The 124,194-nt window shown below is 49.0% G+C and overlaps 38 protein-coding genes and 8 non-coding genes across 46 annotated transcripts; 28 read left to right on the plus strand and 18 right to left on the minus strand.

The window, feature by feature from the left end:
- The first annotated feature begins 1,415 nt into the window (after positions 1 to 1,415).
- On the plus strand, positions 1,416 to 2,609 carry BX661DRAFT_187072 (uncharacterized protein). The gene has a single exon (XM_051537133.1). The coding sequence runs from the start codon at positions 1,804 to 1,806 to the stop codon at positions 2,434 to 2,436; it is 633 nt and encodes a 210-aa protein (XP_051389426.1). The 5' UTR covers positions 1,416 to 1,803; the 3' UTR covers positions 2,437 to 2,609.
- Positions 2,610 to 2,933: 324 nt separating this feature from the next.
- On the plus strand, positions 2,934 to 4,780 carry BX661DRAFT_187073 (uncharacterized protein). Its single transcript, XM_051537134.1, has one exon. It carries the CDS (start codon positions 3,187 to 3,189, stop codon positions 4,654 to 4,656), a length of 1,470 nt encoding a protein of 489 aa, XP_051389427.1. The 5' UTR covers positions 2,934 to 3,186; the 3' UTR covers positions 4,657 to 4,780.
- Positions 4,781 to 6,933: 2,153 nt separating this feature from the next.
- BX661DRAFT_57975 (uncharacterized protein) lies at positions 6,934 to 7,435 on the minus strand. The gene has a single exon (XM_051539284.1). It carries the CDS (start codon positions 7,250 to 7,252, stop codon positions 6,944 to 6,946), a length of 309 nt encoding a protein of 102 aa, XP_051389428.1. The 5' UTR covers positions 7,253 to 7,435; the 3' UTR covers positions 6,934 to 6,943.
- A 396-nt stretch (positions 7,436 to 7,831) lies between these two features.
- BX661DRAFT_172914 (uncharacterized protein) lies at positions 7,832 to 8,812 on the plus strand (the record flags this gene model as incomplete). Its single annotated transcript, XM_051533820.1, has 1 exon — positions 7,832 to 8,812. One exon carries the CDS (start codon positions 7,832 to 7,834, stop codon positions 8,810 to 8,812), a length of 981 nt encoding a protein of 326 aa, XP_051389429.1.
- Positions 8,813 to 9,494: 682 nt separating this feature from the next.
- Positions 9,495 to 10,764, plus strand: BX661DRAFT_187077 (EamA-like transporter family-domain-containing protein). Its single transcript, XM_051537135.1, has one exon. The coding sequence runs from the start codon at positions 9,677 to 9,679 to the stop codon at positions 10,682 to 10,684; it is 1,008 nt and encodes a 335-aa protein (XP_051389430.1). The 5' UTR covers positions 9,495 to 9,676; the 3' UTR covers positions 10,685 to 10,764.
- Positions 10,765 to 10,783: 19 nt separating this feature from the next.
- Positions 10,784 to 12,277, minus strand: BX661DRAFT_145757 (DUF1237 domain-containing protein; the record flags this gene model as incomplete). Its single annotated transcript, XM_051533136.1, has 1 exon — positions 10,784 to 12,277. One exon carries the CDS (start codon positions 12,275 to 12,277, stop codon positions 10,784 to 10,786), a length of 1,494 nt encoding a protein of 497 aa, XP_051389431.1.
- Positions 12,278 to 12,776: 499 nt separating this feature from the next.
- On the minus strand, positions 12,777 to 14,315 carry BX661DRAFT_187080 (uncharacterized protein). The gene has a single exon (XM_051537136.1). It carries the CDS (start codon positions 14,145 to 14,147, stop codon positions 12,900 to 12,902), a length of 1,248 nt encoding a protein of 415 aa, XP_051389432.1. The 5' UTR covers positions 14,148 to 14,315; the 3' UTR covers positions 12,777 to 12,899.
- A 433-nt stretch (positions 14,316 to 14,748) lies between these two features.
- On the plus strand, positions 14,749 to 15,493 carry BX661DRAFT_187082 (uncharacterized protein). Its single transcript, XM_051537137.1, has one exon. It carries the CDS (start codon positions 14,824 to 14,826, stop codon positions 15,343 to 15,345), a length of 522 nt encoding a protein of 173 aa, XP_051389433.1. The 5' UTR covers positions 14,749 to 14,823; the 3' UTR covers positions 15,346 to 15,493.
- BX661DRAFT_187083 (uncharacterized protein) lies at positions 15,475 to 16,236 on the plus strand. The gene has a single exon (XM_051537138.1). The coding sequence runs from the start codon at positions 15,586 to 15,588 to the stop codon at positions 16,186 to 16,188; it is 603 nt and encodes a 200-aa protein (XP_051389434.1). The 5' UTR covers positions 15,475 to 15,585; the 3' UTR covers positions 16,189 to 16,236.
- Positions 16,237 to 18,566, minus strand: BX661DRAFT_187084 (major facilitator superfamily domain-containing protein). Its single transcript, XM_051537139.1, has one exon. The coding sequence runs from the start codon at positions 18,191 to 18,193 to the stop codon at positions 16,265 to 16,267; it is 1,929 nt and encodes a 642-aa protein (XP_051389435.1). The 5' UTR covers positions 18,194 to 18,566; the 3' UTR covers positions 16,237 to 16,264.
- An 857-nt stretch (positions 18,567 to 19,423) lies between these two features.
- Positions 19,424 to 20,953, plus strand: BX661DRAFT_187085 (uncharacterized protein). Its single transcript, XM_051537140.1, has one exon. It carries the CDS (start codon positions 19,559 to 19,561, stop codon positions 20,810 to 20,812), a length of 1,254 nt encoding a protein of 417 aa, XP_051389436.1. The 5' UTR covers positions 19,424 to 19,558; the 3' UTR covers positions 20,813 to 20,953.
- A 623-nt stretch (positions 20,954 to 21,576) lies between these two features.
- Positions 21,577 to 24,135, plus strand: BX661DRAFT_187086 (Metallo-dependent phosphatase-like protein). The gene has a single exon (XM_051537141.1). The coding sequence runs from the start codon at positions 21,704 to 21,706 to the stop codon at positions 24,083 to 24,085; it is 2,382 nt and encodes a 793-aa protein (XP_051389437.1). The 5' UTR covers positions 21,577 to 21,703; the 3' UTR covers positions 24,086 to 24,135.
- A 330-nt stretch (positions 24,136 to 24,465) lies between these two features.
- BX661DRAFT_187087 (uncharacterized protein) lies at positions 24,466 to 26,536 on the plus strand. Its single transcript, XM_051537142.1, has one exon. It carries the CDS (start codon positions 24,541 to 24,543, stop codon positions 26,467 to 26,469), a length of 1,929 nt encoding a protein of 642 aa, XP_051389438.1. The 5' UTR covers positions 24,466 to 24,540; the 3' UTR covers positions 26,470 to 26,536.
- A 371-nt stretch (positions 26,537 to 26,907) lies between these two features.
- On the plus strand, positions 26,908 to 28,542 carry BX661DRAFT_145844 (iron transport multicopper oxidase FET3; the record flags this gene model as incomplete). Its single annotated transcript, XM_051533139.1, has 1 exon — positions 26,908 to 28,542. One exon carries the CDS (start codon positions 26,908 to 26,910, stop codon positions 28,540 to 28,542), a length of 1,635 nt encoding a protein of 544 aa, XP_051389439.1.
- Positions 28,521 to 29,598, minus strand: BX661DRAFT_187090 (uncharacterized protein). The gene has a single exon (XM_051537143.1). The coding sequence runs from the start codon at positions 29,441 to 29,443 to the stop codon at positions 28,595 to 28,597; it is 849 nt and encodes a 282-aa protein (XP_051389440.1). The 5' UTR covers positions 29,444 to 29,598; the 3' UTR covers positions 28,521 to 28,594.
- A 315-nt stretch (positions 29,599 to 29,913) lies between these two features.
- BX661DRAFT_187091 (uncharacterized protein) lies at positions 29,914 to 30,608 on the plus strand. The gene has a single exon (XM_051537144.1). The coding sequence runs from the start codon at positions 29,956 to 29,958 to the stop codon at positions 30,526 to 30,528; it is 573 nt and encodes a 190-aa protein (XP_051389441.1). The 5' UTR covers positions 29,914 to 29,955; the 3' UTR covers positions 30,529 to 30,608.
- A 16-nt stretch (positions 30,609 to 30,624) lies between these two features.
- Positions 30,625 to 32,876, minus strand: BX661DRAFT_187092 (uncharacterized protein). Its single transcript, XM_051537145.1, has one exon. The coding sequence runs from the start codon at positions 32,671 to 32,673 to the stop codon at positions 30,658 to 30,660; it is 2,016 nt and encodes a 671-aa protein (XP_051389442.1). The 5' UTR covers positions 32,674 to 32,876; the 3' UTR covers positions 30,625 to 30,657.
- Positions 32,877 to 35,346: 2,470 nt separating this feature from the next.
- On the plus strand, positions 35,347 to 37,208 carry BX661DRAFT_187093 (major facilitator superfamily domain-containing protein). Its single transcript, XM_051537146.1, has one exon. It carries the CDS (start codon positions 35,403 to 35,405, stop codon positions 37,122 to 37,124), a length of 1,722 nt encoding a protein of 573 aa, XP_051389443.1. The 5' UTR covers positions 35,347 to 35,402; the 3' UTR covers positions 37,125 to 37,208.
- A 154-nt stretch (positions 37,209 to 37,362) lies between these two features.
- On the minus strand, positions 37,363 to 41,444 carry BX661DRAFT_187094 (multifunctional pyrimidine synthesis protein). Its single transcript, XM_051537147.1, has one exon. The coding sequence runs from the start codon at positions 41,104 to 41,106 to the stop codon at positions 37,435 to 37,437; it is 3,672 nt and encodes a 1,223-aa protein (XP_051389444.1). The 5' UTR covers positions 41,107 to 41,444; the 3' UTR covers positions 37,363 to 37,434.
- On the minus strand, positions 41,313 to 44,835 carry BX661DRAFT_187095 (P-loop containing nucleoside triphosphate hydrolase protein). The gene has a single exon (XM_051537148.1). The coding sequence runs from the start codon at positions 44,721 to 44,723 to the stop codon at positions 41,748 to 41,750; it is 2,976 nt and encodes a 991-aa protein (XP_051389445.1). The 5' UTR covers positions 44,724 to 44,835; the 3' UTR covers positions 41,313 to 41,747.
- Positions 44,836 to 49,799: 4,964 nt separating this feature from the next.
- BX661DRAFT_t98 lies at positions 49,800 to 49,871 on the plus strand. The gene has a single exon. It is a non-coding gene; the product is annotated as a tRNA-Asp (tRNA).
- A 1,839-nt stretch (positions 49,872 to 51,710) lies between these two features.
- Positions 51,711 to 51,783, plus strand: BX661DRAFT_t99. The gene has a single exon. It is a non-coding gene; the product is annotated as a tRNA-Arg (tRNA).
- Positions 51,784 to 52,505: 722 nt separating this feature from the next.
- On the plus strand, positions 52,506 to 54,602 carry BX661DRAFT_187099 (Fungalysin metallopeptidase-domain-containing protein). Its single transcript, XM_051537149.1, has one exon. It carries the CDS (start codon positions 52,555 to 52,557, stop codon positions 54,457 to 54,459), a length of 1,905 nt encoding a protein of 634 aa, XP_051389446.1. The 5' UTR covers positions 52,506 to 52,554; the 3' UTR covers positions 54,460 to 54,602.
- A 202-nt stretch (positions 54,603 to 54,804) lies between these two features.
- Positions 54,805 to 55,437, plus strand: BX661DRAFT_200284 (uncharacterized protein; the record flags this gene model as incomplete). Its single annotated transcript, XM_051538393.1, has 1 exon — positions 54,805 to 55,437. One exon carries the CDS (start codon positions 54,805 to 54,807, stop codon positions 55,435 to 55,437), a length of 633 nt encoding a protein of 210 aa, XP_051389447.1.
- Positions 55,438 to 55,572: 135 nt separating this feature from the next.
- Positions 55,573 to 57,378, minus strand: BX661DRAFT_145685 (MCM2/3/5 family-domain-containing protein; the record flags this gene model as incomplete). The annotated part of the gene is made up of 2 exons (XM_051533131.1): positions 55,573 to 56,000; positions 56,088 to 57,378. 2 exons carry the CDS (start codon positions 57,376 to 57,378, stop codon positions 55,573 to 55,575), a joined length of 1,719 nt encoding a protein of 572 aa, XP_051389448.1.
- A 412-nt stretch (positions 57,379 to 57,790) lies between these two features.
- On the minus strand, positions 57,791 to 61,939 carry BX661DRAFT_187101 (uncharacterized protein). Its single transcript, XM_051537150.1, has one exon. The coding sequence runs from the start codon at positions 61,707 to 61,709 to the stop codon at positions 57,981 to 57,983; it is 3,729 nt and encodes a 1,242-aa protein (XP_051389449.1). The 5' UTR covers positions 61,710 to 61,939; the 3' UTR covers positions 57,791 to 57,980.
- Positions 61,940 to 62,635: 696 nt separating this feature from the next.
- BX661DRAFT_200287 (uncharacterized protein) lies at positions 62,636 to 65,680 on the plus strand (the record flags this gene model as incomplete). Its single annotated transcript, XM_051538394.1, has 1 exon — positions 62,636 to 65,680. The coding sequence occupies one exon, from the start codon at positions 62,636 to 62,638 to the stop codon at positions 65,678 to 65,680; it is 3,045 nt and encodes a 1,014-aa protein (XP_051389450.1).
- A 2,444-nt stretch (positions 65,681 to 68,124) lies between these two features.
- On the plus strand, positions 68,125 to 68,231 carry BX661DRAFT_t100. Its single transcript has one exon. It is a non-coding gene; the product is annotated as a tRNA-Thr (tRNA).
- A 112-nt stretch (positions 68,232 to 68,343) lies between these two features.
- On the plus strand, positions 68,344 to 69,325 carry BX661DRAFT_58080 (uncharacterized protein). The gene has a single exon (XM_051539285.1). The coding sequence runs from the start codon at positions 68,387 to 68,389 to the stop codon at positions 69,224 to 69,226; it is 840 nt and encodes a 279-aa protein (XP_051389451.1). The 5' UTR covers positions 68,344 to 68,386; the 3' UTR covers positions 69,227 to 69,325.
- A 69-nt stretch (positions 69,326 to 69,394) lies between these two features.
- BX661DRAFT_172936 (uncharacterized protein) lies at positions 69,395 to 71,071 on the minus strand (the record flags this gene model as incomplete). The annotated part of the gene is made up of 2 exons (XM_051533821.1): positions 69,395 to 70,092; positions 70,252 to 71,071. The coding sequence occupies 2 exons, from the start codon at positions 71,069 to 71,071 to the stop codon at positions 69,395 to 69,397; spliced, it is 1,518 nt and encodes a 505-aa protein (XP_051389452.1).
- A 4,073-nt stretch (positions 71,072 to 75,144) lies between these two features.
- Positions 75,145 to 76,440, plus strand: BX661DRAFT_187109 (uncharacterized protein). Its single transcript, XM_051537151.1, has one exon. It carries the CDS (start codon positions 75,591 to 75,593, stop codon positions 76,029 to 76,031), a length of 441 nt encoding a protein of 146 aa, XP_051389453.1. The 5' UTR covers positions 75,145 to 75,590; the 3' UTR covers positions 76,032 to 76,440.
- Positions 76,441 to 76,708: 268 nt separating this feature from the next.
- Positions 76,709 to 76,782, minus strand: BX661DRAFT_t115. The gene has a single exon. It is a non-coding gene; the product is annotated as a tRNA-Asn (tRNA).
- A 4-nt stretch (positions 76,783 to 76,786) lies between these two features.
- On the minus strand, positions 76,787 to 77,914 carry BX661DRAFT_58115 (uncharacterized protein). Its single transcript, XM_051539286.1, has one exon. It carries the CDS (start codon positions 77,876 to 77,878, stop codon positions 77,210 to 77,212), a length of 669 nt encoding a protein of 222 aa, XP_051389454.1. The 5' UTR covers positions 77,879 to 77,914; the 3' UTR covers positions 76,787 to 77,209.
- A 5,291-nt stretch (positions 77,915 to 83,205) lies between these two features.
- BX661DRAFT_t101 lies at positions 83,206 to 83,277 on the plus strand. Its single transcript has one exon. It is a non-coding gene; the product is annotated as a tRNA-Asp (tRNA).
- Positions 83,278 to 84,553: 1,276 nt separating this feature from the next.
- BX661DRAFT_t102 lies at positions 84,554 to 84,626 on the plus strand. The gene has a single exon. It is a non-coding gene; the product is annotated as a tRNA-Arg (tRNA).
- Positions 84,627 to 84,759: 133 nt separating this feature from the next.
- On the minus strand, positions 84,760 to 86,556 carry BX661DRAFT_172938 (P-loop containing nucleoside triphosphate hydrolase protein; the record flags this gene model as incomplete). Its single annotated transcript, XM_051533822.1, has 1 exon — positions 84,760 to 86,556. The coding sequence occupies one exon, from the start codon at positions 86,554 to 86,556 to the stop codon at positions 84,760 to 84,762; it is 1,797 nt and encodes a 598-aa protein (XP_051389455.1).
- An 8,532-nt stretch (positions 86,557 to 95,088) lies between these two features.
- On the plus strand, positions 95,089 to 95,170 carry BX661DRAFT_t103. The gene has a single exon. It is a non-coding gene; the product is annotated as a tRNA-Ser (tRNA).
- A 291-nt stretch (positions 95,171 to 95,461) lies between these two features.
- On the plus strand, positions 95,462 to 97,211 carry BX661DRAFT_187129 (uncharacterized protein). The gene has a single exon (XM_051537152.1). The coding sequence runs from the start codon at positions 95,536 to 95,538 to the stop codon at positions 97,078 to 97,080; it is 1,545 nt and encodes a 514-aa protein (XP_051389456.1). The 5' UTR covers positions 95,462 to 95,535; the 3' UTR covers positions 97,081 to 97,211.
- A 431-nt stretch (positions 97,212 to 97,642) lies between these two features.
- Positions 97,643 to 97,716, plus strand: BX661DRAFT_t104. Its single transcript has one exon. It is a non-coding gene; the product is annotated as a tRNA-Phe (tRNA).
- A 2,247-nt stretch (positions 97,717 to 99,963) lies between these two features.
- BX661DRAFT_187130 (uncharacterized protein) lies at positions 99,964 to 103,975 on the plus strand. The gene is made up of 2 exons (XM_051537153.1): positions 99,964 to 100,935; positions 101,354 to 103,975. Exons 1-2 carry the CDS (start codon positions 100,422 to 100,424, stop codon positions 103,819 to 103,821), a joined length of 2,982 nt encoding a protein of 993 aa, XP_051389457.1. The 5' UTR covers positions 99,964 to 100,421; the 3' UTR covers positions 103,822 to 103,975.
- BX661DRAFT_187133 (uncharacterized protein) lies at positions 103,976 to 109,223 on the minus strand. Its single transcript, XM_051537154.1, has 2 exons — positions 109,080 to 109,223; positions 103,976 to 108,880 (listed from the first exon to the last, which is right to left on the minus strand). The coding sequence occupies exon 2, from the start codon at positions 108,812 to 108,814 to the stop codon at positions 104,003 to 104,005; it is 4,812 nt and encodes a 1,603-aa protein (XP_051389458.1). The 5' UTR covers positions 108,815 to 108,880; positions 109,080 to 109,223; the 3' UTR covers positions 103,976 to 104,002.
- Positions 109,224 to 110,813, minus strand: BX661DRAFT_187134 (UAA transporter family-domain-containing protein). Its single transcript, XM_051537155.1, has one exon. The coding sequence runs from the start codon at positions 110,668 to 110,670 to the stop codon at positions 109,387 to 109,389; it is 1,284 nt and encodes a 427-aa protein (XP_051389459.1). The 5' UTR covers positions 110,671 to 110,813; the 3' UTR covers positions 109,224 to 109,386.
- Positions 110,814 to 111,436: 623 nt separating this feature from the next.
- Positions 111,437 to 112,579, plus strand: BX661DRAFT_200297 (uncharacterized protein; the record flags this gene model as incomplete). Its single annotated transcript, XM_051538395.1, has 2 exons — positions 111,437 to 111,652; positions 111,812 to 112,579. 2 exons carry the CDS (start codon positions 111,437 to 111,439, stop codon positions 112,577 to 112,579), a joined length of 984 nt encoding a protein of 327 aa, XP_051389460.1.
- Positions 112,580 to 114,915: 2,336 nt separating this feature from the next.
- BX661DRAFT_187136 (uncharacterized protein) lies at positions 114,916 to 117,379 on the plus strand. The gene has a single exon (XM_051537156.1). It carries the CDS (start codon positions 115,072 to 115,074, stop codon positions 117,340 to 117,342), a length of 2,271 nt encoding a protein of 756 aa, XP_051389461.1. The 5' UTR covers positions 114,916 to 115,071; the 3' UTR covers positions 117,343 to 117,379.
- On the minus strand, positions 117,380 to 117,809 carry BX661DRAFT_187137 (uncharacterized protein). The gene has a single exon (XM_051537157.1). It carries the CDS (start codon positions 117,787 to 117,789, stop codon positions 117,388 to 117,390), a length of 402 nt encoding a protein of 133 aa, XP_051389462.1. The 5' UTR covers positions 117,790 to 117,809; the 3' UTR covers positions 117,380 to 117,387.
- Positions 117,810 to 117,866: 57 nt separating this feature from the next.
- BX661DRAFT_187138 (protein-tyrosine phosphatase-like protein) lies at positions 117,867 to 119,747 on the minus strand. Its single transcript, XM_051537158.1, has one exon. The coding sequence runs from the start codon at positions 119,682 to 119,684 to the stop codon at positions 118,098 to 118,100; it is 1,587 nt and encodes a 528-aa protein (XP_051389463.1). The 5' UTR covers positions 119,685 to 119,747; the 3' UTR covers positions 117,867 to 118,097.
- Positions 119,748 to 124,194: the final 4,447 nt, after the last annotated feature.

Consider the following 124,194-nt stretch of genomic DNA (forward strand, 5'->3'; position numbering starts at 1 on the left):
TAGCTTCCAACCATTGAACGCCGCCACCATCGCCTTCAACATGGAAACTGCTGAGCCCAATACCGACGCCGACGATACAATCCTGAAGATTAAACAGATTAGCGAAATAGTCAAGGAAAACATCGAATTCGCACAGCTACGCATGATCAGAAACCACGACAAGAAGATAACCTCACCCGACATTGTGCCAGGCGATGAAGTAATGATCTCGACGAACTTTACAACGCCACCTTACCTGCGTAACCGGTCCAGCAACTCACTGCAACATAAATGGGCTGGGCCCTACAAGGTCGAAGAACAGATCGGCCGAAATGCATTCCGCCTCAAACTCCCACTCGACATGCGCATTCACCCGGTCATTTCGTGGTCACACCTAAAAAAATACCATGCTGCCGACGATCACCGTGCCGCACTCCGCTCTGAACCACCACCTGTAGAAGTTGCAGGACACCTCGAGTATCAGGTCGAAAAGATTGTTGACGACCGTGTGTGGAGGCGAAAACGCCAATACCTGGTGCAGTGGGAAGGATATGGAATAGAAGGACGAACATGGGAGGACAAGAGTAGCGTGGATGAGACAGAAGCATATGAACGATATTTAACCGCGCGCGCTATCGCCAAGACCGACGGAGTCTGATCTTAAGTAGGGGCGAATGTGACATCAGAAATGGGGGCCGAGTCACGTGACAGCGCAGACGCGTAAAATATGTTTATGATATTTTACGCGTACGGCGAATTCTGAATAGTGAGCTCTTTAGCTCTTCCCGTAGTCTCATTTCTATTAATATATATTATAGCTAGTCCAAATCGCATTACAGTAACCTTAGTTCACATTTTGCACATGGCCATTCCCAACATACACAATCTTTGGCAAGCGCTTCTGTCGTGCTCTATAAAAATGTGGGTCTAAATCTATATTCAAGTCTTAAAAATTACTTACTGAACTGAAAAAGGGGGCAGCATTGTGTGGGCAGTGCTGTAAACATCATGGTGTTCCTTGGTGTCAGCCAGCAATAACAGAAATGTGTATAGTGGCCATGAGGACGATCTTGATTCTTGAAAAGGGGAGATAGTGTCTTGAAATGTGTGTCAGGCACCACAGTTTCAACATTACAAATAATGTTTCTAGTAATGGGACACAGCATTGCAGTGAGCGTGTTGACTCAATCAACGGTTATTTCCCGCTCAGAATAACAAATTCAAAACTGTGTCCAACAGCAGCATTTTCTCTTTGGTACCAGTCCCGAAAAACACCAGCCCTTGCTTCGATGTGAGCAAGACAGCAAGAAACCACCTCCCTGCATTTATCCCTGGCGTCGAACTCACTCATACCCCTTTCAAATTCCTTACCCAGCGACTGGCCATTTGTAATATCAATAAACTATAATAACATATATTAATACCAAAAATACACTATAAGGAAGCTAAAGGAGCTTCCCTTAAACAATCGGAATCGGCAAACAAGAAGATACAGCTGCGATTATCAACAATCCCAGTCATCACATGACATCCCTCTAATTAATGCCACGACAATCCTATGCTGTAGTGTGTGTGCATTATGTTTCCAGTACTGCATTTTGGCACCCTGACATCCAATGCCGCTGAGTCTGTTAATGCATCACACGCGAACCTGCAGTCTGGCAGCCCATTTATCATGCAAAACTGGGTCGAGTACCAAGCCACAAAACTGCCCGAGCGCAAGGACAAGTATCCAGAACCGTTGGATGATGACATGCCCGAGTTGACGCCAACAAGCTTCAAAAGTTCCAGGCATTGTTCGATGTGCCAATCAGGCTCAAGGTTATGACAACTGCTCCCCGTCTTTATTCACTGTCTCTGAACGGGTATCTAACAAGAACCTTAAATTCAACGTTAACCTTGGCGATATGGATTGCACCTGCAAGCAGCACAGGGAGTTCCAGTTTCTTTGTGTGCATGTCACAGCATGCATTGACTTCAAATTCCGAAAAGCCTGTAAGGCTTTATGAAAACCACTCCTCGACAACAAGGCGCCTGACCCCAATACTCTGTGTCGGCTTGAAGCAGATTACGTTCACTTGTCTTACTTGCTGCCATCGCTGCGTATACTTTACAACAAGACAATCGGCATACCTCACACCAACGACATGGGACTTGAGGACAGCGATCAATATGAGGCGGGGCTTATTCCGAATAAACCTAACCAAGAACTGGCTGTCCCAAAAAAGAAATCGTATTCCGAGTCGTGGCAAGAATACAAGCAAGAAGCACAAGGCAACTTCCAGACGCACTAACACAAGCAACAGCCCCAGTGCCATTGCCGACAATGATTCAACCAAAAACAGTGATAAGAAGAGGCGGATAGTCAAGTGCTCCGCCTGCAGTGGGCGACACTATAAGAAGACGGGATGTGATGCTTCCGTCACCAAGAGAGGCCCTCTGCCGACTGCCAATTAGTTGCTATTTTCTGTTAATTGAATCAGCTGCCAGTTTTCCAAATAACTATGCAGTTGTTTTTGTTCTTTCGGACTGCTTTTAGCCATACGCGGAGTTAAATGCGCCTTAATTTGGGTTGTCGATGTAACAATTTTATTGAATCGAATTCGCTAATAAGAGAATAAAAAACAAATGAAAGTGAAAGTGAAAAGGCACGGTAGATAATGCAGAAAAAAGCACATTATGCTTGCACTGGTGGTTAGGAGGGGATAAGCGCTGGCGTGCGTATAAATTAAAAAATTATTTACGCTGTGTTTGGGGGATTATCATTACACGCAAGGTGCGAAGGTGCGGAATTAAGCGTTGAATCAATGGGGGCAGCAAAACAATTATGCTGGGGAAAAAATAAGGTATATTTCTGTAGTATTTTTTTTAAAAATGGTACATTTCTGTTGATTTCCCTTTGAAATATAATCTTAAACTTCCCTCCCCAAATAAAAAAAATAGTGCTCACAAAAGCCATTTTGCTTTAGCTTTTATTTTCTTTATGGGTAAGGAGATTCGATTTTATTGTATGCTTAGCTTTTCTTTGGTTGTATGCGCAGCCTTTCCATTTTCCTGCCCTTAGCACAGCAATTTGTATTTTCCCTCCTCTTACTTTTTAACGCACATTTTTCAATAAATTATTTTTATTCACAAAGTTCTTATCACATCCTTAAACCCAAATTTGCATTTATAATCTGAATTTTCAAGCTAAATACACACGGCTTAATGACACCCCCACATCCACAGACATCGGCGTACAATGGTCTTATTTTGGCGGCGGCAGAGGGGGCAGGGAATCTAGTTCAGTTGGTCCGTGGGTGGCAGACACCGCTGCGCGAGTTTCAAGCTGATGTTTTGAGCAGTGCTCTTGGTCAGGCCAGCCTGCAGGCGAGTTCGCTGGTATTTGTACAGATAGTTATTGACGCGGCCAATCTGGCAACTACGGCGGAGCACTACAAATTGGTCGAGGCAGCCATGGTGCGGATTGGCAGCGGCGAAGTGCAGTTTGCAGATGTTGTGCGTGTTCCCGAAATGCTGCAGCGGCTGACGGGTGCGCTGGAAAGGCTGGCCGGCGCTTTGGGCGACTATGCACAGGTGGGCAGGCTGCTGGCAGACATCGTCGAGGCGCTGAACTCACAGATGGCCGCTGATGGCATCAGCGAACAGCCGGGCAAGGCGTTGCGCAGGCAGCGGCTTGGTGGGGGCTCGGGCATCCGGCTGACGCCGCTGCACGTCGAGTGTGTGCGGCAGTGTGTTCTGGCGCGGCGCCGCGCATTGAGCGAGCGCGTGGCGCAAACGGTGGTCTCTGTTCCATTTGCGGCTCTGGGCAACTTTGTGAGCGGCGACCGCGCGCGCGCCATGATGGAGTTTAGGCTGTACGGTGGCATGGTGTGCGCGTCGCTGGGGTCGGACGCGGCATGGGTCGAGGCGCAGCGGCAATGGTCGCTTGTCTTTGCGCTCCCGGGCCGCCACACCAGCGCCATCCAGGCAGCAGCGTTCAAGCGGCTCACGCTGGCGCACATCATGCTTGACGGCTCGCGCGCGCGGCTGCCAAAGTTCCTAGCCAGCCAGCACGCGCGCGCCATTGAGCTCAGCGCGAAGTACTACGCGCTGCTTGCCGACGCGTGCGTTGGCGCCAAGACGCTGGCGCCGGCCATGGCTCGGCTCAGCGAGATGCGGCGCGTGCTGACAGTGGACCAGAACGCGGCGCTGGCCGAGGCCGTCATCATGCGGCTGCCTGCGCACGTCATCCGCCGTGTCGGCACCATCTACTCGAGCATTCGACTGGGCCAGCTGGCCGACACCATCGACTTTAGTGTGCACCCGCTGGCCGACAGCAGTGGCGGCAAGGACCGCCTGGCCGCATCGCTGGCACGCTTCATTCGCACAATGGGGGACCCTTGCGTTGTTGTCGACGACGAAAGCGACGGCGGCGGTGGCGCGGCGCCGCCAGTGAGTGCGTCGACGACCGTGCGCTTTGTGCCTGCGCGGGCCACGCTGCCAGCCCTGCCCAACATGGCGGCGCCATCGGCGGCCGAGCGCATAGTGACCGAGCAGCAGTGGGCCGAGGCCATTCAGGCTAAGATCGCTGAAACAGAGCAGCTGCGCGAGCGGCTGAACCGCTTGGACCGGCACCTGGCGCTGACTGATGAGTATGCGGCGAATTCGCGCGAGCAGCCCGTGGCCAACGCATGAGAGGGGCCGAGAAGGGTAAACACTGAAATGCATGTAGCTTCCAGCCAATCAGGCGCGTCCATATTTTTATGATACTTTGCGTCAACAATGAAAATTTTATTTCTCTTTTTCAGCGCTTCTATTTCGTGTTTTGCATTTTGCATTTTGCATTTTGCATTTGACTTTACTTTAATTTTTTCGTGATTTTACCTTGCGCAATTACACTCGATTCACGCCCCACATCCGCGAGCCGCCAAATGAGCTTTTCAACAGACCACGCGCAGCTGCAGCGCCAGCTGTACTTGCTTGGTTACGCACAGCCGTTGCCGCCCGATGGCATGCAGCTCGTCAGCGTCCTGCTCAAGGACATGCAGGCAGCGCTAGACCACATAAAGACGCTGGAGCAGGACCACACGCGGCTCGAACGCGGCGAGCGCACAAGCCGCGCCACCAGTGACAAGACCAAGGCCGAGGTGCGGGCGCTACGCACCGAGAACAACAGCCTGCGCGCCGAGGTCCTGGCGCTCACACGCGACGCCGACAGGGCCAAGCGAGAGGCGCGCGCCGAGTCGTACAAGTGGAACAAGGCATTGGACGACGTGCGTATGGCCAACCTGAGACTGCGCGCCGAGGCCGCCGACACCGGCCGAAAGCTGGACGACTGCCGTAAGCGCGCCGAGCAGCTCATATCGACAAGGGACCCGGCCGGCCGCATCCCGCGCATGTCGCTCAGCCGGCCACTGAGCGAGGCGCAGCTGCGGACGCACGTCGGCGAGATGAGACCGGCGCCGGCCGTCGTTGATCTGGTCGACCTGAGTGCGCGGCGCATCACCGTGCTGGAGGAGGAGGTCGGCATTCTGGAGGCCAAGCTGCAGCACTCGCAGTCGGAGCTGCGCGCCGCCGAGACCGATGTCAAGGAGCGAGACCTCGAGATCACCCGGCTGAACAACCAGTGTGACCAGCCCAGGGCCGCGTTGGCCGCGGGCGTGGACGCAGACAGCGCCTCGGCAGAGCGCCTCGGCGACCAGGTCGACTACCTGCACGAGCGCGCGGAGGCTCTTGAGCGCGAGAACGCCGAGCTGCGCGACCAGTTCAAGCGCGAAAAGGATGAGCTGCACCGCCGCTGGGTCGCTGCCGAGAACAGTCGCGTGCAGATGTCTGCCGAGTTGGCTGAGCCAGCGGCGGCCTTGCCGGCCTCGGCCGAGGCCGAGGCCTCGGGCGCTGCGGACCGGGTCCAGGCCGAGCTGGCCAACACGCGGTCGCTGTACGCCCAGACGCGCGACCAGCTGCAGGACCAGCACCGCGCCGCCGCCCGCGCGCAGGCAGAGGCAGAGGCTGCACAGCAGCGGCTGAGTGACGAGCTCACCAACCTGCGACAGGCCTCAAAGGCCGAGATCGACTCGCTCAAGGCGTCGCTCGCCCAAATGTCCGACTATCAGCGCAGCGCCGACACGCAACGCCAGCGCATAGCCGACCTTGAGCAACAGACAGCCTCGCTCACCGCTACAGCCGAGTCGGCGCGGCAGGCGCACGCGACAGAGACGGCCGCGCTGAAGCAGCAGCTTCGCGACGCCCAGGCGTTGCAGTCGCAGGCCAAGGGCACGCTGGCGGCCTACGAGCGGCTCGTCGAGCAGCACAAGAAGCTCGACCGCAGCCTTAAGCAGGCTGTGGCTGATGTTGCGCAATGGCGCGCCAAACTTGACGACCGCGAGCACAAGGTGCAGGACCTTGGCCGGCGCGCTGAAGAGTACCGGCTCTCGTACAAGCAGGCGTCCTCAGAGCTGCGCACTGTGCGCCGCACGCTCGACACGTACGCGCAGGACATGGCTACGCTGCGCGATGCGCGCGACCACCTGCAGAGAGAGAGTGACCGCATGGCCGAGGAGCTTGAGCAGCTGGCGCGCATCAGGGCCGCCATCGAGATGTCCAAGGACGACTACAAGCGCCAGCTGTCCAAGGCGCTGGCCGAGAATGAGGCCCACCGATCGCTGGTCAAGCATCTGCAGGCTGAGCGCGGCGCCCTGCGCGTGCAGGTCAAGGCGCAATTCCACCTTGCCCAACGCCTCGAGCAGCGCCTCGAGGCCGTCGACCCGACATACGCCGCTGACCTGGGCACTGAATCGCCCAGCGCGTCGTCCGGTGCCCCCCACCATCCTGCGCCGCATCATCGAGACTATCGGCTGTCGCGCTCCTCGTCGGCCGCACACAGCGCACGCTCATTCCAGCAGCCTCACCACGACGAGCCCAGCAGGGAAATGTCGACATCATCATCAATATCAATGCCGTAAGTAATAAATTATATTCAAAACTAATACTTTCTTCTCTTAATCTCTACGGTCTTGCCCTTGGCCTGCGCCTCCTTCATGATGGTCAGCTTGCCGATGGCGCCAGCCTTGACGGACATTGCCTGCTCTAGACTGGCCGTCATTCCAGCGACCAGCTTCTTCTGCAGCTTGTTGTGCTTGGACAAGTCAACCTTCTTGGTTGCCTTGACTACACGGCCCTTGCGCATGGCGTTACTCTGCGACTTGCCTGCTGTCGTGGTTCCGGCCCGCTTGGCTGTGCCCTTGGGCTTGATGATCGTGGCCTTGCTTTTGAGTCCTTTACCCTGCGCCATTATTATATGTGTGTGAATGAATTTGATAAAGAGTAAGAAAAAGGGTTAAAAATGCACGAGTGAATTGAGAGAAAAGGAAAAGGCAAAATATATATATAAAATATAGGTGACCAGCTTTTTTTGGAACTGGTTTTACAGTGTGGTGTGTGTGACTTTTGAGCCTGCGCAAGATCGACTGCAAGGAAGTAAAAAAATAATATTGATCATGGAATTTAATCATGAATGAAATATTAATCGCGCGCCCTGCCTGCCCTACTTGCCCACCCCACCCCGCATCTCTGAAATTTGGCTGGGAATGTAACCTGTCAGGCAAGTTACGGTTTTCAAACACTGTTTACTGGCGCATGCTATGTCAAAAATAGCATTACTAAAATTATAAATAACAAAGAATGTTTGCTCCTGGGATTTCAGTAAAAAAAAACTTTAGCGAACAATGCGCTTTGCAAAGCAGACAATAAGCGCTGGCTTTTTTATATCAATTATCTTTCGTTGTAATTTTTTTAACATTGTTCATTAAACCACTCTCTTTATTTTGCTTCCAATATACCCATTACTTAACCGCTAATTATCTTGCCAGCCATGAAGTACTCGGGAATATTGCACAAAACGCACCGACTCTTGCATAATCTGCACCAGGGATACACACTGACCATTCTAGTCACATTGGCGCTGACAGCCTCGCTGTTGCTGACGGGCATTCCGCCGGAAACCAGCGACCATATATTCGCCCAGACCCACCGTCACCCGCACCACGCGCAGCAGGCAAACAATAGCCGACCAATTACGCAAATAATAGTATTTGGTAATGCCGGTGCCGAAACAAACGACCACAACCGTGCCAAGCTGTGCGGCGGCAACCTCTGGGTGGACCACCTGGCTGAGGCACTGAGCGCTGACCTGGTGTCCTATGCCCACGGATACACCATAAGGAACAAGACCATTGTGGACAGCCGCATTATCGCGAGCACGCGAACGGAGCGCGTAAAGTCACCAATGGGCGATGGCAAGGTCGAGCCTGTGTACAAGCAGATCCGCCACATATTCCAGAACCCACCCGAGGACACGCTCAAGGCCGTCACTACGCTCTTCGTCCTCCTAGCCAACCCCACGGGCGAATTATCGGCGGAAGATCAACAAGACGAATTCGATGCTCTGGCGCAGGCAACTAACGAGCTCATACTCAGCTCGACAACAAGAGCCAGACGCCTTTTGGTTATTGACACGCCCATGGCTATCAACTCCTCCTCAACCACCACTGGTGCTACCAAGGGCCACAGAGTGTTCGACAGTATGTATATGGCGCAGCAGTTGGTTTCTGATCCAAGCATCGAAATTAACATTTATGATTCGCGCGGGTTTTTGAAACGAATGCAGAATGAGTATTACAAGTACGGATTAAAGTACCCGAATCATCCATGCATCTATAATCAGATTAGGAGATGTAATAAGCCTGATAGGTTCTTTTGGTGCGACAAGGACAGGGTTGGCAACAAGGCTCATTTCTATTTGGCCGATGATATCGTTAAAAAGCTTTTCATGGCGTCTGTGCCTCCCGCATAAAAAATTTTAAAAGTACAATTTTTTTCGGGGGTTTTTTTGTTATAAATTTATTCGTTATTGATTTTGATTTTGTCTACTTGAGGCATTTAGTTTTTTGAGCACAGCGCACGCGTTGCCATTTGCAAATCAACCATGATCATTTGATATTTTAAAACAAGAGATGATCATGTGGTGGAGTAAAATATCCCAATTAAGAAACTGGATGGAAAACCCTTGGTTGATGCCACCGCTTTTATTTGTTCCCTACTTTTTGTTTATTATATTTGTAGCATAAACACGCGCTCACGCGCGCTCAAAAATGAGATTATCCTGAAATAAGGCGTCATCGAGATCGGACATTGCGAAATCGGGAATAGACCAAAATGTAAGTAAAAAATTATACCAAAGGTCATCGATCCAACACACTGGTGACTAGACAAAAAAATTCAATGATTAACTCCCCTTTTCCCTCTTACTATTCGATAAGCTAAAGACCAAAGTCACACGGCCGCAACAGCTGCTTTGGCATTTGTCAAATACGTTAAAAATTTTCTGTATTCAAACAGCGCGCTCATTATCTCCGCTCAATTACTCGATTACTCATTCCACGAGTTTTCGTCATTTACTTTATGACTATTATTCAACAGTTATAAAAACCAAGTTGCCCGGCCCCGCCTGATCACAATTATTGACATTTTTATATCTTGCATTGATACATACATAAACACAAATACAAACAGTCACAGTCACAGTCACAGTCACAGTTACAAATACAAATACAAGCATAACCTTATTTATATTACATTTTACTCACTCACTCAGTCATATTTACACACTATTGCATATTTGCTCTTCATATTTTCATTATTACCATTTTACATACTCATGGCGTCCGAACTGAAGCGGCTGCTGCTGCCCTCACCCGCTCTCACATACAATGCAACAGCGTTGGCGGACACGGCCAGCATGACAATATTCAACAAGGACATCAATGCACTGCGCACACACGCAGACCGGCGCAAGGGGCTGACGCTGGCGGCACTCTCTGCTATCGCATTCGCTATAATGACACTGCTCGTGCGCGTGCTTAGCGACCAAGGGTTCACGCCACTGCAGATAATGTTCTGGCGCAGCATCGTGCAAACAGCCGCAGCGCTCCTGGCGTGCAAGCTTATGGGCGTACCACTGCGCGTCGGCAGTGACCATGGCTGGGACAAGTTTCGCTGGGTGCTGATGCGCGCCATCTGCGGGTGCCTCGGCCACCTGCTCTACTACGCGGCGCTGGCCAATATGCCCATGGGCATCGCCACAGTGCTGTTTTTCACAAACCCACTGTTCACCGCGGTGTTTGCCAATTGGCTGCTCGGTGAAGACTTTAGCCGCAGGCACCGCATGCTGTCGCTGGTCTGCTTATTTGGCATCGTACTGGTCGTTGTGCCGGGCTCGCCGCTAGCGCTTCTTTTGGGCGGCGGCATCTCGATTTGGTCGCTCAGCGCACTGCTCGGCGCAGTCTCCGCAGCGCTGGCCTACGTCAGCATCAGGCTCGCCGGCAGGGGCGTGCACCCAATGGTGCATGTCGCGTACTTTGGCTTTGTGGGCGCCCTCGGCGGGCTTTTGCTTTCGTGGGTTTCTGGAGAGGCATGGTGCATGCCACAGGCGTCAGTGGCTGGGTGGGCGGCGGTCGCCGGCGTTGGTGTGATGGCGTTTTTGGCTCAGTACTTGATGAACTGGGGCCTGCAGCTGACAAATGCCGGGCCGGTCGTTATGATGCGCAATACGGACATTGTGCTGAGCTTTGTGTTTGATGTCGTGCTGTACCAGACGGTGCCGGCTGTGTCCAGCATTTGCGGCGCCGTCGTCATCACTCTGTGCGTGATCGCGATGAGCCTGTGAGCCTGTGGGCCTGAACTTGTGAGACAAGTAGAAGTACTATTACTATTATTATTGTTAATTTTTATGTTTTAATTTATTTATCCCCGTTTCTTAACTCTTTCAGATCAAGCCCGGGAAGCGGTCGACAGCGTACATGATCAGTTCGCTGACTACGCCGTTGCACCAGGCAAACCACGGGCGCGAGTACTTTGTTGGGTCGGAGACATCGACCGACTCGTGCATTAGGCCCAAGCCGGCCGTCGACGCGACCAGCATGTCCAGCGCAGCGGCCACCTCCATGCGGCTGTCCGACGTCAGCCCAGCAACCGCAACGGCCATTGGCCACGCCCTGCGGAACCCCGTATGGGGGCTGCCCACGCCGCTCAGCGCATCGCCCTCAAAGTACCATGGATTATCCGTGGACAGAACAAGCCGGCGCGTGTTCACATACACAGAGTTGTTTCTTGACACAAAGCCCAGATACGGCAGCGACAGCAGCGACGGCACATTGGCATCGTCCATAACCAGCCGGCCGCCGTACCCGTCGACCTCGAACGCGAACACACGGCCGTACTGCGGATGCTCCACCGTGGCATGGTCCATGATACCGCGCCTAATCTCGTTGGCCAGCCTCTGTGCAACATCGCGCTCATTGGCCATACTGCCCAGCGCGCTGAGCATCTCAGCCAGATTCGCCAGCTCAACAGCTAGCATTGCGTTGCCAGGAACAAAGAACGGGAAAATCACCGAGTCGTCGCTTGGCCGGAACAGCGACCGCACCATCCCGGTGGCCCGCACGGGGTTGCCACGGCCATTGCCAAAGGATGACTCAGTCGGCGAGCTTGCAGCCCGCGAAAACTCCACTACGGCGTCAGTCAGCTCGCCGCCTTTGCCAAACGTCGGCTTCTGCAGCCGCGCCACTACGTCCAGCACGTGACGCACAGCCACAGACCATAACCCCGTATCCACCTGCTTCATTCCTTTCGTCTGGCGCCAATATGCTGTGGACAGCTTAAGGAAAGCTGCCAGCGAGTCGATCTCGAACTTGGCCTCAAACACTGTCGTCAAGTTGAACCCCGGCACGACTCGGTCCCTTGGCGCCCAGCTGTTCTTCCCCGGCACTAGCCCGGATCGTGCCGGTGGCTTGTACGCATTGGCAAACGCGTAGTCTGCAATCTGCTCTGCCTGCATGTTGACCAACCCAGCCACCAGCGTCCGCAGCCCAGGGTCCAAGCCCACATAGGGCATTATCGGCATCATCTGGTTGGTGCTATCGCGCGTCCACTGCGCGTTAATATCACCCGTAATGACAAACGTGTACGGGTAGCCAACGCTGTCGTTAGCGTCTGCGCGGTGGTGCCAGGCAATAGCAGTGTCCAGCGTATTGGGCATTGTGTTAATGAACAGCTGGCGGATTTCCGGCGACTGGATCTTCTCGGTGATATTACGGATAACCTGTTCAATGATGCTGCTGCTGAATGTGCGGCATTCGGGCGCTGGCCGCATTGATGGGATGCGGTGGCTACCGGTAGCAAAGGGCGCGTGTGGGGTAGTCGCCCATTGCGTGTAGCTTGCAGGACAGTTGCCCACAGACTTGGAAATAAAGGCCACCATCGTGCTGGCCTCGGCCACGGCTGCTGCCGCTGCTGCTGTCAGAAGTGCCGCTGCAGCCGATGTGAGTGACGGGTAACTAATATGCGCCTTCATTGTTTAATATTAATATGCAGGTGAGAATGACGCAAATGAATTTTTTTTGGAGGAAATAGTGGGAAAAAATAACAGGTAAGATGATGGTGCTTGTATTCAGAGTGGGAGTATTGCTGTAAATGTTTTTTCTGGGCGGAGAAATAAAAAAACACATGGGCTGACAAGGCGAGATGAGGGAGAGAGAGATAATAAAACAACTTGTTTCACACTCACTCACACACCAGCCATGCTGCTTTTATACGCACTTTTATGGTTGTGATGAAAATGAAAAACATATACCCGAAGGGAGAGCAGACGCTAAAATTAAAATGAAAATATAAGGTAAACACACACGCCAACATGGATGTAAATACAATTGCAATTGCAAATTCCACATCTCTCTTCCGCAGCCATTTACAGCCTCAAAAACGTTTAATCGGCTATATATTCCCAACTAATATGGTTAATACCATCTACTGTAAAAAAAAAAAAACACCGCGGCCAATATTGAAAATCCATAAATCGCACAAACAGCAAAAACAAAACACAGTCATGGCTGCTCGTCGTAGATCTTTCGCATAAACTCTTCAAAGCGCACCAGCGACTCGACCGAGTCGTCCTGCGCCTCCCTCACCAACTCCCTGATCTGATGCTCCCTCAGCTCCAGCTCTCTGCGCCGCAGCGCCGTCCAATCAGCCAGCAGCACAGCATCACGCAGGCCGATTTCGCGGCGCACCGCCAGCTCGTCTTTCATCTGCCGCACCTCCGCTGGAGTCAGCCTGCGCGCCCGCTGCATGAATGGGTGCTCACAGGGGAGCATCCCACTGGACACCCGGCGCGTACCGTGTCTGCTTGGCCCGCCACCGCTGCTATTGGCGCTTTTTTCGACTGTGCTACTAGGGCTTCGGCTTCGGCTGTTTACGCTTCCGCTGCCGCTGATGTTTGTGTTGGCACTGTCACCGAGGTGCTGGCCAGTAGGCATAGCCTCTGCGACAGCCGGCTGCTGCTGCTGCTGTGTCATCATTTGCTGCTGTTTCTTCAGTGCGCCCGTGGCATTAGCCATAATCAGCGAACACATCTCGGACGGCACCGGCTCTGCGTCCGCCGGCTGCCCAGCCACAGCATGGTTAAAGATAACAAACAGCGGGCCACCCGGAAACAAACGTAAATCCTGTGGCACATTCTCCGCCACGCCCTGGTGGTCCTCGAGGATCTGCAGCCGTGTCATGTTGAGCTCATCAAGGGTCACCGTCAGCGCGCGCGGGTTGGCATCCAGCAGGTGCTGGCATTCACGCGTTGCCTGCGTGCATGCGTCCAGTGGCCGTGATTGCCATAGCCGCCGGTTGTCTGAGATCTGTAGCCAGCAGAGCATCCCGTACAGCTCCTTGAGTGTGAGGTGCTTGGCACACAAGGGCGCTGATAATGAGTTTGTGGGAAGAAGTGGTGCAGCTGCTGAAGCAGCGGTACCAGCTGTACCAGCGGTGTTTGGCGAGGGATTCGATGAACCAGTGGCCTCGCCGTCGGCGGCATTAATGCTGCCGCTATTGTTCTCTTCTTTGGCTGTGTCGTTGATATTGCAATCGCTTTCCTCTTTGGCTGTGGCATTGGCATCACTACCGTCCTCCTCTTTAATAGAGCCGTCTTTTTGCGGCCCAATATCGTTCGCCGCCGGTGAAAGTATTGTCGGAGGGTCGATTTTGCCCATCGTCTGTAGCTGATGCAGCTTGTCACGTTCCTGCGCCTGAATGCTCTCGCTGACGCCGATTCTGTTATCTGTGTCACTTCTATGTAAAGACATTGGCTATTATTGTGGTGCAATAATAAGAGATGGTTAAAGATATAGGAATTATGAATGAATAAAAGTAATAAGAGTGGATAGTGTGATACCAAAAGGGCATTTATAGTGCAATGAAGAAAAAGAAAAAGAAAAGTATTTATAAAAGTACATGTAACTAAAAAATGGAATTAATAAGTGGAAAAGAAAAACAGTTTACCACATGATTGTTCAGCCCCTTGCTTTTTTTGCTAAAGGAAAAAAAGCGATAAAGATTTGTAATAGAAATTTTTGAATCCCAACCAGCCAATCATGATGACAAATTGAAAAAGAAATATTGTGTCCGGAAAAATAAAGGAAAAAATGTCAGGCTATGCCATCGGATTTAAAATTAAAAAAAAAAACATATGTGATGGTATTGTAAGCAAACGGTTCTTTTTAATTTAATAAATAAAAGCCTTATTGTTTTCTTTTGTCTTGTTTTCTTTGCACACGGACTGACAGCCATGTGTGTCCACAACTTTTCGGGCTGTCTGGTTGGCTGGTTGGTTGGTCGGCTGCATCAAGGGTATAAAATTATTCAAGCAACTTTCTAAAATATAAATTACCCTCTTTTTTGTCATCTTGTCCACCAACGCATCTCCATTTTAGTTTTTTTTAATTGCTAGTCTCATTTTACCACAAAGCACTCTATCAAGCCATGTTTTTCAATGCATTGACCACCAGCCGCTCGCTAATCGTTGCCTTGGTTACTGTTCCAACGATTCTCGCCGCACCCATCCAACCCAAAATATCACACCATCTTGGTCAACGCTCCCCCGCCCAGCAGCCGTCCACCGCCGACCCGCTGAGCGCCTGGATAGGCCGCATGTACTTTGGGCTAAACAACCTCCGCGTCACATCAATAACCGACACGCCACTGCGCCTGCGCTCCGCGCTCAACGCCATTGCGCAGTCCCAAGCCGACGCCCTGTGCGCTGGCAATGAGGTCGATGCGGATTTGGTCCCAATCCTGGGCGACCAAGGGATTGCGGCGGAGTACGCTGAGCTCGTGGTTGCTCGCGGCAGGGGCGAAGCAGAGGACGCTGTGGAGGAGTGGGCGGAGGCAAAGCCAGGAAAACATTCGCCGTTCTCGGCTATTGTTTATCAGGGATACGTGTATGTTGGCGTGGGCACATGCAATGGGAATTGGGTGGTTGCGCTGACGAGTGAATTTATGTGATAATAGAAATGCCTATTATTATATTATTTTTATCTTTCATCTTTCATCTTTCAGCTTTCATTCTTTTTTCAGCATTACATCTGCACAATAAAAATAGCCAAAGACAATATGTATTGTCTTTTTGCGCATCACATATACAAATAATAAATTACATTTTCAATACTGCAACTATACCAACATTTTGCCAGTGCACACGAATTGCACATGGTTAAATACAAGACCGTCTGGAAGTAAATAAAAATGCGTAATTCCAACTTTCTACATACAAAAATTTCATATCTTTTGCACTTCATTTCATTTCACTTCACTTCTAACATATTATTTTTTATCTTATTTCGACCTATGAAGCTTGCATTTGCATTTGCATTCACCGTATTAATCATCGGTGCCATCGGCGCACTCACTGACACAAACCTCAACGACCTTTTCCGCCAAGCACTAACCACAAGTGTACCAACAACAAGCCGCACCAGCAAACATCTGCTCAATCCAGACACAAACTACGACCTCTACTTTTTTCTATACACAATGCGCCAAACCGAACATGCAAACGACAATATCTTCTGGCCTACGTCCAAGGCCACTACTGCAGCAAAGGTAATCGCGCAAGTTGCGGAATTCAACTCAATAAATGATATGTTCTCGATGCCGATTACCGCCGCCATGGCGGCTACGGCGAATAGTCAAGATGGGATTGCGCTGGTGGGGGTTGGGAATGATATTGAGAGCGTTGGAGTGAGCTGGAGAGATAGTCCTGAGTGCTACGCATACCTCACGAGCAATGTGTACAGCAATATCGGACTTTCCAGATCGGGCGACTACTGGGTCGTGTATTTGATTTAGATTACGATTTTGCGGGTGGGAAAAACATTATATTTAAATTATAGAATTATGCTTATTTAAATAACATGTATGTTAGCTAGGCGTTGACAACGCGAACCTTACTTTTGAAGCCAACAGACAAGCTGTTATCAGAGGTGTCATCTGCAAGCAGGTTTGGCTCGTCAGCAGCATTATCATCATCATTTGATTTCTTCTTCTCAGACAGATCGTAGGGCGCGAGTCCAATCATGGCAATTCCGGCAAGGAGCATAGAGACAATGCCGCAGATAGTCAGAATCTTCTGTGTGCTCACATACGCGGCCTGTACAATAACTCGCTGGTCCTTGGGTAGCTCGAAAAAGTATGTAATATTGTTGATCGCGCTGTTGATGTCAACATCAAGGTTCATCTTGCCCTGGAGCTTTGACGGCAACACGTTGACCCAAACGGTTGTCGATGTGCCTTCACCAAGGACACCACCAAGATAAGCGACCATGCCATAAAGCGTAATTGCAATCGGCAAGTCAACAACCGAAACAGACGCTTGGACTCCAATACCGACACATCCAATGACGATTCCACTGCCAATTCCCAAGATCGTTTGGACAATGGCAATCTCAGCATTTGTCGTGTTGCTGCCACTGCGCGACCGGATCATCAGGCAAACGCCAAGGAACCACAGCGCCCAGCCAACCCACGCCCAGCGGCGATACCGCTTAGAGAACTGCATGGCCCAGCCACCGAAAAACAATCCAACGTAGTACCCAGTGGTCCCCAGCTGCAAAAGCATGGCTGTGCGCGACGACACCTCGCGCGTCACCTGAATAAACGGATTAAAGTAAAACAGCGACACGTTCGACGTGTAGTAGAAGAATATTGCCGCGAGAATGGCACAGGAGAACGTGCGTGTCCGGAACAGCCTGAATGGCACAACGGGGAATGTGGCTAGACAGCGCTCGTAGTAGATAAAGAACCCCAGGGCGACCACTCCGATGCACAGTGGGGCGATAACGCGCGCGCTGCCCCAGCCGTAGATAATGTTGAGCTGCATTCCCAGCGGAGCTAGGATCGAGATAATGCCCCCGCAAATGAGCACAAGCCCAGGAACGTCCATCTCCATCATTACTTTCAAGAACCGCGTAAACAAAGGTTTCTTGGCGGATATGTCGTCCTTGACCAGGGTGCGCAGGATTTCTCGCGCGCGCTTGTCCAAGAAATACAAACTGTAGATTGCCGGCATCGAGCAGAAAACAGCCAGAATAGCCAGTATCCCGTAGACCCACTGCCACCGGTTAATCAACCCCTGGCCGACCTCGACGCCCAAATAGTAGTTTGTCACATTTGGAATAGACACGTAGGCGGCGACAACACCGCGCAGATGAATAGGCAAAATATCCGCCAGAATAATAGCCACCAGCGTCCCGTACCCGGCCTGACCCAAAACTGAAATAACAGTGCCGCCAAAAATAGACGAAAAGTTTTTAGCCGCCGCACAAATAACAAATCCCAAGGTGTGCAGGATCATTGCCAGGATGAGCGCCTGCAAGTGGCCAAAGACATCCGAGATCTTGGCGAACATCGGGCGAACCCCGACAACGAGCAAGTACGTGACTGTGGCAATTAGCCCAGCACGCGTCATGGCGTTAAAGTCGCTGAGAACTTTGGGTTGGATAGTGCCCGTGGCGCTGGAATCCAAGGAGGTGATAAAGTTAATGAAGAAGATGCCGGTGATTATAAGGATCTTGTCGGAACGACGCCACTCGGTGACCATCTTCTTTTTGACGCCTGTCAGAGTTGCATTTAATGTGCCCACGAATTCGGTACCGGCGCCGATGGCTGGAGTGCGCGACACATTGGGCGTTGCTGCTTCGTCGATCTGGCTGTTAATGTTGCTGGCATCAATTCCTGCAAGTTCGCGTGGAGTGCCCATGGCCGGGTCTTTTAATAATGATGCTGTTGCTGATGTGGCCGAGTAATTTTGATGGTTGGTGGAATAGTTTGGTGCTCGCAGGGGCGTGTACGGCATAAAAAGAATATTTCAATTGTGTGCGAGCCAGAAAAATACTATGACATATAATGAAGGGAATACTGAGTTGTCAACCAAATTACAATAAGGTGAGAAATTTCGTGTGGAAAAATGACTGCTTTTTATACCAACTCAATTTTTTCATTTGCAAATATGCCTTTCATCTGGTTAAAACAAAAATAGCAAAGCTGTAAAAGTAATAAAATTCGGTGGCGACTGGATACACTGAGAACTTTTCTATAGTATTACCACTCATGAAAAATAACAGCGAAATAAACCATGATAGTACACTAGCACAGAGAAAATTCACATGCAAAATTCAATACCAAAAGTTGCAATAGAACAAACCAAAGAAAATAATGTAATAAGCTGGCCCGGAGTCAAAGTGAAAATCGTGTGATTTAATGATGTTTCATGTCCGTCTTTGCAGCTACAACAGCCTCCGGATGAACGGCGTTGTTTAATGACAAAATACATGAGTGGATTCATTTAGAATAAGCTGCTAATTTTATGTCGAAGCAGAATGTTCAGTTGTTCTATTGAATGGCAAATCTGCTTGAATAGAGCCGGGAAATTGGGTAAAGTTTAATAATGAGAACTGTTGATGTCAGATAACAACAAATACTCGCCATAAAAAGAACATTCGTCCCAAAACTGGAAAATGCTCGGGAATAAAATGGAAACTCCGATGTTGTATTGGTGAAAATAGAAATACATGATCCCCGGTGGCGTGGGTCTGAAAATTGGCCAACACAAAATCCCCAAATAAGAATTCCCATCTGATAAGTCGATCCTATTGCTTTTTGTTGAACAGATAAGAGAAATCAGACGCCAATCCATTGGGGGAGAATGTACCACTATAAACACATGCAATAAATAGTGGTGAACATTTTTCATTATCTTTTAGGGAATTGGCACAATTAATGACTGCCAATTTTAGCCAAACAGAAGTGATATTCGGATTGTCCGGCACATATTTTCACGCACCCAAAATAATTCAAAACAAATATATGTCGCCATTTTGAGCAGTCAACAATTCAGAATGTTCCCATGTTCCCATGCGTCCACCCCCTCCTCAGCAGCGCTCGTACATTCTGGTGCTTGCATTTTGGCACGAGGGCCGTTTCTTTGCCAATATTGCTTGTGCATTATGTGAGTAATCATTCAAACCACAACACGCAATTGTCGACAGGATGATAAAGAAACAAAAAAGAAAGGTCCGTCTTAAACCAACAAAAGGAAATGTTTCACGTTGCTTTATCGTGGTTTGCTTTACTTTACATTCATTTAAACACACTTTTCTGTCTAAAATCTTTCGCTTCATAAATAAATAAATTTATATTTTGTAAATTTTTAAGTCTTAAAATGTCAAACAGCGCGCAAATTCCAATTCGCATTGTGGTTGCTGGTGGCAACTATGCCGGGCTCAATGCCGTTAAATATCTCTACGCGAGCCTCCTTGCCGCACCGCTAAACGAGCCAGTAAACACTGCCGCGCGCAATACCCACATAACGATGATCGACCGGCGCGACGGCTTTATCCATTACATAGGAATAACTCGCGGCCTGACCGAGCCCGATTACGGCGCCCAGCTGTGGACGCCCTACTCGGACGCCTCCTGGCTCAAGCATCCGAGTATTACCTTTCATCAAGCCACGGTCACTGAGATTACAGCCAATAGCGTGGCCACAATCACACCCAACGGTGAGTCGAGCACCATTCCGTTTGACTACATCATCATTGCGCTGGGTGAAGGGCGCTTTGCACCCATCGGCATGGGCAGTCTGACCAAAATCGACTTCATCACGCGCCTGGATTCGACATATCAGAAGATTGCAGCGGCCGATTCTGTTGCCGTGATAGGCGGCGGGGCCGTTGGCATTGAGCTGGCAGCCGACCTCAAGTGCGATTTCCCCACAAAGCAAGTATCGCTGGTCCATTCGCGCTCTCTGCCACTACAAGCCATTTTCAAAGACGAATTTAGGCAAGGCATTGTTGACACGCTGTGTAACAGCATTGGAGTCAACGTGGTGCTTGGCGAGCGCGTTATCCAGCAAACCCCAGCCTCGGACGATATGCTTGCAGCCCCCGATGCCGAGCCTGATTTCATTGACGCGACAAGCGATAACGTCAAATTGACCCTGGCGAGTGGCCGCACAATGTGCGCTGACTATGTGATTCGGTGCATTGGCACGCGCTCAAAGCACCTCACGCCACTTATCAACCTGCCTTTGGGCAGTTTCCTAGACCCCGACGGGATCCGCGTAAAGGAAACATATCAAGTTGACTGTGCGGAATACACACACATATACGCGTGCGGTGATATCACCAACATATCCGAGGTCAAGCTGGCCGGTGGAGCTATGTACGGTGGATACATTGCGGCACGCAATATTTCCCGCTGCGTGCTGCGCGGCGAGGGCGCAGAATTGGAGGATGGAGAGCGGTTTCCGTCCAAAATCATGGTTCTCATGGGCCGAAACCATTTTGCTCTGCAGGTGGGCGATGAGATCTGGGATACCGAGCGCACCAAGCAGTATATTACCGACGATATGGGGTTGAAAAGCTGTGTTGACGGTGTGGGCTTCAACGGAACCCCGGAATACATGGGTCTATAAACCCATGAGGCTTTATATTGGTTCAATTAACTGTGCAGCTATAGAAACAACACCACAACATGATTTTTGAGTGTAATTTTATATAACATTAATAACGGACATTTGTTACAAGTAGATAGAAAAGCTGGTTTTATTTCTCCACGAGGAAAACTTAGGACAGAGCCTTCCATCTCATCCCTTTTACATGTTTTCCTACATGGTTAAAACAGAAACAAACAAATACTGATCCTTTCGCCGTCAATACTTAGAACAATCTAAGGGTTTGGCCAAGCCAATGTGACTTAATCAAACACTGGCTGTAATATATAGATAGATAGATAGATAGATAATTTAAAGGGATTTATTAGCAAAGAGCATACGCCCGACTATAGATTGTGCTATCCCTTTTTTAAAAACAATTGAAATATTAGATTGTGTACGTGCACGCACGATGGTTGATTTTTATATCTTAACAGATTAGAAATGTCTAAAAATAACAAGCTCAAGCTATCATGTATTGCTAATCATAGTACTATTCAGAGTTACCGCCGTAACCTGCTGTGCCAAAACAAATACAAAGAATATACAATTAAATGTTTGGTTGCTTGATTTTAAAACTGTGATTATCCATACTGAATCAACCGATTCTTTAAGTATCAGCTCATATTATCCCGCAAGCAAGATGCGGAATTAGCGCTCGGATGCGGATGTAGATGCAGACGCGTAGACAAAAAACGCCGAGGGAGATCGTTTTGAACAGCTACTTGCTGCTACTCTATCTTCATATTTTTTGTTTACTACTTTTTCTTCGTGTTCTTCTCCGCGTACATGTCTGGGCACTATTATTTTTTACCCTTTTTAATTTTACTACTCTAATTTCGAATTTCGCCGCATTCTCTTTTTTTCTCTGCCATGGCGGGTGACGACGATTACATTCCCCTGCGCGACTTTTCAGGCAACGGTGTGGGGTCGGCGCAAACGAGCAGCGATGAAGGAGAGCAAATAAGAAAAGTGACACCACGCGATGCCTCGGCAGTGCCGTCGCACTCGTCAGCAGGATCAGACAACGCAGCGGTTCTGACACCACGCAGATACCGCGGACAGACAATAGTGGCCCACTCGACCAGCAACAGCAAGCTGACAACGCTGCTGGACGACGGCAGTCGGCAAGCCACCGGCAGCTCAGCGTCGTCGTCGCGGCAACGCACTGCAGAGCACTCGCGTAGCCCGCCAGTGAGGCACACCATGACGGCAACAACGGCTGACGACATGGAGATCGACGGCGGCAGCAGCACGCGCGGCGGATCGAGCTTTGACAGCATTCTGAACGACCTCGGGGCCGAGGAGGAGGCGCTTGACAACCAGGCCATTGCCAACGAACGCGCGCGCACGCAGGAGCCGCCTCGCGGAATCGGCGCTCTCAGTAGGATGTGGGCGCAGGGCGACTCGGCCTACCAGCCGCTGGACGTGCAGGGCACCCCGCACCGCCGACGCCGAGGCAGCCCGCATGACGAGCCGATCTGGACGCGGCGCATGCTGGTTCTACCGGCGATCATGCTGGTGTCGATGGGGCTCCTGATGGCCGTCATCAGCACAGTCGTGTGGGTGCGCGAGCACACAGAGCATCCCAAACTGCACGTCGACGCGAAGCTGTTCCCGTACAGGGTCGACCGCACGCAGCTGGGCAGCAGCCAGTACTCGCTGCGGCTGATCCACACCAACGACATGCACGCCCACTTCTCACCGTATGATGCCAATGGCGACGCCTGCGACCCCAAAAACAGCACGGCCAGGTGCGTTGGCGGGTCGGCGTACGTCAAGGCCGTCATCGACCACATGCGGCTGGCCGACGGCGTCGGAGCCGAGAACACCGTGCTACTGAACGGCGGCGACGAGTTCCAGGGCTCGCTGATGAGCGTGCTGTTCAGGGGCAACGTGTCAGCCGCCCTGCTCAATGCCTTTGAGCCCGAGGCGCTGACGCTGGGCAACCACGAGTTTGACCTGGGCCCGCTCCACCTGGCGCGCTTCCTGCAAAAGGTGCATGCGCCGGCCATCTGCGCCAACCTCCTCTTCCCTGCAGGCTCGTCGGACCTGGCCGCACTGCAGGCGTCCGTGCAACCGTTCACCATTATCGACCGCCACAAGGTCGGCATCATCGGCGTGCTGACGCCTGACGCCATGGCATCGTCCTCGATGGGCGGCATCAAAGTCACTGACCCCATTGCAGCCGTCAACCGCGCGCGCGCTCAGCTCAACAAAATGGGCATCCGCCGCATCGTCGTCCTCTCACACCTCGGCTACGACGCCGACCGGGACCTGGCAGCGCAGGCTGACTCTGGGATCGGGCTCATCGTCGGCAGCCACTCACACACGTACCTAACGCCACCCGCGGGCGACGACCCGAACGGCCCGGCCGACGGCTCGGAGTCCAAGGGTGCGTATCCGACGTGGGTGTCCAACGCGGCAGACACCGAGTGGCAGACGGCCGTGGTCCAGGCCAAGAGCTTTGGCGAATACGTCGGGTACCTCGACCTGGTCTTCAATGACGACGGTTCGCTCGACAGCAAGCTCACGCGCGGCGCGCCTGTTTCGGTCGACGTGGCCTCGGAGAACAGCCTTGTGCGCGGTATTGCGCCCAACAAGCGCATCTTGGGCATTCTTGCGCCGTTTGAGCGTCAGGCCGCTGAGTTTGCCGCCAAGCGCATTGGCCACGCTGATGCCGAGTTTACTGCGCCTGTTGGTGGCAAGGACGCGGCGGAGAACGCGCTGGGCAACCTGGTCACTGATGCTGTTGTCTGGGCCACTAGGCAGCGGCCGACCAACGGGACCGTGGTCTTGCTGGGCACCGGCGCTCTGCGCGCCCACCTCCCGTCAGGCGACATCACCCGCGGACACCTGCTCACCGCCCTTCCCTACGACGACCATATGGCGGCAGTCAGCCTGTCCGGCAGCGCTTTGCGCTCAATCATGGCGGGCGCCTCTGGCAACAACACTGCGTTGTCTACCGTGCAAGCATCCGGGCTGCGGCGCTCATTGACCGGCAGTACCGAGGTGCGCACGCTTGTGGACAATCTGGATGCTCGGCCGATGGGGGGCGAAAAGTGGGGGCCGTTGGATGATGCGCGGGAGTACGAGGTGCTGGCGCCCATGTTCCTGATTGCCGGCGGCGATAGCGTGTTTCCCGAGGACTTGTCGGCAAAAGCGTGGGTTGTGTTTCCCAACTATAGGGATTGGGTTGAGCTGTATATTACGCGCTTCTCGCCCGTGTCGCCCATCATTGACCATCGCAAGTAATCTGGAAAATAATTTGGTGATATTTGATATTTGAAAATAATAAATTACTGGTAATTCTGCATATATTAAAATGGGCAAATGCAAACTAACACATGAACAAGTAAAATAAACAAAAGCACATATATTCTTTCAATTATGCCACTCATTTTTTAATTTTGTAGATAGAATGCGAAAGGATTTTTCTTTCTCATATATGTTTGACAAATATGATGTATATTTGTATACGACTTTGGCCCGCGCTGCCAGCTTGTCTGAATCCCTGCCCGACTGGTTGATTTTTATTTGGGATTTACACTTTGAAAATCATATTTCTTTTCCACTAATTTTATGTTTTTTTAGTTTAGACGAATTGCCTTTGTACCGTTCCGCAGCACAGTGAGTAAAGAAAATTTATTCTGCTAAAACTATATATTTTTTGCGAAAAGTCGCACCCCACTTTTTTTTCCTCTTTGCTAATGCTCTTTCGCTCATTATTTTATTTTATTTCGCCATTATTAGATATACATGTTTCCCTTGACCACTTGAATATTAACATTATTTTCGCTATGGTCAATATTAACTGTCGTTCATTCGCGCGTCATACAGTGGCCATTTTTTGCGGCCTCTTCATCGCCTTAATAATTATCACTCCTGTAGCCCTCCTGAGATCTCTTGTGTTCAAACCATCCTTCTCGACAAGCACACTCATTCCTCACGACCAGCTGATTCCTGCACCAGGTACTGGCGACACTTACTATCTTTCGTGGCAGGAGCCGTTCAACTACGAGGCCGCTGTCTATGCGTCCACCCAAAAGATAATCTCCCAACAAAATCAGGCCCAGTTCTTCAACAACTCGCAGCTGCTGTGGCGCATCGACTCACAGAATCTCGAGAACAGGTACCCCACTCTCCGCAGCCGCGTCAGCGTCAATATCCCCACGAGTGTGCGCACTGACAGGTCGCGGTCGCACGCACTGTACGTGCATATTTTTGCGCAGCAGGCCGGTAAACTCGCCGAGCAGCCTGATTTGGCCGACTCTTACATGGTCCACTCGGTCTCGGAGCTCGTCAGCTGGAAGTCGCAGCTCTCTACCAATATGCCTTCGCTAACCACTATCCAGGTAGTCTCAACAGGCAGCAGCCAGTTGGTGGCGACGCCGAGTGTGTCGTGGGCAATGTCGGTTGAAAACCACGGTTATACTAACGACAACATGCCCATCCATATTTCTAAGGAGCTCGCGCTTCCCAGCTCCCAGGCTTTGGCTCAGCAGAAGCGGTATAACCCGTCGATGCTTGTGAACGGCTTTACCAAGAACGTCCCTAAGCAGACCAAGGTCCCCACAGCTGCTGCATCTGTTGGTAAGAAATCTGCACCGGTGTACGCGTCGGCTATTGAGGTTGATCTCGAGCTGCGCGGCCTCAAGCAAGGGTGGATATCTGCAAAATACGAGCTGATCAAGATATTTGACCCTGAGTACATCAACAGTCGTTCATCCGGTTCTCGCGACAGGCGCCCTAGCTCGGACAACGATAAGAGCGGCAAAGTCATCCGGACAATTCTGCTCGCGCTGTCCGCCATGCTGTACGACTACCTTACTAAGCTCGGTGTTCCTGCGCTTCTGTTTATAATTGCCTGCGCTGTGCTCATCGTCGTTCTGGTGGCGCTGGGCGGAATGATGCTCATGCTATACTGGCTCTCGCCCAGAACTAGATGGATTGGGTACTCGCGCGCGACATTTGGCATTTCGTTCCTTGCTCAGCTCTTTGAAACTATAAGTTTTGCCGCAACAAAGGGATCCGTGAGCTCCGTAATCAACCCGGTTTTGTTCATACAACTGTACCTGCTTCTGCTCCTCACTGGTACGCCGATCAACCCCATGACATGGTACCAGGCGCTGCGCCAGGGCCTGTTTATGCCACAGAGCGATGAATCGGAGAACGGCGGCGCTTACGAAATGGTCGACATATCCGAGGATGACCATACGAACTCGGCAAAGGCGCAGCGCATTGAGCATATTATTTCTGTGCGCAAGGAGATTGACCAGCTTGGTCTACGCTGGATGCGCCTTCTGATTGGCCCCCTGTTCATTGTTGTCGTCGTATACTGCTTGATCGTGTCGCGCGAATCTTTGAGCATACTTAGACATATCATGTTGACCTTTGCCACTGTGTTGCAGTGGCTGATGTGGTTGCCACAGATCCTGATCAATCACAAGACTCGCTCCGGGTCACATATCCCTGTGGGCGCCAATGCGTGTGAGATTGGTATCATTTTTTTTGCCGCTGTGATTATCAATATTTCCGGATTCCAGCTTCCGTCTGTGTTGACTTCAAGTGAATTTCCGACACAGATATGCAATGCTGTGCTTGTTGCGCAGTGGATCATGTATTGTCTGCGCAAGTAGGTCAAAAATTAGGATTGTTTTTACTTTTTTTACAATATTTAACGAACCTAATTTTATTGAAAATTCAGTGTAAAAAATGATGTGTAAAAAAGAAAGCCTGTCAACAATATGTAGCAGTGCAACAATGACATGTTATCAATGTTATTTTTTGGTTGATCCGCCACCCAATTTGAGAAAATGAATTGGTTATATGTATTGTGTAAATTTTGCAATTGTCTTTTGCTTTTGCTTTTACCATGGCTTTGACCCTGGGTTGATGCTGGTTCCGAATGGGAGGGCTCAAAAAAATTGGCATTCCGATGTATGTGGCAATATAAACGCAGTTGTATTGCAACTAGAAGCGAGTGAGTATTTAAACTTTTTTGGCATTACGTACCAAACAAATGTTTTTTATTATTACATTCCATTTTATTAAAAAGAACATTAGTGCTTGATAGTATGTCTAAATTTTTACACTGCAATTGTTTCTTGTTTCTGCTTCTTTTCACGAGCTTTATCTTTGCCAAGCGCATAGTTCTCGACTGGGACCTGACATACGTGCAGGCAAGCCCCGACAACCAGAGCGAGCGGCGGGTCATCGGCGTCAATGGCAAATGGCCACCACCCACAGTGCACGTCAACCTCGGAGACACGCTAATAATAAACGCGCACAACTCTTTAGACGAGGCCACATCCCTACACACGCACGGTTTCTTCCAAAATGGCACCAACTTTTACGACGGCGCGGTCGGCGCCACCGAATGCGGTATAGCGCCAAACAGCACGTACTCGTATGAAATAAACGTGACGCAGACAGGAACGTACTGGATACACAGCCACTACATGGCGCAATACGTCGACGGGTTGCGCACACCGCTGATAAGCCATCCGCCGAAGGAGCACTACGATTACGACAAGGACATTGTGGTCATGCTGGAGGCGTGGTATAACCGCTCATCGCGCGACATACGCGATCAATTGCTGAGCACCAGTGAGAGAATCCGTACTGCGCCATTCCAACCCCAAATGCTTATTAACAGCGTTGGTGGCCAAAACACAAACCAAACAAAATTGGAGATGCGGCCTGGCAAAAAGTATAGGCTACGGCTGATCAACGTGTCCGGCACTGCCATGGTGCGCTTTGGCATCGAGGATCACAAGCTCCAGGTCATCGAGGTCGACGGAGTCGATACTGAAATCAAGGAAGTCAACAGCATGCAGTTGTCGGTTGGTCAACGCGTATCGGTGCTGGTGACAGCCAAAAACACAACTCAGTTCAACTACGTCTACCACGCTGACATCTTCACTGACATTCAGCTGGGCGTTGCTCGATCCGAAATCCCGTACATGGGGATCGTCGAGTATTCGCCCGACGCCGAATTAAAGAACGACACTGCGAGGAGCTCTGTGGACTGGGACTTTTTCGAGGACATCGACCTGGTGCCGATCGAAAGGACCCCGCCACCAGGTGTGCACAAATGGGTACCGCTCGAAGTGCACACGTCAATATTCGATGACCGTAGGGAGCACTTGGCCTTCAATAACCGGACGTATAATCCGCCTATCGTGCCATCGCTCGTCACGGCACTGACCACAGGATTCCAGGCGTACTACCCCGATGTCTACGGGTTCAAGTCCAACCCAGTGGTCCTGGACCCACTGACGGACGTCGAAGTCGCCATCTTCAATCTCGACGTCAACTCGCACCCGTTCCACCTCCACGGCCACAACTTCTTCATCATGGCCCGAGGCACAATAGACAGGAACCAGAAGAATCGCATTGCGGCTGCGAAATTCCCCATCCGCAGAGACACAATTACGGTTCCGCCGATGGCATACGCGATTGTCCGGTTCCGTGCTGATAACCCGGGGGTCTGGCTGTTCCACTGCCACATGCAGTTCCACGCTGAACAAGGACTGGCTATGACCTTTGTCGAGGCCCCGTTCAGGATTGCTGCCAACACCACGCTGCCACAGCAGCTCAGGCAGAACTGCGATTATATGGGAGTTCCGACACAAGGCAACGCAATGGGCCGACATGGGCTGGACATGCACAGTGAGGTGCACGGCCCCTTTCCGATAGCTGGACTCTAATTTTTATTTATAACTTTTCGTTTGCAAAATTGTAAAAATTTTTGTCTTTGGTTTAGTGGTTGCCCGGCGAGCTAAACAGCTTCATGGCGGCCTGGGCGGCAGTGGCTAGGGTCTCCTTCTCGTTGGCACTGCCACCCTGCTCGGAGTGCTGGCCAAACAGCTTCTTGGCCTCCGACATGGCCAGTGCAACAAGCTGGTTCTGGCCTCCGCCGGAGCTGCTGCCACCGCCCTGGAACTTCTGGAGCGCCATGTACGCAGCTGCAAGCCCCATTGCCTTCTGGCCCTGATCGGCCATGTTACCGCTGCCGCTGCTGCCTCCGCCAAAAATGCTGCTAAAGTTGGACAGCATCTCGCTCTTGCCGGTGTTACCCTGGTTGAACCCACTGTTGCCTGTGGCCAGCTTGAGAGCAGACGACATCAGGTCGGCGCTGCCGCCGCCGCTGTTGTTACTGCTCTCCCTGTTGCCGCCGAGGAAACCCGAGGCCATGGAAGCAAGGCTGCCGATATCGAGCGAGCCGCTGCTCTGGTTGCCACCGTCGTTGTTGCTGCTGCTGTTGCCGTGGCTGCTCCCGCCAAGGAGGCCAGAAGCCATAGACGCAATCTTGCTGATGTCAAAGCCGCTCTGGCTGCCTCCCGAAGATGAGTTCTGGTTGTTGTAGCCAGAGTTACCATCGTTGCTGTTGTAACTCTCGTTGGTCTGGTCGTTGTTTCCGCCCTTGTACTGGCTGGGAGAGGCCATTCTGTCCCCTTCGTTCTCGTTGCCATAGTTGTTCGAGTTGCCATAGTTGTTCGAGCTGTTCTCGTTGCCGTAGTTGTTGGAGTTGTTATCACCATCCTTGTGGCCCTCTTGGTACTTGCTGTACGCAGAGGTGGCAGCGCCGACGAGCTTGTTGAAATCCATTTTTTTTGTTATAACGAAAAGTGCAGAAAAAGGGCAAATAAATTATTTGGCGAAAGAAAAGAGGAGATATGAAAATTGGTGCGATATTGCCTGTGCTAACACAAAAAAACGGTGGGCTCAAGCAAATTGCTTATAGCAGTTTTGCAAAGGACGAGGGAGACAAATTTTAATTAAAAAAAAGTTGCGGGAAAATACCTTGTGATTGCAGGGTAAGGGCCAGTCAATTAGCCAATCAACTCGCTGGGTGAGGATTGACTAATGTTAAGAATAGCTATTATATTTGCTGATCGCTGCACAAAGCGATTGCTGTGCAACTTGCGCAAACAAACAAAAAAACAGAGCGAGAAAATAGATTCATTGATTTGCGCAATAAAAAAATCATACAGCACATGTGCAAGTTCCCTTTATTCAGAGAGTTATATAACATTATTAAATGTTCTAGAGTAAAAAAATTGGGATATATCACCGACATTATACTTTAGTGTTATTTAACTATCGCCACTTCAAACCACATGTCAGACAACGCAAATGTCATTCCAGCTTCGGTACGGGCAGACGGAACTGTGAGAAAGGAGCGCAGGATTCGACCAGGATACGTGCAAAAGGAGCTTGCTCCCAAGTACACTCCGCCATCACAGCGCAGGCAGCCGAGTCATCAGGAAGAAAAAGTCCAAGAAACAGCCGCCAAACAGGCACCAGAGGCAATTCCAGTAGTACAGTGCCAAAGTCTGGACTTGTTATGCGAGAATAAGCCTGCAAATGGCCCCATAGACAAAATTGCAATTGACACTCAAACTAAATCCCCGTCGCAGCCTCAGCCTGTATCAAACGCAGAAGACAAGCCTGTCGTCAAGCCGGTGCGCAAATACATTCCTCCGCATCTTCGTGTGCCAAAGGAATTGCTGTCAAAGAGCGATTCTGAAGACAAGAGTGCCCAGACGCCGGCAAAGGTCGTTGCTGTTGTTGCTGATAATGGCACAGAAAATAACTACGACAATGATGATTCTATTGACTTGGCCGATGCACTCGAGCAAATGTCGCTGCGAAACAATTTTCACGAGACAAGCGACAAGAAACTTGATTAAATTAAGGCATGCACATTGGTAACTTTTGCTATCTGTTTTCGAATTGATTTGTATTCATCTATCAATATTTGAAAAAAAAAATTTTAAAATTTTTCATTATCAATGGAAAAATCAATAGCAAAAAATGGTCTAGTTCTTGGGCGCAATACGCTTGAAAAACCTCATAATGGCATTTGGCCGAATTGCAGCAGCAGAAGCAGAATCATGGGATCTAACGCCCTGGGACTGTGGGCTGCTGCTACTTCCAGCGCTCCCATTACTCGCGGCGGCAGCAACAGCAGCAGCCGCCGCCGCATGGGCTGCCGCCGCTGCCTCTACAGCCCGCGATGCTGCAGCTACCTGTGCTGCAGTATGGGACGCCGAATGGTACGTATCGCTGGCCGACTGGTGACGGAGCCTCCGGCTATACCGATGGTACATAGGCCCCGGGGTCTTAGGACTGACCGGACCCAAGTTTCTCGTCCATCTTTGGCGAGGCGAAACATTGGCTGATGCTGAATTCCCACTACCGCTGCCACTGCCCACAGCTCTATCCCTACCGGCGGTATCGCCATTAGGCACAGCGTTCTTGCCCTTCTTCCTGAGCTTAGTCTGCGGCTTGTAACGCTGGATCTGCTGGTTCTGAAAGTCCTGCGCTTGTTGCTGGCGTTCTTGCTGCTGCTGTGCTTGTTGTTGCTGCAACTGGTAGTGGTACGCGGGCGAAACATACGAAAACTCAGAGTGGTCACGAGAAAGCCTTTCGACGTCGACTGACAGAGCCCCGCCTGGCGAGTAGACTATAGAGCCGCTGAACTCGCTAAAGTTGTCGGGCAAAAACGGGAACTTTACATCGTCGCCGGCGCCGCCGTACACGGCAATGTCGCTGCGTATCAAGCTGACAATATCGCCATCATCAGCATCGCTGTCGCTGTCCCTGTTGTTGTTGTTGTGGCCATCCTGCATCCAGCCTGAGTTGGGAGGATCGCCCTCTGGGCCAAGATAATAGTCGTAGAACGAGCCCGTGTTGGGCAGCCCAGGATCGCTCGACGTGGCAAAAGACATGGCGCGATGCTGGCCGCCACCGTATCCAAACAGTGAGTAGTTTTCGCTAGGCCCAATCCTCAAGGCATTGTAGGCGAGATCTGTAGCCATCCGCACGCGTGTTGTCGATGCGCCGCCCTCGCTGATACCCGAGATCATCGACAGATGGTCTGACTCTGCCATCAACCGCATACCGGGGGTATCCGCGCTAGCACCACCATATGTAAACATGCTGAGATCATCCTCCGACATGCGCCGCGATCGGCGCTGGCCCTGGCCGTAACCCTGTCCTTGACTGGGCTGGCTAGTGGGCTGCGAATGCAACGGGTATCGCCGCCGCTGCGACTGCGACGGCGACAACGTCTGCATAAACAACATCGAGTCCGAGCGACGACTCTCTGGATACGCGTCTGAATCGTCCTCATGAATGGCCGAAATGCGGCGGTTAAGGTTGCGCTCGCGAATACTCCCCGTGTGCACCCGCATGCTGGCGCCATCGCTATTGACCAACGTGTACTGCGGGCTCAGCGTCCCACTGCGTGCACTGCTTATTCCGGGACCGCTGCTGCCACTCATTGGGAGCAATATGCCGTTGATGCCAGTGCCGGTTGCGCCGCTGCCAACGATGAACAAGGACTCATCGTACAAAGAGCTCGTTGTCGAGTGGTCTCCGGCCAATGAGTCGCTCTCCCGCTGATTATCGTCCGCCGACGCCCGTTGCAACCCGCTAACGGCAGCCACAGGCATTGGCACCGCTGGCGCCTCTGTATTATCCTCGCTTCTGGTGCTCGACGCCCCTTCTAAAGGCCGAGCAGCCACGTGCAAATTCCCCTCCCTTTCAGGAGACAGCCAGCTGACTCTGCGGCCGCCATTCATGCTTGCAGCACTTGACGCCTGCTGCTGCTGCTCGCTCTGCTTATACTGCCTGGACTCTGCGATATCTGCATTGATGACATCGTCATTGGCTGCCTCAATTGTTGTGGCAGCCTGTTCATGGTCGGGCCTTGAATTTGTGCTGCCCTCAGCTCTTAGTGAATGTGAATTTACGTCGTCGGTGTCGTGTGCCAAAGTTTCTTTCAAGGCTGGCTGTTTGCCATTTTTATCGTGGTCTGCTGCCGTTTTCATTATTTGTCGTTATGTAGAGAAAAATGGATGAGCCTGTTCTGGGCTTGTCGTTGCTGTTTGTGTAGAATGGCTTTTGAATAAGACAGAATGTACAAATGAATAAGAGGAGAGAAAATAAAGTGTAGGATTAAATTGGAAATAGGAAAAAGAACGTAGAAACAAAAGTAAGAAGAAAAATTCAATCAAGGGTGGGCGGGTATTTTATTGGGGGTTTTTTTAAGCCAGTTTCACTAATTAATTTATTTTTTATTTTGCTTGGCATTGTCCTCCAAAAAATATATGAAAAATTTGGACTCACAAAGACAGAAAAACAATGTCGCTTGCCTCTCCGCATGGTTTAACGCGCGGGGGTGCGAGATAGACACAAAGGCAAAAATAGACCCAACCACAAAGGCCTCCCCCAAAAAAGCCAATATTGCTCAGCAACTGCACAAGCTCACAGGGAACTCATGACGTTATTTTTAAATGAGAAATTAAAGCCTTTGACAACACAACAGCCTTTTTTAGTAAGTAATTGACAAGACCCTTTTTGTCTGTTATTTGATTAATATTTTTCTTTTCACCCCCATTTTCATTTTCCTTTCAGCCAACTGCTCTGAAATAATAAAGCAAAGCACCCAGCAAACGGCGCTAAAAAAGATTGGGCCTGATTGTGCACGCGATTATATACTGAGATCTGCATGTCTGTTTCTCATTATGATGCGAACACAGTGATGCAATAAGATAATAATAACAAAACCAACACAAGAAACGGACCTCCCCCCCCCCCCCCCCCCGGTGGTAAACGACAAAAAGGGAAAACCATGCAAGGGTTCAAAGACGAGAAAGAAATTTGAATGAAATTTGAATGAAATTTTAGACATTTTTCTCGCTGGCTGTTATTTCTAAAAAAAGTTGGTTATTTAAATATTTTGGCGTAAAAAAATACCGAATAAAAAAGAATCATTTGCGCAGCATGTGTGTACGTTAATGTCAGAAGCAAATGACATGCTCTAATTTAATCTGCAACAGAGTGTATTCATGGTGCTTATAAATTGTAAATAAAGAAAAATGTGAATCATTGTGGCCACTCACTTTACATCAACATTCGTTCATCGTTGTGTCTGAACCCCCCTTATCATGAAATAACCCGCAGCTTTTAAAACATATTGCGGGTTTTTTTGTTTAATTTATTTGGTGTAGATTGGTAAAAGATGTAAATATATCTCCGTGTTGCTGACTAAATAAGAAACAATTTTCTTTTCCATCAAATTTGTATATAAACCCAGCGGCACAGATCACCTTTATTTTTTCTTTCGACAACGCCTTTGCTCTTCATATTTTTTAACTGCAGACTGCACATTTCGAAACAACCAATAATGGTCTGTATTGACCACTCGTCTCAGCACTCACACGCTACTGCCCAAGCTCTGTTCAAGTGCCCGACGTGCAACTTTATTGCCAAATGCTTTAGCCAGCTCCTATTCCATCTCCGGGGCCACAAAAGACTCCATTGAGTTGAGCAAATCTTTGGACGAACAAATCTTTAATCGCGCCAATTTTTGCCCATCAAGATATCAGAATATTTAAGCAATATCTACGTTTATCATGATTTTTACCCTGCATTCATTATCATATCAATTGGCCGATATTCATTCAAAAATATAGGAATTGCATTCATTATTTAAAATAACAATAACACCAGTAAAAGGAAATGAAATATGCGAAGTGAATAGAATAATGATTGTGAATGAGTGATTGAGAAGGCAGACCCTGGAGGGCGGGCCATTGAAACAAAAGTAACAATTTCCAATTGAGAAAATAATATTTCGTATTGTATAAATGATGAATGCTCATTACACTGCGCAATGGTTGTCCGCTATAGCATATTTAGACAACAACAACAACAGCAAAAATTCCCGAACTCAACTCCACAACAATATTACATGTTTGATTTAAGCAATCTAAATTAAGCATAAATTTAAATTACTATTATCACATGCTGGGAAAGCAATACTGTCAACAAAGCTCATAATGTTTCCCTTACTATTTCCTTGGACCATTTGTATTTATTTTGGTTACAATGGACCGCTAGGTTTTTAAGCAAGTAGATAATGGGGTTACTGCTTACTTTCACTGTTGGTTATTTTTAAATTAGGGCGCAATTGTTTCGAGTGGCTGCCGTGGAAAAAAAAACAAGAAGCTGTATACCAAAATTTTATAATTTTAACAGAACAATGCCTTGCAAAATTAATTAAGGGGCAGGAACATGGAAGCAACCATTAAATTATAAAAATTCATGCTGACATTATACTTTTTTTACCTTTAATTTCCAGTGTCGGAAATAATTCGGCGCTCCCTCAAAAAAACACCGCTCAGGAACCTGTTTAAACGAATAAAACAGTAGCGCAGTTTAAATATATTTTTAGCATTTGTGCAACTGCTCAAACATAGCTCATGAAAGAATATACAATGAACAACACAACACAACAGTCAGTCTTGATTACAAAATGTCTATTTTATTTGGCGCGCTCCCTCATGTATGGTCGCATTCGCAGAGCCACATTGGAACGTACCAAACGTGTCTGAACCAACGAATTTTAATGCAAACAGTAATAAAAAATTCAGACGCTACATTATAAAACATGCTTGCCAGCTACGCTCGCCATTCTTAATTGTATATCATTTTTTGCAGCAGCGCTTTATTCTTCCAATATTCCACCAGTTTATTATCTATCATTACTATTATAATGGCCGACAAGGCTAATAATTCTGGCCAGTCCCTGTCTCCGAGCACCGTCCGTTCGCATATTAGCACAGACACCGCACCAGTCACCGATATTGAGAAGCAGCCGAATCAGCCGACGCCAATCGTCATCAAAAAATCGTCCAATGGCACTGACAAGGGATCCAACCTTACCTTGCCCTCCATTGCCTCGCAAATATCGCCGTTCCGCCGTACAGTCGTATTCATTTGTCTTGCTTTGACTATGCTCATGGCCGCCCTGGACATGACCATTGTAACCACGGCAATTCCCAAGATTTCAGAGCAATTCAAGGCGCTGTCCCAGGCAACCTGGATCGCAACCGCCTACATGCTGACAACAACAGCCCTGCAGCCGCTATATGGCCGCCTCAGCGACACATTCGGCCGCGTGCCGACGCTTATTAGCGCGATTGTGATTTTCATGGTTGGCAGCGGCGTCTGTGGCGGTGCTAGCAGCATGGGCATGCTTATTTTCGGACGCGCGCTGCAAGGGGTCGGTGGCGCCGGTCTTATGGCCCTTGTGTTTATCATCATCTCCGATGTGACATCCGAGGAAGAGCGGCCGGCGTATCTGGGTGTCTTGGGCGCCGTGTGGTCCATTGCCTCGGTCATTGGCCCTGTCCTTGGTGGTGTGTTTTCGGACAAGGTCACTTGGCGCTGGGCGTTCTACATCAACCTGCCCATTTCCGGCATCGTGCTCATCATTGTCATATTGTTCCTGCGGCTACCGCAGCCCACGGGCTCGTTCTGGGAAAAGCTCAAGACGGTCGACCTTTTGGGGTCTCTGGTCCTAATTGGTGGCATCGTCATGATACTCCTGGCGCTGACATGGGCCGGCAGATCCTTACCATGGAAATCCGCGCGCGTCATCTGCTTGCTCGTGTTTGGCATCATCATGCTGGGCCTCTTCATATTGGTCGAGTGGAAGACCAGGGCCGTGCCCACGGTGCCGCTGAGATTGTTCCGCAACCGCAACGTCAGCGTGTCTGTTCTGGGCCAGTTCTTCATGGGCATTGCCATGTTCTCGCCCTTGTTCTTTGTGCCAATTTGGTACACGATCGTCAAAAACTCCAGCTCTATTAGCGGTGGCCTGCACCTTTTACCGTACTTGCTCGGCGTCTCACTGGTTTCGGTGGCTTCGGGATTCTTGGTCATGAGAACAGGCAAGTACCGCGCCATGGCCATTGTCGGAACCGCTATGTTTGTCGTTGGATCTGGACTAATGGTTCTATTCGACGAGAATATCAGCAAGGCAAAGCAGATCGGATACATGTTAATCATGGGTGCAGGCCTCGGCTTCAACATCCAGATTCTTCTTATTGTCGTTCAAACAGCATCCAAAACAGAGGATATGGCCTTATCCACCACGCTGTTTCTCTTCATGCGGGTCCTCGGATCCAGCATCGGCGTCGCCATACTGCAGACCATCTTCCAGAACGATTTATTGCCCAGATTGTCAGCGCTCGCAATCGCTTACCCCATGTACGCCCAGGACTTTATGAGCTCGATTAATGACCAGAGCGCTATTTACCGGAATACGACTATGCCTGAGGATGTGCGCACACAGTTCATTCATGTATACGTGCTGGCTTTGCGCAAAGTGTTTATCGCGACGGTTCCGTTCGCGTTTGTCAGCTTCTTGTTGACGTTGCCGCTCAAACATATTCCACTGCGTGCCGGCACAAATTTATTTGCTGGCGAGTAATAAAAAATAAGGTTACAATTTTAGAATATAATAAAAATTATCCAGCCTTGTTGCGCTTGGATGCTGCACCAGTCTTTGGATCATCAAGATTCTCTCTTGACTGCAGTCTTGGGCGTGGCATTTGAATCTTTTGGCGGTCTATAGAATATTTATTCTTTAAATTATTTACCTTCACTAAAGCCCAGCGAATACGGGACGGACTGCAAACAAAAAGAAAAGTGTATTTTTGTTGTGCGTAGGAATAATTCAGAATGATTCATTGGGAGTTTTGTAACAAAAAGATAACACGAAAGAATAAAATTAAAATGACCTAGTTCTTCTTCATGTCGAGGTACTCCTGCCAGGTCTTGACGTCGACGGGGGTATGGATGTTGAGCTTCTGCGAGCCAAACTCGGCGGTCGCAGCGCCCTCGGGCAGGGCCTTGAGCGCATCAACGAGCATCTCAGCGCACCGCTGGTCGTTGACCAGGGACAGGCCAAAATCGACAGCCATGCGGCGCATGCCATAGTTAGCGTCCAAGTTGTCCTTCGGGCGGTGCTTGGCCAGGTTAACAACAAGGTCGATGTTGCTGTTGGACACGGCGTCGCGCAGCGTGCGGCGGTTGGCGTAGTCGAGCTTGACCACCTTGGCATCGACGCCAGCCTCGGCCAGAACGCCGGCGGTCTCGGCGCTGTCGGTCAGGATGGGGTAGCCGGCCTGGTCAAAGTGCTTGGCGACCTTCCGGACAATGCGCTTATCAGTCAGATCGTCCATGCCGACGTAGACAGACTTGCCGGGAATGGGCAGGCGGAAGCCGTTGGTCGACATGAGCGACACCAGGTAGGCCTCCTCGGGCGTCTTGCCGAAGCAGGCGACCTCGCCGGTCGACGACATCTCGACGCCCAGGAACGGATCGGCACCGGCCAGACGCGTCCAGCTGAACTGCGGCACCTTGATGGCAGTGTAGGGCCACGTGGCATTGCCGTCCTGCATCAGGTCGCGCGCCTCGGGCACGCCCTCACCGACGATGGCGCGCGTGGCGGCCTCGACAAAGTTCGTGTCAAGAACCTTGGACACGAAGGGGAACGACCGCGAGGCACGCAAGTTGCACTCGATGACCTTGAGCAGGGGCTCGCCGCCGGCCGGGTCCTGCTGCAGAATGATCTGCATGTTGAAGGGACCCGAGATTTCAAAGGCCTTGGCCACCTTGTCGCCGATAATGCGCACGCGCTTCATGACTTCGGGCGCCAGGTTGGCCGGCGGCAGGATCAGCGACGCGTCGCCCGAGTGCACACCGGCGTCCTCAATGTGCTCGCTGACGGCGTGCACAATGAGCTTGCCGTTGTGGGCAACAGCGTCAATGTCAAGCTCACGCGCTCCCAGAATGAACTTGGTCACGACAACGGGGTGCTCGGGGCTGACCGACGCGGCCAGCTGCAGGTGGCTGCGCAGCGACTCGGCGTCGTAGGCGACGTTCATCGCGGCACCGGACAGCACATACGATGGGCGGATGAGCACAGGGTAGCCGACGGTGTCGGCAAAGTTCTCTGCGTCGGCGACGCTGACCAGCTCCTTCCACGCAGGCTGGTCCACGCCGATGCTGTCGAGGATGGTGCTGAACTGGTGCCGGTCCTCGGCGGCATCAATGCGCTCCGGGCTGGTGCCCAGCACCTTGACGTCGTTCTTGTGCAGGCGCAGCGCAATGTTCTGCGGAAGCTGGCCGCCGACGCTGACGATGACACCGCCAGAGTTCTCCATCTCGTAGATGTCGCGTACGCGCTCGTAGCTCAGCTCGTCAAAGTATAGGCGGTCGCATTCGTCAAAATCGGTCGATACGGTCTCGGGGTTGTAGTTGACCATGATGGTCTTGTGGCCGAGCTGGCGCAGCGCGCGGATGGCCGATACGCCGCACCAGTCAAACTCAACCGACGAACCAATGCGGTAAACGCCGGAGCCCAGCACCATGGTGCCGTGCTCGTCAAAGGTCACGTCGCTCGTCGCTGCGTTGTAGGTCGTGTACAGGTAGTTGGTTGGCGCGGGGAACTCGCCGGCCAGCGTGTCGATGCGCTTGGCAAAGGGGCGCAGCCCAAACTGCTGGCGGCGCGCGCGCACCTCGTCCTCGCTGACCTTGGGCAGGGCGCTGGCGCCGGCGCTGAGAAGCCCGGCGATGTGCTGATCCGAAAAGCCCATGCGCTTGGCGATCTCGAGGTCGGCGCGCTCGAGGTTCTGCAGGGTCTGGTGCGGCTGCTGCAGGGCCTTGTGCACGCGGCAGATGTTCTCGAGCTTGTACAGGAACCAGCGGTCAATGCGTGTGAGGCTGTGCAGCTGCTCAACGCCATAGTCCTTCTCGATCATGGCGTACGCCAGGTAGAACAGGCGGCGGTCGGTCGGGTTGCGCAGCATGTCCTCGAGCTCCTCAGTGGACTTGGGCAGGCACTCGGCAATGGGCGAGAAGCCGGCGAACGACGGGTCGACCGAGCGGATGGCCTTTTGCAGACTCTCCTCGAACGTGCGGCCGATGGCCATGACCTCGCCGACAGACTTCATGCAGGAGCCAATGTCGCGACTGACGTGGTTAAACTTGCTCAGGTCCCAGCGCGGGATCTTGGTGACAACGTAATCCAGGCTGGGCTCGAAGCACGCGGTCGTCGTCGTCGTGACACTGTTCTGCAGCTCGGGCAGCGTCCAGCCAAGGCCGATCTTGGCAGCGACAAACGCCAGCGGGTATCCGGTGGCCTTAGACGCCAGCGCCGAGCTGCGGCTGAGGCGCGCGTTCATCTCAATAACGCAGTACTCGAGGCTCTCGGGATTCAGCGCGTACTGTACGTTGCACTCGCCGACGACACCCATGTGGCGGACGATCTTGATGGCCGCCGTGCGCAGCATGTGGTACTCCTCGTCGCTCAGCGTCTGGCTGGGCGCAACGACGATCGAGTCACCCGTGTGGATGCCCAGTGGGTCGAAGTTCTCCATGTTGCATACCGTCACGCAGTTGTCCAGCGCGTCGCGGACAACTTCGTACTCGACCTCCTTCCAGCCGCGCATCGACTTTTCGACGAGGATCTGCGGCGACAGCGACAAGCTTTGGCTCGCCAGCGACTGCAGCTCGGACTCTGACGCGGCAAAGCCGGAACCGAGGCCGCCCAGCGCGTATGCCGAGCGCACAATGACCGGGTACCCGATCTCCTTGGCGGCGTCCAGCGCATCCTGCACGGTGTTAACGGCGGTCGAGTGGGCCACAGGGATGTCAATGGCCTTCAACGCCTTGGCAAACAGATCGCGATCCTCCGACAGCTCCAGCGTGCGCACCGAGGTGCCGAGAACGCGCACATTGAACTTGTCCAGAATGCCCATCTTGTTCAGCTGCACACCGCAGTTCAGGGCCGTCTGGCCGCCAAAGGCCAGCATGATACCGTCGGGGCGCTCCTTCTCGATGATCTGCGCGAGGTACTCTGGGGTGACTGGCGAGAAGTAGACGTGGTCAGCCAGCTCGTGCGACGTCTGCACCGTGGCGATGTTGGGGTTGACCAATACAGTCTCGATCTGCGACTCGCGCAGCGCCTTGATCGCCTGCGATCCCGAGTAGTCGAACTCGCCAGCCTGCCCGATGCTCAGACCGCCGGATCCCACAACCAACACTTTCTTGACGTCCAGCTTCGCCCCCGTGCGAGCCAGCTCCGAGGCAAACGACACGGCGCTGTTCGGCGGCGTACCAGCCGACGCGTGCGTGCTGGCGCCAGAGAAGTTGCGGCGGCCAATGGACACGACCTGCTTGCGTGCCAGCTTTGCGGCGGCAGTGGCCAGCAACGACGAGGAGCGGGAGATCGACGGCACATGCAGCTGGCGGCGCTGAAGGTGGGTGGCGGAAGCCTTTGACTTTAGCAGCGGCAGCAGAGAAGCCGACGATGCGGCCTTGGCGGTGGTGGAGGTGGCGTAGAGGCCAGACTTGGTGGTTTTGGCCGCTGCAGCCTTGGCCAGAGCAACACGACGAGCGTTAAGCATGGTTTTAGAGGGAAATGATTACTTTGTAAGATAAAAGAGTTGAGAGTGAGAGAAATTTAAATAAGAAAAAATAGAATCAGATAAGGGTCTTCCAAATTTGGTCAGCAATGTAGTCGCTGGCGTTCTTTTCGTTCTGGTGTTGATAGATAAAGACCATGAAGGTAGTCCTTGTGGAGTGGCGCACTAAAGAGTGGAAGTGAGTGGATAATGTAAGAAAGAAAAAGGGTTAAAAAAACTTCGTTGTTGGAGTTGGACGGATGGGGCAGGGTGGGGGTGGGAAAGTTGGGCGCCTTTATGTAGAAAAATTTTTATTTTGATCCAGCTTGCTGCTTGGTCACTTTACTCCCTTTTTCACGCTAATCCTCGGTTGGGAGGCAGACCGGCGGGACAGCCGCACACTTCATTATGTGAGTGAACAAGCATGCGAGCGCACCCCCAAAAAAAACTTATCAGAATGAGTCACAACAATCGATTCAAATAGAAAAATTGGACCAAAAAAAGGAACAGCGTCGGAGTTGGTTCGGCTCAAGCAATGCCGACTCGGCTCGCTCGTCGGACCATCTCCGCTAGACCGATCGGCTTGATCCCTCTGATCAGCCCGATCAGCCCCTCCTCCCTTAAGCTGCTGCTGCTGGATGCCCTCACCTGAACATCAGCGACTCAATGCTCTCCATGCCGAGCTTCCTGCTCTGACTGTACGTCTCCTTCCGCGGTGCCTGCATGATGTCCGGCAGATACCTGGACGGCGTGCACTGGCCGCCAAGGAACCTCTCCATCCAGAACTCAGGGTACCTGCCCAGCGACGAGATGTACAGGCCATGCTTCGCCCGGGTGATCGCCACGTACGCCAGGCGGCCCTCTTCGCGGAAATGCTGGGCCTCGTGCTCCAGGCGCACCACCGAGCTCGTGGTTGACCGCGCCATGTCAGCGTGGGTCGGACCGCGGAAGCCCATCGGAAAGAGATTCTCGTTGAAGTGCGGGACAAACACGTGCTCCCACTCCAGGCCCTTGGCCTGGTGCACCGTGGTGATGACCACACTGCCCTTATGCGGCAGCAGCGGGCTGGGCCTCAAGGGCGCAGTCTGCTGGCCCTTGTCCTCGGCTGACGATGACAGCATGCACAGCTGGCTGGAAAACGCGCGCACAAGCATTAGCGAGCACGGCCCGTCAATATCCACCGCCGACGCAAACGACGTGTCGTCCTCAGACGCCGGCAGTGGCAGCGCACCAGGCGTGGCCCTGAGCGAGTCAACAATGGCATCGAGCATCCCCCACAGCCTGTCCGCCGGCCACGCGCCCTGCTTCGGCTGTCCAACCGGCACCGTGTCGTCCTCAGCATCGGCAACGTACACGTCGTACATGGACCGCACGAGCTCGCGCAGCGTCGCCTTACCGGCCTCAGCCTCCGCCTGCCACCGCTGCACGGAGTCGACGAAGGACGCGAGCGACGCGCGCGCGTTCTTGGCCAGCAGCTGTGCCTTGGACACACCCACGAGCCGCTCAAAGGCTGGCAGCGGCGGCGTACGCAGCGCATCAAAGGCGTGGATCTTCTTGACCGCAATCGGGCCAATGTCCTTGACCAGGTCGCGCAGGCACACGTCGCAGGCGATGTCGTCGGCCGGGTTGGCCACGACGCGCACCAGCGCCATCATCGTCTGCATCCGCGGCGACTTGAGCGCCGACGCGCCGCCGCGCACGACAAACGGGATACCGGCGCGCAGCAGCTCTTGCTCAATGCGGCCGGTCGGCCGGTAGCTGCCAAAGTTGAGGCAACGCGAAATCACTGCGATGTCCGATGGCGCGCAGTCGCCGCTGCGCAGCAGGTACGCGATACGCCGCACAATGCGGTCGGCCTCGAGGTGCGCGTCAGCGTTGGCCCACACGTTGACCGGCACGACGAGCGCTGAGGGCTGCGCTGTCAGCGGCACGCGCAGCCGCGCCAGCAGCGGCGACCCGCGGCCGGTATCGCGCGCGACAATGTTGCCCAGGTCGACGATGCTCTGGTGCGACCGGTAGTTGCGCGTCAGACTGGCCATCGCACCAGCGCCCTCATCCTGCGCTGCCGCCGTCTTGCCGACGTTAGCATCAACAAAGGCCGCCAGAAACTCGGCAAAGTTGTGCTCGCACGACGCGCCGCGGAACGCAAAGATGCTCTGCCGCTCGTCACCCACAGCCGTGACGCGGCCAACGCCGCTCTGCAGCCGCAACACCAGCCGCATCTGCAGCCGGTTGAGATCCTGGAACTCGTCGACCAGCAGGTATGGGAACTGCTGCCGAACACTGCGCAGGACGTCGTCGCTCTCCAGCACCGCGTTGGCGCTGGCAAGCAGATCGTCAAAGTCGACCAGATCGAACTTGCGCAGTGTGCCGTTGTATGCCGCCAGCACCGACGCCTCCACGTCCGGAAACATGTCCGGCGTGTCGCCGCACGCCTTTGCGCGGTAGACGAACTGCATCATGGCCTTGGGCAGGTCCTTGCCTGCGAACACCGCCCCATATTTCACATCGCTGACCTCGCTGTCGATGTCCGGCAGGCCGCGCGCCTTGCCTGAGTGCGCGTACAGGTGCGCGTACACTGCGTCCGTCGCCACGCGCTGCTGCGCCTGCTGCTGTGCCTTCGCACCAAACTTGCGGCCCCTGGGCTTGGCGTCCTCCTGGTCGACCATGGCGGCGACGCTGAACCCAGTCCTGGCCGTGGTCAGCTCAACCACTCTCCTCCAGCGCTCGTCGGCGCCGTCAGCCCACAGCAGCCTCCGCTCAGCGTCGCTCTCCTGCACGGCAATGCCCAGAATGTCCTCGCACTGGCGCAGCCGGCGGACGCTGTTGATCTGCCGCAGCGCAATGTGCAGGATGGCCAAGTGCTCGGACTCGGCTGCCACGACCATCGGGCACTTGCGCCATCCGAGCACCAGGTGGTTGCGCATCACCAGCCCGTAGCACCACGAGTGGAACGTTGATGCAAACGGAACCATGGCCCGGTCTGTCGTGTCCATCCCATGCGCCGCCATGTACCGCGCTATGCGCTCCTTTAGCTCGTCCGCTGCCTTGTTCGTGAATGTGATCACCAGAATCTGCTGCGCTGCTACGCCCTGCCGCATCATCTCAATTACGCGCGCGCACAGGGTCGTCGTCTTGCCCGATCCGGCGCCGGCTACGATCAGCAGCGGCTTGTTGATGTCCATTTTTGTGATCTGCTCCTGCGCCTCGTCCAGCCGCACTGCAAACGCCCCCTCCTCCTTCTTATTCTGCTTCTTTATTTTCTTCGGCTCTGCCTTGCCCTCAGTCTTGATCATGCTGCGTGCCGACTGGAATCCCCCCAGCTTCGCCGCACTGTTGCTCTCTCCTTCATACTTGTCGTCAACCATTGAGTTTGTGAACGACACGACGTAGTCGTCGAGTCGTAGAATCCGCGGCCCACCTGGATTATTCTTCTCGTCATCCAGACGCGGCACTTGCGGTGGCTTGATACTGATTACTTTAATGCTGGTTACTTGCTTCTTCGTGCCTATTGCCGGCGTCGAGATTGACTTTGGTGCCTTGCGCTTGTTGGTCCGAGCCAGCGGCGTGCTGGGCTGGGATCCGCCTGGTGCCTTGCGTTTGTTTATATTATCAGGCATGAATTTAAATAAATAACTGAATTTAAATCAATACAAAACATAAAAGAGAACAAAAAATAAACAAGCAAAATAACTAATAATAAAAACAGAACACCCTTTGGAAAAAAAAAAATTCATTGAAAACATGATGCTCTTATTCCACATTACGGATAAAAAAAGTGTTTTTTGCTTACTGCACCAGCGACTGCGCATAATTTAACCCTAATGCTTTGTCCAACTTCCACTCGCACTCGCACTGATTGAACTAATTCGGTCAACGAAATCATCGATCACACGATTACTTGGACAATCATTACTTTAACAGTGTTGTATTTAAACATACACGCCTAAAATATAAAACTATATAAGCCATCATCATCCCCGCTTCGCTTTGCTTACTTGATTACTCAGACAGCTAATCGAAAATGAATTCAAACCTATGAGAATAAGTGAGGTGTTAACACCACCATACTATGAAAAATATATGTAAGAAAAAAGAATTGGCTACCTCAATTATGTGCTGCCTGGGCTCTTGATCGTTTGATTGCGGACAGTAGGCATGGACCAAATTCTGCGCATATTCGTCCTAATCGTCTTTTGCCCCTCTTTGCATGAACCAAAGCAGCAATCACCAACCCCTGCTTGAAGCAGTTGGAGATGATGCGCATGTTTGGACTTGCCGCAATATATCTGTTACAAATGCTCCGTCTGATTTCAGGCAATGTTTCATCCACTGTGTGATACAAGAAATTGCGGCCTGTCTCCGGTGATTGATTAATGAATAAATCGCTAGTTAATTCCCTACTTGGATATTTGGGAATTCATACACACATAAATACCAATGAATGTAAACAGTGGAGGCTGTTCATCCCTTAGCTTTCTTTTAGTTCATTTTCGGAATAATAAATATTTCAAAACTGCATACATGCCCTTTAACTCGTGTTGCGATGCTATCTTGGATTTGAGATAACCCCAAAGTTTGCTAATATGGAAAAAGTGTATTGCATTGCTATATAAACCCGCTTTTGTTTAAGCGAACTGCTTTAAAATAGATCCAAATTTGTTATGCTCTGCTGTAATTTGATGCATTTTGCCTACTCATTTGCGCACTACAACCACATAAATAAAATAGTACACAATAGCAATGGTGTCAAAAATGAATACGAAGCATTTATACAAAGCGACTGAATTATGTTGGCTCATGCTGCAGACCAAGCTGCCTTCAAAAAGCACATTCCTTTTAAATTCGCCTGATAGCCCTAGTCTGCGCATCGACAACTGCGCAACACCAATGTTTTTAAGTGCATATTGAGTCTCATCGACCGTTGATTAGATAATACTGAGCCTGTAGCTGTTTACTTTGAAGTTGGATAGAAATGATTTGTGGCTGTGTGTATGTAGCAAACACGCTCAAGTAACTCGATGGAGTTTATGTCAAGAAATATAAAAATGCACTCAAGCATGCTGCCGTTTCCCCTGAACGTGTAACTGTCATATTGATAAATGGATGATGTGTCAAGAGACTTGAGATTCGAAAAAGGAACTGTTCAATCCGTAGCAAGCTCGCAGAAAATGTGTGAACTCGTACATATATGAATGACAAGACTTTTTAACACAGGGTTCACAATCGTGCAGCCTGAATTGTCAAACAAAACCCACTCTGCTCTTGGTCATACAAAAAGGACAACCCCACTGACCACAATGTAACAGCACCCAACCGGATAAGCTCAATAACCGCATGGCGGTCATCTTTCTGATAATATTTAAAGCAGGTTAATTCACCTATACAGTTGTGTCTTAGAACATATGAACCTATAGCACACGGCAATTTGATAGACACATGACTCACGCCTTTGCACAAGTCGGAGCACAGTCTGCCCAAGATATGGATATTAGCCCGCTGCTGGTCGTCCTTGTAATTCGTGGAAACAATTTTAACTCCAACTCCACGGATTGCCAAAACACTCTGTCTGGTGTCCCTTGCTATTGCCCGCTATGTGCTAGGTCGGATCTGCCGTGACTGCACTGCTGATCCTGCATTTAGGAAGCAGGGCCCTCAGTGCGTGCATGTTTTGGGAAAACAAGGCCGGGCTGGCGTGGCTCAATAAAACGGAGTATCCTTTGTTTGAACTTTAGGCTTAACTGGCTGAATACTACGATGAAAATGACTTTCACAAGATGGTTTTGTTGGGAACTCATTTAAATCAAAGCCCCACCTGATGTGCCGTCAATAAGACATTCCAAGGTTATTTCGAGGCAAACCAGCCTCAAAATGACCATGCGCCAAATGTGGCAACATTGCAAATGTTTGACGCAAAAAACATGCCCATCAAACCAACAATATCCAAGGGAAAGCGACTGAAAAGGGGACAAATTGGAACTCATTAAAAAAGTAAAAAAAATATTGACAATTGAATTCATTAATCCAATGGAAAGAAAATAGATGCATTGATTGAAATATCAAACATATGGTTTTAATTTGGATTCGGCGTATACTATCGCCAGGAATACAAGACACTATTTTTATAACGCTCGCTGCCAATTGTTCAAGTCATGGTTGATCGCGCACGTTTATATACGAGTACTCGCATTGCTTTAAATAGAAAACTGCGAGGGTATTGTCAATCACACGCGCAACATACATGGCGCCGATCAGCACATGGAAATTATTTACCCGTGGCAAAATGGTGGTGCAGTGATATTGTGGCACCTTGCAAGACCAATGGTCCACAAACAAGTGGACTGGACCGTCTCTACCCTGCAGAAAACTGGCGGTCTGCAAGGTATAAAATCCCTTCCCAGCTTTCTCTTTTGTCGTTTTTCACTTTTGTATTTTCTCTCAAAACTTTCAGCATTCTCTAATTTTCTATTAACTTTTTGTAATTTTTAATTTTTAAAATGGCAAACCCTTTAACCTTCCGACTTCTTCCTCAGCACATTATCGAATCCATTATCAACTATCATCTAAACACCAATCAAACTATCTACAATAACGACAGAAAATTGGCATCATCCATTCTTCATACTTCTCATCTTTGGTGCTCCGTGTTTATAACAATTACATTTACCAAACTCAATTTCACATTTCGCCCTTCCGACTCTTACATCTACTTGTTCCCCAATTGGCATGTGGCCCTTTACCAGCCCTCTTTCCCCTGTAACCATCTTGCCATAAGTATTCTTCTTATTTCCTACTGCATCCCCACCGTGGCCTACCACATGTACTCTATGGTCTTAAGATCGCCTGGTGACAATTTTATTTTTACAAAGGTGCAAACATTTGGCGTCAGCGTTGTTGCTTTTCCTTTTTTCTCGGCCTTCGTGGGCACAAAAAAGTCATAGCAGTGCAGAATATCATGAATATTTTGATATTAATTAAATGCATGGCACCCGCCGTGCAAAAAATAGGAGTGACAATTGGTACCAATGTCAGCTTTGGTATGGGCCAACAACACCTTTGTCACTTTTTCAGCGAGGCAACATGAAATATATCTTGGTGTCCAACGATTGGAGTTTTATGAGTTCAAGCCTGAGCCAATACATGGACAGCTCCCCCTCCTTTTAATATCTCCATCTTTTTCCAACATCACTCGGTTTTTGTATACGTGCAGGGATGATCACTTTAAGTTAGTCGAGGGTGTGCGTCGCAATTCCGCACTGCTGAAGGTGTTGGGGATTTTTCTTTATCCCAGGCAGTATGTAAGCGCTCTATTGCACGATGAACAAGACGCCACTAAAGCATACTCTAATTTGGAGGACATTGCCTTTGGAAATCCAGACGATAAAAATGCGTCTAATACTCCAGCGGTGCCGGTACAGCTTGTCAATGATTTTGTATATTTTCCCTGCCTCAAATCACTTATTCAACGGCGACTATACGTTCAACGATGACGCCCCATTTAGAGGCAACAACAGCACGCTTGAAAAGCTACGTGCTGTCTTTAATTTTTCATTTCTGCCCATTGCAATCAGACATCGAATTTTTGATGGCATTGCTTTTCCCCGTCTGTAGTCCACAACTCTGGTAGAACACATGCCATTAAGAACTAATCACGGATTTGTAGCAGCAGCTATTTTTTACTTTTAATTTTACCTTTTTGCAGCAGTCAGCTCGTCAGAATATGTCAATATGGTTGAATTCCACGGACAATTCTCTGATGTTATTTTTTTGGCTGGAGTTGACAGGTTTAGCGTAGTTGAAACATTACAAACACTTGTATTTACCGAGGGGACTGTGCGGTTTTCATTTATTGTTGCCATTTTGAGGCATGCACCTTGTCTGCGCAGCATTAGGTACTATCCGAACGACATAGAGCCAAGTATCAATGACATACGTCGCAACGCCCTAGTTAACCATATTAAGGCAATAAGCGGAATATTTGGTAATTATTTTTACTCTTTATACTTTCCTGATGGCGGGGCAGTTGCAAAAATAATATAATGGAAACGGTTGCGCTTTTTGTCTTGTGCCCTCGTTTTTCACACTTTCGCATTTACTTTACAGATACAACTGATTTTAACAGCAAGCTGAAAGCTATCGCGGAAAATTGGATTTATACCGAGTACTCTGCATGCATTCTGTCTTTCGAGTACGATTGGTACGACGAGTACGCTCAATGGACTGGTAGCATTTTGTAACAAAAAAACTAAATAAATCAAATTTCCACTTTCCACATTCCATTCCCTTGTACTCTATAGCATAAATTTGGTAAATAAATAAATAACACGATTTTGGCTAATATTTTTAATTCAAGAATTTGTTATGGTTTTAGCATTGTGTGTCAATTATTTTTTAGAGAAAATGTTTGCGGGAAAATGGGGTTTTTAATATTTTCAAAGTTCATAATATTTTAAAACAGTATGCGGCATATATATTTTTTTACCAGTTGACTTTATATCATAAAACAGTAGTATTTTTAGTCTGTAAGTCTGGATTATGCTCTGCCACCTGCAGCTCAATTGACATTTCTGGGTGGCAATCCCAAAACTGTGCTTAATAAACAAATTACCGCCTTCAGTTACTATACGGCATTTATATTATTTTAATTAATGTTTATCAACAGTAACTGATTAGTTTCAAAAAATCAGTTTAAGCAATCTCTGATAGTATAGTGGCGAGTACGCCAGTCTGTCACATTGGCGACCCGGGTTCAATTCCCGGTCAGAGAGCTTATTTTTGCCCCTTTTTTGTTAATTGGCTTTATGAGTTCAAGGTTGATCTGTTTTTTCTACCCCCAACATTTATTTTATTTCCTTATTTGTCGACTTTGCGCTTGCTAGCACGGTCACTGCCGCTTCAGTGTATGCTTTTGTGCTGTGTATTATAGATCAAAAAATGATGCTTTGTCGCTTTGCATTTCCTGAGTCTTGAAGCATTTTTAAACTACGAAACGGCCAGCCAACTGTGGTGAGTCTCAACACGTAACCTCGGCCGATTTGTGAAACAACGGTTATGTCAAAAATACATTGAGCGTGTGCTTGTCAAATTAGTTGACAGTGATTAAAGCCAAGTAAACGTTTAGTTGATGGGTACTCAGTTGATTATACATTATGTGTTGATGCCATCATTGTTTGCACCGCCATTAAAACGTTTTAATGGCGGTGTGTATTATTTATATACAATGTGCAAGCAGTGGAATATTCTACTGTTTTATTAATTTTTAAAAACAAAATAACACCTGCACAACAAAGAAAACCCAAACGTATGCTTTTTGCGCGCTGAATGTGTCACTAATATTGAAGAGAGAATATGTGGCTGAAATCACACACTTTTTAGTCAATTTTTGAGACAATAATAACGCAAAAAAATTATAATGTATAGGTTTTTGCTCAGTTCATAGACAAATGTTCAGAAAACTTTTCTATTCAATATAAGCAACACTTATAAAGCATATATTGAGTATTTTATATCCAAACATATTGCTTTTCTTTTCTTTATAAACTATTTGTCTATCCATTTTAATTTCGGCCGAATCAATGGAGCTTTGCATTATTGCACGGACTGAGGATGTGAAAGTAAATGTTAAGGTTGAGAATCGCGAAACAGGTTTCCACCTGCATGTCGATTGATAGGACATTAATTGAATCATGCAGGCGTAAATTAGGGAGCCATTACATTGATGCCCAAACATGCTCCCTATTTTGCAATTCACACTCATGAGCGCACACACGCAAAAACCATAACATTGACTCTCCAAGATACCGGTCTGCTCGCAGAAGATCCAGTTCTCACCAACGGAGCGCATGATTGGCAATGTGCACAACAAAGGCGACAAGACACATATATAAGATGAGGCCGGCCCTAGTAATATTTTAGAAACATTAGTAATAAAACCTTTTATAAAATCACCCCTAACTTTTAACACTAGACAACTAGTGCTCCTCACACAGCCTTATTATAACAGCATCATTGCCATTTTCTGCCCCTCTATGATACAAATGTTGTTGGGCACAGATCTCCTGGACGTTCAATATCGGATTCAGCAATATGCAATCATCAATGCTGATCAAGCGCCTAAATAACAAAGAGGATCCCAACCTGGTTGCTGAGCAGGAGCTAGGTAAATGGAATAAAGCCAGCGGAAAGGTGTTTTCTGGATTGGTGACGCGTCGTGCCAATGAAATAAAGCTGTTCAACACGGCGTCAACCAAGGAGGCCCATCTCATCTACAATTGAATGAATGAATGAGTTGGTTATTGGTTATTTATTCAAACTGATTGCCAACCAAATATCTATTTATTTTTTACGGTTCAACTATATTATAAACAACCAAATCAACAGTACATTTTTATAGTTGAATATATATATATAACTTCTTGAAGGCACAGGTTTTTATCTTGCCACAATGGGCTGCTGTTGTCTCGGCCATAGAAATAAGGCCGATGAAAAACGGCCAATCAAATGTTTTTTAGTTTTACAACAAAAAATATTGTTTTGTCAAGAGCTGTTTGTATGATTAGACTTAGTTATCAACAAGTTAATTGGCAGCTTAATTGCCTGCTTATAAAGGTTGCGTGGCCCAATGGATAAGGCGCTTGACTACGGATCAAGAGATTCCAGGTTCGAGCCCTGGCGCGATCGTACACTTTTTTTTGCTGTTTTTGGGGCAATATGTTAATTGAGCATGTGATTGCTACCGGCGGTCATTTAACCAAAGTCGACTATTGTAGAATAATGGTGAATTGCCAGCCATGTATTTTCAATGGATGCACTCATCATATGCACCTTTTTTTATTTATTTATTGAGTGAGTGACTAACGCAGCCATGAGCAGTAGGTCACACATATAATTTTGTTTTAGACATAAAGGAAAGGATAAAATGGCGTGACTGGACATTGTAATCAGCATATGGATAAATGCATGGCTGAGTAGTCGTGATAAATTTAAAATATGGCGCCTTGGAGAAGAATATTTACAATAGTAGTGGTCATGTTGCTAAACAAATACATTTTCCATCTCCAATTAATTTCCAAATTGCAATCTTAATTGTTAAAAATAGATTCGACACAAACAAACAAACATTTTCTTTTTTGGTTTGCGACAACAGACTAGAGATTAATATTTTACTTTTTTATATATAAATATAACCACTATAGGCTTTCCGCGGTAGCAAAGTTAGCGCATCACAACTACCAAACAAATAAAACAGCGATCAAACATACTCCCGACATCTAAATATACCAATTTCCAAACACATAAAAATTTAAACATTCACAAATCTAAACATACACACACACCTCCCGCACATATAAAAAGGAGCACACAAGCATACCTAATTTGACTAATTGCTTTATTACCACAAACTATTATTATATATTATTTAAGTGTATTTTCTATTACTTTTTTTAACAAATGCAAGTATCCATTCCCAGCCTAATTTTTGCAGCCACTTTGGCCGCGACCATTGCACATGGCCATGTGTCTTCAGCAACCAAGCCAATTCAACCGCAACTCAAGAACAACGACGGACTGATAATACACCCTGAGCCCATCCCGCTCCTCACCATAACTCCCAACAGTGCCACGGACTCTGTCGAATCTCTGGGCAATGCCGCTGTGCGGTTCATCAGCCAAACCGTCGGCATCCCACAAGACAATGTCCGAGTCAGCCACCAGTTTATCGACACTTTTACTGGAATCACCCATGTGCACCTGGTTCAGACCCTCGACAGCATGGATATATCCAATTCAGTAGCCAATGTCAACATAAAGGGCAACAAGGTTATTTCATCCAGCCATACGTTTGCACCCCAGACGTCGCTCCATGAGGCCGCCCAGTTTGTCAAGACATCTGGTGACTCAGCCAAGGAGGCACTCGGCGCACTGGCCAAGCACTTGGACATTCCACTGAGCTCCTCTGACCTCGACCAAGTAACAGTCTCCACAGTGAATAGACTTTTGGGCAGTCAGCAGATTTCAATCGAGGGCATTCCAACCAAGCTGGCGCTGGATGGCACAGCCATGGCTGAGCGTGCATATGTCCAAAATGAGAGCGAGCAATTGGTTCCTGTGTGGCGCATAATTGTTGAGCAGCAGGACCATTGGTGGAACAGCTACGTGGATGGCAGTGGCAAGGTGGTCAGGCTCGCCGACTGGTACTCGCAGTCCGAATCATACCTTGTGTACCCGCGCAATGTGTTGTCGCCAGATGATGGCCAGCGCAGACTGCTGTCGAACCCGGCCAGCCATGTGGCTAGCCCCAGGGGCTGGTCAACAGGCAAGTCCACGATAGGAAATAATGTCTGGGCGCAAAGCAATCCCGACGGCGGATCAAGCTGGAGATTGAATCACCGGCCCAAATCTGTCAGTGGCAAGTTCAGCTACCCGTTGGGTTTGACCAAAGAGCCTGCGACATATGTGGATGCCTCGATCACGCAGCTGTTCTACACAAACAACCTGATGCACGATCTCTCCTTCATATATGGGTTCACTGAGGAAGCGGGCAATTTCCAAGACATCAATTACAGCGGTAAAGGGCTCGCGAGTGACTCTGTTATTGCCAATACGCAGGACGGAAGCGGCACGGATAATGCCAATTTTGCGACGCCGCCGGATGGTCAGCACCCGCGAATGCGCATGTACATTTGGACGCAGACGACGCCCTCTAGGGACAGCAGCTTGGAGCAGGACATTGTTGCGCACGAGTACACCCATGGAATATCCAACCGGCTGACCGGCGGCGCAGCCAACTCGGACTGCCTGTCGGCCAACGAGTCTGGCGGCATGGGCGAAGGTTGGAGCGACGCCGTGGCCAATTTGCTCAGGCTCAATACCTCATACACAGCCGCAACCGATCTGACTCTCGGCGACTACGTCTACACAAAGAACATCCGTAAGTACCCTTACTCGACCAGCATCACAACCAACCCGTCGACCTACCAGTTCTTGGACCGCCCAGACTACAAGGAAGTGCACAGTATCGGAGAAGTCTGGGCGGAAATGCTGTATGAGGCTACCTGGGCGCTGATCACCAAAAACGGCATGGCTGAGGATCTTTTTGCCCGCGATCTGACCAAGGGAAACTCAATTATGCTGCAGATTCTGCTCGATGGAATGAAACTGCAGCCATGCAATCCGTCGTTTGTGGATGCGCGGAATGCCATTTTGCAAGCAGAGAGCAATCTGTCCGGCGGATCTAACCGCTGCGTGCTGTGGAAGGCGTTTGCGAAACGCGGGCTTGGCGTTAATGCGACAGGGAAAGATGGAACGACGCATACCGAGGATTTCTCTGTGCCGGCTGAGTGCCTGAAAGTATGAGCGAGGGTTTTTTTCTGTTCGTTAGAATTAATATCATCACGTGCCGTGTGTTTTTTATTGTTTGCGGCCTGCGAGCCAATGAAGTGACGACAGCCAAAGGTGCCTTCCGAGGCGAGGAAGGCAGAGATGGTGGCGTTGCATGCGAGAGAGAAAAAAAATGAAAAATGACAGAAACAGCAAAAGTGCATTTACGTCGCTCGTTAGCTTATTTGCGCCTTTTTTGCTTCTCTTCTTTGCTGTTTTGTCTCATTTGACGCAATCTCATTTTAGTTCTCACTCCTCTCCCTTTTTTTATTTCATCACCACCACAGGCATTTAATTAATTAGTTTTCGATTTACCTTAGCATGTCTACCGCTGCAGCATTTGGACCGCGTCCCGTATTCCCGACCGAAGCCGACGCGCAGCACCTTGAGCTTCCAGACGTCAGCAACATAACTATAATCGACGGGCTTTTGCACTGCACAACTCACAAAAAGCAGGTCTGCCCAGAGTGCACCATCGACTACTCAACGCAGAACTTCTTCACGCGACAGCTCACTGCCAACAACGGGGCGCTCCCACCACCCAACCCGCAGATCGGCCAGGCGATCCAACGGCTGAAAACCAGCGGTAACGACGTATTCCGTGCGCAAGGTTACTTTGAGGCAGCTCAGAGATATACCGAGGCGATCAATGTGGCATCGCAGAGGCCGCTGTGGGATCCGAGCGCGACGGTTATTGAGGAGGCGACGGTTTTGTTGAGTAATCGCGCGGCGTGCTTGCTGGAGCTTGGGCATCCGTCGGAGGCGTATTGGGATACCGAGGTGGTGACGAGGCTGAAGCGTGGGTGGAGTAAGGGGCATTTCAGAATGGGCCGCGCGTTGATGGGCATGGGCAGATGCAGACAGGCGGCACAGGAGTTCCAGATCGGATGCTCGCTGGATCCCGACGCCAAGGACATGCGCACAGCGCTGGACAGCGCCAAAAAGTTTATTTAACCCAGATAAATAATTATTATTTTTAAAGTATAATAGACAAGGGCAGCGCACAGAGCGGTTGACAAGGTCTCTAAAAGGAGCTCATCCAATACACATTATTAAATTTTTTACATTTAGGAAAAATGCACGTTGGGCCTAGTCAGCTAGCCCGTCGAGATTCAGCTGAGCCAGGACCTGCTTTTCCAGCAGCGCATAGGCAGCATCAGGGTCCTCAGGGAACGGCGAATGCAGGGCGTCGGTTGGCGCTAGCACGGATGCCGACAGCATCGTGGACTCCATCAGCACAACCGCCATGACGGCGTCACAAACCCGCAGACTGCTGCGAAACATCAAGCGGGCATGAGCCTGCGCCAGGCGAATCAGGCTCTCGAGCAGCCTGATGGTGGTGCGCGCGGTATTGGCCGAGTCCCGCTGTCTCTGCAGCTGGTAGTACCGGGTCAGCACCTGCTCACTGGGGCCGGTGGCTGTCGGGTGGATTCGCGTCTTCACCAGGGCCACATATGCCTGCAGCCGGTCAAAACCCCACACTCCAGTGTCGTCAGCACCATCATTGGCTGCATTGGCTGCATTGGCTGCATTGGCTGCATTGGTTCCATTGGCTCCATTGGCTCCACTGGCTGCATTGGTTCCATTGGCTCCATTGGCTCCACTGGTGGGCCCGCCCAGAAGAAAATCCGCAATGCGCGCATCCCACTCGTCGTCCTGCGTATCCAGCAGCACCATAATGAGGTCAAACCGACTAAGCAGCGGCGACGACAAGGCCGTATTAACGGTCAAATCCTGATGGGGGTCGTATTTGCCGCGCGGATTCATCGCCGCCAACACCGAGCACCGGGCATTCAGCTTGCACACGATCCCAGCCTTCGCCACCGAAATGCTCTGCTGCTCCATGGCCTCCAGAATCGTCGCCTTTTCCGCCTGCCTCACGCTGCCAAACTCGTCGATGCAGCAGATTCCGCGGTCCGCCAGCACCAGGGCGCCGGCCTCAAGCTGCCACTCGGCGCCATCGCGCACCGCCGTCACCGTCAGTCCGGCGGCCGTCGACCCCACACCGGTGGTCAGCACGGAGCGGGGCACGAGGCGCGCAGCAAATTTGAGAAACTGGGATTTGGCCGTGCCGGGGTCGCCCACCAGCAGCAAATGCATGTCACCGCGTACCCGCATGCCCTGGGCATCCTCGCGCATGACCCCACCCAGGAGCACCAGGAGCACCGCCAATTTAACGTAGTACAGGCCATAGACGCCAGGACACATGGCCGCCACTACGTGGTCGCGGCCGCGCATCGGCGCCAATGCATGCGATGCCCAGAAGTGGCGGAACTCCGCGCCATTATCATCCTGCAGGGTGGCTGCGGAGGAGTGCTGGTCGCTGCTGTGCACGAGGACGCTGGACGCGCGCAGCGCCAGGGCAACGTCTGGTCGCTCGCCCACGGTGGTCGCTCGCCATCGCAGAAGCACTGTGCCGGTCACTGTCACAGAGTCGCCAGACTTTGCTTTATCCACAAGGTCGCCCTCGAGAATAGTCACGATTGCGCGTGGAATGGTGCCCAATGCCAGGCGACCCACCTGCTCCTGTACTTTGATCTCCTGGTAATCCACACACCCCTGCTGCTGTTGCTCCGAGGATGCTGGTATGAAATCCGCTGAATTGCAGTAGTCCTCGCCGGCAGCCAAGCATCGTGTGGGTCGTGGAATATACCCATATTGTTCGACTTCCGCAGCCACATTGAAGCAACCGCGGCACTTGGCGCAAGTAAACGCCCGGTGTGTTTCCATCATCTTCACCATTCCTGTGCGAATCACCGTACCAGTCATGGAAACCAAGCGGCCGACATCCTCCGACCCAGGCACTCGTGTGCGCACCACCGCCGGGTTATTCGGCAGATTAGTCACCCTGACCACCGCCTGCGGTTTCACCTCCAATTGGTGTTGGTCTACCATGCCGTTGTGTTTCTGCATCTGTTGCTGCATTTGTTGCTGTTGCTGCTGTGCTTGGTGCAGGGCAGTGGCGAAAAGAGGCAAGCATAAGGTGGGTTTTTCCATGAGGAGCTGGGCGAGCTCATGGCTGGACTGTATTAATGTGTGCATGTCTATATGGAGTGATTGCTGATCGGTGTCGGTGTTGCTCATGAGGTGGTCGATTTCTCGTGGGTAGGTTTGCTCGAGAAATAGCTGCATTGCTTGGACCACGTCCGTGTGAATATCCTCCATTTCTTTTTGGAAAGATAATACGAACCTCTTTGTAGAGGAAACCAATGATGTGTTTTTTAAAGCCACAAAACGTTAAATAAAAAATGATTTTTAAAAAAAACGTCAGAAACCAGGTGCTGGTGAGAGTTGAATATTATTTTGGAACGAATTAAATGAAAAATTAGAAAACACCGAACTGCCAAAAACCAGGTGCATATTTGCAAAGAATTAAGAAGCGAAAATGGACTTTTGAATCGTATATTGGGCTCACATTCCCATATCACGGGGGAAGGGGGCCAAACAAAACAAAACAAAGCCAAGCAAAAATGTAATTTAATTTAATTTTAATATTCTCACATCGGCAGCGTCTTCAGCACATTGATCAAGTGTTTGACACCAACCAAATTGCTTGTAATCTCCGATCCCAAAGTCATCAGCTCCGCCTGGCACTGCAAGGCCTGCGGGAACTGCCTAGCATCCAGCGCCGCACAAAGCTGCTCAAAGCCGGCAACAAGCTGAGGCTTAACCTCGGCGCAATTCATCAGATCGAACAAAAGCGAAAGTCTGCGGTCGGCATCCTCTACCATGCGTTTCTGCGCCGGCGCGGCAAACTGCTTGGCCCGCGCCAAGTGAGCGCCCAGCGAACCGACGATTTTTACCCATTCGGCGGGCATATGGCTGCGATCGCCCGCTGGGTACTTGGTGGTTTGCTGCTGCTGTTGCTGCTGCTGTGGTACTGGTGACTTGGCGTTCACTGGTGTGGCGCCCTGTGCGGGTGTTGCGGAGACTACCTGGCCGCGCGTCGGCTGCGTGGAGACGGGCTGCTGCTGCATCTGCTGGGTCGGCAATGGCATGAAGCCGGGCTGCTGCTGCTGCGTCGAAGGCATGAAACCAGGCTGCTGCTGCTGCTGCGGCTGCATCATCTGCACAGCCGGTGCCGCAGGCAGAGGCTTATTGGCTGTCGGCACAAAGCCGCCCCTCGGCGGCATCTGCTGCTGCTGCTGCTGCTGTTGCTGGGCCGTAGGCGGCGGTGGGCCTCCAAAGGGCGTCATTGCAGCCGGGGGCGGAGTACCGCGTCCCTGGGGGAACGGCGTAGCAATGGCAGCGGCGGCCGGGGGCAATGCACGCTTCGCAGGCTTGGCCACCATTGGCGGATCGTTCCATGCGGCCTCCTCGCGGCGTGGCGGCGGCGTGTTGCCCGTAGGGATTGATGCTGGGTTCAGCGGCTGGGGCGGCGGCGGGAACGTATTGGCTGCCGCGTACTGCGTCATCCCGTATGCTGGCCCGCTTGGGTAGTGCTGCGCCCCAGGCATGCCGTAGGTGGGTGCAGAGCCGTAGACATTGCTGGCGGCCGCAAACTGGTGCTGCTGCTGCTGAGGGATTTGGGTCCGGGCCTGCATTTGAGGCTGCTGCTTCTGCTGCTGGAGGATCTGAGCCTGGGCTTGCATCTGGGCCTGCTGCTGCACCAGTGCCTGCGCCTGCGCCTGGCCCTGCGCCAGAGCCGCAGCCTTTTCTTGGGCCTCATAGTCTGCGCCAACAGGAGCCGGCGTCCAAGGCACATCGGGCGAAATTGCCAAGCGGTTGCGCAGTGCAGCCAGCGCGTCCTCGCCCGTGGGCAAATAGCAGCGGTATGTAGCCGGAGTGCGCTCCAAGTAGCGCGCGGCAATGTCGAACATTCCCTGCGAAGCGAGGAACGCAGCATACTCAGCGTACGCGTCGTACAGCGCGCCAAGCTCAAACACTGGCGAATCCTCGCTCGACACCGCCGGGTCCACGAACTGCACGGCCTTGCGGAACACCGACACCTTCTCGACTACCGCATGGAGAGCGCGCACCCGCTGGAGACCAACTAACGCCTGCTCGCGCGCAATCCAGATGCGCGCTACCTTGTCCAGATTGCCGGACGCCAGGTAGCACAGAACGGCGTCGGCCAGCTGCCCGGCCTGCTCGAGCCGCGCGCCTAGCTGCTCGCATAAGGTGCTGAACCGGTCGCCCTGCGCATACGTGCACAGCAGCGCCATAATCTGATCCCACTCGTCCAAATCGCCATTCCCGACGACATCGCCCAAGTCGCCGAGCACAATCCCATGCAACAGCCGCACATATGACGCCTGCTGTGCGCGTCTGGCAAAGTACGCCTGCTGCACGCGCTGCGCCAACTCGGCGCTGCCGCAGGTCGCCAGGATCAGAGCGTCAGCGAACTGCTCCTGCTCAATGCACAGCTCGACGGCAGCCTCGATGTCGCCAAGGAGCACCGCACGGGTGATCAGACCGTCGGCATCCTCCAGCGCAATGTCCTTGCGCTTATCATAGATGTGGAACGGGCCGGAGAATGCCAGCTGCAGCGCGCGCACTGACGCATCGGCTGAGGACTCGATCACTGATGGCTCGGCGGAGCCGACCGTGGCTGCTGTCGAGTCGATGGCCGACACATCGATCGGTTTGCTGAAGAAGTCGTCGGCATCGGCGTCCAGTGATATTGAGCTGGCAAACGGGTTCTCTGCGGCAGAATCCTGCTCCTCAGACCTGTCCTCGCTCTGGGCCTCGGCCTCAGCCTCGGGCTCAGAAGCAGCCTGCTCAGACGCCGCTGCCGCCTCCACAGCCTCCTCTGCCTCCGTCACCGCGCGCTTGGCCTTAATCAGCTCGGCAATCCGGCCCTTGACCTCTTCCTTGTCAAAGCCCAGGAAGCGCACCAGCTTGTCGCGCGCGTCGGACTCAAACAGGATCTGCAGCACCTGCCACGAGCGCTCCTGGTCCGACCCCCGGCTCTGCTCGAGCCGCTCGCGGCACAGCTCAGCCGCACGGTCATCCTGAAGCAGCTCCTCCAGCTGCCTGGCCTGCTGCGCGAGCTCAGGCTCCGACACAAACTCCGTAATGCTGACTAATGCGCCTTGCTGCTGCTGGCCAAAGTGCACCAGCTGGCCGCCAAACCCGAATGCCGCGCCGCATGGCCGTGCCAGCCACTTGGGCGGCCGCTTGAGCGACAGGGACGGCGCAAACGCCGACGTCGACTGCGGCGCAAACGGGTCGTCAGTCGCCACAGCCTCCTCCACAGCACCCTCGCGCGCCAGCGAGTACAGGCTAACGCGGCCATCGAAGGACGCGCCACTGAGCAGGTTGGGGTTGGCCTGATTCCACTGCACATCATATACCCAGTTGTTACTGGGCGGCAGCTCGCCGACGATCTCGCCAGTTGCCGGGTTCCAGCACACCGTGCGGTTGTCCTTGCCGCTGGACAGCAGCAGGCCTGGGTCCTTGCGGCACCACGAGAGCGATAGAATGCCGCGCTGGTGGCCGGCAAATGTCTGCGAGGGCGCGTTAGCGTTACGCAGATCCCAGAGCATAATCACCGGGTTGTTGTCGTCGCTGGACGCCGTGACAATCTGCGTGGCTGACGCCGGGTTCCATACGGCTGCAGAAATGCCCCCGCGTGCGCCGCCTGCCTGACTGCCGATGACTCCGGGCCCGTTAAGCGCAATGACCTCGCGGCGCGACCGCAGGTCCCACACCACCAGGGCGCCGGTATCACTGGCCGTGGCCAGAATATGCTGCACCTGGTTATTCCACGACAAATCCGTGACATTCTCGATGCGCTGCGACCGCGCGCCCGGCGAGTACGACTTGAATTCGCTAACTATGTCCCAGATGAACACCTCGCCGTTGCCCGCGCCCGACGCCATCAGGTTGGCCTGGAACGGGTTGAACTCCAGTCCACCGACAGCCCCCGTGTGCGCTGCGCTCGAGTGCAGGACCGCTGCTTCATCCTCGCCTGAGAGGATCTTGGCTGGGTCCCATACCGTGATGTCGCCGTTCTCGAGGCCTCCAGCGAGGACGCCCAGCGAGCCTGACTCGACTTTGCCTGACCACGCGAGTCGCTGGAACCGCGCCGATGCTGTGGCCTTGCCTACGGCTTCCAACGCCGCCGTGTCCTCCGATGTCGACAGCCGGAAGAGCTCCAAAGAGGACGTATTGCTGAACGTCGCGTCCATTGCACCCGCCACTGTTCCTGCTGCTAGCAGTGGCTCGGACTGTTGGGGACCCCAGGCTGGAATTGCCGTGCGCTCAATGTACTGGTAAACCATTTGCTTACTCTTTAAAAAAAGAAAGTGGGGTGATAAAAAGAAAAAGAGGATTACAAATAAATAAAAGAGAAATCTGTGTTTGCTGCTTGCTCCCTTTAATTGGCTTTTTCTTTTATTATTCCTTTATGGTGTGGTGTGACCAAGGAGAAAAATATATATGGCGTATATGAAAAATTTAAAACAAAAAATAGAGAGCAGAAATTCAACTTCAAGAAGCAAGATGAGGAAAGCTACAATTTGTGACTTTTTAGCGTATGTGTGCTGGCTGAGTTTTTATTTTTGATGGCTGTGACACTCAATGCTTTTACTTAATGCTACATCAAATGCAGTAATGCAATTCTAAGCCAATCGACGGCAACCAACGCGTGTCGGTAATCAAATAATTTACTCCATTTTGTTTTTTTCTTTGGGCAACTTTCCATCCACGTGCTTTTTGTTATTATTATTGTTCTTTTTCTGAAGATCCCATCCGTCACGCTCTCTCCTCCTCTCCTCGATGCTCTCTTTCAAAGAGAAATAAGGGTGTGGGGTGGGATGGGGTGGGATGAGTTCTTTGGCGGGTATCGTTTAATTTTTATCTCGTTTTTGTCTGTACGCTTACTTTTGCTACTTGTTTTTTCTTTCTTTTTTTGCTGTATTTCTACTCTTATCCCCTTTCGAATATTAATGCATTTTGACTAGAATAAATTCCAAGATGAATGCACAAGGTAACAAAAAGAAGAAAACACTGTTTACTGGTCCTCCATTCAATACGCACTTTATTTCTAACAGAAACCCCTACATTTTCATCAAATATTAAAGTAGGCTTGCCGGCTCTAAGCTTTATTCCAGCCAACGAACTTTTAAACTTTGCAAAGCTCTTCCAGGACAATCTCCAGCCCAACCATGGCGGTCGCATAACTGGCGATGCCGCACGGCAGGTACTAATGCAGTCACGACTGCCAGTCAGCGATCTTGGGCGGATCTGGGAACTCGCAGATGTTACGCGCAAGGGTAGCCTGTCGATGGCTGAGTTTATTCTGGCGATGTTTCTGGCGCAGTCGCGGATCAAGGGCAAGGGACTGCCTGATATGCTGCCTGCGACTATTGTCGCTGAGGTGAATTCCGCCAATGCAAGAATGGGAGCTCAGCAGCAGCAGGCGCAGGCGCAGGCGCAGGCGCAAGTGCAGGTGCAGGTGCAGATGCCGACTCCGGCCCCGGCTCCAGCTCCAATGCAGCAGCAAATGCAAATGCCCATGCAGATGCAGCAGCAGATGCAGAGGGTTCATACTCCGATGATGCCAATGGGCAGTGGTGCCAGCTCGTCGTTTGTGCAGATCCACCACCAGCAGTCTGTCGGCATGCCGATGCCGTCACCGATGCACTTCAGCAGCGCTCAGCTCGCACCCAACCCAATCGCCCAGCTCGCGCCCAACCCAATCGCCCAGCTCGCGCCCAACCCAATCGCTCAGCTCGCATCTGACCCCTCCGCTCCCGAGTCCGTGCTGGACTTTGAGGCCAACTTCCCGTCGCTGTCCCCGCAGGACAGCCAGGGCGCGCTCAACAGCGTGCGGCAGTCGTTCCACCAGAACATCCTGGGCGCGCGCGCCAACGAGGGCCAGCACCAATGGGCGATCTCGGCGCAGGAAAAGGCGCAGTACGAGACGGTATTCCGGCGCTGGGACTCTGGAAGACGCGGCGTTCTGAAGGGCGACCAAGCACGCGAAGTATTTGCGCAAGCGGGGCTGGCGCAGGCCGAGCTGGCGCAGGTATGGGCGCTGGCAGACATCAACAACCAGGGCGAGCTGAACCTCGACGAGTTTAGTGTCGCCATGCATCTTATTTTCCGCCGACTCGCCGGCGCACCGCTGCCGCGCGAGCTGCCACGCGAGCTGGTTCCCCGCAGCAGCAAAGACTTTATGGCCTCGCTGCTCGACATCAAGGAGCAGCTGCTGTTTAAGGACGTTACGCCTGTGGCTGCCAGTCCGCTGCGCGCCACACACCGCAATGGCAGTGCGTATGCTGGCAGCAGCAACGGCGACTACGCCAGCGACACCAACGATGACTTTGTGTACAAGAGCGCCAACCGCCGCAAGGCCAACTATGCGCCCAGCCCGGCGACGCCCACCGCCGAGCCCAGCAAGACCACGCTTGAGGCCATCGAGCAGCTGCGCAACGCCGTGCGCGGCCGCAAGGCCGACATCCAGAGACTGCGCACGCAGGCCGAGCGCCAGAACAAAGAGCGCGCCGAGAGCCGCGTTACGGCCCGTTGGCGCATCGACGACATGAAGCGCGAGATCGAGGATATCCACCGTACAACGCCACTCAGCATCTCCTCCCCCGCTGGTTCGCAGCAGGACGAGCGCGGCCGGCTGCTGGCTAAGCGTGCGCAGATTGCCGAAAGCGTCAACGACCTGGTGCAGCGTATGCCTGGGCTGGTCGCCGAGTACAAGCGTGTGGCTAAGGAGCTGGCCGATACCAAAAAGGACGTCGTCAAGCGCCGCGCCAATGCCAAGCAGTCTGGTGGCGGTGGGTCGGATATGGAGTCACGCGCTGCCCGCTTGGTCGCCCAGCGCATGGCGGCGCTCACGGGCGAGACCATGGAGTCTGTGGACGAGGGCCAGAGCCAGGCCGAGGCCGACAAGCTTGACCGTGTATATGAGGAGCGCCTGGACCGCGTGCAGACCATTACCGGAGGCCTGGCCCATGTGCAGCGGTCCCTGCGCGACCTTAAGCTTGACCAGCAAGCTGGTGGTGGTGGCTCGCGTAAGTGGGAGAATGCGAATAATGAGGAGATCCAGGATCTTGTTTCGCGCCTGCGCCGCATTGAACAAGTCCCCGTGCAGCCCCCTGCTGCCGCTGCTACGCGCACATCGGCCTTTTCGCCGGTTATTTCTAAAGACACCTCCGCTTCTGCTGCTGCTTCCAAGCCTGAGTCGCAGCCGACCAAGTCCCACGGCCCGCCGAGTATTGCCGACCGGCTGGCCCAGGCGAAAACTAAGCAGGAGAGAGACCAGATTCTGCAGGATATGGCTGAAGAGCGGTTTCGCGAACGTCAGCGCGCCCTCGGACTGCCTGAAACTGAGCCGGAGCCGGAGCCACCTGTGGTGCCGCAGGTGAAGGAACCCACAGTGGCCAGTAATCCATTTGGTGTTCAGCACCAGCAGAAACAGCAACCACAGCAGCAGCAGCAGCAGCAGCAGCAACCGCAGCCTGCTGCGGAGCCCAAGCCGGCAGCAGGACGTCCGAATGCCAGCGGCGATAGCGATAGCGAAGAGGAGTGGGACCGTGACGAAAGTTCTGACGACGAGTCTGTGCGCGACCTGAATGCAGAACCCCCGTTTGCGTCTGGTGCCGGCACAAGGGGAGCGCGCGCGGCATCGGTGCAGAGCAGCATCAGTTTCAACACGGCGTTTGCCAACCCATCAGCGGCAAACGCAGGCAACAACGCAGGCGACAATGCAGGCGGCAGCAACCCGTTCGCCAGTCTGCTGCTTTCCCCACAGACTGTGCCGTCAGAGCATGAGAACCTGCGGCTGCGCGCCCTCTACCCTTATGCGCCGGACACCCCGGGTGCGGATGAGCTGACTATAGATGCCGGCGATCTTTTGGAGACGCGCCCAGTGCCTGCATCGCTCAAGTCTGCGCCAACGCATGCAGAAGGATGGATATATGGTGAGATTCTGAGAGAATCAATGGGTGACTCCGGCGATGGCTGGGATCCTAGCGGCAAAATCGGATGGTTCCCAAAGGATTACGCGGAGTCGCTCGGTGGACCTGGGTCCAGGGGGTGGGTGAGGACTAAGGCGAGATTTGGCACGGCCAAGTACGCTTATGCGCCGCAGCACGAGGATGAACTCGAGATTAAGGAGGGAGATCGTGTTAGGGTGTTGGACGGTGATTCGGCGGAGAGTTGGTGGAGGGTTAGGATTATTGGGCAGCGCACTGCTGAGGGTATGTTGCCCGCTATGTATATTGACCTGGACAAGTAAGATGTATTTTTAAGTCTGGATGGAGAGGCGGAGCGAAATAGTGACTTTATAATGTCTTTTTAATAAAAGGAAATAATCTTTTTGGCTTTTTGGCTTTTTTTGTGGGGCAAGGCAGGGGAAAAAAGAGGAAAGCGGCAAAAAACAGGATATTTTTTCATTATTATTCATTCCTTCTTTCTTCTTTCTTTCATTTTTTAGTCGAATTATTCACCAAAACTAATCTTTATATTAATTTATATATTATAAAAGCTACTTATTTACTGTCAAGCTATGTACAACTGTTCACTCGCCCCACCGTATCCCAAATGCATTAGCTGCTTGGAGAGTAACCTAACATGCTCCCATCCAGATAACAGAAACAAGGGGGAAATAAATATGCCAAGTGCTCATATTTAAAATCCAAAGTAAGGATTTTTTTAAACGGTGGTGTTTTTGAGTGTTTTTTATAGTTTAATTTTTCATTTTTTGTATGGTTTAATAATATAAATATACATAAATGAGTACAAAAGCAAATGAGCGTGGTTAAAACAATGTATTGTATTGTATGCAATAAAACCTAAAGCTATAAAATAATAACATTAGTGGAGTATTTTTTGAACAGTTAATCAAATTACTTTGATCATTATTAGACATGTAACATCAGAAATGGCGCTGAGTCACGTGTCAGCGTAAACCCATGAAATATGTTGTGATATTTAATGCGCACAGCGATTTCTGGGTAGTGAGCTCTTTAGCTCTTTTCGTAGTCCATTTTAAGTAATACATATTATTATGCGCTATATTTGCATTACACATGTGCTGAGAGATACCATCAAGTGCCAAGCATTGTGGTATTGAAATATCAAATGAACATGTATATATAATTTCTACGGGCATTTATTACCTGTTTTTTCTTCTTTTGCGCAGGCACCAACAACAGCAACTATTATCATGTAATGTATTCTGAACATTTGTTATATATATTATAACTATTTTGTTTAATTAAATCAATTTATTCACAATGAAAACAATATTATAAAAAGATGCTGTAAGAAATTAAAAATCTAGCTTGCTATTTGAGACATTAATGCACAAACGCTAAAAAGGACAAGGTATTTGTGTATATGGTTAAACGTAGTTGCATACACTGTTATATAATATATTAGTTGTGTTGCATTCTATATGTACTTACTCTTGGTGGTTATTAGCGGGATCACCTGCAATATAAAAACAGAGTAATTCAATAGATTGGCGAGGTTACATCTTGGCTTGCTTTCAGTTGCAAATATGTCACATTCTTGTATCATGGATAGGTTATAACTATCTTATATGGTATTACCTTACCAATGTCTGCAAATTTGCCTACCGTGAAATGCTTACAATGTTGTAATTGGCATTTACAAACAGATAGGCATAACGTAATACAACTATAGAACTCAGTACTCCAATAGAATAAAGGTATTGTAAGGTTTATCTTTTGCATATAATTCCGTGTTAGACAATATTTTATCAATACTATTTGTGCTGTTTTTTCCTTACCTTTACCTCAGAACTTGGAATACATTGTTCTTTGGAGGAATATTGGTGTATTATTTTATCCATAGCGTCTGCTGGTTCAGGGTTGGGCATTTTTATAATAATAAATTCTATAAAAAATATTAAAGCACTTTATAAACTTGGGTGTATATTTCAATTAAAATGAGAGATGATGTTGTGCAGCCTGAGGATATGGAAGTGGATTTTGAGGTTGAGAGTCGCGAAACAGGTTTCCACCTACATGCTGATTGATAGGGCATTAATTAAATCATGCAGGCGTAAATTAGGGGGGCATTGCATTGATGCCCAAACATGCTCCTCATTTTGCAATGTACACGCATGAGTGCACACACACAAAGACCACAACATTGACTTGCCAAGATACCGGTCTGCTCGCAGAAGATACAGTCTTCATCAACGGAGCGCATAATCGATAATGTGCACAACAAAGGCGACAAGGCACATATATAAGATGAGGCCGGCGCTAGTAATACTTTAGAAACATCAGTAATAAAGCCTTTTATAAATTCAACCCCATTTTCTAACACTAGACAACCAGTGCTCTTCACACCCCCTCTTATTATAACAAATAAAAAGGAGAAAATATAATTGACCATGAATATTTTTGCTGTGAAAAAGCCTCTAATTTTCATTTATTCAGCACATACTTTTTTATTAGCTTATAAAAAAATAAAAATAAAGCCTCTTGTTGAAAATCATCCTGCTTTTTATCTTTATAATCCTGCTTTTTGTTGTCCATGGCAGTGGATGCAAGCGGATACCTTTAAAATAAAAGGTTATTGTAGGCTAAAACATGCAGTATAAGGTATACAATTTTGCATATCAAACAAATATCAAACAATAGCGGTAATTTAAATTATACACCATTAATGTGTACTAAATACAAGATAAGTAGTAACAAGAAATATGCCTTCTTAGCTCAGGGGCAGAGCGTTGCACTCGTATGTGTTTAAAGATAAAATAATCTTCATACAGATTAATGCAAAGGTCGTCAGTTCAATTCTGGCAGCAGGCAATACTTTTTTATCATATTTTTATATGATGCGTGGCATGGGTTATAGGCAAAATTTTGATTCAGAACCTTTATTTTTTTGGTTTCGTGTATTTTTTTCTTTCATTAAATTATTATTTTTTATCATACTTTTAAAATTCAGAATAAAAAAAAAGAAAATGGGCAGTTACAAAACACTTTCCTCCAGTTTGAATTGGCCCAGCGGGCTCGGCGACCAAGGCACGGTGACCTTGGTGACGAGCGTCGGTCTAGGAGCCAATGACGGCACGGTTTTAATTCCGCATTTCCTCACGAGTGCATATGAGCAAAAATTGCCTGCAATCTTGGTTAGTTTCACACAAACGTATAATCATTATTTGCATATTATGCGCAAAATGGGTATGGCCAAGACCAAGTTCAAGTTTGTCAATGCTCTGGCTACTACCATGGTTGGACAGAAGGAAGGGGGGCTGGAGGCTTTGCCTTTGGTGACTAGGCCGGACTATACGTTGAGGCGTGGTGAATGGAGTGGATTTTTCCAATGGTTGAGTGACCAGACAACTATAGCAGCAGCAGCAGCAGCAGCAGCAACAGTGGAGGTGGAGCAGGGGGAACAGGGTGGTGTGGTTTTGGTCGTGGATGGATTATGTTCGTTGGTAGATTTAGGCATGGATATATCGGAGGTTGTGTGGTTCATGGATTGCTGTCGCAGAGTCTTAGGCTCGAAGGGAAGAATAGTTGTGGGTGTTTTGTTGGATGAGTTTACGGAGGATTTGGTCAGGGAGTTGGTCAGAAAGTCGCATTATTACTTTGGGTTTACGGCTTTGGTCTCGGGATCGTCCAGGGATATCTCTGGTCAGGTTACCGTTGTGCCTGGTCAGCTTTATTGCCAGTTGCAGAATCTGCAGAACAACAGTGGTGGTGGTGGGAGGGAGTTTAAACCGCTTGTGCTGCATTACTGTGTTTCTGACACCAATGTGCAGTTTTTTTCGCCCGGTCAGTCGCACATAGTGCTTTGAAATATAAAGTAAATAGAAAAGAGCAAGGAAAAATAGATAGAGAAGAGATATACAAGCCAGATATAAAAATATCGTGGTGGTGGTGGGGGGTATTTTTATAATAAACAAGAGAGAGAATAAGAGTTGAGAAAAATCAATTAAAAAAAGTGGAGTAGTGAGGTTTCTTATTCAAAATACAGCGGCGTGCGTTCCTGAATAATGCATAGTCAGCGACGATTCGATGGCGATCTGCGAGCACACAAAGTCAGCAATCAGCCCAGCAAAAGCCAAAATGTCCGCAACCGATGGCAATACTGGCATATCACTGTTGCTGTCTGCAACACTCAACAGTGCATCGACAGTCTGCTGCCGACGTGATTCGGCCAAAAGCTCCTCGCAAGTGACCCTTTGCTCGTCCAAGGGCATGGTCGCGGTATTTACAGTAATATAGCCGGACCGGTTGTTTTTCGCGGCCCAATTACCAGCAGCGCCACCAGTACTAGGACCGGCGGCTCCGGCACCAGCTGCTGCTGCTGAGGCCGACGAAGCTGGGGAAGCACCGGCATTTGCCTTTTTGGTGGCGGCAGCAGCGGCCGCAGCAGCAGGCGAAATATCCTTGTGTGGATTGAACCGAGGCATGACACTGGCAGTCTGTGGCTTCACACCAGCGGCAGCAGCCAATGATGGTGATGATGCGGAAGTCGTTGGACGCGCCGCAAGCACAGCAGAGGGAGTGTTGGTTGTGAGCTGATGCAGCTTGAGGCGCAGCTTGTGAACTTCGTCGCGCAGTTGGGTGTTGTCCCTCTTGGACACTGCCAGCTCGGCCTTCAGGCTGTCATTCTCCTCTTTGTAAACACGGGCCTCGGCCTCGAGCGTCGAAATGTACTCTACAATTTGAAGAGGGTGAAGAGAAGAGTGTGCAATTTTATGATTAGTAATGCAGTACATCCATCAAAAATGACATAGCAAGTGCACCATACACAAGCATAAACACACAGTGAGAGAATATTATTATTATTGTCGTTGTGGTGGTGGTGGTGTCTTACCCTTGCGGCGAACGCGGAAATTGCGGGCTGAGATTTTGTTTCTTAACTGGCGTCTCTCTTTTGACGACAAACTCTTGATGTCAATGCCCTCCATGTCAATATCGTCAAAGGTGTCATCATTGGCGTGCAACTCGGGAGAACTTCTCTTGGAAGAAGGCGCAGGTCCAGGTGCAGAAGCAGGTGCAGAAGCAGGTGCAGGCGCAGAAGCAGGCGCAGAAGCAGAAACAGTGGTTGCTACAAGCTCGCGTGCGGCCTTCTTCTGCTGGGGTTGGTTTTGCTGGTGACTCTGGCTGCCAACTGCGGATCGCTTAGCGCTAGAAACATTAGCAGCAGAAACAGATGCGGCAGCAGTAGCAGCAGCAGCATTCAAGGCCTGCTGCTGAATAGTGGTCTGCTCACTGCCCTCCCCCTTTACTACAAAAGCAGCGCCTGGAAGCACGGCTGACGCCTCCTCCTGCTTGACAGCAGCTACATTATAAGCATAAGCATAAGCATCAATGTCGATTTCCATTTCCTCCTGCCCCTTCACGCCAGAAGAAGAAGCATCATCGGAAGAAGAAGCAAGAGGCGAGGGTGTAATAATTTCAGATGGCAGTGGCGCCAGGGCCTCCATCAGGGCAGCAGCCAGCAGGGCATCCTCGGGGTCAGAGGTTTGAAGAAGAGAATTAGGGTCCACAGTCTCCTCTGTTGCTGGCTGGTTGACTGCCGTTAGAAAAAGCTGAAGGAGGAGCTCGTTGCTGTATGCGGATGATTTGTCTGTTGTGATATCTGAGGAGTTGTCGACGAGTGACTGGTTGATGAAGGAGTCGAAAGAATCCATTATATTGGTTTAAATGAGGAAGGAGAATAATAAGTCGTGCAAATTTAATAATAATAATAATAATAATAATAATAATAATAAGTAAAGTGAATAATGAGGGTGTAAAAAATAAAGAGGGGAAAGAGAGCGATGGATGAATAAATGCGTGCCAAGAATGTCTTGTGTTGATGGACTTTAAAGGCAAGAACGTGGAAATATGTGGAAGGTTTAAGAAGGCAGCAAAAAAATATAATATAAAAAAGCACGAGGATGGGTGGGGGTGGTGGTAGTGGTGGTGATGGAGGTAAAAAAACAACTGAAATTATATTAAAAACTTTCAAATAAAATAGGAGAGAGGGGGAGGGAGAGGGAGAGGGACCGCACAATGCGCTTCAGTTCATTCTTTTTATACTTGTGAATTTTCTAATATCAAAGCAAAAAGAAAAATAGCAATCGCTGCTGCGGGTTTTTATTTCCTGTTCTGCGCAAAGAGAAAGCGGGAAAACAAAACAAAGCAGAGTAGAGCAGAACAGAGCAGAGCAAAAACAAAACAAAACAAAACAACAAAAAAGCAATAAAGGGAGGAGGGTGGCTCGAAAGAATGAACAAAGTGTGTATGCGCACTGTTCCTTAAGCTCTTTATTTACTATGTGTTTTTTCACTCCCACTGCCTTTTTTTCCTTTTACTATTTTCCTTTCTCTCTCTCTCTCTCTCTCTCTCTCTCCCCTTGTCCTACTTTTTTTATGTTTTACAAAGAGGGGTCAATTTTTTTATTGCTTGATCAACCGATATGCGCGGGTGATAATAGAGAAAAGGAGGAAAACGTGACCAATTTTTCTTCATTAGCATGGGAGAGATACTACACTGCCAAAGTGTAAAAAAACGCGCGCTCAGTTCTTAGTATTTTTCCATCTCGTTTTTTGCTTTGGCCAAATATGTTACAAACTGTGGCTTTTTCTCTCTTTTTTTTCTCCGTTTCGGATACACAAAAAACAACGAAATTGTCCGCACTCGGAACAGAACAATGAAGGAAAAGAGGACATTTATCAGTTTTTAACGCAATTCATTCATCCATTCATTTGCTTGGCCCCTCCCCCATCTGCTGCGTTTCGGTTAACGAGGCAGAAATGAAAAAAGAGGCACTCCGCATAATGAGATTACCGTGCTCCTCCCCCCTCTCCTTCTTTGTTTCTCCTTCTCGCCAATTCGACTTGGAAAATCGACGCTTTGTTTTGTTTTTTGTTGGTCTGATCCTATACCCACTTCAATTCGCTTCAGTCCGCCTCACCTCAGCTGATTTCATTCCAATTAATTTCAATTCGCCTCGACTTGGCTGATTTCATTTCATTTCAATTCGCCTTAACTCAACGCAACGCAACTGATTCCAATTCATTCCAACTGATTCCAATTCATTCCAATTCATTCCAATTCAACGCCCCCCCCTCCTTGCAAATGACCGCCAGTAAGGTCATCGAGGTCCCGCTCGCCAGCACCAACGACGTGCTCGAAATCGACTGCGACAACCTGCCCGAGGACGTCGAGGTGATCTGCGACATCCTGAACAAGGAGGTGCCGACGCTGCGGTTCCACCACATCTTCGCGCTGGAGTACTACAAGCAGGGCTTCGTCGACAAGGCGATCATCACGCTGAAGCGCGGCATCGGCAAGTCCAACCAGCCGAACTCGTCCGACAAGATGCAGCTGCTGCTGCTGCTGGCCAACATCTACGTGCAGAAGGCCAAGACCATCCACGCGGCGGCCGAGCGCGAGCTGTTTCTGCAGATGGCCGGCACGCTGCTCAACGAGGCCGAGCGCACGTGCCCGGGCGACGGCGACACGGCGCTGGTGCGCGGCATGCTGGCGCTGGCGCGGCGCCAGCCCGAGGCGGCGCTGCGCGAGTTCGCGCAGGCCAAGGGCGTCGCGGCGCTGATGGGCACGGCGCGCACGCTGTTCGGGCGCAAGCAGTACGCGCAGGCGCTGGGCGCGTACCAGCAGGCGCTGGCGCTGCGGCCGCGCGGCCGGCCCGACCCGCGCATCGGCATCGGGCTGTGCCTCGAGAAGCTGGGCCACGCGGCCGACGCGCGCCGCGCCTTCGAGCGCGCGGCGGCCGTCGACGCGGCAGCGGCGGCGCCCCTGATCCTGCTGGGCACCATGGACCTCAACGCGGCCAAGCTGGCGGCGCAGCAGCAGCGCGGCGCCGAGGCCGCGGCGCTGGTGCGCAGCGGCATGGCGCGCTTCGAGGCGGCGTGGCGGCTGCAGCCGGCCAACGCCGCCGTGCTGCTGCGGCTGGCCGACCGGCTGTGCTGGCGCGGCGGCTGGGAGCGCGCACGCGCGCTGGCCGAGCGCGCGCTGGCGGCGGCCGACACGATGGCCATGCAGGCCGAGGCGCACTACGCCGTGGGCCGCGCGCTGCACGGCGCGGCGCGCTTCGACGCGGCGCACGACGCGTACGCGCGCGCGCTGGCCATCAACGCGCGCCACGTGCTGGCGCGCTACGGGCTGGCGCAGACGCTGCTGCAGCGCGCCGACATGTCGGGCGCCGAGGCGGCGCTGGCGCGCGTGCTGGACGCGCAGCCGCGGTGCACCGAGGCGCTGCGCGCGCTGGGCTACCTGCACGCGCGGCTGCCCAACACCAAGGCCAAGGCGCTGGAGTACTACGAGCGCGCCATGGCCGAGCTCAACGACGCGCCGCGGCTGGACGCGGCCGGCGACGCCGACCTGTTCCTCGAGGCCGCGCTGCTGTACGAGGCGACGGCCGCGCGCAAGGCCGCGCGCGCGTACGGCGTGGCCGCGGCGCTGCTGGGCGCGCGCGCCGTGCCGGAGCTGTGGAACAACATCGGCGCGCTGGCGCACACGACCGGCGGCGGCGGCGACGCGCGCGACGCGTACCAGCGCGCCGCCGACCTGCTGCGCGGCGACGCGTCGGCGCGCGCGCGCCAGACGCGTGCGACGCTGGCGTACAACGTGGCGCTGCTGTACGAGCGCGCCGGCCGCTGGCGCCGCGCCGAGGCGCACTACGGCGCGCTGCTGCAGCTGGCGCCGGGCTACGCCGACGCGCGGCTGCGGCTGGCGCACATCGCGCTGGTGTTCCGCGCGCAGCCGGACGCGGCGCTGGCGCACATTGCGCGCGTGCTGGCGCAGGACCCGCGGCGCGCGGCGGCGCTGCTGCTGCGCGGCACCGTCGAGCTGGCGCGCTCGCGCGTGCAGGACGCGCGCCGCGCCTTCGAGGCCGTGCTCAAGGACGTCGCCAAGCACGACACGTACGCGCTGTGCGCGCTCGGCAACTTCCACCTGGCCGCCGGCCGCTCCGAGGCGGCGCGCGCCGCCGAGCTGCCCGACGCGCGCGCGCGCGTGCGCGAGCAGGCCGCCGCGAGCTACCGCCGCGCGCTGGAGTTCTTCGACAAGAGCCTGCAGATCGACGGCCGCTGCGTGGCCGCTGCGCACGGCGCCGCCATCGCGCTGGCCGAGCGCGCGCCGCCCGCGGGCGAGCTGGCCGCCGAGGCGCGCCGCGTGTTCCAGGACGTGCGCGACGCCGCCGTCGCCGGCCTGGGCCCGCCGCACGTGACGGCGCCGGCCGGCGACCTGGCCTGCCGCCACGGCGCGCTGGCGGCCGGCGCGCCCGCTCGCGGCCACCCGGCCGCCGCCGTGTGGCCGCCGGTCATGAGCGACGTGATCCTGTGGGCCGGCGTCAACGCCGCGCACGCGCTGGTCGACGCCGGCAGCCACCGCCAGGCCGTGCTGGCGTACGAGGCGAGCCTGCGGCGGCTGCGAGCCTCGACGCGCGCGCTGCTCGACGCCGCGCCGTGCGCGCTCGTCACGGGCCTGGGCCTGGGCACCAAGCCCGACGGCGACGGCGGCGGCGACGACTCCGACGACGGCGGCGGCGACGACTCCGACGACGGCGGCGGCGACGACCGGGTGTCCGCGAGCGAGCGCGCCGACCGCCAGCGCGCCGAGCGCGACATTGGCCTGTATCTCGTGCGCGCGCAGTACGTGCACGCCAAGACCGCCAAGGACCTGGCCACCATGCGCCAGGCGCTCGCGGGCCTGCGCGCCATGGCGCCCAGCGTCGCGCTGCCGCTCGACAGCGCCGCTGCCCCTGCCCCTGCCCCTGCCCCTGCCCCTGCCCCTGCCCCTGCCCCTGCCCCTGCCGCCGCTGCCGACCCGGCCGAGCACCCCTTTTCGCCCGATGACGGCCCGGTGCTTTTCGACCTGGCGCTGGTCGAGCAGGCCATTGCGCAGCTGACCAGCGACCTGCCGGCGTCGCAGCGCACGCTGGCGGACCTCGCCCAGGCCGCCACGGACCTGGCGCACAGCACCGCGCTGTTCACCTTCCTCGCCAAGCAGAGCCAGAACCAGGACCGCGACCAGGAAAAGCCAAAGAAACCGCAGTACAGCCGCACGTTGGCCGGCGAGCGTGCGACCTTCGGCAACACGCTGGCGGCGAAGCTGTCTGTGAAGACTGAGGAGCAGCAGAAGCTGGAGAACCAGCGCCAGGAGGGCGTCGACCAGTGGCGTCGCCAGCTCGAGGAAGAGGAAATGCAGCGCCGCACGGACGCGGAAACCCGTGAGCGTGAGCGTGTCGAGATGGAGGCTCGTATCTTGAGAGAAACCGACGAGCGCAATGCTGCTTTGCGCGAGCAAATGACCATGGATGCAGCGGTGAATGCTGCGGCGTTGGCGGAGGATGGCCATGGTAAGCCGAAGAGAGCGAGAAATAAGAGAGACCATGACCAGGCTGTTGCGGAGCAGGACGAGTACGGGTATAAGCGCACCCACAGGAGCAAGCCGACAATGCAGCATCGCCATAGGGTGCATGATGACGATGATGGCCTGGAGATGGAGATGGAGAGAACTCCGTCCCCTGCGCCCATCAAGTACAAGTCAAAGGCCATTGTCACTGACTCGGAGGACTCGGCTGACGACATTGGCGATGATGAACGCAATGACATGATGGATGTTTCCAAGAACAACAACTAGCCTTATGCTTGTTTTTTTGCTTTTTGTTTTTTTTGTTTTTTTGTTTTTTGCCCACATATGCTGTGTTGGTTGCGAATACAATTTTTTTTGGTTTTTTTAACGACCACCAATCAAGCTTTTAAGTTATCACTCACCCTCACTCATTTTCATTTTGCTCGCCGAGGCAGTTGATGATGATGCGCAATATTTAGGCCTGCCGCAATAATATCTCCTGTTCCTAAAACCACCGTCTGATTTCAAACATTGATTATTCCGCTGGGCGGTGGAACCACACCATCCCAAAGAGATGCAGCCATTAACAGACGTTAATTTTATGTGTGTGTGTGTGTGTGCGATCAAACCGTAAGGAGGGGATAGAAGAATAAAGGATAAGCTGAATAATTGGTGCTGCTTCCCTATTATTAAATATAATATGGAGTAACACTGAAGAAAAAGAATGGGTACAAATATCTAAACAAAAATTCAAATAACCTGCAAATCGACATATTATATCCCACATCCAGATTGCAAAGAGAAGGCTTGTGTTTGGATTTTGGCCTGGACAAAGTGACAGGCGTCGCTACAGACTCCCGCCGGGTTCAGCCGTACTCGGATGGTGTTTTTTTATGTAACAACAAAACCAAAAAAAATTGTTACTGCTGCAAATAAAAATTAGAATGTAAAAAATAATTTGTAATCGCTCACGGTTAGACTCGAACTAACAGCCTCCTGATTAACAGTCAGACGCGCTAACCAGTTGCGCCACGCAAGCTCTTCTGATTTGCCTGTATTTATTTGCGTACCCAATCTAGTAATCTGATTGTTTGATTGATGGGAAATTAGGCACCAGTAAATGAAAAATGTTGGCGTTTGTTTAAATCTGTCCTAATATAATAACAATGTCGATTATGTTTTGTATATATTTTATTATTCTAATTTGAATGTAAAAAATGTAACCAGTGTAACGAAATGAAAAGAATATACCTTCAGAGAATAAAACAAAATAATGCCTGCTTGTCATGTTATACCTTGCTGATGCAAACTCAAAGCTAATATTGTTATCTAGATTTTCCTTTCATGCAACGTTGATTAGTATTTTACTCATCTGTTAGATACACTGGTGTGCCTACCATTTCGGGATGCTTCATAAGTAGGTGGGATGCTGATAAACAGGTGGTGGGCTATATACTTTCACATTCTTAGTTAAGAGGAAAGAAAGTTGAACTGTCAAGAGAAACTCTCATAACTGGTCTGTTCTTGACAACTCTCTCCATGACAATACTGTTATTTTGCAACTTTCTTCCTGAATGGTTATTATTTGTCACTGGCTGTAGAATATATGTGGGATATTGTGTTGCAGTCCTTGGTGACTGAGTAGTAGTAACTCTTGACAATGTGGCATTTGAATTTGACTGTGATTTTTGTGCCTTCAGCATTTGTACTGGCATATGTTGTAATGCACCAGGTGGGTAGCCATCTATGCACTTGCTGTTTTTCTCTATTTTAAGCACAAAATTTAATTTATCCAATTTATATTTTTTCATTAACTTCTCGACTTCTAACAAACGGCTTTCATAATAATTAAAATTAGAGATATTTTTGCTCTCCACAGTAAGGATTAGTTTGTCTTTATCGTCAATTTTTGCGCCTGGTGCGGGTAGCTTTTTAGCTTTCAAAGCCGCAAACATTTGGATTAATACTTCTTTAACCGTAGTAGAGCTGAGTATTTCTAGAGGAAATATGTATTGTTCTCCACGGTATGTGTATGTGGCAGTGACCTTGGGCTTGGGCTTGGCCTTGGGCTTGGCCTTGGGCTTGGCCTTGGCCTTGAGCTTGTTTTGTATAGAAAATGCGTTGAACAAGCTCATTGTTATAGGTGAAAATATAAATAAAAAAGAGTAGAGTGGTGAAAAAGGTTAATTTTGTTAAACCGCTCTCAAAAGTGTTTATTTATAGGTATATAAAATACAATTATTTCTACAGACAAATGCTGGTTTTATTTGTATATTTGTATTTAAATAATCTCTACAAAGGGATGTGCGGGCTCATTTACTCTACTCCTACTTCAATTTTTAAAAGAATTTTATTTGTTTTTTGTCTTTTGAAGTATAGGTATGTTTTTAGAAGGCACAAGTTGTTACACTTTTATTATTTGTGTTTTATACTAATTTTTTTGTCAAACCCTGCCATGTACAATTTCTATTGGAGTATTAGTTTGTGTTTACTGCCTGAACAACCAAAAGACAAGTTTATTGGAATACCGAAATATTTGCTTTATAGTATTACTTTGTATTTATTTATTTGGTATCATGTGGCCACTTTTTTTATTTGAAAGCTACATCAGAGAAACCGCAGCAGAGCCATTGTATGTCTATTAATATACAATGGTGCGTGTTTAATGAATTCAATAAAAATATCAATGACAATGCCAATTTTATTGCATTAAAACAGGAGCGCATACAAGCGCCTAAAACAACGTGGAAAAGGCAAACTACCAAGGTCAGTATAGAAAAGGTTGATGGCCAGCTCAGTTGGCAGCATGAATGAAGCATTGCTTTTTAAACAACTGCATAGTAGCCTTTTTTGTCAAACTCGTAGTCTTTGGGGTTGGATGTTATACCAAATCTCTCAGCAAAAGAACTATGTTTAAAATACTGCTAGAATCAAGCTGTATGTTTAAAAACATGTTAATTATGTTTGGTATTTTTTTATTTTGGATGGTTTTGTAAAAATAGGTTTATTTAACATTTATAGCTCAGGTAAAACATAATATATAAACAAAAATATACATCGAAAAGTGAACTTCCCGTTGCTTGTCTTCTAATACTTGATATTTTAAAATTACCAACAGTTACATTTATTACATGTGAATGTATCCAATAAAGCAAAAACAGGAAAATTCAAATGTACATTTTTTGACTGGGCACTGTCACAAACTAGTGCTAATAACCCTGTTTGCTAAAAAGCAGCATTGATTTTATATATGATTATTATTTAATTACAAGCTAGATACTCTTTGCTCACCACTTGCTAATTTATAATGCTTATGTTTTTGTTCTGCCTAAAAGCTGGTTTTCTTTTTGGGAAAAAAATAAGCTGATAAGCAGAGTGTTGGTCAAGTTATTCGTGCTAAAACAAAATCAACCTAATTGGTGGGCCATTTTATGCCAAAGGTACTACTTTACTTATACTTTGCTGAAAGATATTTTTCATTGGTTGGGATTATGTGTGTTATGTCTAGGTGTGGGTGTAAGGGATAAATTGAACCAATTAAATAAATTTCTGAAATGTCTGAAGAAAAACTAAAAAAAAGCAGCACTGCCCACATGGCACTGTAAAGGTCTAGTTCTATTTTATGTGCACAACTAATGTCAGGCATGGGTATTACGGCAATAATAACAAACTTGTCTGCGGTAACTCTTGAAGATGGAAAGAGTGTATCCAGTGTGTGGTTTGGGCACCACACTTTCATTGATTTTCGATATCTCAAAACCTTTAAAATAAGAAATCATTATATTGTGAATCGTTGATATTCGACTTGTCTTCTGTTTTTGTTTTTATTAGTATCTATCATTTCATTTAGACGTTCATGAACTTTGCGCAATTCCAAACGAAGCTCTAATTTTAGATCTGCTATTCTGCATTTCTTCATAAACGTTTGAACTGTACCTTCACAATCCTGCCAATGAAAACTATTTTTTGGTTCACTTATACTTACAAGTTTTAGCATTTCAAATTTACTACACAATGCTCCCGGTGTTGGTATTTTTTTTTGCTTGAGTTTATCATATATTTCAGCCATTAACTTTTTCAACGTTGACATTTTGTTGATTTCTGTGCTAATAGAAAATGTTGTTTTTGCATATGAATAGATAACAGCGACATTGACCATAAGCTCGGGCTCGGGCTTTAGCTTGGACTTGGACTTTAGCTTGGACTCAGGCTTTGGCTTGAAACTGGGCGTATATGCTGGTGGATGCAATAGGCTGGATGGGCTCATTGTTACAAAATTATATATATAAAATAAAGAAAGATAAAAGGATAATATCCTCTCCAGAGCAAAACCTGCTCTTTATATTGTCATTTAAATGTGGTATATATAGAATTTTTGACTGCTTTTCCCATTAAATAAAAAAGAATGGACTGCACAAAATACTGTCTCCTTGCTTATACCAAACTACAACAAGCCCTCAACAGCTTATTTTAAAATGAAGCTTGATAAAAGCTGACTTGTCTTTGCATTTTTATTTGTCTTTTTGTTTGATGTATCACAATGAAAAAATTATAGGAATTTACTCCTAAAACAATAGCTGTTTGCCAGTCTAATAATAATAAAACCCCCAGCTAGGGGTGTTAGGGTGGCCCGAGTATTTTACATGCCAAAAGGGCTGGGTAGCACACCTAGTTTTAAATTATTTAAATAAAATGCCGTCTAGGTTTTTTTTGTGATTTGGGGTTTTTCGAGTTTTGGTTTTTCGGTTTGGATTTTCATTTATTCAAAAATGCAAAATAGCAATGCTAAAAAATGGATACTATTTGGCTCACCCTACACCCGAGCCTTTTTCTCAGCACCCTTTGCAGGCGGGAAATATCAGGGAATCTGGGTGCCGGCTCTTGGGTTTGCTTGAGTGCTTGAACCAATACCAGTACAAGTGCTTGTATGTGTGCTTGCGCTTGACTACTTGCTTGTTCTTGATTTTGTTATTAACTGAAAAGGAATGCTGGACCTAAAGGAATGTGCAAAAAATAAAGAAAATAAAAAATAAAAAGATGGGTCCTTCAGCGATATTGGGGAAATAACAGCAGACCAAGAGGTAGTAAAAAATAGAGTACATAGGTGTGTGTGAGGTCTCTGAGCGAGTGCGTGTTTGTGCGAGTGCTTAAATATGGCCCTGAGCTAGCGTGGGCCTACGTAAAACAGAGATAAACATAAAAAACAAGAGTAGAAGACAACCAAACTACAATAAAATATAAAACCAGGCAAAAACATGGTTAAAACAAGTGAAGATGTACAGACAAAAACGTGAGAAAATTTTGAGAGAAGTGAGCAAGATGTGGTGCCCAACACACATTCCAAGCCATTATCTTCTTTTTTCAAGAATCAAGATTGCCTTCATGGCCGCTATATAAATTTCTGTTATTGCTGGCTGACATCAAGGAATACCATTATGTTTACAGCACTGCTCACACAGTGCTGCCCCCTTTTTTCAGTTCCTTAAGTAATTTTTGATACTTGAGTATAATAATTTAGACCCATATTTTTATAGAGTACGATACAAGACACAGCGTGTGGAAAGGAGTAGTATAAAGTGGCAACAATAATAAAAACTTACCTTTAAAATACTTGAACATTACAAATTTGAGCATATAAAACAGCATAAACACTTAAACAATGTTAGGAGTATAAAAATAAATAAAGGCAATAGAAAATAGTTATATAATTTAGACCCGCAAAAAAGAACTTCCACTGCAACAGAGATACGAGGAGACAATGGCTACCAAGCACAATAGATGCATTGGGCAATGCAACTGTGGAAGTAATTTACGCTGAGTAAGGATTGGAAATCAGCCTACTGCAGGCTGTCAGCGTCGCAATGAGCCCAAATGGCTGGAGCGTGGCCAGCGTCTGGGGAGCAGCAGTCAGAGGTGCCTCGTTGGTGGTCAGTACAGTGGTCGGCAAAACCATTCTAAAAGTGGATGTACTGGTGCAGATTTCGAATGCAACCAGCGGTGTATTTACAACAAAAGATGCCAAAAGGGGTAGCAGGAATACAGTAGCTGTGGCCAGAGTCAGCAGATGACAAATGGTGGGCAGTCACAATTTCTACTCGGCAAAGTGAAACATAACACAGAGCACAAACATTAGCAACTACAGAGCCAGACGGTTGCTGCAAATGTGCAATTGCCTAGTTTGGTGGTGCGTTGTGTAAGCTAGCAGCACATATATTTTTTGTATTGCCATTAATACTGAGTGTTTTGAGGTCATTTGGCAGTTTAAACATTTATATGAATTGATATATTTTAAACACCATTTGAAAACACTGCGCTTGCCGGCACAAACTTTGAGCTAAAACCAGCTCATGCTTGAGCAAGATTAAGTGTAGAAATGTATGTATTGATACTGTCGATTCAAAATCCAACCAACCAATGTAAAAGCTAAAAAAAAAGCACGAGGGAGCAATAAATAGGACATTTTCAAGCGATAACTAGGGGTTTCACCTCTGTTTCCAGAGGTATGTAGGGAATTTATATTGTGTATAAACCAGGCAAAAAACTAACTATAAAATGGTTGCCAATTTTATTTTTTATTTTCTGTATAATGCACAGAATGTAGCGCACTCATTTTTTATTCTGCATTTGTTGAATTGTGCCTTACATTGGTTGTGTGCGTTTCCAAAATAGCATCCTGCTCTTACTATACATTCAGTCAAACGGCTGATATAAATTAATGTGTGTGATTGTTTGTCTTGAAATCCCAATTTATATGCCCTGTATTTTAAATTGCATATGTCATTGAAACTTTGGAATAGCATAAGCATTTGTCTATGCACTATGCACTATCAACCATTTACATAAAAACCTGCTGCAAGCTGTTGAGTGGTTCCGTATTGATTTTTACATATTATTCTACTCACTTTATATTCATACGTTTAGTAATTTGAGATTTTGTTGGAATTATCCTCCAACCTACATTGTATCAGCATATTGACCATTTATATTTACATGTTTTACAGTACTGCTGTCACCGCTGCCATCTCCTAAACTGATTTAAACCTATTTCTAGATATTATTTATTTACTCTTATTATTTGTTGTTGGTTGTACCTGCTGTTTTACTATGTATTTTAATTTATTATTCCATTAAATAAGCGCCCCTATAATAAACCCGTTAAAATCATGTTGCTCACTGCTTATATATATTTCAGAGGGCATAATCTGCCTTCCAATAGTTTCTATCCTTAATATATATTTTTACCAGTTGGATTTATATTACAAAACGGTGATTTTTAGTCTCTAAGCCTGGTATTATGCTCTGCCATCAGCAGCTCAATTGATATTTCTGAGTGGCAACCCCAAAACTATGTTTAATAAACCACAAATAAATTATTGCCTTCAACTATTATATAGTATTTATACTATTTTAATTAATGCCTATCAACAGTAACTGATTAGCTTCAAAAAATCAGTTTAAGCAATCTCTGATAGTATAGTGGCGAGTACGCCAGTCTGTCACATTGGCGACCCGGGTTCAATTCCCGGTCAGAGAGCTTATTTTTGCCTCTTTTTTGTTAATTGGCTTTATGAGTTCAAGGTTGATCTGTTTTTTCTACCCCCAACATTTATTTTATTTCCTTATTTGTCGACTTTGCGCTTGCTAGCACGGTCACTGCCGCTTCAGTGTATGCTTTTGTGCTGTGTATTATAGATCAAAAAATGATGCTTTGTCGCTTTGCATTTCCTGAGTCTTGAAGCATTTTTTAAACTACGAAACGGCCAGCCAACTGTGGCGAGTCTCAGCACGTAAGCTCGGCCGATTTGTGAAACAACGGTTATGTCAAAAACACATTAAGCGCGTGCTTGTCAAATTAGTTGACAGTGATTAAAGCCAAGTAAACGTTTAGTTGATGGGTACTCAGTTGCTTGGTCTTAATACAAGTAAAGTATTTTGATATTGATTTTATAATTATGCAAGTTTTGTCATTTAAATAGCAAAGGTCAAAATAAAAGCCGAGCATTGACATTCTCACTAGAAACAAGTGATGAATAAAAAGTCACTATCCCTGTTTTGGTTGGCTTTAACATATAAACCTTATCCAACAATATTAAATATTTTAATTATACATTATGTGTTGATGCCATCATTGTTTGCACCGCTATTCAAACGTTATTGGCGGCGTGTATTTATATAAAATATGCAAGCAGTGGAACATTTCACTGTTTTATTATTTTTTAAGAAAAAAGAACACTTGTGCAACAAAGAAAAATCAAACATGATTTTTCGCGTTGAATGTGTCAATACTACTGTTGAGAACGCCTCGGAGGGGGCTGCGACCCAGGCCAGCGACCTGGGCTGAGGCCCGCAGACGCGCACAGATGCATCGGACAGATGTAGGACGTCACCCAATGGTCCTGATCCAATCATATTGATTGTGAAGGCACGCGGTGTTCGTGATTGAACCTGCTTTTGCCAGAGAACGATATCAGTAGAAATTGATGCAATTTCGAGGTGGATCAAAATAGCATTTGTTGTGTTATTGTCATCTGTTTCGATATTTGTCTACATATGTGCGGCATAAGAGATCCCACGCGCTTATCATAGTTTGCATTCGATATATACTAAATATTTTATATTATAATAATTTGTAGCGTTTATTGGTAGCAGCTGCCCGTCGCGCTTTACTGGCCCCTATTGGCCAGGTTTACAATCCAATCAAATATTTTTTTTAGCTTTACAACAAAAAATATTATTTTGTCAAGAGCCTGTTTTATAATTAGATTTAGCAATCAATAAGATAATTAGCAGCTTAATTGCCTGTTTATAAAGGTTGCGTGGCCCAATGGATAAGGCGCTTGACTACGGATCAAGAGATTCCAGGTTCGAGCCCTGGCGCGATCGTACATTTTTGCTACATTTCACTTGTGAAGTGTAGAGGCAGCCAGTTTTTTTTTGCTTGCACATCAACTTTTCACGCTGATAGTTAATAAAAAAGGGTTGTATTTTATTTTGTAAAGTGAGCAAAAAAGCATGCTTATCCGCTGAGGTTGACCTGCTTACGCAGGTTCTCCTTGTACTCCTCAATGGAACCAGTAAACTTGACAATCTCGCCACCCTCGCACAGCCACAGCTCGTTGGCAACCTGGGTGATCAGACGGAAGTCATGGGAAACCAGGACAACACCGCCGTTGAACTCCTTGATGGCATCGGCAAGGCCATCGATGGCCTCAGGAGCAAGACCGTTAGTGGGCTCGTCGAAAAGAATAATGCCAGGGGCCTGCTGGGAAATCTCGGCAAAAACAAGACGGCTCTTAAGACCATCGGACAGAGTGTTGATGGCATTGGTCTGGTGGTTACCAGACAGACCAAAGCGACCGAGCGTCTGGCGCCAGAAGTCGATGTCCTGGGAGACCTGAGGGAACTTGCTGCGGATATAGTCAATGGGTGACTTGTCGCCGTCCAGCTGGTCGTTGGAGTGCTGGCTGTACTTGGCCAGCTTCAGGTTGGTGTGGCGCTGGACACGGCCGGAGGTAGCATCGAGCTCTCCGGACATGAGCTTGAGCAGGGTACTCTTACCGGTACCATTGGGACCAATTAGGGCAATGCGCGAGTCCATGTCAACGGCAGCCTCGACCTCAGTGTACAGCGCGTTCTCAATCTTTCCATCGTAGCTGAAAGTGACGTCGTCAAAGCTGAGCACAGGTGGGGGCAGACGGGTGGTGTCGGGGAAGCGGAACTTGATCTTACGGTCAACCTCGATCTTCTCGATCAGACCGGCAGCCTCCATCTTGTCAATAATCTTCTGCTTGGACTTTGCCTGACGAACCAGATTGGAATAAGTACCAGCCGAGGCAATGAACTTTTTAATGTGGGCAATCTCCTCCTGCTGCTTGTCGTAAGCCTTCATTTGGTTGACCTCATTTTCCTGCTTGGTGCGCACGAATATGTCGTAGTTACCACCATAGTAGATGAGCCGCCGCTTGGGAGTGATGTGTACAATGTTGTTGCACACAGTGTTCAAAAAGTCCTGCGAGTGCGACACAATGACCAGAATGCGGTTGTATGTCTTGAGGTACTCCTCCAAGTACACGACTGACTGCAGGTCGAGATGGTTGGTGGGGTCGTCGAGCAGGAGCACGGTAGGCCGCTTGAACAGGCACTGCGCAAGCGCAACGCGCATGCGCCAGCCACCGGAAAGGGCCTTCGTCGGCAGATCCATGCGGTCCTTATCAAAGCCAAGGCCGTAGAGGAGTTCGGCGGCGCGGGGCTCGAATGTGTTGGAGTCCATCTGGTCCATGCGCTCGTAGATGCCGTCGAGAAGGGGGTTGTCACCGGTCTCGTCCTCAGCCAGCATATCCTCTAGCTCCCGCTCAAGACGCGCATATTCGTCGCGCGCAGCCTTGACGACGTACTCGATGGGGTTAAGGTCGGTAGGCGCAGCCTCCTCGCTCAGAAGATGGGTGTCCATATGAGGCGGCAGCTCAATATCGCCCTCAGCGATGGAGCGCAGGAAGGTCGACTTACCGCAGCCGTTGTCTCCCAGAAGACCATACCGGTTACCGTAGTTGAGCTCGACACGGGCGTTCTCGATAAGCATGCGTCCGTGGAATGACAGCGAGTATGAGTCAATGTGAATGTCGCGACCAAGGAGGTTAGAGGTGAGCACACCGGTGGCCGAGCGGTCAGTGGCCAGCTTGGCCTCAAGCTTAAGCTCGCTCATGGTCTTTTCGATAGACTTGCCATCGGCATTCTTGATGGTGGTGGTGGCGGCGGAGGTGCCCTTGGATGCCTTGGCTGCCATGCGCTTTTGCTTCGATGCGGAGATGGCCATGTTTAATTGTCTATTTGTCAGTAAAAAGTTACGCTATACAAAAAATGAAAGATAAAGAGAAGAATGGTGAGCTGGCGCGTAAACAGGGAAAAAGACAGCCAGTCAGTGTATAAAAAAGATTGAATAGGAAATCTAAAGAAGCAAAAAAGACAAGCAAAGCAGGAAGGCAAAAAAAAGATGCGATGATAAAAATTTTCGCTTTTTTTTCTCTGCTTCCTTTTCGAGCATGCCTGCAATTTGTGCACTCGAGGGACAACAGTCACACACCAATCTGGTTTTTTTTCCTCCCCAACAAAAAAATGACGACAATCGATTAAAACCGACGATTAATCTAGCCAATGGAAAATAGATCGTAATCGAAAATTAACGGCTCGCGACATTAGCGTTCTCAGATTAGCTGTTTAGTTGAACGAGCCGTTACTTTTCCAAACCTTATTTGCAGTGTCAATGCGACCAAGAGTCCTTTTAACCTGATTTTTGTACAATTACCAATTAAAAACAACGCACATACAAAAATTCAATCGTTTAATTGACAGCGAGTGAAGGCGTACACATATACATGGATAATAACTAAGTATACATTCTGTGACATCAGAAATGGGGGCCGAGTCACGTGACAGCGCAGACGCGTAAAATATGTTTATGATATTTTACGCGTACGGCGAATTCTGAATAGTGAGCTCTTTAGCTCTTCCCGTAGTCTCATTTCTATTAATATATATTATAGCTAGTCCAAATCGCATTACATTTGGTAGCACCTCAAGTTCGAAAACCCGCGCTTCCTCATCAACGACTGACTGACCGACAGACAAACTGGTTAATATATATATATAAAAACAAAAAAAACAAAAAAACAAAAAAAAAAACAGTAACCATGACTGGAATGTCGCCATACGAATCGGCAATGAGATTCAGCCCGACACTGGCACCAGACGAGGACAACGCAGAGAAGGTGGCAATTGCCGTTGGACCCTGGGTGAGAGATACTGAGGAGCACTTTATCCACGCAAAGCTAGACGAGAGTGAGTGGGTATTTGTAGCCTCACACAAGATCCCAACAGACAAGAAAAACGAGTACCGCAGACACTGTACAGAACACAACAAGGACCACCGCGACTGGGGAACGTTCAAGGAGTTCCTGACAACTACATACTCGCGTGCAGTGTCATACTATGACACACTGCACAAATACTACCACCTACAACAGCCTGGGACATTAGAGACCTTAGAGGAGTTTGTGGTGCAATTCAAGTACCTCGCGGAAATTCTGGAATTCAAACTCTCAGACAGGCATGTGACCACGACCTTCCTCATGAAGCTACCACCAATGCTCAACCAGCAGATTCTGAGCGAATCGACAAGCTCGACAGTATACGAGATTGATGCACTGACTTCCCGTGCCAGAGCCTTCCTGCGCATTCATGGCCGTCATGATAATACAGCTATGAATGTGGATGCAATAATGGTGAATGCAGTGCAGACAGAAAGGAGACGCAGTGGCCTGCCGCCATTTGCAAGTGTCTCCAAGCAGTCGGGCTGTACCAAGGAGATGTTTGAGAAGTGGGCTGCCAACAACGTGTGCCTTGGGTGTGGCAGTGATGAACACAAGTGGCATCGCTGCCCTAAGAATACACACCCAAAAGCAAGAAGGGCATGAGTGGATGTGAGTCCTCTGCCCTTATCATCTCTGAAATTGCCGTTTGCCCCCCAAATAAAACCGCTATTAACAGACAAACCTCACCTGAGCCCCAACTGATTTTAAATGCAACTATAGACACCAAAGCCATCCGTGTGCTCATCGACAATGGATCACAAATTACCATCATCAACGAACAGACCCGCGACCGACTTAAACTGAAATCCGAACGACTACAACACAGCCAACCAATACAACTGGCCAATGGCGCACACTACAAGGACTGCACCGAGTCGTGCACAGTAACGCTGCGCCTCCTGAGCAACCTAACAATTACAGTACACTGCCTTGTTCTCCCAGTTTCCGAAGATATAATATTAGGAAATAATTGGCTAAAAAAACACAAGGCCACGATCCACAGCCACCTTGACAAGGTGACATTTGACTATGGCGGGAAAAGCTGGTCCATCCGGGGTAATGCAGAGCCTCGGACCGACGAGGACCAGCTGAAGCCTATGTCAATCAGTGCACTGAAAACTGCACGTGCAAACGACCAAATTGAGGAATGGGGATGGCTACGAATTACATTCCCTGACAACGATACCAATCCAGCAATCCATGTGGCAGCAACCACGACGACACAAGACAGGGCGCTACAGGAGCTACATGCCAGATACACCCAAGTCCTTGATCAGCCGCCCTCCAAACGACCACCACCAGGCGGCCCTGAGATGGAAATCCATGTACATGAGGGCACAGCACCTGTGACCAAGGCACCATACCGCCTGTCACATGCAGAGATGGATGAACTAGACCGACAAGTGACTGACTTACTTGCAAAGGGGTATATCCGCCCGTCATCTTCCCCATGGGGTGCACCAGTCCTCTTTGTCAAGAAAAAGGATGGATCAATGCGCCTGTGTGTTGACTACCGTGGCCTGAACGCAGTGACGATAAAAGATGCATTCCCAATGCCGCGTATAGACGATTTGCTTGACGACACCCGTGGCGCAAAAGTTTTCTCGAAAATCGATTTGGTACAGGCTTACCACCAGGTGCGAATTTGCAATGCAGACATCGCCAAAACTGCCTTCCGCACAAAACAAGGGTCATTTGAATTCACAGTTGTACCTTTCGGGCTGACAAATGCCCCTGCCGTCTTCCAACGTGTCATGAACCATGCGCTGCGCAACCTACTTGGCAAAACGTGCATCGTGTACCTAGACGACATCTTAGTCTTTTCAAAGAATGACGCCGACCATGCAAAAGATCTCGAGGATGTACTCGCCTGCCTCAAGGAGCACAACCTGCACACAAAACCCGAAAAATGTGCATTCTTCAAAGACACAGTCGACTTCCTTGGGTTTGTCATTTCAGGCAAGGGTATTGCGACTGACCCACGCAAAGTAGATGCCGTTAAAGAGTGGCGCACGCCAGAGACAATTACAGACATCCGCGCATTCCTTGGATTAAGCGGCTACTACCGCCGGTTTATTAAAAACTATGCTAGAATAGCACTACCGCTGACCGATTTGCTATGCAATACCGACTTTTCGTGGAACGACCAGGCTGACAGGGCTTTCACCGAGCTGAAGCAGCAACTATCCACAGCACCAATACTCCATCAGTATGATCCAACTTGCGAAACGAGAGTCGAGACAGATGCATCCGGCTCTGCAATTGGCGGTGTCCTACACCAACGACATGACAAGGTGTGGTGCCCAGTGGCATTCTATTCGGCAAAGCTGGGACCAGCACAGCGCAACTATGCAGTCCACGAGCAAGAACTTCTTGCAATCATTCGTGCACTGGTCCTCTGGCGGCATTACCTACATGGCATCAAGTTTGAAGTGATTACAGACCACAAATCAATCGAGTTCCTTAAGACGCAAAACAACATATCCCCGCGCCAGGCCCGCTGGCTGGATATCTGGCAGGAATTCGACATGAAAATCATTTACCGCAAGGGCGCTCAAAATGCAGTTGCTGACGGCTTGTCACGCTCACTCGAATCGCAACCCGACAACATAGTATACGCAGCGTCACATTCAGGCAAGGTGCCACACATGGCACTGACGCCACCGACAGGACGGACTGCACCAGCTATACCACTAAATGATGCCCCGCTGAACAACACGAGTAAAAACGATGACGCCGCACACACATCCGTACCTATACCTATGCCCATACCCATGCCCAATATCAAGACAACCACTCCAGCTGCACAGACAACGAATTTTCCGCCAACGCCAGCCGTGGTCGACAGAACATATTTGACTGCCGATGAGCGCAGAGAACTAAACCGTGCTGAATATGTGCGCAAGTCGCTGCACTACAAGAACTACCAACGCGGATGTCGCGCTGAAGCCGAAACAGAAGCCAAACGAACACAAGAGACAGTGGCTGCAGAAACGACGAGTGCAACCATGGAGACTGACCAGCCAAAGGACAATACGCACAACGACGACCTGATAGACCAATTTGAAAAATGGAAACTGTGCGCACTGTTTGTGCCACGCACAACTGCCAACAGCATGGAGGTTCAGCTGCTACACGACGATGCGACGATGCCTTGCAAGGCATATCCAGATGACGCTGGATTTGATGTATACTGTATAACCAAGTTTGTGCTCGAGCCCAAGGCCCAACACCTTGTCCCATTAGGCATCGCCGCCAAGGCGCCAATAGGCACATACCTGCGCATTGCCCCACACAGTAGCCTGGCTGCCAAGGGTGTTGTGGTGCTCGGAGGAATAGTCGACGGGGGCTACCGCGGTGAGATTTCAGTACTCCTGTTCAACACAGGCAATATAGAGATTCCGTTCGCTGCACATGACCGCATAGCACAGTTGATTCCAACCAAGATCGCACACTCACACATCACTGAGGTCAAGTCCTTTGAGGAGACAGCCGGTGGAGCCAACGGGTTCGGCTCTTCAGGAAAAGGGGGGAGGATAGCAGTCCGCATGGCTGCTGTCAAAGCGCTAACGCTGAAGACGAGCGCGAACCCTGAGAACTCCTACAAGGGCGACAGCAAGTTGGAGAAAATTATGGAGAGGATTAGTAGTGGCGAAGAACCAACATCCAGAGCCGAGCGCGACATTACAAACAAATTCCATGCACAGGGTGGTGTCCTGTTCAAGAAAGGACGCCGCTGCGTTGGAACAAAGCAAGACAGATCACTACTGCTGGCCGAGTTCCATGATGCTGCAATACACCCGGGTATAAAAGCAACATACGACAAGCTGAGTGAACTATTCTATTGGCCAGGCATGTATGTGGATTGCGAGAATTATGTCACAACGTGTGACCTGTGCCAAAGAGTCAAAGGCAGCAACAGGCCAAGCGATGGACCGCTACAGCCGCTACAGATCCCGCGACGCAACTGGTCAAGTGTGAGCATGGACTTCATTGTCAGCCTACCTAAGACAAAGGACGGATATGATGCAATCATGGTCGTCGTTGACCGCCTGTCCAAGATGGCACACTTTGTACCAACACACAATGCCGCAACCGCCCAGACAACCGCCGACCTGTATTTCAAGACCATCTACCGCCAACATGGCCTGCCCGAGTCCATAATATCAGACCGTGATCCGAAATTCCGCTCTGCATTCTGGATGGCACTGTGGAAGCAAACTGGAACGCAACTCAACATGTCCACTGCCGGCCATGCACAAACTGATGGACAGACTGAGCGTGTGAACCAGATACTGGAGTCAATGCTGCGTGCGACGTGCAACAATTACCAAAACGACTGGAACCAACACATAGTGCATGCAGAGTTCGCCTATAATAGTCGCAGCAACAGCTCGACACAGCACAGCCCATTCTATGCAAATTATAGCTTCCAACCATTGAACGCCGCCACCATCGCCTTCAACATGGAAACTACTGAGCCCAATACCGACGCCGACGATACAATCCTGAAGATTAAACAGATTAGCGAAATAGTCAAGGAAAACATCGAATTCGCACAGCTACGCATGATCAGAAACCACGACAAGAAGATAACCTCACCCGACATTGTGCCAGGCGATGAAGTAATGATCTCGACGAACTTTACAACGCCACCTTACCTGCGTAACCGGTCCAGCAACTCACTGCAACATAAATGGGCTGGGCCCTACAAGGTCGAAGAACAGATCGGCCGAAATGCATTCCGCCTCAAACTCCCACTCGACATGCGCATTCACCCGGTCATTTCGTGGTCACACCTAAAAAAATACCATGCTGCCGACGATCACCGTGCCGCACTCCGCTCTGAACCACCACCTGTAGAAGTTGCAGGACACCTCGAGTATCAGGTCGAAAAGATTGTTGACGACCGTGTGTGGAGGCGAAAACGCCAATACCTGGTGCAGTGGGAAGGATATGGAATAGAAGGACGAACATGGGAGGACAAGAGTAGCGTGGATGAGACAGAAGCATATGAACGATATTTAACCGCGCGCGCTATCGCCAAGACCGACGGAGTCTGATCTTAAGTAGGGGCGAATGTGACATCAGAAATGGGGGCCGAGTCACGTGACAGCGCAGACGCGTAAAATATGTTTATGATATTTTACGCGTACGGCGAATTCTGAATAGTGAGCTCTTTAGCTCTTCCCGTAGTCTCATTTCTATTAATATATATTATAGCTAGTCCAAATCGCATTACACATTCATTGTTTGTATTTTACGAGTAATCATCACATTACATGTTTAATAAAATGTAAAAAAAGTGTAGCCAATAATGATACTTTTCTACCTGGTTCTTGTGCGTACTTGTTGTTTCTACAGCCCTCCATTTTCATTTGTACGCAGCAAAGACTAGAGATGGTACATCGCCAAAAGCTGGATTTTTTGCATTTATCACCCGTACCATGTGGCAAGGCGAATGGGCATTGTGACTGTTGAAGAAAACGCCAAGTGCGCAGTCAGTCATTTGATGGAAAAGCAGGGAAAGAGGGGAAATAAAGGGGATTAACACCACTAGCATGCCTCGCGTTTTTTTGCTCAAATTTCCTTGCCTTTTCATATAACTATACAATCTGCTTCAAGTCTATCATTTAACAGGGGAACTCTCCTTGCTGTCGAGGTGGCAATGGTCATGCTTATTCTTTCTAATTATTATATTTAGTATGTTTTAAAAATAAATGGTGCTAATTTGTCTGCCAAGTCACCCAAACAAAAAATGAGCGGAATAATGTGATTAGTGTGACTGCGCCTAGTGCGCAGCCTTTTTAATTTTTAATTTCAGGTTAGTGGTTGAGGCTGCACATTGTTTTTGTTTTATTAGATACTTTTCCAGAGCAAAAAAACATATATATATATATATATATATATATAAGTACAACCTCGCTTGTTGCTATTCAAATCATTATTGTTTCATTTAATACACCACAGATTACTATTCTTTATTTTCAAACTTTAGACGCACTATTACACCCGACAAATCAATATTTTCACCTCACAATGAACTTTGGACAACCTTCGTCGATGTCACCTAGACCCCTTGCCAGGCCTGCTAGTAAGACACTGGCCTCGCTAATGGCAAAATTGTTGCCCAAGAAGCCCCAAGGTACTTTGGCAGCTAACGCATCACAAATCATCCCTTCGACTAAAATACCCCACTTGTGACATCAGAAATGGGGGCCGAGTCACGTGATAGCGCAGACGCGTAAAATATGTTTATGATATTTTACGCGTACGGCGAATTCTGAATAGTGAGCTCTTCAGCTCTTTCCGTAGTCTCATTTCTATTAATATATATTATAGCTAGTCCAAATCGCATTACACCACTTGAGATCCATTACTATACACAAAATTGAACAGATTAATAATGAGAAAAAAGAAATAAAATATATAATTAACGTTCACAGTACTGCACATATTGCGGATCTTGAACTCGAATTTGCAAGGGCTTACCTCAAATGTTGGGCACATATTTCCTTAATAGGAAATGCCCATCAGCTGCCCTTTTCCTTGTGAGTAGAAAGACTCACAGCCATAAAAAGGGCAAAACAACAACAGCATTTTATTAGTTCACTTTCTTCTCTTTTCCTAGTTTTTAGAATATAGTTTTAGGTACGTTTATTGAATTCACTCGTTAACAACCACAACAACAATGTTAAAAATAAACCACTCTATCTTTGTGACAATTTTAATTTATTTCAGCCTTTTATGTTTGTATATTTTTAATAAATTCAACCAAAACCTTTGTTGTAATAAAACTTATTCGTACTAACTAATTTTATTAAAAATCCACTATAAGGGAGCTTAAAGAGCTCCGCTTATCTATTCGAAACTATCGCCCGTGAAAATAGAAATCGCGATCGTAAACAATCACAATTTCAAACAATCGCAAATTCCCAATTGCGATTGTCACGTGACATCGCAATAATTGATGTCACATTTGTGCTTGTACATTACTTGTTAAAAATGCACTATATATATGTATATTGTGAGAAACTGAACAAACAAATTGACCAATCTATTGTTTTTTGTGATATGTTCAGATTGTGATGTGCATATTGTATTGTATAAAATACTCTAATCTCAATAGTATGTGAAAATATAATATATAAAATTTTTAATTACACGACAACACTATATACTGACTACTCTATTATTTAATAGCATAGCTATTCTCAAGTACATACAAGTTCTAGATAATTATTTATGCTTATTGGTATATTAAGCACACTTTGTTCATTTAAAGCGGTGTTCATTTTTAAAGTAGATAAAAATGGCAACGTCATTTTTTGACCATGTTGGAATGCCATTCAATTGGTTGCTTCATATATAAATATGTGTTCGGTTGTTTTAAAATAAGCAATAAAAATAAATATATTTACATTAAGTATGCTTCTATATTATTATTCTTAACGAGTAAATCATTAGTTTACAAATTAGTCAGTTTGGCCGAGTGGTTAAGGCGACAGACTAGAAATCTGTTGGGCGCTGCCCGCACAGGTTCAAATCCTGTAGCTGACGTTAATTTTTGTTGAAAATTCGAGTAGGCTGTAATGTGGCGAGAAGCGCCACATAAGCTTAGTTGGGTCAAATGCTAGGTGGCATTAGTGCCGAGCTGGCTATGAAAAGGGAATACTGGTTTTTTTTGCAATGTATATTTAAAGCTTTGGTAAAATCCGTTAGAAAGCTATTGTTTTCTTTCTTTGGCACTCGCCTTTTCAAAAAAGAATACAAAGGTGACATTGTGTAAAAGCTAATAAATAAGCGTACACTTTTTTCTATGGATTGTCCATTTTCAAAAAAATATACTGTCGACAATTCATTTTACTTTACTACACTTATTATTTATTTTATCTTATATATTTATACTCCAACACTTTTAAATTATGTCTCAACCATTAAAGAAGCTAAAAACCCACGACGGATGCGCTGTCACACCAATATTCAAAACCCGAATGAAGCCCTGCGACAATGGAGAGCAAATAACCATGTGCAAAACATGGATGGCAGAAGAATCCGCCAACTTTTTTTGGGAGCTTTCGAAGCACATAAATATTGAAGGCGGTGAGCTGTTGTACATGCACCATTGCTTTGACACTAGCGACATGGCCATTATAGAGCAGGCTTACCACAAAATACAACCAGGTGACAGTGATTTGCAAATAAAGGAAATCAGTGACGAGCTAGCAACACGCCTCTCTATTTTAAACAAGTCCAAGCCAGACAAAAACTGCTTCGGAATGCTATCGCTCTTAATTCGGCTTTGGAAATCTGTGGATAAGAAGCAAAGCTTACGTCATGTAAACACAAAGCTAAGTGAAACACTGTCCCAATGGATAACACCGCTACATTTGATAAACACCACTGGCTACTTTCGAAAACAATCACTCGATAACGACACAAAAAAGATCATCTCCAATGTTATTAGCAACATTAATAGACATAATCTCCAAACAAACACCAATCCTGAAAACAAGCTGATAGTAAAACTGATGTTGAAATATACAACTCACAAACACATGTTTTGGTGTGACCCAGACAATTGCATTGTTTCAGGCAAGTTTAGCGAGTCGGAAATGTTTAAAACTTCAAAAAGCCTTGATGAGCCGGAGAGATTAATTCAAACATTGTGTTTACGTCGTGGGGATTCATTCGTAAAGTACCTTAATGGGTCCGTGTTAAACTTGTCAAACACTTATATTAGCGAGATTATTAACTCAAACTCCTTTAATGAAGATGTTCCGTACATTTCAATACACTCAACCACAGAGGAGCTGGCTAATGTGCTTAAACAACTTATTGATGATATAACGGCAGTATCTAAAGGCTTACTAACCATTGGGACTAAAAAAAAAAAAACTGAGGCTCCTTGTTTTATTAGGACCAACGTTGTCAATATGCCGGTTAAACCACCTAAATCTGACAAGGCTGACCAGCTTGGAGAAGACGACTTCAGTAACAACTTATTTTCAATGTTTCCTGAAAATAACTTGAATTACTCTTACCCAAATGTTGACGTACCAATTATATCCAATAGTGTGAACAGCAATGACATATGTGCTAGTTTTGATTTGGATAGTATATTTTCAAACAGTACATTATTTAGTAATGAATTGCAGCAGGAGCATGAAACGGCAAGCACAACAAATCAGCAGTTTTTAAACAGCAGTATAATGGATTTGTTTGATGAGGTTAACAGATCCGCATTATTTAATTCACTATTGTCCACGGCAAAAGTGCTTCCTGTAGCTCAACCGAGCATGGCGGGCAACATTCAATACCAAGTGATACCACAGCAGATGCTGCTCATAGAGCCAATGAGTCCACCAGCGATTTATACAAACGAACAACTTGAACGTATTTCGGCTGATGCACAGGCATTGCTATTAAATATGCTGGCACCCGGCGACGTATTTACCACTAGCACATAAATAAATAAATAAAAAAGGTTCATTAGAACATAAGCCTTCTTAAAAATAATAAACACAATGTACTAAACACAAAACTGAACAAAGCAAAAGTGGCTATACAATTGTATACTGTATAACTTTGTATGTTTTGGCAATGTTCGTGGCTTTTGCTTACTTTTAGCAGCAGGAATGAATGTGTTTGTCCATACAAGAAAAAATATTAATAAATAGTTCAATAATGGTTCAAATTCAAATAACAGCGACAGTCAGATTTCAAGGTGCAAAAGACACTCTGCTGGCTGATGCAATGTGTGTTACCAGTGAAAATAAACCCTGATATGTAAGTGAGAGTGGCAACTCGGAAGAAAAAAGTATGGCAGGACAGCGGCAATCCAATGGTATGACAGTAGGTTGGAAGCATAATAAACTAGTAACAATAATTGATTACATGTTGTTAGAGGGTTTCTATTTTTGTAACCACAGCTGCTGGCGCTTCTCAGCTAATTTGTAATAATAATTATATCAAAAATAATTGTTGCTGGGTTTTGGGTTATGTAGCAACGGTTGAGGTTGCTGTTAGATTGGGGCTTTAGCTCAGTTGGGAGTAGCGTACGACTGAAGATCGTAAGGTCCCGTGTTCAATCCACGGAAGCCCCATATATTAAATATGTATTTTTTATTTTTAGTAAAATACGTTAAATGCCCTATTAGAATAAATTGACAATCTCGGTCTATTATTTTATTTCTTTGACTGTATGTGGCGGGTGTCCATATGCGGTTCTAATAGTTGATTGGTTTTTTAATTTCGAATTTGAATCGAAGGTTCTTTTTTTGTATTTACAAAGAAAAGTACTTGAATAGTGTAAAAACGTACAATATGCGCTTACACTCTTTTTATTTGTCTGCGTGTGTATTGTAGAGCTTGAGGTGGATGATTTCTTGTGGTAAAATGAGCGGCGATTGTTTGCATGTGCTTTGGCAAAAAAATTACAATTCAAAATTCAAAATGAAATACATGATAATTAAATGGATGATGGCAACATAAAAATGAGGTATATATTTATTTGTTTATTTTTACTGCGGGCAACTGAGCGATACTATACATTTCAGATATGCAATAGAGTCAAAACAAAAAAATGTCAGTCAATGAGCAAGAATATTTTTGTTGTCGTTATCGATGCTGGTCAGTTTTTTTGTTAGAGATTTTTTTATTTTTAGCTGGAAAACAAACAACGAGGATGAAAAAACCCTTGCCTTGTGACCCAGTATAGTGTAAGCTTTTGTGTTGTCTAATATTTACACTATTTTAACGTTGCTTTTTTTTGCTTGTTATCACGCAGCAAACAAACAAAAAATTAAACAAACAAAAAATAAAGCCGTCTTCTGTCGCCTTCATCTTTCCCCCATCCAATCATGCATCGCATTGCACAAATCACGGATTTTTTGCGTATGTTACGCTCCCTAAATTGCGCATTAATTCATCTATATGTTTATTGGGGTTTGCAGTGTATTTATTGTACATGGTAATCATTCAAGATACGGGAATATCGTCCGAGTAGTAGTCCTCTACTTTTTACATTCATTTATTTGATTCAGAATTGGTTAATTTACCGGGGAGTGCTGCCGGATATCGATAATGATAATGAAATGTGCTTTTTCATCTAATAATATAAAATCAGTAATATTGTCAACAACAAAGGGACAGATAATACAATCAATTACACGATTATTAGAATTTCGTATATTTTCAGTTTTTTATTTACAAACAATCAGGCAATCGGACGGTAGTGATGGTGATGATGGCATTGGAGGAAAATGAAAAAGGATGGGCAGTAATGGAAAGAGATGGGGAGAGCCAAATAATACGGAAAGAGCTCGAATAGGTTAAAAATAATAATAAGCAAAACCAACGCAGATTAGGCGTTGAAAATGTAAACGCACATGAAAAATAAAATATAAATAAATGCTTTTTCCCGTACATATTTCACTATTTTTTTGCCTTTTAAAGCTGTAGAATACTATACGCGAATGAGTAGAGGTCACACATACGCATGCAGGTGACATCAAGCAAACATGCAGCCGAGACAAAATAGAGAATAAGTGATACCTATTTCGCTCATTATTTGTTTCGTTTTTATACGCAGCAAAAAAAGGTCAAATAACGGCATGATGACAAGTGGGAGCGAGATAGTGGATACGAGAGTGTGCACAATCAGAGTCCGGTCATTATTGCAACGGCCGAATAGCCATTTTTGGGAACTGGTTGATATGTGGAGAGAAGAAAAAAAGAAATGTGAGTGGATGTGGCACCAATAGTGCGCGATAGAGTGTGTAAATCTTTATTCACGCTTTTATTTATTTTTAGTGAGCAAATCTCAGGCTTTTGGCGCGAAAAGATGGCAATGGGAGGTAGGGACAAGAGGGAATATACATGTTTTTTATTTAGAAGTTGCGCTTCAGCTTCAACTTTTTTATCTTCTTTTTGGGACATTTTGAATTTTTGAAAGGGGGAGTAGACCGGCGCCCAGCTTCCGTTGTTCTTTGTGTAGCGAGAATACGAGGAAACAGAAGCCATATTGATTTTTATTTTTTTGCGTCTTATAAGTTGTTTCTGTAAACATTAAAATCAAATGATCAACATGATATGCACCCCATTTTGCGCCCTACTGCCAAAAAAGAAACATGCACGCACCCAACACCCCCCTTGCTTGTTCTCCCCCCCTACCTAATCATCAGCATTTTCGTCCTTTCTTTCTGCGATGCGCGTATGCTTACAGGTCATGGCGGGATTTATTTTTGTGGGCTATACTTCCATCCCAAACACTATCCTCCCTCAAATTTTCCCTTTTCGTTTTCGTTTTCCCTTTTCACGGGGGTGCGTTTGCCTGTTTTCATTTAAAATGCCGTCCATTCCTCCACACAACAAAATTTTTTCAAAGGTCCCTGTCATCTTTTCAATTTTTCCACCCCTTATTTACATTTTTCTAATTGCTAGTCAACGACACGAATAATATGCTTTAAACTTTCATTTTTGTTTCAGCTTTAATAATTTCATTCACACTTTCAAAAAAAGGCATCATTATCCCAAGTCAATTATTATTTATTTTCATTTACAACCCATCTTTTTCTTTTCACCTTTTTTTACTATCGTTGCAGTTTATTTATTAAAAAAGCATTTTTCATCTTTCTCCATTATTATTACTGTTTGCTTGTACTCTTCTTTTTCCACCCTCTGTTTTTCCTTCGCGTGAGGTTATCTACATAAAGAGGTTACTTTTCAATCTTTTATTTTCTTCCTATTGCATACGCATCTTTCTTTTCTCCTTTTTTATTTACATTAACACCACACAACAAAAAAACAAATGTCTGCTTCGGTTGAAGAGAGCTGGGTGGTAGTCGACAAGACGTCAGGCGGATCTTTGCGGGCAAAGGCCAGCCATGAGTCGCTATACCTCAGCGACAACGAAGGCACAACCACGACGAAGCCGCGCGTGCACATAAAGGCATCCACTAGCGACAAGCCCGCAAGCGACCAACACGCCCCCGATACAGCCTCAGGTGGAGGAGCGACCCTGGCGCCGGAGCTTCTTGAATGGCTCAGTAACGCAGCCAATGAGTCCTCATCCGCCCTGCCGCTTTCCAACAACCGCGACTCGTCGGTTTCCGGGAGGTCGTACCGGACTAATAGCAGTTCGGCCGGGAGCCAGCAGCGTAAGCCACGTCGGTCCAGCGTACATGCCACTACGGAGGTTTCCGCTGGGGTGGCTGCTGGTGGCAGCAGGAATAGCGCGCAGAGCTTTGATGGGTTTGATCAGTTTAACGAAGGCATGTTTGTCGTCAAGGTCTTGGAGGTTAGACAGGTCGGCGCCACAAAACGTAAGTTTACACTGTTTACTTTTTTTGCTAATAGCCTCGATGTGTCAGTATGTGGCAGAAAATTTGTCTCGGTCTCTGTCCCACACAACGGTCCGCTTTATTTTAATTGGCCCAACTAAGCTCACATTGGAGAGACCACGACAATCATTTCTTTATTGCAGACCGCACTACTAATAATGAAGTTTTTTGTTTACGTTATCCTCCATTTCTGGTTTCCCTTTGTTTCCTTTCACGTTCAACCCCACTCTCTTATCCAACTTCCCCATCCGGCGCAACCTTTTTTCTTTCTGGTTTACCACTACCTCTCCCCAATCGCCTTTTCTCTTTCTGACGCGCCACTACTAAAAAAACACCTGAACACTATTGACCATGATTATGCGCGATTCATGCTTCTTTGTAAATTTCTTTTAAAATGTAGCTATGAATCTGCAGTGTGTTGCGCAAATTGGCGAGGAGCGGTTTGTCATTCCGCCCGTGACCAGCAAGCCCAAAAACTACAACACCTGGTCATCCAAGATGGACGACACATTTGTGTTCGACGTCAGCCGGCAATTCACCTTCAACCTCGGTGTCTACGGCACGCAGCCGCACCAGCCGCGTAATCGCACGACAGCAGGAGCCATTAGCAGCCGTGTCTCCATGGTTTCGCGTCGCCACCTCGGGCGCAGCACAGTGGCCAGTGACTCCAACCCCTCATTGATGTCCAATAGTTCGACGCGCACGTCGGCGAAGATCAAGGCTGGATTCCGCAAGATCTTCCGCAACAAGAATGGCACAGACACTCCCCCAATGAACCCGGTTGGTGGCGCTGCTGAGGCCGCGTACATGGGGTATGCCGCACAGGCACCTGTGCCGACGACGGTTGCGAGTAACCGGAATAGCATTATGCCTGCTTGCGATGATCCGGCGCTAATCGTCAACAATGACTGCGTGCAGACTGAGGAGACCACAGATGAGATGGGCAGGTCGATTGAGGTGCAGAAGTACAGGGCGTCGGTTATCGACCCGCTCGGGGACCAGTGCATTCTGAGCATGGGCGCAGGCATCTCGAACTCCAACCTCCAGCAGCAGGGCAGCTTCCCCGACGCTATTCCCAGCCATATGCACCATCCGGCGCTGGCGCGTCTCTCCACATACCTGCCGCGCGGCCGCGCCGGCACCACGACATCTGCGCATGAGATTAACTACAACGGGCCGCGGCTCCGCGCCTTCTCCAATGCCTCAACCATCAGCTCGACACCGCAGCCCCTGGGCGAGCTCTACCTGGACTTCAAAGTCGACCGGCGTGAAAAGCGCCGCGCCACTTTCACCCTCCCGGTAGTCAACCAGGACCAAGTGGCGATGCGCGGCGGGTCGCATGTCGAAATGATGGTTGTGCTGGAATACGGCATCATTGTACATGAGACTTGCGACGAGCGCATGGCGCGGATGAAGCGCGAGCAGCAGCGCGAGGAGGCCGACCGCCAGCAGATGGCGCAGCAGATGGTGCAGCAGCAGTGGGTCAAGGTAGACGAGCAGGATAAGCTTCCACGGATGCGCGGATACCTCAGTGTCTTCACCCGCAGCGGTCAATTCTCTACATGGAAGCGCTACTGGGGTGTTCTTAGCAGCGCCCGTGTGTTATTCTACGAGTCCGAGAGTGATGAGAAGAAGGGTGTGCAGCCGGTGGCTAAGGTGTCCTTGATTCACTTGTATGATTCTGGTGTGCCGGAGAGCGACTTGGTGAATATTGGCCCAACTGGGATTGAACTGCGGTTGTCGCCGCTCGCTATGACTGATCGTCATCGCCGCCAGAGCACTTTCCCGCGCAAGTCCTTGGGCGCCACAGCTGCTGCTAACCAGAGGCGCGCCCATGCGGCCGCTGCCATTGATTCTATGCCTGTCCCAGGCATGCGTAACATGCGCATCTCCAACCAACAGCAGCAGCGCGACGAGGATTACGACATCAACCGCACGCTGACCAACGCTCCAGCCGGACTGAACGAGCCAGAATCACCGGGTGTTGCTGCCAAGCTTCCCAACGAAGAGGAAGACGCCACATTGTACAAGTACAGCGACTGGCAGTGCCGCGTCTACCTCATGCTGGACACCTTGGCGGACCGCGACATGTGGCTCAACGAGCTGGTCGCCAGCACTGTGCCGAGCGCAGAGTTTGCTCGGTTCCGCGAGCGTCAGCGCAAAATGTGGAAGACGGCGGAGTTCGAGCATGCCACGGAGTCATTGCGCCAGTCTGGCAAGCAGCTGCAGATGGTAGCCGCCCAGGCGCTGTCTACGATGTCGGCAGCGCACAATGATAACGCAAAGAAGGTGTTCACGGACTCTGTCGGCCGCCGCGTCGGCCCCGTGTCCCTCGTCCTTGCACCCGCTGCTGAGCAGGACTTTAGCGGCGCCACGCTGACAAACTCTGCCACCTTCAACTATACCGCAGCCGGTAACAATGGTGGCAGCAAGGTTAGTGATAACAAAAAGCAGCAGCTGCTTGATGCCAATGTCTGTAGAACCGTGGCCATGGCATTTGGCAAACCAGCGACCTTCAGTTTGTCCGTTGTACCGCCTGCCGGAAGCCTCATGCAGGCGGCGCAGATGCCGGCGAAGAAGAAGTTGCGTGCCCGTCGTCGTTCAAGCAGCGTCGCGGATCTGCGCAAGAGCTACGATACGAGTGATACGCTGAACGGTGGTTACTCATCGGACGATGATGTTAGGCAAGCTGCTGTTGTTGCTTCGCCACCTGCGCTTTATAGCAGGCAGTCAAAATTGTCCAAGATGTCTCGCCGCGAGTCGGCTGATAGCATGATGGTCGTAGAGGTTGTGGGCGAGGCTATGGAGCGCCGGGCGGGCACAGTTAGTCGCCGCTTCCTTTTTGTCTGGAATGTCAATGTTATTTAAGGAAAAAAGCTGTAATTTATGATAATGCCCGCATTATTTAATTTTTTCTTTCCTTTTTTTATATTTTCATTGCACATTTTGGCATTTTCTCGATTTAATTATTTTCACTTTTCCACTTTTCCCACTTTTTTTTTTCAAAAACTATTAAAAACAAACAAAAAATATTTGATTTTTTTGTGCGCTACGGCGCCAAAGGTTCAATGCCACGAAACTTGCACGCCTCAAAGTAAGCCATCCGCATGCTCTTTGTCATGCTCGCAGATTTTGATTTCTTCGCCTTAAAAAACGTCCCGTCCAGCGTCCTATCGACACCGAGCTTGCAAATTTGCTTCGCAGACACCCATTTCCACGACCGGTTGGCCGGATTAGAGTTAAAAAAGAACACAAGTACATTTTTGCATTTGTCGTCTCTATCCCCATCATGCGCCTGGTTTGGTGCACGAGCGTCGTCGGGCGCACATATTTCGGCGGGAAACCAAGGGTAGGACGCCATCTTGGCCCACACAACCGTGCCAACCGGGTACTCCGTCGGGTCTTCACCCAGCGCCGCGGCGGTCGGAATCACGCCGGTCCTTAGTTTTCCCGGCGTCGTCGTTGCTGCTGCTACCTTGGCAGGGTCCTTGTCCTTGGCCGACGAGCGCTTTCGCTTTCTAGGCGTAGCCTGAGCCAAAACCGGTGCATCCACCATATCATTGTCTGCTGGCGATAATGGTTCTTCGCTAGACCGCGGCGAGTCGTCCACTGGGCTTTCCACAGGTGTTTTTACAACAGCACTGCTGGTACGGCGCAGTCGGCTCCTGAGCACATTGATGTTGTCCGGGATTTCGCTTCCCGGCGCTGCATCGAGCGACTCGTCCGGATGACTGATGGCAAACTTTTTGCGCAAACTGATGCGCACATCCGGCGGCGGCACGGACATTTGCTCGAACAGGGTCATTCTGCGCAAGGTATTTGGCGGAGCCTTGGTGTGGCTGCTGGTGGTTGCCCGTCTTTTCGACACTGCAGGCGCCCCCTGCTGGCTTGTCCTGCTGCTGCGCTTGCGCTTTTTGTCCGCGTTGCTGCTTTTGCTGTTGTCAATGATATTCATTTCGGCTGGTATGTTTTCCGCAGCAGCATCCTTGTCATTTTCTTCTTCATAATCAATATCGTTGGCGGCGGCAGCAGTATGCGGTGTGTTAGTATCCATGGTAGACGAGGTCATTAGGGTATCCTCGGGCGCTGGTTGGCCAGAATTGCCATCAAGTGGGCCGAGTTTAAGCGCTGGGAGTTTGTTGCGCTCCTGGCTGGCTGGGGTTGCGATTTTGGCGCGAGAGCGGGTGATGCGTGGCGTTGCTTTCTCTTCAGGAGCGGCATCCACAGCAGCAGCGGCATCATCAGGTTCGTCACCGTCGCTGTCACTGGCCTGGGCAGCATCGGGATCGGCCTGCTCGCCCTCCACGGGCAGCACAGCCGCAGATGAGCCGCCCAAGAGCATCCGAGGCACTGCCGGTTCACTGGTGTTGTACGAGAAAATGTCGAAATCAAAGTCCAGCATCACCCGGCCGGTGGCCGGATCCATGGGTATTTTGCTCAGCACCGTGCGAGCGCCGGCAATCAGCCGATCGATATGCCGCTTGATGCGAGAGGCCAGCTGGTAGTAGTACGTGTTGGGCTTGTTGTACTTCATGCAGTTACGCACAACAAGCTCCAGGTCATGATCAAACTCGTCGATAGAGCTGTACGTAAAGGCCAACACCTTGGCCTTGATCATGCTCAGGTCCATGGGCTCGGTGATCAGATCAAAGTAATCGGGTGCCTGGTCCTCGGTCACCGGGTGGCTGAGCACCCCACGGGGGTCGCGCTTCTCCAAGAGCTCCTCGATTATCGGCAGGATAACCATGGTCAGCGGATCGACCACCCTCTGGACATACTCGTTGATCAGGCGCGCGCGCTTGAGCTTCTCGCGCTCCCTGCGGCGCACGCTCTCGACCAGCAGCCGGACGCGCTCGAGGTCTGTGCGCAGCCGGCGCATAAACGCCTGGCGCTGCTCCTCAGCCATCTCCAGCGCCCTCTGCTGCGTCACCGAGGCCGTCCAGGGCTCGAGATGCAGGCGCTTGAGCAGGGGCGCGCCATGGCGGAGCGACCGCTTGAGCGCCCAGAACCTCGCAACCTGCAAAACAATCGCCGACCTCTGGTGCATGCCGATGCGGCTCGGCAGCCGGTGGAGCACGCGCTGGAACACAAACTCGTTAAGCGCCGGCCGGTCCGGGTTGAAGATGCGCATGGTCAGCTGCAGCGACGCGTCATCGCCAGATTTTGCCTGGCTTGCGTCGGCCGCCGAGCCCAGCGCCTGCGCCACCAGCTCCGCCACCTCGCCGGACCCGGACGCCAGCAGGCTGACTGCACTGGGCGGCCACTGCTTGGCACCGCTCCCGGAGCCGTTGGCAAAAGGGTCGGCAGCGAATGGCCGGCTGCCGTTGGTGCCGCCGGGCAGAATGGCTCCCAGGTGCATCGAAATCTGCGACAGCGACGCGGCGTAGCTCTTGCGCCGCGGGCCCAGGAACTTGAGCGGCGCCTCCACATCAATCGCTTGCGCGTGGCCGGCTGGCGTGTGGCGCTCGCAGAAGGCCCTAAAGATGGTCTCACCCGTGCGGCGGTCCGGTTTGACGGCCATCGCCAGGTGGGCGCGGCGCGCGCACGTCGGGTGGAAGGCCGAGAAGCACTGGCGGTGCGAGCACTGGATGCAGGCACCGACCTTGCGGTTGCACAGGTGGCAGTAGAGCTTCCAGCGCGACCGCGGGATCTGGTCGACGCTGTCGATGGGCTCCATGTAGACGGTGTTGGAAATGCCGACCTCGGGGATCCACAGCGCGCACAGCAGATGCGCCCACTTGTTCGTTGTTGTCTTCTTGAACGCGCCGCCGCGCTGCGGACACAGCACGCAGGAGACGTCCTTGTCCGGAGAAAGCATGCACTTGCGGCACAGCCATTGGCCCTCGGGGATGTACGGCACGCCGTAGCAGTCCTGGTGTACCGCCAGGTTGCACCCGTCGCAGAAGACAATGGCATTGGTGTTGTCGCACTCCTCCTCGCCGCAGATCGCGCACGCCGACTCTTCTGCCGGCAGGCTCTCCTGCTGGATGGCCGATATGGCTTTCTGCACGTCCTTGACCAGGTCAAACCACTCTTTCTCGATGTGGTCGATGATGGCCTCGAGGAGGTTGGCCGGCACTTCCGAAATGCCTTGCTCGCAGCGATCAGCGTTGAGCCGCTGCAGCCACTCGCGGTCGACGTCTTCAAGGTCGTACTCGACACGCTCGGCCAGGTCTTTCTCCGTCAGCTCGGTGTTGTGGATGTAGTGGCTCTCGGGCCGCTTGAACTCGATCGCCTTGTAGCGCGCCTCGGGCGTATCCTTGCCCTCGAGCCGCTTGAACCTGGTCTCTGGCAGCGTGAGCACGGGCTTTTTGGGCGCCAGCACGACGACCGATGACTGCGGCGTGCCCGAGTACGACAGCGTCGACTTCCCCATGCCCGTCGGGCGCAAGAGGGGCGGCCGAGTGAACGGGAAATTGGTGGCGAGCGAGGGCGCCGACAAGGGCTGTCTCGGCTGGGCATCGGGGTCGTTGAAAAACAGCCTGATGGACAGGCTGCTAGATGTGCGCGACTGCAGGGGCCGCTCCGAGCCTGACATCGGGGTCTTTTCGCCATTGTCGCAGGCTCCCATCAACGACAGGTCTGTCGGTACCGACAGCGAATGCGGGTCGCCGTCGCCGCCGCCGGGCAGGTTTCCCGAAGAGTCCAGCGGCGATGCCAGAGCCTGGAAACCAGCCCCCACGCCGTGCGATGCGGCCGGCGCACCCGGAGTAGCAGAGCTGGGCTCTGTAGAGAAGTTAAAGTCCGCGTGTGCGCTGACGACAGGCGACGGCGTGGCTCGCTTCATCTTTATGGCCAGCGGCATGTGCACATTGAGCTCCGGGAAGAACTCTCGGTAGCTGCGCTCCTCGCGCGGCTTGTCGATCACCGGCGACGGCGAGGACGCAGACAATAAGGCTGGTGAAACGTAAAGCGAGTCGGACTCGGGCTTGGCAACGTCGAGCGACACCAGCGAGGGGGCGATCTTCCGGCGGCCTGGGGGCTTCGCCTTTGGCTTTGGGGTCTGGGCGGTGCGTATCCTGAGGCCCTCGTCGCTGCTGTTGCCGCTGGCAGCCGGAATCGGCGAGGCGTCGACGGAGAGCTGCTGCGCCCTGTTCAAGTGGGCTCTGCGGCGGGAGGCTGCTGATGCCGTGGGACTGGACACGTACCCTTGCTGGTCGCCGTGCGTGTCAAAGACACCTCCGACCCGCCTTTGCTTCGCGCTGCGCAGTGGCTGTCGGCGCGGTGTCGTCTGAATTCCTGTCGCCCGCCTGTCCTCGCTGCGAGGCATGTCGCTGCCCCGCAGGCTGCGCCGCAGCCGGTTCTGCGGCGTGCACCTCCACCTGTCGATCGCAGAGCCCTCGGAGTCGCTGCCCGAGGGCATGTGTAGCTGCTCGAGGAGCTCCGCTTCGGCCAGCTTTTCTGTTTCGCTCTCCGATACTTCTGCCTGCACAAACTCCTCGTCGCACTCTTCTTCTCCCGACTCCAGCACCACTTGATTGGTAATGCTGCCGGTGTCCTCGACCAAGTCTGTGTCCGCGTCTGTGTCAGCGTCTGCATCGACCTGATCATTGTCAATATTCTCGCTGCCACTCTCGTCATCATCCTCGTCGGTCACAGAACCAACCACGTCTTCCTCGTCCTCATTGGTCACAGATCCACCCGCGCCTTCCTCATCCCCGCCCTCTTCTTCATCATTGTCAGAGCTGGCGGACACGGATCGCCGGCTTCCAACTGACTCTGATGCGCTGCTCTCCAGCTCGCCGCTGCTCTGTGACAGGTCCTCAGCCTCATCTTCATTCTCCTCAGCCGAGGTTGATTTTGGCCTCCTCCGTGTTCTGTTGTCCGGGGACTCTTTGGTGTGCCGTGTTTTGGAAGGCATTTCCTCGTCGCCCGAATTATTATAAAAGTAAAAAGAGAATTGGTGGGTTGCCGAATTAAATTTGAGCTATAAAGTAATTAAAGGACGTGTAAAATAAAATTAAACTTTTCGTTAGATACTTTTTTGTTGTGCTGTATTGTTGGCAATTGCTTTTGTCTTAAAAGCCTGGAAAACAGTAATTTGCTCCGTTGTTTCACTTTGGTGCTTTATCGATTATTTTTCTCTTGTCAATGCAGCCTGGTTGTGCTGTACTGGTAAAGCGTACCTTTATAATGTTATTATTCAATATGGCGCACGCGTTTTTCAAACTAGGGGTGATTTTTTCAGTGTTCTTTTTTGTTGTTGTTTACAGGGTTTTTTTTACAGTTTAGAATCAAAACTAAATACGGAAGTGATTAAGGAAATAACGAGAAAAAAGAAAATGCATAATTGGCCCGCGCATTTTTTCCGTTCCCGGCAAAAAAAATCAATATAGCCGAAATCGGCAATGCAAATTGTGTGGGAGCATATCACGTGCACCGTCAAATAAAGCAATAATATACGATGGGTCGTCCAGCAATTCCGAAATCTCCTTATTTGGTAAACTGCGCCGGTCGCCGTTTCTTCATTGCTTCCGATAGGTGCGCCGAGCTCACACCTAATGCGTCCGATTTTAACACATCGAAAGAAGCTACGCCTTCGTCAACCTTGGACTCCTCCTTATCGCTCTTCGCCTCTATCGCCTGCTTGGTGCTGCCAGCGATCTGTGAGTAAGCAAATGTGCCTGCAAACACCAGCGTGCACCCAAATATCATCCCCAAAGTGACCTTGTTTTTAAACAGCAGCACGGACAGCACAAGGCTGACTAGCTTGCGCAGATTGAGCACAACGTTGAGGGTGAGCGAGGTGGACATTGATGTGAAGCGGTGCACTCCTGAGACGCAGACCAGCTGCGACAAGACATTTCCGATTAGCGAGAGCCACAGCCGAGGAACAGAAAACAGGTGGATGCGTGTTGCCAGGTACTTGCCAAAAAGGGGCATTGTTTGATCCAAGGACACAACGATCGGGGGCGAGAGCGAGAGTGCACGGGCTTGGTTTAGAATGTCGCGGTAGAATGGCAGGAACATGGGCAGTGCCAAAAGGTGGTTGTAGAAGAGGCCCTCCTTCCAGTGCTTTCCGTACTTTTTGTACGTTGTCTCCTGATACAGCCCCAGAATAGCGGCCAGGAAGACGCCCATGGTCAATAACAAGATTCCAACGACAGAGTCGTGCACAGCAAACATTGATCCGCCGCCCTCCTCCACCTTGTCGCCGCTTATACTGGTCAAAGTGGCAATGACCACACCCACAGTAACCAAAATCACGGCAACGACTTGCTTGACAGGATAATGCTTGTGCATAACCAAATATCCGCAAACCATATTGGCAATCAGCCCAGTGGACCGAAACACAATATGCAGCGGGATAGATATTTTGTACCCAAGGGCAATGTTATTCAACAGAGAGACGCAGAAATACAATCCAACCATGAAAAGCCATCGACGCAAGGGCACCTGGCGTGGTCTCAGTCGCGGGATCCATCCGAGCGCACCCGGCGCTGTGTGGAGGTGGTGCGGCAGCCCTATAAGGGTTATAAAGATGAATTGTGCAAAGGTTATAAGGTTGCCGCATTTGGGAACTTCGCGCACGAGGCTCTCGAGCGCAAAGACGTTCGAGCAGCACCCACCGAATATTAGACCGAGCACAGGCGTCCAGTCGCTGATAACTATTGCTGCGGCGGCTGTGGCTGTGATGGCAGCTGTGGCTGTGGCTGTAGTGACCCTGCTCTTCGTTATGTGCGGTGCTTGTCGACCGGCGGGAGGAATAGAAGGCATGCGAAAACAGACTGCAGAAATTGTGTAAAAATAATAAAAAAACAAAATGCAGAAATTTATTTTAAATGAAACGAATTGAAACGAAATGCAAAAAAAGTGAAAATGAGAGAAGCGTGGGAGGAAAATAAAAAAGGTAGAAGAGGGCTTTTCTGCTTTGCTTCTTTTGGTTTTGCGGAGACAACCGTGTGCACTATTTTAGGCAAAAAAATCGATGCTCCCCACTTATCTGATAATCATCCTTTTAAAAGGCGGATTTTTCAGTGTAAAAAAACAGAATCACACAATTGGAAAAAGGACAACTCAAAGACGATGTCTTTTTGAAATGGATTGGCAACGCCACCCTATTTCAAACAGGATATTCAAGCCACTCGTCTCCGGCGCAGTCAGCTCAATCAATACTTTCCAAACCGGCCAAATGTGAGATAACCTGATTTCATTTGCTACTGGTACCAAAATTAATGGACACCGATTTTCATTGTTTAACATTCTTTTTTTTCTTGACAACTGGCTTGACGGGTTGAAAATATGATAGATAGCCAATATTTGAGAGCGAATTGGTCTGGTCTTCAAGTCTATATTTTTTATTGGATCGCCACGCGGTCAGATATTGAAATTGGCCACATTTTCTTGCATGTCTAGAACTTATTTATTTTATTTTATTTGAGCTTTTGCATATAATGGATTGTTCGTTCGAAAGATGTGGTTTTCCCGTTAGCTCATCATTCCTTTTCACAAACAACCATTGCAATTTGAACTATTAATAGAGATGTCCAACGAAGATGAAGATTATTCAGTAGCAAAGGTCAGCTCTGGCTACCCAGACCTACGCACTATTTTGACCATCGTTTCCAGCATTTCGCTTTTCTGCACGATTAGCTGCGTCGTAGTGTTTTTCATACTCTTGTCATACAACGCGCATCGGGTCAACATTCCTCTGGTCAAGATCACAATGTCAATTCAGAGTGTCCACGCCGTTGCACTTGTAATCACAATAGTGCTAAACATTGTTTATATTACATCCGAGGTGCTGTGCAGCTCTCTGCGCTACATCCTTTATATTTGTTATTTGGCCTCCATATTTATGTGTTGTGCGATAACAATTCATCTTTGGCTGGTTATTTCACGGCGCAAGCTGAATCAGACTAAGCGCAATGAGCGGTGGTACTATATCATTTCGTACGCTTTAGCTATCATTTTGTCTGCAGCTCTAGCGGCTATTCCAAACAGCGCGTTCAAAATTGTCAACCGGTGCATGGTGGCTTCCATCCCGGGCCCTCAATACTTAGGAATTCGCTGGGCCCTGTACTACAGCTGGTTTGTAGTTGCCTCGTTAATCTCGATTATATGTATGATCAGCGTGTTGCGCTCAGCGCAAAAGCTCTCTCACACAACTCACACACATGGAAGAAGATACACATCGACCACTGAGGCATACAGAAGCGCCGTCAACGCTCGAGCCAACGGAAAGCGCCTACGCTCGCTCATGTTCTATACAATTGCGTACCCAGTCATCAGTCTGGTATGCAATTTACCCCAGCTTTTGCAGGAATTGCTATCGACAACGATGAAAAAGGAACTCACGGGACTCAACTTTGCCGCACGACTGCTGCTATGCAGTGAAGGCACGTTCCTTGCACTGGCATTCTTTTTGTATCCGGCGGTGCTGCATTCAATTCGCGATATTACGTACTCGGCTGTACAGTACTGGGTCGTCGAGCAAGAGGTGTTTTGGCGACGTAAGCAGAGCGATACTAAGAATTTTCACGATGGACGCATGCTGCACGATAATCCAAACGACATGATAGTTGACAAAGCTGACTTGAAAAACTTTACGTCTACACGCGGGCGCATTTTACACTTTATTCTTTTAAAGACAGGAGAGGGCAGGCGGGCGACTACACTGTCATAGCAATGCCTGGCCCATTAAAGCCGGTGTGTATCATTTTTGTTTTACTTTTACTTTCTAATTTGTAACTAATTAATTAACCAAATGTCAATTTATATCATTGAAAATAACAGTTTTATCATTATAAAAATTTCACCAATTGTATTTTGAAAGAACTATTACATCACAGACATTGCCTTGTGATTTTAGACAAGAGGTGCAAGATAACACGCTTTAATAGGTTTTGTGCTAGCACAGCAAAAAATTGTCGGCTGGCCTGACCGTGAACAAATAAAAATATGTAGTATACAAATTGGTAAATTAAATCTAGACATACATTTTTTTTGCAAATTTGAGTTTTGCAGATGCATCGTTTTTTGTGCTCTATGCATCCGCTATCTTCAAAAGAAATGTATATTTCCAACATTATTATCTTTATTTTCGACTGATCCTAAAAATAGTTGACAAACATGATACAAATGCTATTATAGCCCTGAGGATTTCCGAATACACAAGCCTGCGCATAGCTTTAACCGTCGTTTCCAGCGTTTCGTTTTTATGCACGTTGTCCTGTATGCTAGTATTTTCTATTCTAATATTATTCAAGTCAGATCGAGTCAACATCCCTCTGGTTAAGCTAACAATGTCCATCCAGAGCGTTCATGTGGTCGCTCTTATAATCTCAATGGTGCTCAGTATGCTTTCAGTTACATCCGAGCTGCTGTGCAGCTCTATGCGCTACCTCGTGTTTATATGCTACCTGGCCTCTATATTCATGTATTGTGCGGTAACAATTCATCTTTGGCTGGTTATTTCGCGATGCAAAGTTGACCAAACTAGGCGTAACAAGCGGCGGTACTATAGCATGTGGTACGTTTTAGCCATAATTTTGTCTGCAGCTCTGGCTATTATCCCAAACAACGCTTACAAAATTTCAAAGCAATGCGTGACAGCCTCTATTCAATATGGATACTTTGGAATTCGCTGGTGCCTGTACTACAGCTGGTTTTTAGTTACCTCGTTGATCTCGGTTATGTGCATAATCAGCATGCTGCAGTCTGCGCACAGGCTTACAAAAACAACGCACGTCAACGGCAGCAGGTATCCAACAACCACCGAGGCATACAGAGGCGCCGTCAACGCTCGAGCCAATGGAAAACGCTTGCGTTCGCTTGTGTTCTATACAATCGCGTACCCACTGATTAACTTGGTTTGCAATTTTCCATTACTTTTGCAGCAATTGCTGTCGGCAGCGCTTAATAGAGAGCAGATGCTATTTGGGTTTATTGCAAGGCTGCTTCTGGCCAGCGAGGGCATGTTTTTTGCGTTGAATTCCTTATTGTATCCAGTGGTTCAGTATTCGCTTCGCGATATTACATATTTGGCCATTCAGTACTGGATCGTCGATCAGGAGGAGTTTTGGTGGCAGAAAGAAAACGGGATCAAACATTTGGCTGACATACATGTGCTATGCGGGGATCTTAACAACAATTTTACAGACAGCACGGCTTTTGATAATTTTACTTCTTTGCATGGATTAATCTTTCGCTATATTCTTTTGAAGATAGAAGAGGATAGGCGGGCAAGCATCATGCCCCGATACATCTTTTTTCAAGAAAACTACATTGAAGTATTAACAATGTATATTATATATATTTTTGTTCTCAATGCTTGTGAAAGCAAAAATACATGAGCAGTGCAGTGCAGTATTATGTAAATATATTCCGATATTTGAAAAGCGGCCTACTACTGTCCGCTTGTGACCACGGCCACAATTTTTTATTGCAAGATATTGTGGTCGGGTGATTTTAAAACAAATTGATCTCTTTTTTCCGCTTGTTTTAAAGCAGGCTCAATTACGTATTTGTTATATTTGATTGGGATGGGACAAATCCGATATTAGGCTTTATCTAACACTATGATGTCTTTTCGCATTATATTTAATTGATACGTCATCACCATACATGTCGACAATTCTTTTCACATTAAATTTGCATTCTTTTTTATTTAGCGGCGCTGGGAAGAAGGGTGGGAAAAGCTGTAAGGCTTTACTCGGAAAAGAACCTGTGACCACACATGTATGCAGGTGCAGGTGGAGCGAGGTCAGGTGTTGGGATGTGGCAAAAAAGATGAGAGCTCGCTTTGTTCCGCAATAAACGGTAAAATATTATTTTGATGTCACAGATGGTATTGATGCCGCTCATTTAGTTGAATTAATGTTGACAATGAAAATATAATAAAACAATTTTTTCACGCCCCGGCAGTTCCCCATTTGTCTTGTAAAAAGGCATTACCATGCTCTTTGTTTTCTTGGCACACCTTTCATAACATTTAAAAAAATTCACTCAATCGGCCTTGTACTCGGATTTCTCTTTTTAAAAAAGAAGTCACTATTTCTTGACTTGACAGGACTGAACGTCTTTCTTTTCTTTTCTTTTCTCTTTATTATTTATTATTTTATTTATTTTCTTCCATTTTTCAAGTTTATTTTTTCTAACATTTTCAAATATCAAATAATGGCACAAAAGCCGCAGTTGCCAGCAGGGCAAACATACACCAACAACTACAGCTTCTACGGGATGCAGAATGTTGACACCATTGTGGACAACGTTCCTGACGTTGTGTCAATGGTAAACGTTAGCGAAGGACCGGCCAAGCAGCAGCAGCGCAACTTTGATACGGAGAATCCTGGAAATGCGCTGGTTAAGGGCCCGAATAACGGCGAGCGCAGCGGGCCGTTTGCGCCTGGCGGATTTCCACAATATAATGGACCGCAGCAGGGCCCGCTTCAACAGCAACAATTTGCACAGCCACAGCAACAGCAGCAAGGCCCATCAATGCCTCAGCAACAAGGTCCACAAATGTCTCACCAACAACAGGCACAGCCACAACAACAGCAGCAAGACCCACCGATGTCTCAGCAACAGCAGCTACAGGGGCCTCCTACGTCTCAGCAGCATCATCAACAGCAAAGACCGCCAATGCAACAACAGCAGCCTCTGCCAATGCAACAACAACAGCAGCCTCCGCCAATGCAACAACAACAGCAGCCTCCGCCAATGCAACAGCAGAAATATCAGCCTCCCCCCTATGCATCCTATGCGGGAAATGCTGGACCGTTACGCCCACAGCCGGGCTCCGAAATAAGCGATTACGAGTCGTACACTGCAGCGTCGGGGATTAAACGCCCGGGGACAGCGTACCCGGGCAAGCAGCGGCCATCGGTGCAATCGCCCATACAATCGGGTATGCGTCCACCAATACAACCACCGATGCAGCCACCAATGCAGCCACCGATGCAACCGCAATATCAGCAGCAGCAAATTCCACCCCAGGGCTACCAGGGCCTGCCGCCCACTAATCAAAGTGGCCAGCAACAGCCGCTCCGTCCAGCACTTCGACCTGCCATTCGTCCAGGCACAGGGCGTCCACCGCCACAAACCAGTAATTATTACAGCGATTACTCCAGTGACAGCTCATCCTACCGCCCACCACCTCAGCAAGGCAAGAAACCTGTCCAGCCCAAACCTGGGTTTCTCAGTGGGCTCAAGGGAAGTATCAATACTTCTGACCTTCTTCAGCTGATCCCTATTGCCGGCGTTTTGGGCGCAACCATATACCATCACCTCAAGCACCATGGCACTGAAAATAATGTGCCATATCAGGAGCCGGCCTGGCTCAAACAGCTGAAAAATATGGCGTTTGCGCATAACGCGTACGGTATGATGAATGGAAGTCGACCGGGCGGCGCCATGGGCGGAATGGGAATGGGAGGCGGTATGGGCGGTGGAGCTGGAGCTGGCCAGAACGGCTCCAACATTCCTTGGGCTGCTATTTTAACCGCTGTTGCTGGACTTGCCATGAGTGCAAACCGTCCAGGAGGCGGTAGCAGCATGGGCGGTATGGGTGGTGGCGGCGGAATAGGAGGTGGCATGGGCGGATATGGCCAGCAGCCGATTGGTCGCCCAGGGACCAACCCCGGGGGCCAGGGCTTTGCTGCACGCCCGAACGGCCAAATGGGCGGCAATAACGGCGGCATGTTTGGAAATGTCGCCAACGTTGACATGATTACCAAAGTGTTAGGCAACATCATGAGCAGCCTGTTCAAGGGCCGCGCTGGTGGCAACGGCGCCGGCGCCGGTGGCACACGCGACCTGGAGTCCAGCGTGCTATCAGGCGCACTCAGCAAATTTGATGATAGCTCCGCTGTGCAGGAGGTGGTGGCCAAGCACTACTACCGTCACGTCTACCACAAGAACTTGGATCTCCGGCAGGCCACTGGCCATACTCTCGCTGGTGCCGCGGCTATCAAGATATTGCGCAGCGAGGCCGAACTCGAGCACCAGTTCACGAGCATGCGCTCTCAGATGCCCGCGGACATAACCCTGGACCAGTTGCTCATGGGTGCTGTGATGTCCGAGGCCGGAGAACTGCTGAAACGCAAATCAGCGCTGTGCCCGTTAGGGCCCGGGGAAAACCTGGAGAATGTGGGCAAGATTGCTCTAGCCACTGTCGTCAAGATCAAGATGGACGAGGAGAGGAATGGGCAGCCGGACCGTGTATTCAAGTCCGGTTCGGATGCCCAACTTGATGGTCGGGCACGCAAACACCAGAGTATGAGGCATAGTGGCTCCGGGCGCGACAGTGAGTACGACAGCCGCGAGCGCACGGAGCGTCGTAGCAGCCAGGACTACAGCTATGGTGGCGATGACAACGGCCGCTACTGCAGCCAAAGCCACAGCTACTTCCAGGCCAGTGACTACTGCAAGGACCCTTACAAGAACTAAGCACTAGGCGCTTTACAATTGTTTTATATTAGTAACATTATTTAATTATTTTGTGTTTATATTCTTTCTACATGCTGGACAGCTGGCGTTGGTTGTAAGCCACGGATCAATACACGGAATATGGAACGAATGCCCGCATCCAAGGGCCCGCACTGAAACGCCTTCTTTTATGTCCTCCAAACACACCAGACAGCATCCCTTGGACCCTGGCTGGGCAGGCAACGCGCCTTCTATTTCTCCGAGAGTCAGTGTGTGGACCGGAGGCACCTTGTGAGTCTCGCCAACACTGGTCCACCTAAGATCCCTCCTGTGCCACCTCCGCCTATGCGGCCAAGGCGTAAAGTATATCCGGTAGTTGTAGAAAAAGAGAACCAATGCAGAAAATAATACGCACGCGCTCAGGGCACCCAGTGTGACTTTCAAAATGACCTGAGTATCTAATAACATTTGTATTTGATAAACAAAAAATGAGATAAAGTTACATATTAAAATGCGTTAGAAAGCGCGTATTTTTTTTATGTAAGCTCTTTTTATACACAAGTGCTTCGTATTGTTATAGCAGTGAAGTATTTTGTAAATATCCTGTTCCTTTTTTAGCATACTGTTTTTCAAACGCCCTCACTTTCTTCCCGCTGCCGATTCTCCCCACGCCAATTATGCACCTCTTATGACATATGAAAAATGTGAGGCCAAAAATGTTTCACATTGGTATCATCTATGGATATATAAGTTAATGGTGAATATCTATGGCAATATCAGGCAGTCAAAAAGTTGCCGCGCAGACACCACGCAATTGAATTTATCTCTTGCTCTAGCAAGCCCGCAGAGAGCAGGTACTTGCGCATCGAGCCGTAGTTGGTGCGGATGTGCCTAAGGAGGTTGAGAATGGCAGGCGCAGGCGAGTCGCAAAAGGACTCCGGCAAGCCGACAGCACCCATATCAAACGTGACCATGTGGTCGCGCACAGACAAAAGGTTGTTCTGGGTCAACTCGTAGTCTGCAGCGATGATCTCGTCATTGACATCTAGGATTCCCAGCAGCAGCATGGCAATAATACCAGTCCGGTCCTTGCCGTGCTGGCAGTGGAACAGAATGGGATATGCGGCAGGGTCGGCAAAAATGCGCAGCACCGCGGCAAGTTCAACTTTGCAGTAGTCGACAAAGTCCTCGTATGACCCAGCCAGGCCGCGCGGCGTCAGGACCTCGCGGCCGATCGTGCGGATGGCTTCGGCTTTGTTGAACGTGGCAAAATGCATGATGACCTTGATGCGTGTCACCCATGGCGTGTTGGCCCAAACGCACATATTTCGGTAGTTGTTGCCAATGACGTTGCAGCGGTATCGCCGGCGAATGCCGTAAAACTTGTTCGTGACAACCATGTCGCTGGTCGAGCTGTCCAAGCTTGCAGAACCGCTACTATGTAACACTGAGGTATCTGCACGATTGAGCAGTGGTTCTTGTTCGTCGGCGATGCTCCCGTCTGAGCCGCTACTAAGTGGTTTCTGGCCCCAATACGAGCGCAGCAGCTGCAATACCTGGCTGCCCCAGTAAATGGCCGCCTGCGCGAGACCGGAGCACAAGAATGCCGGGACAGTACCACTTGCAGATATAACTTTATTGGAAAGCCCAAAGGACTGCGCGCATTGTAAAGCGTTTCCTTGTGGTAAAATGTCTTGCGACTCGTCAGTTGTCTCGCGAGACGTGTCAGCCGACTCGCTGTTTCCACTGTGCACTTGAAATGTGAGCAACTTCATCAACCTCTCCAGGCTCTGGTCGACGGTGGGCTGGATGGACACTGGGTAGTGGTAAATTACGATGTCGCTAGCATGCGCCTCGATTTCCGAGCGCAAGTCAATGATCGTGCGGATTCCAAAGCGCGAAAAAAGCGTCTTGACGTCTTCTTCGCAGGCAGACCCCAGTTCGGCCGAGCGAAAGACAACGCCAGGCAGGGGACCCTCAGACTCAGCCCTAGAGCGGTCATTATGCAGTTTGAGCCCCAGTTCGATAATGCTGACACCAAGGTCACGAAAGTTCATGACACGGTCACTGAGCATTTTGGCAGTAGTTCCTGTGTATGCACTGCCGATTGCTGCCTTGCGCATGTCTTCAGGTGGGGTAGCTCGTGCGTGGATGCCTGTGTAGCACCCAATTTCTTCATACAGATCGGCGCTGCTGTTGTCGTTACCACTGGACTCTTCGTAGTGCGCCAGTACTCGGGAATCGGTTGTTGGCACTTTTAGCTGTGTTTGGCGTGCCTCTATCAATCCGTTTTGCTGACCAAGCAGCTCGGCTGCGCTTTCGAGTTGTGAATTTAGGTCCGTGGGTGTCAGAATTTCCTCCATTTTGCTTGTTGAGAATAAAAATAAAAAATAAAAAGGATGAACAACAGGGGAATACCGACAATTGTGAGAACTAAAAAATGATGCATCTGTTGCGGAAAAAGTTGGCGTTCACTCAATGCTATATTTTGGAGTGTGAAAATTTAATTGTGGCTATCCATATAAGCCACTAAAACTTTTTGTGGTTGGACAAATTGGCGATATTAATTTTGCATTTTTAAAAAGAAAATAATCGATTCAACATTGTTGAGCACGCACCATTGCAATTACAAGCAGGCACAAAATTGTTTTAGAAAGCCTTTTCAATTTTTATATACAAAACGCTTGGTTTCTTTCAATCGAGTATTTAAGCATTTCTAGGCTTTTCATTGGAGGGTTATCTTGGCTTTGGAATAGGCTTCAGGGTCTTGGGGTTTTCTGCTTTCTCCTGAGTGGCTGGCACCAAACACAGGCCAAGTATTTCTCGCTTTTTCAAAAATAATTTATACTTTTTTCCTTCCTTCCTTGCTTAGTTAATTTTATATCATTATTTATCTGTATATTTTTCTGGACCCACACGCACACTTAAAAATACCGAGAAAAAACAGGATACATGGTGCATATACTCGCCCTATCACTTATCGTCACCGAACTGATTCTCGAATACGCAACAGCATGCGAATCACGCTCAAAATAGCGCTAGCATCACTGTCAGTCTGCCAGACATAGAGAAAACTGGCCTTGCCCATGGTCTACCAAACCGCACACCATCTCAGCTACCGTAAGGACGAAAACGCACCCGTGCGGACATATTCAAATATTGGCTTGATCGCTATAGGCAACTACAGTCAATACGTGGTCAAATTAGACATTGAGTTGGACAATATCAAGCCGGTCGATGAATTCATAAACAACTACATATTATTTTTTGGAACTAGCAGCACCATCAGCAACACAAATTGGATTGGTGTAAGAAAGCTTTCATCTTCAATGGGATCCGCCAGTATTGCTCGCAGACGCGTTTCATTCAGAGAACATCATGACGAATTGGTTTCGGAAGTATCTCAGATGGCGGACGGCCTGATAAATATGATAGCCAATATTCAGCGCATGCATTTGGACCAAATACCCAATAACACCATTTTGAACCATGTGTTTGGGAGCAAGCTAGTCTGAGCATACTATAAGCAGTTGAGTTTATTTAAAAGAAGCCATTTTGTGGCGTCTCCTTTGGAGTTGCGGTTTACTAACGCCACCAGCTTGGAATTGTACCTAAACCCCAAGGCTGAGCAGTTGCTCCCAATGATGGATGCCAAATTGCTTTGCAGCTTGGAGGTTTACAATGTTCCCGCAGGTTTCTCGTGGTCATATTTCCAGCACAATTACAAGTTAAATACAATTAACTTCAAATTTGACAAACATGCACTTGGAGTTTATTAACAGCACTCGCGCTGGAGCAATGGGCGCAGGCAACAATCCAGATTACAATTACAAACTACACACATTGCATTTTCCATGCTTAGAAAGGTTAGAAATAAAAGGCGAGCCAAGCGTATTGCTGAGAAACACGAGGCGCGTTTTCCCAAATTATTTTGAAAGCATATCTGTATATTTTGCACCTACTATGACACATATTCTTTCCAAAGCGAATATTGATTGTGTGGATAATTTGGAGATATATTTTGAAAAATTGAGGAAAATTTTAAAGATGAATTTTACCAAATGATAAACAATTTACTTGGAAAACATATGCAAACGTCTATGAGCGCCTTGTTTATAAGAGACTTACAAGCTGGCCCGAATTTGCAACGCCTGGAATGGTTGGGCCTCACATATCTCCAGTGGGGCGGACTATGACAAGGTTGTCTAAACTGACAATTGCCGAGTTGCAGTTTTCAATGTCAAGGAAAATGGCTACAAGTGTTTTAACCCAGAGCTGCATGTCATAAAACAGGTTTCGCCGCTAAGTACCAACCCGAAAGAGCTTTGTGTTTACAAATTTAGCAGCGTAGAATGGTTGAAGTATAATGCGGCGGTCTGTGTGCATCGCCTGCTTCTTCGATTACTGATACTCAATTATCTCAGATTTGAGCAAGGGTCAAATTGACTGGGGATGGAGGACTTTATAAGTGTGTTTAAAAATGGTTACCCACACCTTAGCAATATATTAATAAATTGTTAATGGTTTTATATCCTTGTAGCTAAAAACGTATATCTACAAGTGTATTAAGTAAATTAAAAAACTTAAAGAAAAACTACCCATAGTGAATCTCAAACAGACTTTGTACATCACACATGTATGCCAATGCTTGTTGTACAATCCTGTCACAAAATGTTATTTAGTTATTTTAATAATTTCAAACTTCGGATCCATGTAATTTAGTTTCTGTTTAAAAAAATCATACGCACTTGAAAAAATTTCGTTATTATTAAATTCTGTCGTTAACCTTTCCTTGTCACAATTGTATTTCACAATCATATAAAAGTTATCTGCGCTTTCATTCATAGTATTTGCAAACGTGTCTAGAACTTGTCCAACAGTGTGCTTGGCAGTGGCGAAAACTTTTACGATGACACAGTTTCTCTCGTTTCCTTGCAAGTAGTATGTGAATGAATAATTGTACATTAAAAAAACGTATAAGGAAAATGGTGTTGGTATGTGCAAATGTAATGATGTGCTAATAAAAAAGAAAAGAAAACAGAAAAATGAGGGTTGTGCGATTATTATATATATAAATTAAATCATTATTTGCAAGGGGTTTGCATAGATATTAACAAGAAAACCCATGTTAAAGCTTGAATAAGAGAGACAGAAACAATTTTGTTAGCAGTCAAATTAAAAAATACTAATACTCCTTTTTATTATTATACAGTTTATTTTAAAAAATAAGTCCAATTATTTGGTTTGTATTGCTTTTATATATTTGGCATTGAACTTTCGGTTGGGAGTATATTTATTATGTCAAATCTATTAATAAATAGTTTTAATAAGATGTATAAATAAAATGAATACTTACTGGCGTCTACTCCTTTTAACAAAACAAAAATGCAACTGGCGGCGCCGCAGGATTTGCACTCAAAACATTGTTGGGCGTTTTACAGCCAATTCCATGAAAGGACGGGTGCATAGAGGTAATACGGAAAGAAGAGGCCGCGCCACTGCAATGGCATCCTTGGGGGACCATACACGACCAAACCACATCAACAGAAACCAACCCGCGGCCATCGCCGAGATGGGAACAGGTCCAAATAAAATCCTGCTAGAACCAAAGCACATATCATTCCTCTGGATGATAGCCCACGGTGCGTTACCCACGGCCTTCAAACTGCCATATTGTGTCGATGAGTTGGAAAAGACGTGCAAGGCCTGTACCATTGAGACAAACCCTTGCCCGCTATTCCTGGGAGTGCAAGCGCGTCCAGTGATTCTAGCTTCTTGTATCTCGCTTCTTACAAAGCAACTGTAGTGACCAAGATAGGGTCAGTATTCCGTGTCAACAAGATTATGGTGGTCAACGGCTTTGGAATGTCGACGAATTATTTTCCAAATTCAGGCGCACTCCATAGACTGGTCATCTTGGGGGAGATATACCGCGCGCATGCCAAGCCTTTAATGGACGACATCAACCTCACAGCAGACGCCATGTTTAGTTGCCTGAAAATACTCAGTAATGTAGCCGCATTGTACAAGGATTTCACTGATCTATCTCACATGTCAAGGTTGTCCGCAGATTCAAGGATCACTAAACATGTGCTGCGTCAGTGGTTCCAGTTTGATCCGGGCAAAGAATAGTTCACCGGAACGCTTACGTTTTGCAACACTCTAGTCCAGGTCAGCCGTCCTCAATTACCACGCACAACGCAACCCCCAAAATCGGGCATCAGCACCAATGGCCGCGCAATGGCTATACCACCAGCGCCGCCACCCGATGCAAGGAAATTATTGTAAACAACTCGTTATGTAGTTTTTGTTTATTGGGTTATTATAATAAGATTTGCACTAAGCCACTGCGCCAAAAAAAAAGCAAAGCCGTGCATCAGAGGGTGTGGTTTTTGCTTTTGCTTTTAAATGACACTGTGGCGGGACAATTTTATATGGTTCTTAATATATTTTGTATTTTTAAATGATTATTCAAATGCTTATAAACAACACAAACTTTTTTTTAAAAAAAAACAAGACAGCCAGTGGTTCTAATGTGAGTATTTGTCCTTGTTTGCACCATTGTTTATGCTGCTGTCCGATAAATTTCCAGGTACATTGTGTCTAATGTTTCTATTAGTCTCGGGATTAATTATATTATTGTCATTTCCAATGACGTTGCCCTTGCCATTTGCGTTGTTATTTGCAACAGGGGTGGTTTCATACAGCCCCCTTTTAATGAGCTTAAGACGGTTTACACCTTGATGAACAATACCAATGATATCATCTTCCGAATAATAATTAGACTTAATGAGGTTATCTGAATTTCCATGCTTCCCAATATCCAATTCTGACTGCCATATTTTTGCGTCGGGTTTATTCATCCTGAGACTC

The sequence above is a fragment of the Kickxella alabastrina genome, assembly GCF_025024165.1.
Source record: "Kickxella alabastrina strain RSA 675 chromosome Unknown BX661scaffold_24, whole genome shotgun sequence".
In the NCBI taxonomy this organism is placed as follows: Eukaryota; Fungi; Kickxellomycota; class Kickxellomycetes; order Kickxellales; family Kickxellaceae; genus Kickxella; species Kickxella alabastrina.

Coding starts and splice junctions, on each gene's coding strand:
- BX661DRAFT_187072 (XM_051537133.1), top strand. CDS start 1,804: ATGACAACTGCTCCCCGTCTTTATTCACTGTCTCTGAACGGGTATCTA.
- BX661DRAFT_187073 (XM_051537134.1), top strand. CDS start 3,187: ATGACACCCCCACATCCACAGACATCGGCGTACAATGGTCTTATTTTG.
- BX661DRAFT_57975 (XM_051539284.1), bottom strand. CDS start 7,252: ATGGCGCAGGGTAAAGGACTCAAAAGCAAGGCCACGATCATCAAGCCC.
- BX661DRAFT_187077 (XM_051537135.1), top strand. CDS start 9,677: ATGGCGTCCGAACTGAAGCGGCTGCTGCTGCCCTCACCCGCTCTCACA.
- BX661DRAFT_187080 (XM_051537136.1), bottom strand. CDS start 14,147: ATGTCTTTACATAGAAGTGACACAGATAACAGAATCGGCGTCAGCGAG.
- BX661DRAFT_187082 (XM_051537137.1), top strand. CDS start 14,824: ATGTTTTTCAATGCATTGACCACCAGCCGCTCGCTAATCGTTGCCTTG.
- BX661DRAFT_187083 (XM_051537138.1), top strand. CDS start 15,586: ATGCGTAATTCCAACTTTCTACATACAAAAATTTCATATCTTTTGCAC.
- BX661DRAFT_187084 (XM_051537139.1), bottom strand. CDS start 18,193: ATGCCGTACACGCCCCTGCGAGCACCAAACTATTCCACCAACCATCAA.
- BX661DRAFT_187085 (XM_051537140.1), top strand. CDS start 19,559: ATGTCAAACAGCGCGCAAATTCCAATTCGCATTGTGGTTGCTGGTGGC.
- BX661DRAFT_187086 (XM_051537141.1), top strand. CDS start 21,704: ATGGCGGGTGACGACGATTACATTCCCCTGCGCGACTTTTCAGGCAAC.
- BX661DRAFT_187087 (XM_051537142.1), top strand. CDS start 24,541: ATGCTCTTTCGCTCATTATTTTATTTTATTTCGCCATTATTAGATATA.
- BX661DRAFT_187090 (XM_051537143.1), bottom strand. CDS start 29,443: ATGGATTTCAACAAGCTCGTCGGCGCTGCCACCTCTGCGTACAGCAAG.
- BX661DRAFT_187091 (XM_051537144.1), top strand. CDS start 29,956: ATGTCAGACAACGCAAATGTCATTCCAGCTTCGGTACGGGCAGACGGA.
- BX661DRAFT_187092 (XM_051537145.1), bottom strand. CDS start 32,673: ATGAAAACGGCAGCAGACCACGATAAAAATGGCAAACAGCCAGCCTTG.
- BX661DRAFT_187093 (XM_051537146.1), top strand. CDS start 35,403: ATGGCCGACAAGGCTAATAATTCTGGCCAGTCCCTGTCTCCGAGCACC.
- BX661DRAFT_187094 (XM_051537147.1), bottom strand. CDS start 41,106: ATGCTTAACGCTCGTCGTGTTGCTCTGGCCAAGGCTGCAGCGGCCAAA.
- BX661DRAFT_187095 (XM_051537148.1), bottom strand. CDS start 44,723: ATGCCTGATAATATAAACAAACGCAAGGCACCAGGCGGATCCCAGCCC.
- BX661DRAFT_187099 (XM_051537149.1), top strand. CDS start 52,555: ATGCAAGTATCCATTCCCAGCCTAATTTTTGCAGCCACTTTGGCCGCG.
- BX661DRAFT_187101 (XM_051537150.1), bottom strand. CDS start 61,709: ATGGTTTACCAGTACATTGAGCGCACGGCAATTCCAGCCTGGGGTCCC.
- BX661DRAFT_58080 (XM_051539285.1), top strand. CDS start 68,387: ATGGGCAGTTACAAAACACTTTCCTCCAGTTTGAATTGGCCCAGCGGG.
- BX661DRAFT_187109 (XM_051537151.1), top strand. CDS start 75,591: ATGCAGCGCCGCACGGACGCGGAAACCCGTGAGCGTGAGCGTGTCGAG.
- BX661DRAFT_58115 (XM_051539286.1), bottom strand. CDS start 77,878: ATGAGCTTGTTCAACGCATTTTCTATACAAAACAAGCTCAAGGCCAAG.
- BX661DRAFT_187129 (XM_051537152.1), top strand. CDS start 95,536: ATGTCTCAACCATTAAAGAAGCTAAAAACCCACGACGGATGCGCTGTC.
- BX661DRAFT_187130 (XM_051537153.1), top strand. CDS start 100,422: ATGTCTGCTTCGGTTGAAGAGAGCTGGGTGGTAGTCGACAAGACGTCA. Junction 100,936..101,353: donor ACAGGTCGGCGCCACAAAAC/GTAAGTTTACAC, acceptor TTTAAAATGTAG/CTATGAATCTGCAGTGTGTT.
- BX661DRAFT_187133 (XM_051537154.1), bottom strand. CDS start 108,814: ATGCCTTCCAAAACACGGCACACCAAAGAGTCCCCGGACAACAGAACA.
- BX661DRAFT_187134 (XM_051537155.1), bottom strand. CDS start 110,670: ATGCCTTCTATTCCTCCCGCCGGTCGACAAGCACCGCACATAACGAAG.
- BX661DRAFT_187136 (XM_051537156.1), top strand. CDS start 115,072: ATGGCACAAAAGCCGCAGTTGCCAGCAGGGCAAACATACACCAACAAC.
- BX661DRAFT_187137 (XM_051537157.1), bottom strand. CDS start 117,789: ATGTTATTAGATACTCAGGTCATTTTGAAAGTCACACTGGGTGCCCTG.
- BX661DRAFT_187138 (XM_051537158.1), bottom strand. CDS start 119,684: ATGGAGGAAATTCTGACACCCACGGACCTAAATTCACAACTCGAAAGC.